This window comes from Gossypium hirsutum, chromosome D12 (genome assembly GCF_007990345.1).
Source record: "Gossypium hirsutum isolate 1008001.06 chromosome D12, Gossypium_hirsutum_v2.1, whole genome shotgun sequence".
Lineage (NCBI taxonomy): Eukaryota > Viridiplantae > Streptophyta > Magnoliopsida > Malvales > Malvaceae > Gossypium > Gossypium hirsutum.
Genome location: NC_053448.1, coordinates 51632324 through 51776502, shown reverse-complemented (window position 1 = coordinate 51776502; position 144179 = coordinate 51632324). Strand labels below are relative to the sequence as shown.

General features: G+C 32.8%; 12 protein-coding genes and 1 long non-coding RNA gene across 35 annotated transcripts in view; 9 read left to right on the top strand and 4 right to left on the bottom strand.

Annotated features, from left to right (window-relative positions):
* The window catches only part of LOC107946463 (piriformospora indica-insensitive protein 2), a 2715-nt gene extending 2194 nt beyond the window's left edge, over nt 1–521 (bottom strand). Inside the window, exon 1 of the mRNA XM_016880804.2 lies at nt 1–521. This exon is cut by the window's left edge and continues 365 nt beyond it. The gene's annotated coding sequence lies outside the window, so the exon portion shown is untranslated.
* A 1135-nt stretch (nt 522–1656) lies between these two features.
* On the bottom strand, nt 1657–9390 carry LOC107946462 (protein CROWDED NUCLEI 2). The gene is made up of 8 exons (XM_016880803.2): nt 8841–9390; nt 7607–7816; nt 7204–7457; nt 6812–7082; nt 6642–6725; nt 3686–5757; nt 2219–2498; nt 1657–2124 (listed from the first exon to the last, which is right to left on the bottom strand). The coding sequence occupies exons 1-8, from the start codon at nt 9159–9161 to the stop codon at nt 1897–1899; spliced, it is 3720 nt and encodes a 1239-aa protein (XP_016736292.2). The 5' UTR covers nt 9162–9390; the 3' UTR covers nt 1657–1896.
* A 6356-nt stretch (nt 9391–15746) lies between these two features.
* Nucleotides 15747–22082, top strand: LOC107945254 (protein PSK SIMULATOR 1). 13 transcript variants are annotated; one of them, XR_005921798.1, is made up of 10 exons: nt 15772–16171; nt 16371–16558; nt 16636–16798; nt 17000–17199; nt 18412–18509; nt 18733–18802; nt 19356–19413; nt 19694–19808; nt 21157–21239; nt 21918–22082. XR_005921798.1 is itself a non-coding variant. In XM_041107050.1 (7 exons), exons 3-7 carry the CDS (start codon nt 17142–17144, stop codon nt 19707–19709), a joined length of 300 nt encoding a protein of 99 aa, XP_040962984.1. In that variant the 5' UTR covers nt 15774–16277; nt 16371–16798; nt 17000–17141; the 3' UTR covers nt 19710–20344. The 13 variants fall into 13 exon arrangements, 2 of the variants coding, with proteins under 2 accessions (XP_040962983.1, XP_040962984.1); XR_005921794.1 differs by having other exon boundaries at nt 15773–16277; nt 17000–17272; XR_005921796.1 differs by having other exon boundaries at nt 15771–16277; nt 19356–19808.
* Nucleotides 22083–23340: 1258 nt separating this feature from the next.
* Nucleotides 23341–27339, top strand: LOC107946459 (protein decapping 5). Of its 2 annotated transcripts, XM_016880794.2 has the most exons (8): nt 23341–23610; nt 23799–23899; nt 24060–24131; nt 24205–25155; nt 26148–26219; nt 26511–26705; nt 26797–26907; nt 26996–27339. In XM_016880794.2, the coding sequence occupies exons 1-8, from the start codon at nt 23460–23462 to the stop codon at nt 27119–27121; spliced, it is 1779 nt and encodes a 592-aa protein (XP_016736283.2). In that variant the 5' UTR covers nt 23341–23459; the 3' UTR covers nt 27122–27339. The 2 variants fall into 2 exon arrangements, with proteins under 2 accessions (XP_016736283.2, XP_016736284.2); XM_016880795.2 differs by lacking the exon at nt 26148–26219 and having other exon boundaries at nt 23351–23610.
* A 1043-nt stretch (nt 27340–28382) lies between these two features.
* Nucleotides 28383–30204, bottom strand: LOC107947607 (clavaminate synthase-like protein At3g21360). Its single transcript, XM_016882202.2, has 3 exons — nt 29684–30204; nt 29008–29261; nt 28383–28865 (listed from the first exon to the last, which is right to left on the bottom strand). The coding sequence occupies exons 1-3, from the start codon at nt 30047–30049 to the stop codon at nt 28520–28522; spliced, it is 966 nt and encodes a 321-aa protein (XP_016737691.2). The 5' UTR covers nt 30050–30204; the 3' UTR covers nt 28383–28519.
* A 2398-nt stretch (nt 30205–32602) lies between these two features.
* Nucleotides 32603–34547, top strand: LOC107946458 (probable transmembrane ascorbate ferrireductase 4). Its single transcript, XM_016880793.2, has 4 exons — nt 32603–33067; nt 33155–33206; nt 33279–33475; nt 34083–34547. Exons 1-4 carry the CDS (start codon nt 32894–32896, stop codon nt 34407–34409), a joined length of 750 nt encoding a protein of 249 aa, XP_016736282.1. The 5' UTR covers nt 32603–32893; the 3' UTR covers nt 34410–34547.
* Nucleotides 34548–49946: 15399 nt separating this feature from the next.
* LOC107943808 (DEAD-box ATP-dependent RNA helicase 35-like) lies at nt 49947–50408 on the top strand. The gene has a single exon (XM_016877629.2). The coding sequence runs from the start codon at nt 49947–49949 to the stop codon at nt 50406–50408; it is 462 nt and encodes a 153-aa protein (XP_016733118.2).
* An 8323-nt stretch (nt 50409–58731) lies between these two features.
* On the top strand, nt 58732–62942 carry LOC107946457 (uncharacterized). 2 transcript variants are annotated; one of them, XM_016880792.2, is made up of 11 exons: nt 58732–59408; nt 59497–59583; nt 59738–59908; nt 60117–60232; nt 60327–60415; nt 60530–60633; nt 60741–60834; nt 60917–60992; nt 61108–61222; nt 62028–62559; nt 62640–62942. In XM_016880792.2, the coding sequence occupies exons 1-11, from the start codon at nt 59129–59131 to the stop codon at nt 62731–62733; spliced, it is 1758 nt and encodes a 585-aa protein (XP_016736281.1). In that variant the 5' UTR covers nt 58732–59128; the 3' UTR covers nt 62734–62942. The 2 variants fall into 2 exon arrangements, with proteins under 2 accessions (XP_016736281.1, XP_016736280.1); XM_016880791.2 differs by having other exon boundaries at nt 61078–61222.
* A 269-nt stretch (nt 62943–63211) lies between these two features.
* On the top strand, nt 63212–69728 carry LOC107946456 (protein CHUP1, chloroplastic). 9 transcript variants are annotated; one of them, XM_016880789.2, is made up of 10 exons: nt 63212–63391; nt 64865–65138; nt 65331–65419; nt 65575–66327; nt 66456–67787; nt 67893–68024; nt 68377–68558; nt 68736–68847; nt 69171–69314; nt 69445–69728. In XM_016880789.2, exons 2-10 carry the CDS (start codon nt 65051–65053, stop codon nt 69541–69543), a joined length of 2931 nt encoding a protein of 976 aa, XP_016736278.2. In that variant the 5' UTR covers nt 63212–63391; nt 64865–65050; the 3' UTR covers nt 69544–69728. The 9 variants fall into 9 exon arrangements, with proteins under 9 accessions (XP_016736278.2, XP_040962980.1, XP_040962982.1 ...); XM_041107046.1 differs by having other exon boundaries at nt 63256–63391; nt 65346–65419; XM_041107048.1 differs by lacking the exon at nt 63212–63391 and adding an exon at nt 63852–64272 and having other exon boundaries at nt 65346–65419.
* A 1134-nt stretch (nt 69729–70862) lies between these two features.
* Nucleotides 70863–73672, top strand: LOC107943805 (coiled-coil domain-containing protein 130). Its single transcript, XM_041107042.1, has 7 exons — nt 70863–70977; nt 71500–71562; nt 71688–71767; nt 72104–72212; nt 72380–72539; nt 72838–73001; nt 73087–73672. The coding sequence occupies exons 1-7, from the start codon at nt 70975–70977 to the stop codon at nt 73435–73437; spliced, it is 930 nt and encodes a 309-aa protein (XP_040962976.1). The 5' UTR covers nt 70863–70974; the 3' UTR covers nt 73438–73672.
* Nucleotides 73673–86026: 12354 nt separating this feature from the next.
* Nucleotides 86027–88227, bottom strand: LOC107946455 (transcription factor TCP12). Its single transcript, XM_016880786.2, has one exon. The coding sequence runs from the start codon at nt 87706–87708 to the stop codon at nt 86203–86205; it is 1506 nt and encodes a 501-aa protein (XP_016736275.2). The 5' UTR covers nt 87709–88227; the 3' UTR covers nt 86027–86202.
* An 18649-nt stretch (nt 88228–106876) lies between these two features.
* LOC121224206 (uncharacterized) lies at nt 106877–107322 on the top strand. The gene is made up of 3 exons (XR_005921792.1): nt 106877–106936; nt 107011–107112; nt 107267–107322. It is a non-coding gene; the product is annotated as an uncharacterized lncRNA (long non-coding RNA).
* An 18011-nt stretch (nt 107323–125333) lies between these two features.
* On the top strand, nt 125334–128714 carry LOC107946454 (transcription factor bHLH30). Its single transcript, XM_016880784.2, has 3 exons — nt 125334–125782; nt 125990–126584; nt 127341–128714. Exons 2-3 carry the CDS (start codon nt 126015–126017, stop codon nt 127806–127808), a joined length of 1038 nt encoding a protein of 345 aa, XP_016736273.2. The 5' UTR covers nt 125334–125782; nt 125990–126014; the 3' UTR covers nt 127809–128714.
* The last annotated feature ends 15465 nt before the right edge of the window (nt 128715–144179 follow it).

Below are 144179 nucleotides of genomic sequence, written 5' to 3'. Positions count from 1 at the left end.
GAAGAGAGACAGAAGAAGAGGAAGAGATAAAAAGGGGGTGGAACTGGAAGCAATCAACATAGAAGCAAAGGAAGCATGGGACAGCTTCGAAAGGCATACCGTGTTCTGGAGAAAGCTTAGGATAGTATGGAGAGTTGAGAGTGAAAGGAACAAAAAAGATAGTTAAGTGAGCAAGGAAAGGGAAAGGGAAAAAGAAAAGGAGAGAGATGAGAAGCACAGCAAGGGAGTAGAGAAATTTGCTTCCATGTTGGTAATAGGAAAGCTAAGGTAAGTAATATAGCAGAAAGAACACAAAGATCCATACAAGCACAGTAGTCCAAGCCAAGAAAGTAATGGCAGTAATAGCAGTAGTAATAAGATTAAAGGCAGTAAAAAATAGAAACTGAAGGGGGGCTTTTGCTTTGCTTTGAGTACTGAAATCTGAAACTGAAAGCGAAAGGAAGAGCGACCCCTTTTAATTTTATGCTATTATTATGCGGCTATCTACTTTGGCATGCACTTTGCAGCTCCTTGTGATTCTTTTCGCAGACTACTTTTGGGTATTGTATTGCATTATATATAGTATTTAAAGTTAAAGAGGGTGGTAGTTGAGGGATTTATTTCTGGAGACGGCTGACGAGAGAGGGTTAAGGTCTGTAGCATTAGTTAGTCCTTTGGGTTTGGGAAGGCAGGGGACCATTTGTCCCCTCTCAAATGAAAGATGGAAGGGAGCACGTCAAATTGTAAATGCAATGCAAGAAGACAGAGTTGAGTTTTTTATCTCTGCTTTGCTTTTTTGCTATTGATTTTGTGCTTAGCCGGTGGGGTTTCTCAACTCAAACAGTACTGTTGCTGCTGCTGAGACTCAGACGCTCAGAATCAGAGAAAGACGTAGTGCAAAAGCGCAAAAACAAAATTAGCATTCAACTTTATGGTAAAAAAGGATTTGGCTCCACTTCATTATTTTTTCATTCATTAATATCTAACACATATTTGACCATTATTGCAAGTTAATTTTTATATTTAATAAATAAATCTTATATGGATTCTATGTATTTGAATGGTGATAATCATTATATTGAATATTAAGAGATAAAAAAGTAATAAAATAGATCTTAACCCGTAAGAGAAAATCTCTCTCTTGGAAATTAAGAGGCAATACCAGCCAAATATGCGTGCTACATTTCAATGTTACTATCATACCAACTTTCTAGATCATTTTCAATTTCATTGTAGCGATTCATCCTAAGACCGGTTCAATGGAATTGGTTTAGACGATTGATCTTTGCATGAAAATGACACTAGAGAAAGAAAGACATGTTCGTAATTAAAATATACAATGACATGTCGTAGTCAAACTCTGAACAACTTCGAAAATTTGTGGCCTCTCTTGACCTGCTGGCAATGCAATGTAAAGCAAAGCAAAAAAAAAAAAACAAGAGTTGATTCTGGTCTTACAAGTCCTATGCATCCATCTAAACCTAATCAAATAAACATGCACAGGTGAGAGAGGCGGCTATGCTTCATTGTCAATGCATCGCATTCAATTTCCAAAATGATTTCCAGCAACTGGGAAGAAGGCAAAAGCAGGATGTGCAGTAATTTTTGCAACTAGGAATATGATAAAAATGAAGCAAAACATACTTGCAACTAAAGAATATAGTGTACAAAACGAACTAGAAATCAATTGTTGTTACCACTTCCACATCACTTTCCCGGGGAATCCACAGACAGGAAACATTCCTATATAAGCCATACACAAGATACAATGCAAAGCTCAGAAGCTGAAGCTAAAACTAAAGCTAAAGTTAAAGCATCCTAGTTACACAACTTATTGTGCCAAAGTGTAGCATAGCAACGTCCCTCAGTCTCAAAGAAAATAAAAAAAAAAAAAAAACAAAATAGGAGCCTTATGACTTATGAGGTAAAAAATGTCCAGATTTTCTTTCCAATTGACACATCACCCGGATTTTCCATCTCATCATCATCATCATCCTCGTCCTCTTCATCCTCCTCTTGGAATCTGCCCCAACTCTCATCTTCATCACCATTTTCAGCTGTAACATCTACTTCTTCAATCAAATCCACACTTTTGACTGTCTTTGCTGCTATTTCATTGCCCCCAACATCCACGCTTGTTTTGAGCTGGCATAACAAGGTTTGGGGTAGAGTAAGAAGAAAACGCATGATGGAAATCATAACATGGCATCCCAACACAAATGGTTTAGTCAGGACTTACCTTAACCACCTCGCTTTCTAAGATCTCCACATTTTTTATTGTTGTAACCTGCACCAAGTTAGATCTTCTGTTCTCACCATCCTCAGGTTCCTTCCTAGTATGCACTCCTCCCTCCAACCCACCATCCTCAGGCTCCTTCCTTGTATGCACTCCTCCCTCCAACCCACCATCCTCAGGCTCCTTCCTAGTATGCACTCCTCCCTCCAACCCACCATCCTCAGGCTCCTTCCTAGTCTTCAGGACATCAGATGAGGCCTGTGCTGCTGTGGCTGTGACTGTACTGTAAAAATATTTTTTTTTTAAAGTATATTTAGAATAATCAAGTGTTTTCACCTCTTGGGAACCTTAATCATATCCTAGACAATAACCTAAGACCACGAAAAACTATCCAGTTATAGAAAACCCTGGTTAAATAGAAGAAATGGTTTCCTCCACTGGAGATATTTTCCATTTTACACACACACAAAACAAAAATAAAAGAATAACGGACCACTATATCCTCCAAAAATATTTCCTTTCTATGCTACATAATTAAAGATACATAAATGGTTCCCTTATATGCAATTAGGCCTTCCAGTATCTGTCAACATTCTCCAACATCTGAAAACACAGATCTTAACATATTTTTAGTACCCTTCTATGTGGTGGAGCATATTTTTTCATATTTAGTTTTGCATGTACCATTCTATTCAAATTTGAACAATATATTTGTGCTTGCATCACAATCCAACACACAAATATGAACTGACTTCCAAACATTAACATAAATTGTCATTAAAGCAGTAATTAAAATGTTTGGAAACACCCTCTTCTAAAAATTTGAAAACAACGTTTTCAACAATAATGCAACCAAAAAGGTTTTTTTCTTTTCACCATTTTTTAATCCATTAATTCCACTTCTAACACTATTATATGCAGCTAAATAGTATGAAACCAAATCCGTATGCTTTGATTGTTTTATTTGAAATCCTAAATCTTGTTTTAAATCATTACAATGTAATCCTGCTGATACATAGTTCTTTAGAAAGGATTGGAAAGTATTGATGAGAGAATTAACTTAATTTATTTGTAGTTATTTACTTATTGTGTTGAGTACTTCTCATTCCGAACATATATTTTCTGGTCCAAGAAAGAAGGGGTAGTCGTCGCAGCATCTGATATGCAGAAGACCATCAAAAAGGCTCATAAACCCATTTCCGTTTCAATATTAATGGCAAATTCAGTTACAGGCTAAGCACAAGCAAAAACTCCACAAAGGCAAATTTATAACTTAAAAGGGTTCTGAATAAATTTCTTCTAAAAGAGAATCCTACAATACAACAAATCAGCATTTCTTACCTTTCAATCAAAATTAGAAGGGCAACTTATGTGAATCTAGTCAAAGCACCACACCACATAAAAAGCAACATTGTACAATTTATTACCAGAAGTCATTGAGAATATTACATATAATAAGATGGAACTTACGTCTTGGGTCGCCTGAGATTGTATCGGTTTTGTCCTGGGGTTTGGAGGCCTGGAGTAACTGTTTGTTGCCTCTTCCTTCTCCCACCAGCCGTGACACTATCAGAGTGTCCTTCACTATCTGCAGCATCCAACTCACGGTCTCTAACTTGGGAATTTTGTTGGCGTTGCCTTTTTCTTGCATTACTCCGTGGTCCTGCCCCCTCAACAGTATGACTAGAAACACCAGCACTTTCTTCATTGACATGACTGGTTTCATGTGACTGCACCCTATTACTAGGCTCAGGTCCTTCAGGGCTTTCACCAAGGAATAGTTTTGCATCTTCAACTACAGCCTTCACGGAGCGTGTTCGATTCAGTCCAGATTTAGGTTTTCTTCTAGGTATGCGGTGATCACTCTTCTGCTCTGATTGCTGAGAATCTTCAGGAACATCTTGCACCTTACTCTCACCAAAGCTATGATCAGCAGATGGGACAGATCCATCACCCACCTCCCTAATTGTATTAGATTGGAGCAATTGGCTACGGACAGTGTCACCTGTAATCCCTAAATATGGCTCTCCTGCCTCTCCTTGAATACTCACTCCTGCTTCTGTAGTGGTAAGCATGCTAGGCCTTTCAGCTTTACTTTCATTTCTCTTAGTTGGCGAAATGCTAAAAATCTTAGTACATTTGTGAAGCCAGGACATGCGTCCAGCAGACTCTGGATATTGCGCATCAGCTTCAGGAGATCTTTTGATATTTGTAGCACCAGAACCACCTACATAACCTTGATGATGGCTTAAGGTTTCACCAGCTAGCTGTGGAAGAGGAAGGATTTTCCTATCCTGCAAATCAGGAATTTCGAAGTTAGAGAGTACAAAGTCCCTTGTTACTTCTCCGCAGTTCTTACAAGACTTGTGCTTCTCTACAAATTCAAGGAAGCTATGTCTTTCACGGATAAACTGTTGCCGCTGGTCTTTGAGCTTACTGCTAAGGATACCAAGTTCTTCAATGTCTTTTCGCATTTCTAGCTGCTGCTCTTTCAGCTTATCCCTGTTCATTGCAACTTCTTGTTTTTCCCTTTCTACAGCACACCTTGCAGATTTTAGTTCTTCCAGTTGACTCTCAGCATCTTCTTTTGAGCATCTCAAATTAGCAAGTTCTCTCTCCTTCACCTCCTCAAATGCAACAATCCTTTCTTGCAGATCTTTCTGCATTTGATCAAATCTATTCTTCATATCAGTTTCAAGATTCATTTTCCTCTCTTCAAAATCTTGAAGCATTCTAGTTCGCTCATTCTGAGCTTCTTCCAGCAAATTTGATTTCTCATGCTTCATTGTGGCTTCAAATGATTCTTTCTGCAGCCTGAGAGATTCCATCTCCCTACAAGCATAATTTTGCATGGCAGCTTCTTCTTTCTTCAATCTTTCTTCTTCTGAATGTTGCAATTTTTCGAACTTTTCCTTTTCTTCATCAATTTCCTTTTGTTTCATAATGATTTCAGCTCTTTTATCATCCAAAGCATCCCACTCTTTCTCAAAATTTTCCCTTTGCTGTTTGAGGTCCTCATGTTCCTTCAAAAGTAACTCCTCCTGATGTCTGCAGTTGACTATCTGCTGCTTCAATTCAGACTGCAAGCGGATATGTTCAGCTCTGTCCTTTTCAGTAATTTTAAGCTTTTCAGACTCTTCTTGAATTCGTAACTCTTGTTGACTGGTTTCAGAACCTATCTTATCAATCTCATCTTTGAGAGCCTGTAAGTTCTCTTTAGCAGCATACAGCTGCTGCCTTTCCAGCTCCAACTTCTTCTCCTCAGTTTTCACAAATTTCTCTTTGTCCTTGACTGTTTTCAACCTCACCTCAAGGTCCTTTTCTTTCTCCTTCATTCTCTCTGACTTCTTATCCAGTGCCTGTTCTTGTTTCCTCAACTTTTCTTCTTTGTGATTAATTTCGGCTTCCTGCTGGTTTATTTCATGTATCTTGCCTTCCTCCTCATCAACAGACTTCCTCTTTTCTTCAAGTTCCAATTCAAACTCCTGCCTTTTAGCATCCAGAATAACCCTTTGCTCATCGACAAGTTTCTGAATCTCCACCTATAAAAACCCAAGGAATTAAGAACTTGAGGCTGCGAAATAAAAGCTATTAAATAATAACAAGCTGATTCTCAGCAAAAGGAAAAGAAAGGGATTATTCTCACCCTATTTAACATATTCGCATAGTCTATTACCATATGCATAGATTTCTACCAACCAAACAAGCCAAAGAAAAGGAGCATAGACATGGAGAGCGGGATCATAAAATCATGCACATACATACAATAAAATACTGACAAATTCAACAATGAATCAGTATATAGAGGAAAAGAAAAAAGAAAGACATAAGAATCTCTGCTTTAGAGAACTTAGCAATTTCTCAAACTCCATTGCTTACTTCCAAAAAGAGAAGGAACATTGCAACTTGCACTGTAAAAAAGTGCATGTGACGCAAATATACAATCATTTTATCAAATTTGTAGCGCCTACTTCCAATTCTTCACATTTATCAGGAAAAAAAGTTTACCTACAATCATTATGGAAACCATTCAACCTTGAGTGAACTTAAGTGTGAATAAAGTGTCGGCATCATTATCGTAACTTTCACATCTTGTTCTTATGAATGCAAACAGGACACTGCAATCTAGTCATGACGCCAAGCTCTTCATGATCAAATCAATAGCATGCCAATTTTCTCAAAAGATGCTTACCTTAAAAAGATACTGTCTTACAACCAGCAAAGAAATATATATGCTGGTGTGTTTCTTATGCATGGAAAGTGCAAAACACAATACAAGGTGCCGAGAGAAATTGTAAACACCACAGTTATTGAAGCAAAAGAATAAAAACAAGAAAAGAAACAACCAGAAAAAGAGTATCAAGGAAATATAGCCTTTTTTGCATTATTTACAATCCAAACTAAAACAGAACGTAGTTTATCTCACCCTTTCTCTAGCAGTAAGCATTTCTTCCAGTGCAACTAGATCCTTCTCTTTTGCCTCTAGAGTACTTCTAATGGACTCAGCTTCCTACAATATTTAACATAATGAAATAATCAGAATTCAAGAACAAAATCAAAATAAACTAATCACTAAATTAGGCATAAAATATCCACCTTCTCTTTTGAAACCAAGTCTGTCAAACGTTTGCCTATATCATCTTCCATCTCCTTTAACTTCAATGTGGATAAATCAATCTTATTTTGCAGCTCTTCAAGGCTCCTCTCTTTCTGCTTGAAATGCCTATCGTTCTCATTCACCTTTTCCTCCCTCTGGTTGAGCATTCTCCTCAGTTCAGTCAGCTTCTCTTCTCCTTTGTTTAGTCTCTTCTCCCACTCATTCAAGTCTTCCCTCTGTTTGTAAAAAGTTGCCTGATATGCTTCTCGTCTAGAAGTAGTAGAACAAATGCATAACAAGAACAATATGTCGTGAGATGTGAGCAAATCCAAGAAAGTTCAAGTCAAAACAACCATCTTAACATATATTAAAAAGTTTATTAAGAGAATACTCTGCAACAAAGGAAAGACGCTCTCTTTGAAGCACACTTTCACGAGCCTCCATCTCTTGCAGTTTCCTTTCCAATTCTGAACTTTTTCTATTCACCTCTGCAAGCCTACCATCAGCAGCACGCTGCTTTTCTTCCACCTCTAAGGATTTTCCTTCAATTCCAGCAACCAATGCATTTGCATTAGCCAACTTTGTATCAGAACTAAGCTTAACCTGGATATGTTCTTCTTGAATATCACGCAATGCTTTTTCAAGCTGCAACAAGAGATATAGCCATAATATCAATTTCAGTAAGTTAGACAAACAGCAGGTTAAACAGGTAATCAATGATGAACATTAAGGATGCTTCTGAACAGAAACATTACATGCAGTTATATAAGAAAAAAATGGAAGAAAAAGCATACATCAGCCACACACTGTTTTTCAGCAGCTAAGGCTTTTGCCAAGTTCTCCTCTCGCTTTTCAACTTCAGATAATGCAATCAAGTGGGCTGCCTGCTCACGTCTGAGAATCTCCTCAACTTCAGCAAGTTCTTGCTTTAATTCTTCACACTTTGATGTCCATTCTTTTTTCTCAATGAGGAGGAGCCCCATATTGTACTGGTAGTTAAAAAGCTAAACAGAAATAGACACATCAAGCAACGAAAAAGTATTTAGCAAACTTTATAGGTGCAGCTTCAATCAGGAACTTAACATAATCCCACAACAGAAAGAACAAAGGCCAACCATACAAGGTGATCAGCATTCTTAATCTTGGGATGACGGCATTTAATAATAATATGCAACTAAATAACTAATAAAGTGAAGAACAAAAATGATTAATGTTTCACCAATTTAAATGAAGCACAATGATCTATTTCATTCATTTGAATTACTAAAGAGGGAAGCCAAATGAAATTCAACAGAAAGATTCATGTTTCACCAGTACAGCAATGAAGCATTGTTGCATGATTAAACTGTTTGAGTTGCTAAAGAGGGAAGCCTAGTGCTGGGCATTAGACTCCTACATCACAAGTATGGAAATGTTCAATATGCATAACCCTTAACGTGTGTTTGAAAATGTACTGATTCCACAACATTAACACATAAACTCCAGGATCCCAATGGAGCAACCTAAATGTCGCATTCAGAAAACTAAACAACTTTTCATATATACAGCGAAAGAAGAAACAAAGAAATTCAACATTCACACGAAAATTAAAACGGTTAGCACCTAATAGAAGACCACTTGAGGAGTGATCGAATGATGGCAAAGCACAAACGACCAAATAAGAGCAGACAATGAAGGCCAAAACAAATGAACCCAGTACAAAGCCAGTGTAGTACTGAACTACATGCATTTGATTGATTTAAAAGCAAAATAGTCAAACAAAATATGACAAAGAATTTTCCTGTAAGCAGCAGTAAGTTCCAAATCAAACTTTAATTTCAACAAAAATATATAAACATGTAAACTTTAATATCTTCATATTGATTGTTTTGTCACAAATCTTCAACTTATTTGGGATCAAACTTAAACATCTAAGTTCAAATTTCTTTGAGAAAAAAGTGCCCTTCAAAACTTTGGTTATGTAGCGGATGATTCCAACTAAGAAATTTAAACTAACAGCAAAAGTTATAAAAATTAATGACGACTCACCTCCACTTCGAGGTTGGAGAGCCTTTCGGCAAGGGCCTCGTGGTCCCGCCTTTCCAAGGCCGCTTCATCTAACAACCCAGCTTCCTTGAACCGCCTCCAATCCTCCGTGTCCTCCTCTTCCACCTCAACATTCAGAGGCCCCTTGCAACTAAGAGAGGCAACAGGAGGCGGTGGCAGTTTCCTAGTATCATGGGCAAAAGCAACAGCTTTTCCCTTACCCCGAATGCCACCGCTGCTAGTGTTCGGAACCCCCGCCGTCTGCGGCTCAGTAGGCGGAGTTAAAGTTAGTGGAGACCACGCCTTCCTTCGCGGCGTGATCATATCGCCAAGAACCAGAGAAAAGAAAACAAAGAAATTTAATGGGAATGATTTGTTGGAAACCCTAGAGGGGCAGATTTCACTTTGATTGTTAGCTTTTGTGGTTTTTCTCCTTTAAGGAAAATATTATCGGATTCTTTCTTGGGTTCACGTTCGAGCCGTAGTACCGTACATATCTAATGACAATTTTTATTTAAATTTGTAAAGAAAATAACCACATACTAAACAGGGTGATTGAGACAGTCCATCAATCAACTAAATACTGATGTCAATTTAGTGAAAATTTTATTAAAATAATAGTTTTTTTTCTTTTTGTTGATCATAAGCTTAGAATATTAAGCGAACATAGTCTTAATCAATCACCAGTGACTGTCTAATATCTTCTTCAAGTCAGCATCTCACATATTGCGGAGGATCTTTCAGGATAACCAATTGCTCAATTACGCCTCCATCTGCCTTAGCTATCAACAACTTTATTGGCATTTCGCTAGATATGTCGAAATTTAACTTTCCAATTTTTGGAACACTAATCGTGAATCTATCTGACTTCAACAACACTACGTATTGTAGCCAACCTGTTACGAATAGTTTCAATCAACATTGCATTGTCACTTTCCAACTCAACACACCTGAATCCTGTAGCCTAAGCCAATTTTAGTCCTTTAAGAATCGCTTTGGCCTCTAAAAGATATCATTCATACCTAATACCATTTTGAATCCTACCAACCATCCTCCACTAGGCCCTCTCATTGCCCCTCTTACAAATGCTTTTGGGTTATTTCTTAACATTGAACCATCAACGTTTACTTTAACCCAATTAGCCATCGAGGGTTGCCATATTCCAACGTTAACTTTAACTCATTTCTCTAACTTCATCACTTCCATTCATTTTTTTATCATTTGGTTCTACATGCAATTCGTTTATGGTTTAAACGAGTTAGCAGATGGACTGATTGGACATATATAATCAGGGCTCAAATAATTTATAATTAAGTTTTAACTTTTCTCTTATTAATTATACACTTATTTAGTTATGAAGTCATTCTACTATAGTATCGCGACTGAATTTTTCCTAACTACATACCATTATGAAAATTGCTTAATCAATACTCATCTAATGACCTTGTCATAAGTGGGTTGCCATCATAAGATATTATTAATCTATTTGAAATAAATATGTTCTCCCAATATGATCTTATTTTATCTCATGGTAATCATTCATATTCTTTCATGAGAAATCAATTACTATCAAATAATAATTAAGTCATTTGTCACAAAGAAAAATGTCTCATGGCTACGTTTAATTTTCATCTATCACGTAATGACAATGAGAGGATATCATTTACACATTAATTGAGTTATGAATTCAATTATTGAGAACGATGCTACATACTACAAAAGTCATATACCCAACGCACCAACTTTCGGTTCTTTATCTATTTGAACTCAAATTTTTACTTACATCAAAGTGTACAAATCACGAATTAAAGATTCAATTACTGAGATGTCACAATATGAACGTTCCAAGTAAATAAATCCATAAATGGATATAGGATCTATACTACTTGGGTTATGTCTGATATATTGTTAGTTCAGTTAGTCACATATATGTCTCTATCTTTTGAGAGTCATCCGCTTCGATGATCATGACAAAACACCTCATCGATTGAACTTGATAGACGACTTATTAGTTTTTCAACCAATTTGCTCATTTCCAATTAGCCCAATGATATGTTTAGGTCCATCTATTAATACAAGCTGTCTTTTGGTATTACAATCCATCCACATAATACCACTTAATATTAGTTAAATGTTAGATAACCAGTGAGCTAATATTTGCTTCTATTTTGCTTATCGTGCAAAAAAACTAAGAACAATATACAAAGAATATTAATGTAATTAATAGTTATTATTATTGAACCAGCTTGTTCAACAATTATAAGCATGCATAAACAAAAATACTATACTTGCACCATATCCAACATAAAAAATATTAAAATGAAGTTTTGGTTGAATGGTAAATTTAAAGTTTTATTAATGCAATTGACATGGATTTAAATTCCATTGTATGCATATTTTTATTGATTTTTTTATAAAATAAAAGATTAAAGTACCATCAAATAATGTAACTTAATTTAATTAAGAAATATAAAAGGATATTTCTGTAATTTTTCTAATCGAATTTGTTCTTAGTTGACTCGTGACACCAACTCAATAAAGGGTTTGAATAATAGTATGGAAGTTTATATATAAAATTGATAGAGATAATAAAATGTGCACAATAAATTTTGGTTAAGTGATAAAAGGATATTACAATGAGGTTTTGGTTAAGTGATAAGTTGAAGACATTATTTGTAATGGCCTGAATTTTTAGTGGTGTCGAAACGGTGATTCGAGATCACTAAATCTTACAAGTGAGTAGAAAATATTATTAATTTAGTGAGTATAAGTTAAATGTGAAGTTAGGAAAATTTTTTGAAATAGTGAATAGCGTACTAGGAATAAATATTAAAATAATTAGAACCGAAAATGAGGTATTGAAATCCCAAATTCATAAACTGAGCCATAAATATTTTTAGAAATGTTTATAGAGTGCCATTGAGTTGGTATTAAAGTTTCATTAGAAAATTCTAACGTTTGGGTGGTCAATTAATTAAAAAGGACTGAACTGAAAATAATGTAAATTTTGTTAGAAGTGATTAAATAGCTTAAGTGATAAATAAGAAGGGACTTAAGGCATAAATATGCCAATATGGGATAGTTGAGATGGCATAACAGAAGAAAAATCTGAAAAAGTGATGTAATAAGGGAAAAATTGGAAATTTTATAAAAATTAACAAATAAAAATCTTGATTAAAAGAGTTTCTAGGTAATTCTTCATATTTCTCAGCCAAAAACGCCATATAAGAGTCCCTCCAAGCTGGTTTTTCATATAGTTGAATAATGTAAGTTTAATTCTTGATTATTTCTTATAATTTTTGTGATTTTGATACTTTTACAATTAGGTCCAGCTAATTATTTCATTAGTTTTTGATTTCATGGCTGATTTTGAGAGTTACCGTTGATGAGTGCTGAATTTTTATGATGAATGAAAATGGAATTAAAGCTTTAATTTTATTATAAGATGATTTTATTAAGTGATTTTGATAGAAATTGATTTTAGGGACCTAATTGTGAAAAAGTTTAGAATTAGGGTTTGGTGTTGCCGTTTTGAAAATCAAAGGCCATATGGTAGTTTAAAATAGTTGGAAAAGATGTTAATTGAGAAAAATTAGATCAATTGAGGGGTTAATTGAGAAAGGACTGAATTGTATAAACTGTGAAATTTGGGGCAAAATGGAAATCAACATTTTTCACTAAAGCAGTTTTGGACAGCAGCAGTAGTCTAACTTTGAAAAATCACCAAAAATTGTGGGAATTGAATTAGAGGATGAATAAAATATGAAATTAAAGCTTATTGAGTTTAGTTTCTCAAAGAAGAAACGGTGTAAGCAATAAAATTGTAGTTTCTCAAAGAAGAAACGGTGTAAGCAATAAAGTTGTAAATCATGAGATATAATAAATTTTGTGAGACAATATCAGAATGATTTCGGGTTCCCCTGTTCTGACTTTGGAAAATCATCAAAAATTTAATAAAAATAATTAGGGAATTAAATTAATATATTTAAAATCTTGAATGAGTCTATTTTCAAGAAAAACAAACGGGAACATCATTCGAATCCCGTACGAGGAGATAATTTATTTTTAGTGAAGAAGGGTCGGAACTGTCAGACAGCATAACAGGGGTGACTTTAAAGATTAAACTGTACTTATTGGCTAAACCAAAAATTCTGAAAATTTTATGGTAAGAAGATATGCGAGTCTAGTTTCAGGGAAAATTTGCGGATTCTGATTGCAGTTCTGTAGTTCAAGATAAAAATAATTTAGTGACTATGACACGGATGGACAACATTGAATATACATAAGTCACTACACCAAAACAGGCTTTTAGCGGCATTTTTAGCAGCGTTTGGACAAAAAACGCCGCTAAAAATCAAGCATTAGCGGCGCTTTACGTAAAATGCCGCTAAAGATCGAGCATTAGCGGCGGTTTTTCAAAAACGCCACTAAAAATGAGTATTAGCGGCGATTTTTGGAAAAACGCCGCAAAAAACCCTAAGCCCAACGGCATCGTTTTATGCCTTTCGAGCTTTAGCGGCGTTTTTAAAAAAAGCGCCGCTAATGCTCAGATTTTTAGCGGCGTTTTTGGAAAAGCGCCGCTAATGCTCAGATCTTTAGCGGCGTTTATGGAGAAGCGCCGCTAATGCTCAGATCTTTAGTGGCGTTTTTGGATAAGCGCCGCTAATGCTCAGTTCTTTAGCGGCGTTTTTGTAACAGCGCCGCTAATACTCAGTTCTTTAGCGGCGTTTTTGGAAAAGCGCCGCAAGAACATTTTATCTGTCTATTTACTATTTAATTTATTTATTTATATTAATTAAAATTCAATTTATTTTTAATTTAATATTTGTTAAAAATAGATAAATTTGAAATAATGACACTATTTAATTTGTTTATTTATATTAATTAAAATTCAATTTATTTTTAATTGAATATTTGTTAAAAATGGATAAATTTGAAATAATGACACGTAGAAATAATTTGAAATAAAAAACTTAGAAAAATATTTGTTAAAAATGGAGAATTTAAAATACTATTATTTAAAGTAATTTTAAAATTTTTTGGCTACATAATTGATTGATTTTTAATTTATATATTAAATAATTTCAAATATAATTGCAAAAGATACAATAGTATTAATTTTAAAATATTTAATTTAATTATTATTATAGTTTAGGGTTTAATATATATGGTTTAGGGTATATATATATATGGCTAATTTAGGATTTAGGGCCGGTTTAAGTGTTACAATTTTAAGGTTTATAGATTATGGAATTAGGGCTTATGGATTATGGATTAGGGGTTCTGATTTAAGGGTTGTGATTTAAGGTTTATGGGTTAGGGGTTAGGGATTAAAGGTTAAGAGTTAGGGATTTAAGGTTTATGGATTCAGTGACAGGTTAGGATTTAGGGTTTAGATTAATTAGTGTATTTTAATTTATATATTAAATAATGTTTAGGGGTTAGAGATTCGGGGTCAGGTTAGGGTTTAGGATTTAGATTAATTAGTGTTTTTAATTTATATATTAAATAAGGTTTAGGGATTAGTTGTCAGTGTTTGGGGTTAAGAGTTATTGGGTTAGGGTTTAGAGATTTGGGGTCTGGTTAGGGTTTAAGCTTTAGATTAATTATTATTATTTAATTTATATATTAAATAAGTTCTTATATAATAAATTGCAAAGATTATTAATTTAAAATTGATATGCAATATACAATAATTGAATATAAAAAATTATAAAATATGCGAGCTTTGGCGGCGTTTATAGCAAAAACGCCGCTAATATGTATTAGAATTTTTTAAAACGGTGTCGTTTCATTACAAGAATTTAATTTATTAGTGGCGTTTCCTCTGTAAACACCGGAAAAGGTAACATTAGCGGTGTTTATCACTAAAAAATATTTAATCTAAACCATTTGATATATTTAAATATTAGATTTAAAAAAAATTAATAAAAAAGTAACAAATTGATACGGATAGATAACTATCTATTTTGGATATATAGGACCAAATTATAACAAATAAAAATAAAATACAAAAACTAAAATCATTCCACATCGAACATCTAGCAAAATAATTATATTTTAGTTAGGAAGAAATATCTTTAATAAAATGGAGATTATGGTTTAGGGGTTAGAAGTTAGGGGTTAGGAGTTAGGGGTTAGGGGCTAGAAGTTAGATTAATTAGGGATTTAAGGTTTCAAGGGTCGGGTTAATGATTAGAGTTTAGATTAATTAGTTTTTTTAATTTATATATTAAATATGTTCTTATATAATTGTAAAAGATATAATAATAAATTTAATATATTGGAATTATGAGTATAGTTTATATTATTTAAGAGATAAATAATAGATAGACTTTATGTATATTGAATGGTTAATTTAGGGTTTAAGGTTCATTTGAGATTTATTAAATGATACAAATTTATACAATTAATTAATGCTTTTATATTTAAAAATATTTAACCTAAACCATTTGATATATTTGATATGGATATATAGGTAATTATTTAATTTGGATAGGACCAAATTATAAGAAAAAAATAAAATACAAAAATAAAAATGAAATAAAAAAACTAAAATTTATAATTTTTCTGATTCTTTTAAACATTACTTAAAATTTTAATAATTCTTTATGTAAAATTTATATGAAAGATACAATAATTGAATATAAAAAAATATGCGAGGTTTAGCGGCATTTTTAGCAAAAAATGCCACTACTATGTATTAAAATTTCCCAAAACGGTGCCGTTTCAATAGAGAAATTTAAATTTCTTAGTGGCGTTTTTAAGAAAAACACCGCAAAGGGTAGACATTACCGGCCTTTTGATAAAAAACGCTGCAAATATGTATTGCAATTTCTCAAAACGGTGTCATTTCAACTTAAGTAGTGGCGTTTTTCTTTAAAATGCCGCAAATATGGAAGCAAATAAAAGGTAATCAAAATCCCGCTCACTTCCAAAAAGAAATTTTGGTTACCCGCTCATTACTCCCTCTTCTTCTCATCTCAGTCGTGCGCCCTAAATCCCCCAAATAAAGTTTGTTTTTCTTCAGCTGAAATCCCCCAAATTTCCCATTTCCAACAACAGACTTCAAGGAAGAAAACCAGAAGATGGGATGGAATCACCCAGACATATCGCTGGAAGAAATGATGAAACTGGTAGAAGGGTTTGTTGATATCCTGGTTTTGTCTTCTGGGTATCAATCCTCTGGTCTTCCCGCTCACTAGGACTTTGATAACATCAAGCGAGCCTTTCAATGGGCCCTCTTCTTTGAAAATATCAGTAGTCTGTACCCTCTTTGAAAATGTCTGATAAGAGATGCTAAGTCGGATTTTGTTCCAGATCTTCAACAGCAGGTAGTATATAATTTTTCCTTTTGATGAATACAATATTTCCTCTGCGTTTCGAGAAAGACTAGAACACATGGAACATTCTAGAAACCAACGTCTAATGCTCCTCTTGGTAAAATCTAAACTTCACTTTTTTTTTGTCTGGTTCCCGGTAAAATCAAAGCCAGAAAGTCGTAATTTTGTGTCTCTTCTTGTTAATACACAGGCGGAGAAAGAGCTGCAAGCGCACAAATCTCAGGTTTTAGAATCGAAGCTGGCTCGTATTGGTTCCATGGAACGAAGTTGCTTGTTTCTTGATCAAAAGATCGCATCACAAAACTTTAGAATCTCTGCTCTCAAATCTGATATCGAAAATCTCGACACCAAATATGATTCTAGTTCTCAAAAATTGAAGTAAATTTTTTTATGTGTTTAGCGGTGTAGATTTATAGTTTAAATTTTGAACTGAAATGCATTGCGTTGAAACTTAGGGCTGTGAAAAGTGAGATTGAGGAGCTTGAAGAGGTGGAGAAGGAGAGAGATACGTTTTACGAATTGAAAATTTCAGAAATGAACGAGTTTGGAGAGAATGTAAAGAGGTTTTTGACGGAAACTCGAACTCGAATGCAAGAATTGAGGAACAGTGTAAACGAGGTAAATTGAATTTGAGACTTTCAAATTAAGAATCTTAAATTTGAACTACTAAGAAGTTTGTTGAAGTTACAAATATAATCTCATTTTTAATTGATCAAATTGAGCAATGTATACATTCGATCTCCTATCTTGGTTTCATGGAATTTGTCAATTTTAACCGATGTTTCTTGCAGCTGAAGTTAACTTTTATGGAACTTTCAGGCAACAATGGTTATAGAGTAGTTCTGAGATAGCTGAGGCAGAGATGAAAAGGGCTGAACTGTTGGCTATGAAATAGAGTTTAACAAAAACCTTAGCTTCAAATCACCAAAGAAGAGCAGAGTTGCAAAAGCAGATTGAGAATATGCTGGTTGCACGAAGTCCAGAGAGATGGAAACCAATCCAGTCTGGCAATAGCAAAGGTGTCTGATAACAATATGGCAGATTCATGAGGATGAGTCATGTTGTCGAATCAAATTTCTACCATAATTCCGGGTCAATTTTTGAGTTCTCATGCAATAGGATTGAATTCATTGTTGTTTTGGTAGTAATGAACTGTAACTTGGAATTAAATCTATGTTGTGGATTTATAATCCGTATCAAAGGAGTCATCAAGAGTAAAAGCTGAAAACAAGTCAATTGAACCATGCATATATTTTCATTTGTCTGCGAGTTTTACACCTTGAATATGGTATTTCCTTTTACAATATCTGCTCACTTTGTTTCTTTCTTATACCCCTTAAATAAGCCCGAGTTACTGAGATCAGCATAATGTTTACAAGTTTATTGGAGGAATCATATATACAACACCGAAAGGGCTGAAAACTTTTTGATTTGATTAGAGAAAAAATACTAAGTAAGCATCAATTAACGGTACTGATAATTCCTAGATCCTGTGAGAACCTATATCGCTTATGAAGGCAAGAGCACATACCTTCGATATTCGCCTAGAGCCCATAATGGGAATATATTTCTATATGCAGCATAATGTATCATACAAGTCCTCAAACAGATCCCTGTAAGTTCCTGTGAAAACCAATATTGTAGTTTAGGGAAAAGTACTATTAATTAATGTTCGATTTAGATATTGATCATTTAGATAAGAAAGGACGCCAAATCTTTTGGCAATGGATGCATTAATTTGCTAGAAGGATCTGATTTATGTCTGAGATACCTGTTGAGGAAATTCACCACTTTCCATTTGTGAGTTAATCAGTAGTCTTGCTGCTTTATGTAAAGGTTCCGGATCGACATCAGCCTAGTTAGAAAGAAACATACAGAGCAGGAATTGAGGTTTGCTTTGAATTTCTTATGTTTAAGGGTTGGTATCATGTTTCTTTAACCACTAATATCAGCATAATTTATTTCCCATAACCCTACCTGTCCTCCATGAATCAGACCCGTCATTGCCCATGAAGTTTGCACAAGATGTGAGCAGCTCCCTTCAGCTAAATATCTATATTCCTGTTCATATTGAGGGGAAAACACTTAGAAATATTAAATATTGGTTTTGTTTGCAAAGTTGCTGTGAAGTTTTCTGTGTATCCGATTGTTGTTTCCTTTGAATTTATATGTAATATAGTTGATGTCATCTAAGCCCTTCCTATTGAGATTGTTTTGATTTTGTCATGTAGGAGACAACCTTGCAATATTGAGAGCAGAGTTAAAGAGTCAAAATAAGCATGTGAAAAATTTGAAGAAAAAATCTCTTTGGTCTAGAATTTTGGAAGAGGTACTAACTAGTAAAGCTCTATGAATTTTTTTTTGTTATATCATTTTTCATATACTTATGATGAACTTCAAAAAAAAATGTGGTGTTCTTTTTATCTTTTGCGGTGAACTCCAAGTCTAAAGGTATGCGAGCTTTTGCACATAATGTTACAAGTGTCTTTTGCTGCTTGATTTTGAAGTTAGTTGATATATATCAGTAGAAGTTTTATGCCTTGTATTCATAGGTCATGGAGAAGCTTGTAGATATCGTTCATTTCTTGCACTTGGAGATTCACGAGGTATTTGGTGCTGCTGGTAAGAATTTAAATCATCAAACTCAAATCATTTGGAAATGGAATTATTTTATCAAGGAAGTTATGAAGATAAAATTAAAATATTTATGCTACATTTGGTGGGAGTATTATTTTTTATGCATGTTTTAGTATATAAGTTAGCAATAAACTAATTCAATTGGTAATATTTAACCATTCCCATGACTTATTTTAGCAAAGAGAAGGAAAAATATTTGCTTATTTTGAAGAGGTCTTATTTTTTACAGGAGTTTTTATTCATCTTTCTAATTTCAAGTTTAAAATTGTACTAACTATTCTTTATGTTAGGTCTAAGCATTCTTGTATTTCCCCCAGTTTAAAATTGTACTAATTTCAAGTTTAAAATTGTACTAACTATTTCCCCCGAAAAAATTACCTTTCAAATCCATCGGTTAAATAAAATTATTTGTGAGATTAAATAAATAAATGTGCTATAGTCTCTGTAATTTGCCATCTAAGCATTCTTGTATTTCATCTAATTTGTTTGCTGTTTATGCTAAAGAACTGTGGCCTTTTTTATCATTTATTTTGTGCAGGAATTAGTGGTGCACCTCAAGATAACAACATTATGCTTTGGAATGGTGTTATATTTGGGTATATTATGAAATAAGACTAGAGAATATTTATGTACTTACTTTTTAGATTAAAGTTCTATTAAATTGTGCTAATGTCTTTACCTGATAGATTTGCAGCCTAATGCTAATGTCTATTAAATTCTGGTGTTTTGGTTTGAAGCATCAATTTTTCTATGTTCGTTTAGTTGATTTGTTTGATTTTCTCTTTAGAAGGTTGCTATGCTCAATATATGTTGATGTAATCTATTTAAAATTTCTGAGCTGTTTTAAAATTTATTTTGATTATTATGTGAGGTCAGGCAACAAGGTGAATAATATCGATGATTATTACTTTGATTATTTATGGTGCGAAGATTATAAGTATATCAAGGTGATCTTTTCTGATTGTCGTGAAACTTCTGCATCTCAGCCGAGGTTAGTCTCAATTGATCTCAATTGTCTCTTTGTTCCACTATTAGCTAAAACAATAAGGTCGTTGATTTTCTGACTTGCTTAATAGATTAGTTGTTTCATGTTTGGAAACTTTTGATGCTTTTGGTCTTTATGTCCTGTAGTCATTGAAAAAAATTTGGTTCTCATTCTTCACTTAACAAGTCCAGTGGCACATACATATGTAAACTAGGAATTCATTGGTTTCATTGCTGTAATCTCTCTTATTCAATATCTAATTCATTTCCATGGTTGAGATAGCTAAGTTGTCAATTTCCTCGAGTATTAATTTTTGCATTCATGTTATTTCCCATTCATATTTAACTTGTCAATATCAATTTTTGTTTTAATGCACTATAATTATTTTCCCAATTCTGAAGGGTATATGAAGATTGGATAACCAGGAATGTAGCAGATGTAGTTTGCATTGTATTTTTTATTACCAAGATTTACTTGATTAAGAAAATGTATTGTATTTTTTATTACCTTTCAATGTGTATAGTTATTGGCAAGTTCAACTAGTCAGTCTATTTCTCATATGTATTATTTATTTTAGTTTTGATTCTAAATTTTTTTTTACTTTAATATTTACGACAACTTTTTTAACTTTTGGATTTTAATTGTGTTATTAATTTATTATTTTAAATTCTAAAACTAAATTCATTAATTTTTATATTTAGTTTTAAAGTTAAAATTTTCATAGAAAATTTAATTTAAATAATATTTTTTATCCTTAAAGTATATTTAAAGTTTAAATTTTAAAAATAAAACATAATATAATATTTATCATAAAAATAAATATTATTTGATTAAAATAATTTTTTTAAATGTTATATTTTTAGTGGCGTTTTTGTGAGAAGCGCCGCTATTGAGTTATAGCGGCATTTGTGAGAAAAGCGTCGCTAAAGGTATAGAGCTATAGCGACGTTTGTGGAAAAAGCGTTGCTAAAGCTCATGAGCTATGGCGGCGTTTGTGGGAAAAGTGCCGCTAAAGCTCAATGTCTTTAGCGGCGTTTGTTAGAGAAGTGTTGCTATAGGTCATGGTCTTTAGCGGCGCTTTTCCAAAAATGCCGCTAAAGACCCTGACCTTTAGCGGCGTTTATTTCAAAAAACGCCGCTAAAGTTAGTGACGCTGTCATTAGAGACGTTTTTGCAGCGCTTCTCAAAACGCCGCTAAAGGCCTAAAAAGCGTCGCTAAAAGCCTGTTTTGGTGTAGTGAGTAAATAGTGAAATTATAGATAATGTTACTTATAAGCGGATTATAAACATTAAGGATGTAAAATAGAGTGAATGTGAAATCAATACTGATAAGTGAATGATTTTACAATGATAGATCGAGAACCCGAAGCAAGCTGAGGAAAAGAAAAAGTAGCTGATTAGTCCCTGAACTTTTACAAATTCTACAAATCGACCCAGGTAAGTTCATATGGCTGAAATTTAATGATTAAATGTTAATTTCATGAATTATATAATGTATGATGAAATATATTTATTGTTGAAATGAGAATAAAATAAAATTGCGAAAACTAAATAAATGATCAAATTGAGCGGAACGTCGGATTTGAGTATTTCTGATCAGTGACAAGTGATAAGTAGTAGCTTCAGCTACACTTATCTGATCAGTGACAAGTGGCAAGTGATAAGTGATAGCTTCAGCTACACTTATCTGATCAGTGACAAGTGACAAGTGATAAGTGGTAGCTTCAGCTACACTTATCTGATCAGTGACAAGTGGCAAGTGATAAGTGGTAGCTTTGCTACACTTATCTGATCAGGGACAAGTGATAAGTGATCATACATAAGACCATAGTTATACTATGGCAAAGTGGAAGTGAAGTAGTCAATTTTCCGTAACCATTCCCTAATTTTAATTGAGGATGGTAAGTGACAAATAGGCCCAAAAGAATTATAGTAAAAAGATAAGTAGTAGTGAGTTTATACCAAAGGACTCACCAGTGATTGTGGTTGATAGGTAAACTTAGTAATGGTGTATAATGTATAAGTGTATGAATGTTTGGTAAGATTTATGTTTTATGCCTATGAACTTACTAAGTTTCTATAAGCTTACTTGAGTGTATTTAATGTCTCTTATAGATTGACATGAAAATATACGGAGGATCGGATCAACACTGAGGATCACAGTATCCAGATTATCCCTCGTAGCTTTTGTAAACTTCCTTTTTGATTTATATGGCATGTATATAGTTTGATGATAATATAAATATTAAAACTTGTTTAATGAATATGTATTAAAGTAAAGTGAGATGAATATGCTAAATAGTATAATTATAATTGAAGTATGATTTGGTATCAAATTAATTGAAATAGATTGGTTGGTTTGGGATTGATCTTCGTTTTTAAAAATTGCAGGGAAGGTTGAATATTTATAAAGGGATTATATTGAGTTTTTTTAAATAAAAATAAAAATAAAAATTAGGGACTTTGCGAAAAATTCCCTATGGTTTTGATTAAATCTCGGTTTGGACCCAAAATATGTTTTGGGATTTGGACACCTATCTAAAGGACGTCATGACATGTTTCAATAAATGAATAGTAATTAACTTGTAATAACGGGAAAAAATTAATTAGGTAAACTTCGGCAATGCCTCGTACTCTATTCTGGCGACGAATACGGGTAGGGGGTGTTACATTATTAATGCATTTAATATCGGTTCAAATCCCATTATATGTAGTGACAAATCCAGAAATACGACTTAGGAGTAAGGGTGAAGTCAAGTTTTTTTTTTGAGGGGGTGAAATTAAATTATATATTTTTACGATAGTAAAAATGTAATTTCGCCATATTAATAATAGCCTATGTATTTATATTTTTTAGATGATTAAATAATTTTTTTTTATTATTTTTGGGAGTCAAAGTGCAATTTTACCATTATTAATTTAAAATTTTATAAATTATAAAGGGCTTACATGAAAAATTTTTTATTTTAGTGGGGCCGGGGCCCCTGCCAACCCCTTAGATTCGCTTATGATAATATGCATATTTTAATATTTTTTCAATAAAAGCAACTAAAGTACAATTAAATAATATAACTTAATTTAATTACGAAAGAATATTTTTATAATTTTACTAATCGAATTGGTACTCGATTGACTCATGACATCAACACACCTTATTCAGTTGATGTCATGAATCAATTTGACACTAACTCAATTATAAAATTACTAAAATACTTTTATTTTAAAATATAATTAGTATTATTGTAAAAATATTTTTCTTAACACTTTTATATAACATTCCAGTTAAAATAACTAAAAAATATTATTTAGTAATCAAACACAAAGTAAACAAATTCAAATAAAAAGACAAAATAAACAAATTCAAATAAAAATCTGTTATGCTCCATCCATAAAAAAATTGTTAAATATATTTTTAATATAAAATATTTTTAGAGAGTATTGTAAAATATAGTAATAATAAAATAATAAAATAATAAGATGATGATATTTATTATGATATTTATAATTTGTTAAATAATAATAAAATTATAATAATAATAAGATGATGATATTTATTATGATGAGAAAGAAAGAAAAGGAAGGGGTCGTCCGTTTCACAATCTAAAAACCTAAGAAATCCCTGATCCCTCTCTTTCCGAAGAAAGAAGAGATCGGGTAATGGCGGCGGAGAATTCAAGTTCGAAATCGGCTTCAACGGCTGATTCCTACATAGGGAGCTTAATAAGCTTGACTTCCAAGAGTGAGATCAGATACGAGGGCGTTCTTTACAACATCAACCCGGACGAGTCCAGTATTGGATTAAGAAACGGTAATTCCTGTTCTCTTTTCTTTACTTTCTCTCCTATTTTTGTTTTCATCATACAACATAGACTTCGCTTTTTCTAGGACCTGATTTGCATGTTTTACCCTTAAAATTAAATTCAGCAATTTAGCATCGTTCATCCCTTCCAAGTGCTACTATTTACCGTTCTTTTTTTTTTTTCTCGGTACGGGCAGTACGATCATTTGGAACTGAAGGAAGGAAAAAGGATGGTCCGCAAGTACCCCCGAGTGACAAAGTTTATGAATACATATTGTTCCGTGGGAGTGACATTAAGGTATTCATTTTTATGCTTACTAGATTTTATTCCCCCCGAACTTAATGTGCTCAGTGCTGAGATTTGTTACTGGGTTTCTTCACTTGCACGGTAATCGAGTATATCGTGATGTTAATATATTTACTAACTAGTGAAATTTCTTTTTCCTTGGTTTTTGCAGGATTTACAGGTTAAATCTTCACCACCTACACAGCCTACCCCGCCCATAAACAATGATCCTGCAATTATCCAGGTTAAGAATAAAAAATGAAATATTGATTCAAAGTTTGACATATCAAATCCTGAAGCTTTTCATATCCTTGCAGTCTCACTTTCCACACTCAGTTTCAACAACTACAAGCATGCCATCTGCTGCTAGTGGACCTTTGACTGATCTTACTTCACACAACACTCAAATGGGATTAGCGGGGTTTAATTTTCAAGCAGCACTACCTCTATATCAACCTGGTGGGAACATAGGGTCATGGGGTGCATCACCTCAACCTCCAACTGCTAATGGTAGTGGGCTTGCTATGCCCATGTATTGGCAAGGATACTATGCCCCCCCAAATGCGCTTCCACATTTGCACCAGCAAACTTTGCTTCGGCCATCACCAGGACTGTCAGTGCCTCCTTCAATGCCGCAACCAATGCAATATCCTAATTTTAATGCTTCTTTGCCTGCTGGCTCTGCTAACTTACATAGTTCAAGCTTGCCTGAAATTCCTCCTTCTTTACTTCCTGCCAGTACGAGTTCCCACATGTTAACATCTTCTTCTTTATCATTCGCCACTTCATCTTCTCTGCCTCCTGCACCCTCTGCTACGCTGGCATCAGAAACCTTGTCTGCTTCCTTGCCTAACAAAGCTCCAAGTCCCGCACCTCCTCCAGCTACACTCAGTGCCAGCTCGCCCGCACTTGCTCCTTTGACGAGTTCTAGTCCAGAATTACATTCCATTGCACCACCAATTGCCAACAAACGAAGTGAAATTCCTACTTTGCCATATCAAAGTGCTTCTGAGGTTGCATCCTCTGTCATCGGGGTTTCAAATTCTATTCATGTGGAAACATCTACACCATCATTGGTAACCCCTGGTCAGCTCTTGCAGTCAGGATCTACTGTTGTTCCTTCATCTCAGCCTGCAGCAACTGCACATAAAGATGTGGAAGTGGTTCAAGTGTCCTCATCATTATCGCCTGAACCATCAGTACCTGTTGTCTCAGAAGCTCAGCCTCCATTATTGCCATTACCTGTTTCTTCACATGTTGCCCCAAAGGTACTTTGATGCTTCTATTTTAAATAAAGCTCAAAATTAAATAAACATTGATTGTCGGGGACACATTGCCTAATGCTACGAAACAAATTCTTAAGCTAGTTATCTTTTAGAAATTAGCACATTTGCTTTGACCAAACTTTACACCCTTTGTGCCTTGTGTGATGCAAGGTTCTAGTGCCCAGAGTGCATTGCACACTGATGTCTAATAAACTGTTTTGACATTAATATTCTGCATCTGGCTTTGACAACTTTGGTTGCAGTGAAGTGATAAGAATAGTGCGGATGTTAACATTTGCAAATGCTGTTCCTTTTTTACCATATTAAGAAATTTTCTCCTGAAGCTACTTCTTTATGATGCTGTACTTACCGTACAGAAAGTGCTCCTGGTGTTTTGATTTTTGTTTCACAGGATTTTGAGTTTGAAATTTCCAAATTTTTGTTGCCATGTACTAGTGGTACATATTTTCAATAGTTTTCTTTTCCTTGGGTTGTTGACTGTAGGCTGCTTGAGAAGGTATTAATGTGATTATGAATTGCAAAATGGGAAATTAGAACTGATATGGAAAGTTAAACCAAGTATGGATTCTTAGAATCTGTGATTATCTGGGTCCATTTGAAGGGTTAGCCTCGTGGTTGCATTTGTGAAAGTATGTGTCTCCTTTTGTAAGGATCTTTTTGTAGATTATGAGTAGTTAGTACACGCAAGGTGGGCACTTTTAATGCATAACGGCAATTATTTTACTTGTTTTCTTCTCTTCTTTTACCCAAGTAGTGCCTGCCCCAAACGAGAAAAAATCATGATGAGCATGAGATATACATTTTTAGGTTTGTTGTGTTGTTTATTGTAGTGTAGAATTTGCTTTGTTGCTTTATACGATATTTGATAAAAAAACCTTTCATGAGTATTAAGTTCATATGACTTTCATTTGCAATAATTTGCTTAACTGAATGTTGGAAGGAGCCTGACAAGTGTTTCAATTTTTTCCCACTAGCCAAATGGAGCTTCCTTTCAACCTCGCTATGGTTATAGAGGATATGAAAGAGGAAGAGGAAGAGGAACTGGGGTAAACTTCGTTTACATTTGTAGTCTAAAGTTGAATTTTCTCAAATTTGAAAAGATGCAGCAAGCTGAATATTGTTGTTGTCTTGTTGAAGCTATGTGATTATAGGCTAAACCATTTCATTTTAGCCTGTAATTATTGGGTGGAATTGACTATTTGGGTTAGTTTGTAGATGTTTTAGAGATTAATTCTTGGCTTATTAAGTTTCATAAATAAAATTTTGAATGCATTTTATTGTTGGTTATAGTTATTCATCAAGACTGACTGTATATTATGGAAAACTCTTATTGGTAGAGTTCACGTCCAGTGACAAAATTTACTGAAGACTTTGATTTTGTGGCAATGAATGAGAAATTCAAGAAAGATGAAGTATGGGGTCATCTTGGTAACAGTAGCAAATCTCATACTAAGGATAAAGAAGCAGATGCCGTTGAAGAATATGGTTCTCAAGATGAAGATGATGCTGAAATATCTAAGATTCAAACGAAGGTTATCTTGCCACCTTATATTTAACTCATGTAATAATTTGATTACCTTAAAGGTTCTGTACTCACTCTATCAGTCTGGTGGTGTTGTACAGCCTGTTTACAATAAGGATGACTTTTTTGATACTCTCTCCTGCAATGCACTTGATAGTGACTTGCAAAACGGAAGGCCGAGATTCTCTGAGCAAATGAAGTTAGACACAGAGGTGATGATGCATTGCTTGTTTATTCTTCCTATTAACTCTCTGAAATATGTGGACCCTTTTTGATATTGTTGTGGTTTTGGTGGTGCAGACTTTTGGTGATTTTTCAAGACATCGAGGTGGACGTGGGCGTGGACGTGGACGTGGACGTGGTGGTCGTTTTCGTGGTGGGTATTATGGAAGAGGGTATGGATATGTGGGGAGGGGTCGTGGGTAAGACATGCATTTGCATGCTCCATAGTTGTGCTTGATGTTTGAAAATCTTTACGGCTGTTAGCGGGCCATGTGAAATTGTTCTCTTTTATTTGAAATGTTACAATGCACAGTCAAAACCATCCGGCCTGGCAAACATCGGATTTAAATAGGGCTATGCTCGGAATTTGTTCTCTTTCTTATTTCTCCAGAAATAAAAAAAAGTAGGCAATATTTTTACTATGTTCTATTTAATTTCTTGCTGTCCGTAACGTCGTTGGATCTAATCTTATTAATACGCTATTGTTTTCCACTTAGCATGACTTAGATATTGTGATTGATTTGTTATATGCATGTCGGGGTCGGTGCATCTTAACGCCCCATCATTCAGGTACTTCCACTATAAGCAATGCGTGCATTGCATGCTGGAGTTGGCCATTATCTAATCGAGTCATCATATTCGTATAAATTGTTAAAATTCAAGTTGGAATGTGAAGTCTGGTGGAATAACTATGACCATATTGGTTACAGGGCTACTCAGGAGCTTCGGAAATCATCAATACCCGACCCTTCTTGCTTTTCTTTTAAGTTCCAATTTTTTTTATCAAAGAGAAAATAAAACAAACATTAATCTGACACTATTCTTGGAGTTACATCATGACTGTTAGTATATAGTAAATCAAAAACCCATCAGGTGGAGACATTGCAATGGTTGACCCCAGGCCACCACCGAAGCTAAACCATCAGTAAGCTTATTGCCTTCTCTGTAGACGTATTGTATAATCACCTCTCATTCTTTCTTTATGTACGAGCTTTCCAACCGAAGTTATACTCTCCAATCTTAGCACTCTTGGTCAACATATTAACACCATCAATATTATCAATTCAAGAGCAACTCTTCTTTGTCCATTCCACCAGGCAAGTCGAAAGTCTTCAACACCACCTCGAAGTTTCGCTTCCAATGCCGAACAGGAACCAATGAATTTGGAAAATCCAAAAATTCATTTCCCATTCCAATATCGTATAACTCCTCCACAAGTGATTATACCTGTAGTTGATTTACGCATGCCATTAGTTTTCAACTTGTACCATCCGGGAGAAGGGCTCCTCCAGCTTACATATTTCTTGAACAAATAATGATAGATTTTTGAACTTTCCATGCATATATAAGTAGATATAAAAGGTATTAATTTAACTATATAGATCTTTATGCTATAATGAAAATATCCAAAAAGGGAAAAAAGGTTTACAAAGTTTGTTTTTATTATTTCATTATATTTTAAAGAAACATTTCAAGATACAAATGCTTTCTTATTCCAAATAGGACTGATGACTGATGTCGAAACGAAGCAAAGCTTTTAAATTAAAAAGTGTTGGTATAAGATGATGTGTTTGGATGGATAAAGTTGAGGCAAGGGGAAGCCTACTTGCAAGTGGCAACAAGGACTCTTCTGGGGGGCTTAGAAGGCCTCCGTCCATGCAGCAAAGCCATGTTGTCAAAGATGGCAACATCACCCTTCTCCCACTTGAATTGAATGCTTTCTTCTTCTATGATCTCTCCACATCTCTTAACTACATTCTCTGGAATCTCTGTTCCATCCGCCATGCTAGCTGAGCTTATCTCTTTTCCATGCATACCGACTACAGTGTTAAACCACATTCTCCTCCCCTTCCTTCCATCGAACACCCTAGTTAGAGATCGAGGTCCCAATACAGCCTTCACTCCCCCATTAGGTAGCCACTCCAAGTCCATTCCCAGCGCTTTGGCCCTGTAACATTTTTGCATCTTTGGCTGTGTTTAGAGGCTCAGAGTCTATCTCAGAATTAATGCTCATAAGCATATATGTATATGTGCTTCAATTTTAAATTTTTAATAAATATTGAATACTAAATGTTCAATCAAATTCGAACCTTCTCTCGGCCTCTTCACGGTCCGATGTTCCAAAAGTATCTTCCCAGCCTCTGCCCCTCATTGATGATGTATCGTTCTTGCTGAGGGCTGTAAATGAGTATTGTAACCCCTTGGCATCCATTTCCTCCACAGCTTCTGGGAATTCCTCTAGCATCCGCTCTGTTACTCGAAAGCTAGGAACAAAGGGCGTCTCTCCACCTTCCGGTGGTGGCACCTCGCAGAATAGTAGTAATGTCTTCGGAGATTCCTTTATCTGGTGAACAATGGCATTGTAAGATCTAGTTAAACACCAATTTCATAGCTGATTCGTGACCTAAGGAGAAGCCATATGTGTCAACTTTTAAAGTGAAGGATATTATCTTATATGTTTTAGCTTCACTGCATCATCAAAATTGTCAGCTATAGACAAAGATTATCAAATTCGAGACCGCAGTAGGATCAAATTTTATGTTTGATTTGTTCTGCCGTTCCTTTTTGTGTAAATCAATCATAATCATGGCCAATTTTACAGCTCCATATGCAGCCTTCCAAACATTAATATATTTATTGAAGTTGATTAAAAACTAAGAAAAAGCTAAATAAGTAATTGATTCCGTAATTTGGGTTGCATTTTGTAAAAGCATGGAGTTATGTCTTTGTTTCCAGAAGAAATTATAGTAGCGAGTAGGGACATACCAGAACCATTTCATGATGGTAATATATGAACTCAGAGAGAGGTCCTTCGTTAGCTGTCCAGACACGTTTATGCACATGCGTCCGAGGTGCTGGTCCGACATAACGAATATCATCCCAACCAAAGGCTTCAACGATGTCATTGAAATCTTGTGCATTCTTGACATCAAAACCCCGGAGGAGGACAGCACTGTTTTTCATGATCAATTGCTCAAACCAATCCTTGTTTGTCTTCAAAGCCAACAGAAGCGACTCCATATCAGCCTTGTCTGCCTCGGGGGGTTGCAGAACCAGTGGCATGGATTCACCATCCACCAGCTTTTGGCCTTGGCATTTCCCTACCTTGAAATCCTTGCAAGAAAATTCCATATCTTCCCTTTGCTGCTTTAAGTTTCTAATTTAGTTGTTCTGAGTCACGCTGATGCTCTCAGTGGAACCGAGGGTAGGTTTAAATAGTAGTGATACTGTGATAGGATATAAGTATTCATCGCAATTGGAATTTACTAGGCAAGGTTTAAATGAATGCGACAGATCATTAGGTGCGCTTTAGATCCATCTTGTGTCTTTCGGGTTGTGGGAAGCTCAGATATAATATATAAATACAAGGTAAGGTAAGATCGATGACAACAAGATCATACCGGATTATCATCGTAAGATCCAGTGCCTTCCATGGTTTTCGTTAGTTTGTGTAAATAATGAGAGATGTATATGTTTATTTTAATAGATAGCTATCGTAGATTCTTTGGAGTTTTGAGGTCGCATGGCACTAGGTTTCGTTAATGAATAATATTCTCGATGCCTCCCAGATTGGATGGATAAACGAAAATGCCACAAAATGTTGTCCAGATTTTAGAAATCATCGACGTTTTTGCCATTTCATAGGCATCTTAGCTTGGAGGAAAGTTCAAGGGACAAGTTTATATACAGCACAAATTAAATCTAAGTGATATATATATATCCTTTCTCATGCTTATGCATTATCTTAAGCTTGCATGCATAAGCCAGTAGCCAACCATTGCAACTGATATAAGCCACAGCTTCTTCTTTTTTTGGATAGAATATAAACCACAATTTGGAAACTGGTTGCAAATAAAATCAAAATAAAGTAAGTTGGCAAGGCAGCTTAAACTAGGCATAATTAATTATACTAATTATATATATTATATTCTTGAAGTTTCGACGTTTGGGTGTCAACCAGGGTGCTCCATTTGTAAATCCCATTTAGATAAACAACAAAATAGAATATCTAAATGCTAAATATTGAGTGTTTCGAAGATGCCGTCCCTGCCCCCACCAATTCACATCAATGCAGATTAGGTTTCAACAAAATAGTCAATCCAGTCCAGGCCGTGTCTATGAATTAGACCATATATATCTATTTTTCCTGTCACTTTTCTGAGCCCTGACCCTGAGGTTGCAGCTGTGAATTGCTTGTAAAAAAGGGGATAAAAATCAAAGCATATATCAGCAGATCACTATGAATAAAAAGATTATGAAGTGACTGCTTCTGAGCCTATTGCTAGACTAGCTTTCGGTTCGCCATCGACATACTTTTTGTCAACCGCTGATGAAATCATCTTTGACCATTAAATTGGCTTTTTTAGTTTATCATTAATTGCCGTGTCATTTCTTTTATGGGCTATTTTGAAATTTATAATAATTGGTAAGTGATTATGTCACAAGGAAACTCTACTTCCGGACCTTGCATGGTTGAATGAGAAGTACCATCTGGTCTACGCTCATACAATATTTTTCTTATTGAGATAGTTAACGAAATATTATAAATAGATGAAAATAAAATTAAAAAAATGCACTTAGAAGTATTAGTTTATTATTATTGACGTATTAAAAAGTCGATTGAGTTTTAGTTTAGTTAATGTCGGCATTGTTACTAGTGCAAGAGGACGTGAGTTAAGAGTGTATTGAAACATATTATCCTCTTATTTCAAAGTTATAAAGAGATTATAGATAATTCTTGGCACATTATTCTCTTATTTTTGATTTTTTTTTCTTTTAATTTTATTTTAGAACCATAACATCAAACAACAGTTGATATTACAATGCATGTAGGGTGCGAGAAGCGCTTTTACACCTGAGAAGCAATCCCAAACAACATGCTTTTAGAACTAAAAGTACTTTTTTGAGCCAAACTGAAAAGTTGGGTAGGTGGTGTTGTGAGTTTTAGCTTTTGTAGTTTGGGGTGTGAAAATACAAATTGTCCCTTCTCTGTGCTATTTTTGTGTTTTTAATTATCTTTAAGCAAGCCATGATTTAGCATAATACTTTAAGATGTTTAAGAATGAATATGTGATGAGTTATGCATAGTTTAAATTGGTTTGATGCATGGGGATAATTTAATAGTATTTGTTATTATTAGCAGTTGTTATTGAATTACTTAAATATCATTTTAGTTAATTAATTTAATAGTAACTGGTATTATCGAGTTAATAGAAATTGTCATATGGATTTTTTAATTACCAAAATTATATCTAAAATAAATATTTTAACTTTCGACCACAGTTTTAGACAGTAATATTAAATATCTAAAATTAACAAATCACACTTTGTCAACATCAGTATCAAACCAGACGAAATTTTATGAGTAACAAAAAAAAAAATTATATATACAAGATTACAAAAACTAACAGTTTACGTAACAACATCAAACAGTATTAACAAAGACAAACTATTGTTGGGGAAGGCAGTTGCTGAGCCATCTACTTGAGCTCAACTGGCTTTTAAGCCATCCTTCTCTGACAGTTGAACTTGAATGAAGTGGAGTGATCCTAAATTTGTAAGGAAGGTCAAATGTATATGGATTGGATTTTGAATGCAAGATCAAGAAGCCCAGCAACTGTCCAAAAAAGGAGCCCAACAATAATGAAGATGTTATTATAGATATAGTAGTTCAGGGCTCCAGTCATAATGCAGTAGCAATGCCATTGCCCCACTATCAGCTCATAGTCCATTTTCCCTTTTTGATCGTTTGATCCATTTATAAATTTCATTGTACTGGTTTATCATAGGAGGATTACAGGGGATCTTATCAAAGGCGGTAAATAAAATATAAAAACTTTCCATATAAAGTATTGTTAAAGGTGTCATGTCTTTGGTCCTTTACTCTTTGCAGCCTGCTAGATCTGAGAGTGTGTGTCGGTAGCTATCCTCTCGCCACTTCACTCATCAGCTCAGCTCTACTCAAACTGAAGTTGCATGTTTCTAAACAAGCCCATGGCTGCAGTTTCTCCACCTTTGGTTCCACCTCTCTTATTTGCTAGAATATCAGGGATCCTAGTGGCAGCTTTGGTCCTCTCGTGGGCTCTTCTTTTCAAGTCTAGCTTCCTTCCTCACTCTTCTTTACCCTCCCAAGAAGACCTCATCTTTGCAGTGAGTATTTATTTATCACTCCATTCTCTACTTAATTACTTCACATTTCCTTTTGCAGCCTTTGAAAGTTATCTGTGTTGCTTACAGGTCCTCCATCCTTTGCTCATGGTGATTGGCTTCATTCTCATAAGCGGGGAAGGTAAATCAGAAAATGAAGTGAAAATAGATTATTATTTTTTTCAAACAATTAGAGGTTCTTCTTTCTTTTCAGCTATATTGATACACAGATGGTTGCCTGGTTCAAGGAATTTGAAGAAATCTGTGCATTTGTGCCTTCAAGGGGTGGCTTTAGGTTGTGGGGTTTTTGGGGTTTGGACAAAGTTCCATGGACAAGATGGAATTGTGGCTAATTTTTTCAGCCTGCATTCTTGGATGGGTTTGATCTGTGTCAGCTTGTTTGGAGCTCAGGTTCTATTCTTCAAGCACCTCAATAATTTTTTGTTCCTATTTCTTTCTTCAAAAATGGTCCCTTAACTTTTCTTTACTGATAAATACATTCCAGGGGCAAGTTAATTAAACTTACCGGAAACTGAGTTGTAATCACAATTCACAATTCACATTTCTTTTTTCTTTTTTATCCACTGGGTAATATTAAAAAATAACGGAATGCTGAAAGCTGCAATTATTGCAATTCACCCATTAATATTGTGTTGCTTTCTTTTGAGGTTGTGGCCCCATTTATACGACTCCCTTAGCAAGTTTCAAAAACGTATTTTAGCCTTTTTCAATTATTTATGCTGAGATGATGTATTCCAGCCTTACACGGCATAACTCATAAGCACGGCCTGGAGCCATCCTTAATGGACTTATTTAACTATTGCCTAAGCACGAAAATTTTCAAAGAAAAGACTGATCAATTGTCATACTCTCATATGCTCAAAATATTCATTACATTCAGAGCAAGACAACATATTCGGTTTGCTGGTTAATTCAGTCTAATGACAAGGAGATTAGGAGTTTTCGTTTACATGAAAATATAATTTTTTATATGGTGTGGTTGTGTATTTGAATGCAGTGGTTGGTGGGCTTTCTAAGCTTTTGGCACCGAGGTGAAGTGCGGACGACAAGAGCAAAGGTGTTGCCGTGGCATATCTTCCTTGGTCTCTACACTTATGGCTTAGCAGTGGCAACAGCGGAAACGGGGCTGTTAGAGAAATTGACATTCTTGCAAAGCAGGCGGACTGCATCCAAACACTGTCCGGAGTCCATGATTGTTAATAGTCTAGGTCTGGGGTTGGTTCTCCTCTGTGGCATTGTCATATTGACGGCAGTTTCGCCTAAATATCATGCTCTGCAAACCAAACTTATGTATTCCTCAGATACCAAGTGTTTGTCCTCTTGATCACATGATTAGAGATCCAAAAGAAATAAAAAGTCATTCCTATACTGTTTCTTATACTTATTGTATATAATGTAAAGTGTGGGGATTTGGAGAGGAATGATTTGTGTTTTCTTAAATGGAAAAGCCTTTTGCTGTCAATTTAAAGAGTAAGAGCCAAGTGGTATAAAAACACCATGCTTTCTTTGGTTTGTTGATTTATGACAACATTCTCCACTCAACAGGCCTTGTTGATGCAAGTAGACCCAATTGAACCTATTTTGGAATGAAATTAACTACACCCAATTGACTTTTTTCAATCGGTAAGTTGTAAAAGAATTGAAAATTTATATAAATTTAAACCAGATTATAAATGTTTTAAATTTGGTTAAAATAAGTTATTAGTCATTGTACTTCTATAGAATTTGAGATTTAATCCATATGCTTTAAAATTTATCATTTTAACATCTTTATTTTTTATTTCTAGAAATCCAACTATTTTAAATTTACAACAGCATTCATAACATTGCATTAAGATATTATTCCCAACTAGTTTGGGAAGTTCATTTGTCGACTCTTTCCATGTTTGGATAATGCAAGTCACTGATTTAATTCAATGGGTAAAACTAATGAATTTTATATGATGTGAGTGGATGCTTCTCCAAATTCTATTGATATCTATTTATTAACAAAGTTTTAAATATAAAAATAATTATACCCCTATTTATTTATTTTCTATTTACTTTATTCATTTATCTATTTTTAATACAACATAATGAAACTTTAATTACATATTGAAGTGATATAAAATTAAAAACATCTTTGATTTCTTTCATAAAAATTTATATTCTACTTCAATTAAAATTAAATATTTTAAATTTATATTTAATTCATATATATTAACCTTAAGATGAGTTCATTAAATTATTTAATTACCATTATTAAAAAGATTTTAATTAAAAATGATTAAAATATAAATATTAAAAGTTAATATTATAATTAAATGATTAAATATTGAACTTGTATTTACATAAAATAATTATTGACTTATAAGGTATGGGTTCAAATCTCACCAAAAGAAATCAAGACACATCTAATAAGGGACGTGCAAGTGTCACAAGACTAAAACTTTAGTCTGACAAAGCACGCGGTCTTAGATGATTTCTTTACTTCAAATCCGCCTAAGTCAGTCTAACTCTCGAAAAATGAGAATTCACACAAAATCTCTTTAAGGCATTGAAATAAAGTGGAAGCAACTCAAAATGACAAAGAGACTTTGAATCGAACAGAAAAGTCGCAATAAAATAATATCACACCAAGTGTTTGAGTAAATGCTCTCAAATATATTCAATAACTATGAATGAAGTGATTACAAATAAATGGGGGAGGGCTCTATTTATAGTTGAGCTCCTCCAAATCCTATGGTATAGATCGAATTACATCAACGACTAAGATTAGTGCCTATCTACAAGATGAAAGTCCTAAGGGATTTAAACTCTATACATTTTTATCCTTTAGGATTTACAATAATTACCCTGGTAACTCTAATTTTGTTGGAGTGTTTCACTGGGCCACCAAGGCTTCAAGTAGATAGGTTTTTTCGTGTGCTCCACGAATTGGGCCAGTTCAAGTAGGTCAAATGAGCTCCATTTAATTAGTTGACATTCATGGGACGTTCTGTGTGCATTCGTCATGGATTTTAATCCACTGTAGCACCCCTAACCCTTATCCTTCGTCAGAATATGGTTACGAAGCATTACCAGACTTTACGGATTAATTATGGATATTTCACAACCTTTAATATTCATATCAAGAATTATTTATAAAACACTCATATTTTCCCTTAGATAGACCATTGAGGCCCAATATACATCTTAGAAGTGAATTGGGACTAAATCGGATACTGAGGGAATTTTTCCCAAAATCTCAAAAGTTTTTTTAGGAGTAGGGGTTACATGCCTATGTGGCCAACTGTGTGGCTCATGCGGCCAAGTGACACACTCGTGACTTAAGCCGTGTGGTATTTGAAGTAGGGCACACGGTCGTGTCCCAAGTCTGTGTAACTCTCTGACTTGTAATACATTTAAGTGCAGGGGTTACACGGCCAAGCCACATGCCCGTATGCCAGGCCGTGTGATCAATTCTGACCATTCTATTTTGAAATTTTAAGATGCATGGGACACAAGGCCATACCACATGCCCATGTGCTAGGCCGTGTGTCACACACGGCTGAGACACATGCCCGTGTCTCTACCCGTGTGGATGAAAATAGGCCATTTTAAGGCCACTTTTCTCACCCTTTTTTATATCAACCTATACATAACGTTTCAATACATCAAATAGCCTAATCAAGCAATCAACACAAGCCAAAAATCATTTTTTAAACATCATATATCATCACAAAACTCAATTGCCTAAGCTTACCAAAATAACTTCATTCATTGATTTACCAAAACCTACTACTAAATATATGCATACAAACATATATATAAGTCATTCATAAACATACTTCAAATTTAGCTCTTTTCCAATCTAACCCTATACATGCCATATAAACCATAAAATGTATAACAAAATCTACAGGAGCAAACTGGATAGTGTGGCTCAATGTGTTAATCCGATCCTCCGAACTTCTTGAAAATCTACAAAGAACATTAAACGACACGGTAAGCTTAATGAAGCTTAGTAAGTTCGTTGGCTTTAAATATAAATCTTATCGAACATACTATAATAATTCATTTAGGTAAATCATTTCACAAACATTTCCTGCTAATCACAACTTCAATTGATGAATTCACTTATTTGAGCTCAATATCAATAATAACTTAAATTCTTCCACATTAATTCCATATGGAACTTACCAATCCTTGTCAAATCAGAGAACGTCTTACGGATTTGAGTACATCGAAAACAGAAGCCCAAAGGCTGCACAGAAGCATATAAGTGCTAAAAAGAAACCCATAAGGGTTGAACGGAAGCTCATAAGAGCTGAACGGAAACCCATAAAGGTGAATCTGAAGCTCAGAAGAGCTAAACTAAAACCCATTAGGGTTAAACTGAAGCTCAAAAGAGCTAAACTAAAAACCTAGAAGGGTTAAACTGAAACTCATATGAGTTGACTCAAGTTCATAAGAACTAAATAGAAAGTAAATATGAGAATTTGCAACAAATGATGAACCTTGGTTTACTTGGGTAATTTACCATCAATTTCTCTTTTGCACTGAACGACTGTACTCAAACCTGCGTTCCGTTCCCCTTCAATACTTGATTCAATATCATAATTTTTAACACATAATTTTATTTTTTAAAAAAGTTACGAATAAAAACAAAATACCATTGATCAATTAGCATATAACATTAAAATTTAACCATATGAACTTGCCTGGATTTGATTGTAAGTTTGTTGTAGTTCAATGATTATTTAGCTAATTTTCCTTTTTCACATTGATCACATGCTCTTGATCTAAACTGTAAAATTATTCATTCATTAGCACATATTTCAATTCTAATTCATTTCACAATTTATACCCCTCAATTTTTGAAATTACACAATTACCCCAACTTTTAGAGTTTTTGTAATTTAGTCCCTCACCAATTAGCCCATCAAATAAGCTAATTTTTCTCAATTAACACTTTATCTAAATATTCTAAGCTATTACACAGCCTTTGATAAACAAAATTTAATACCAAACCCTAATATTTAATCTTTTTCACAATTTGGTCCTAAAATCAATTTCTATTAAAATTACTTGATAAAATCATCATATAACAAAATTAAAGCTTCAATTCCATGTTAATTCATCATAAACATCCAGCACTCATCAATGGTAACTTTCAAATTTACCCATAAAATAAAAAACTAATGAATTAGATAGTTGGACCTAATTGCAAAAGTCTTAAAAACATAAAAATTTCAAGAGAAAAGAAAGAATTAAACTTACATGAAGTGAAAATATAAAAACGCAGCTTGAGAAGCTCTCTAATGTCTGTTTTTGGCTGAGAATTGAAGAAGAATTGCCTAGGAATCTTTAGATTTCTTTTTATTTAAGCTTAATTTCACAAAATTTACAATTATGCCCTTAAATCACCTAATTTCAATATTTTTTCTGCTTATGCCGCCTCAACCACTCCCTCTGGCCTAATTTCTTCTCAAGTGCTCCCTTATTTACCCTTTATACTATTTAATCACTTTAGCAAGTTTTGCACCTTTTTTAATTTAGTCCTTTTTAATTAATTAACTATCAAAATGTTAAAATTTTCCAATGAAATTTTAATACTACCTTAATGACACACCGTAAATATTTATAAAAATATTTTTAGATTGGTTTATAAAATCGAGGTCTCGATACCTCATTTTCAAAACTATTTAAATAAATCCTTATAAAACACAAATTACTAAGTCAAAAATCATTCTAAAAACACATTTGACTCGTAAATATTAAATAATAAAATTTACGAGCTTACTCATTGAAATTGGTGACTTCGAATCACCGTTTTTGTTACCACTAAAAACCAGGTTGTTACATCCACGATCTGTAACATTCTCCTCGACCCATTCTTGTGATGTCCTCGTCACATCCTTGAAATAACATTGGTTTGAATCGTCTCAGAATTGTCTTGATGCCTCAATCGATTTTCAACTAGTCTCTTTGTCGGGTCGTTCCGTCCCTCGGAACATTTTCCTCGACTTATGTCTCCATTGTCACCTAACTCAAACCATTTCTTTCTTTTGTACAACTCATTCACAAGAGCCCACCGCTCTTACTTGTTTCTATTGTGACTTGCCTCGATTGAGATCTCCTTAATCCTCACACATCTGTTTATGTATGCTCACATTGAACATTAGGTTAACCTTGAATTTAGTCGCCAACTCTAGTTTGTAAGCCCCTAGGCTTACCTGCTTTGGAACTCTGAAAAGGCCCCTGTGTTTTTGCCAATGTAACAGTAAGTCATAATGTAAAACACTAGATAAGTATTTGATATGTACCTCTCGCTTGTAGCATTTACTTGATTCAACTGCCTAGTTTGCATCACCATTTTCCCCCAAAGTCTGATGCACAATGTAACACCCTTAATCTGTATCCGTCGCCGAAACAGGGTTACGGAGCATTACCAAAATATACAAATCAAATACAGACATTTCATATTATTTAACATTTATATAAAAAATTATTTGTAAAGTCCCTTATATGAGCATGCTCGGTTTCATCTCGAGAATATACCAGAATATCGTTGATAAATACCACCACAAATCTATCTAGATACGGTTTAAAAATTCTGTTCATCACATCTATAAATACCACAAGTGCATTTGTTAAGAAAAATGACATCACAAGAAATTCATAATGTCCGTACCTGGTTCTGAAGGCTTTTTTGGTACATCTGAGTCTTTTACTTGTAACTAATAATAACTAGAACAAATATCAATATTTAAAAACACGGTGGCACATTTCAACTGATCAAACAAGTCATCAATGCGGGGCAGTGGATACTTATTCTTGATTGTATCTTTATTGAGCTGACGGTAGTCAATGCATAATCTCAATGATCCATCCTTTTCCTTGACAAACAGAACCGGTGCACTCCAAGGTGAAAAACTGGGTCAAGCAAAACCTCTATTAGTCAATTCTTGCAACTGTGCTTTTAACTCTTTTAATTCAGTGGGAGCCATTTTGTAGAGTGCTATAGATATCAGTGTTGTTCCCAGTACAAGGTCTATAGAAAATTCCACTTCTTTGACTGGTGGTAATCCAGGTAACTCCTCTGGAAACACATCAGGATATTCACAGACTACTGACACTGACTTAATCTTCGTTTCAAATACTTTAGTATCCAACACATAGGCAAGATAAGCATCATAACCTTTTCTGACATATTTCTGTGCTGACATGGCTGATATCACATTAGACAACCCATTCAAAGTATCAGATTTAATACATATCATTTCACAATTCTGGCATTTCAACATAATATAATTTTATTTACAATTTACTACGGCATCATGCTGAGTTAACCACTCCATACCCAGAATTACATAAAATTCATCAAACGGTAATAACATCAAATCAGCCAGAAAGTAGAAACATCGTATTATTAACAGACAGTTCTTACAAATTTTATCCACCATAACATACTAGCCCAATGAGTTCGATACTTTAACCACGAATTCAGTGGACTCAACAGGTAAAATTTTATTATTCACTAAATTCGTGCAAATGTAAGAATGTGTCGAACCAGGATTAATTAAAACAATTATATCAGTATCAAGAAGAGAAAAAAGTACCAGTAATAACATCGGGTGCAGAGGCATTCTCACATGCACGAATATCATATGTTCTTGCTGGTGCTCATACTTCAAATTTGACAGTTGAATCTTTTATCGTACCTCGACTACCATTGACATTGCCAAGATTACGAGGTGGTCTACCTCTTGTAGTGAAGTTGTTCGGTTTTGAAGTCTGTACAGTATCTTTCTCAGGCTTTTCTGGGCAGTCTCTAAGATAGTGGTCAAAAGAACCACATCTAAAACATGTTCCGCTTCTCATGCGGTACTCACCAAAGTGGAATTTATTACAGTGTTTACACCTGGGTTTGGTGTTTCTGACACTACCTACACTCGTACAGATGTAGCCTGAGATATTAGATTAGAACGTTGAATACTTCTATCTTTCCCAGAATACCCCGTAAAAGTGGTAAAACGGTCATGATATTTCTTCGATTTCTTTGAAGCCAACTGTTGTGATTTTCTCGTAAATCTTTTACTTGAAGTTTTGACTTCCACCTCAGCTTGTCTCTTTTCTTTACTTAGTTCTTCAGCTTTATGGGCTCGGGCCAGTACCACAAATTTTTTTAATTCCAGAATCCCAACTAATAACTTTATGTCTTCATTTAAACCCTCTTCAAACTGCTTACACATTTCAATCTCAATTGGGAGACATTCTTTGACATGTTTGCTTAGTTGAAAAAATTCTCTTTCATATTCAGATACTGTCAGATGCCCCTGGTTAAGCTCTAAAAGTTCCTTCCGCTTCTGATCAAGGAATCTCTGACTGATATACTTCTTTTTGAATTCAGTTTGGAAAAATTCCTATGTGACCCTCTCATTTGGTATAACAAAAATCAGTGTATTCCACCACTAGTATGCCAAGTCTTTTAGCAAAGATATAACACATTTCAAGCATTCAACTGGTGTACAAGATAGTTCGTCAAGAACTCTGATAGTGTTTTTTAACCAGAACTCAGCTCTTTCAGGATCATCTTCAACTGTAGCTCGAAATTCTTCTGCCACATATTTATGGATTTTATCTATAGGAGGCTTACCAGATCTAACAAGTTTTATACCTTGTAGCATATCGAGAACCAATTGAGAGACAAGAGGGGGTGGAGGTTTTGTACAACGGGGTTTGTTCTTACAAACTCTGTAAACCACTCGTTCATCATTTAGAAGAAGGCTTCTTTAGCCTCTTCTCCTAGGCCCTCAGATACAAGTTTCTACTGCTAGATGTTGCTCTTTGTACTGAAGCTTGAGCATTGCTCTCAGCTTCTTCAGATTCAGCTCGGTTGGACGACATTACTATATGAAAAACATGTTTAAAATGGTTAGAAGATATTACACTATCACATATTATATGATGGAATGTATAACTAGACTCGTATACGCTATGTTAGTTTGGGAATCGACTAAACTGCAACTCTGATACGAAAAAATGTAACACCTCTAACCCGTATCCGTCGTCGGAACAGGGTTACACAGCATTACCGGAATAAATAGATCAAATACATGAATTTTATATTATTTAACATTTATATCAGAAATTATTCATAAAGTCCCTTATATGAGCTTTTGAAGCCTAAAATATTCATTATAAACAAGTCAAGACTAAACCGAGTACTTAGTGAATTTTTCTCAAAATTTAAAAAATTTTCTAGGTGCAGGGGACATACGCCCGTTTGGCCAGGCCGTGTGGCTCACATGGCCAAGAGACACGCCCATGTCTGAAGCCGTGCGGACATTCGAAATAGGGCACACGGCTGTGTCCTAGCTCGTGTCCAAATTAGGGAGGTTACTCGTGTGGCATGGCCGTGTGAACATACTAACTTATAAAAATAAGGTACAGGGGTCACACGGCCAAGCCACACGCCCGTGTGAAAATTTTTGAGCATTCTGTTTTGAATTTTAAAGATGTAGGGGACACACGGTGAAAACACACGCCCATGTGCTAGGTCGTGTGTCACACATAGCTGAGACACACGCCCGTACCTCTACCTGTATGGACAAAATAAGATAATTTCTAAGCCTTATTTCTCACCTAAACATGTCTTCCACCTACATTAACACTTAAACATATTCTCAATCCAATATAAAACATTTGAATCAAACCAAAACCAAGTCATATACATAACATTTCATCTTATATAATCAAGTATCCATGCTTAACAATTTGATTACTTACATATATATTCATATTTGTACCAACTCAAGCCATATTACAATTTGCCTATTAGTTAACCATTAATCAATTATACCAAAACACACATCAACCATGATAAGGCCATATACTTATATATATCAAAATGTATCAAACATAAGCCATACCAATGGCAATTAACAACTAAACACATACATGCCATCATTTGATCAACTTTAGCCTATACATGCCATTATACCCAAAAGAAATTTTGTTGTTTATACCGAAACGAGCTGAAGGATAGTGTGATGTAGCTCTAACTAGCTTCCAACTTTTACGAGCTTCCGAATACCATAAACAAGAGAAATAAAACAGAGTAAGCATTTAAGCTTAGTAAGTTCGTACAACATTGAATTTAACTTACCAATTAATTCACATTTAAGGTAAGCAAATAAACATGCTCAAACCAATTTGGCCAATTGCCTAGCACATATCCTCATCAACCAATTTAGTCATGTAATTCACATAAATACTAAGAAACATGAATGAGCTCATCAATATTCAATTTCCACATACATGTATTTATCACTTCAAGTATCCATAAACATGTACATATCATATCTTTCTATTTCAAGTATTTCTCATAGTAATTCATCTTGATTTCATATCATCTCATATCAGAACTTTACCCGTTGAATCATTTAAAATATCGATGGATACTGTAACACCCCGATTTTTGGGTTAGAAGATTTGAGATTTGTAAGTAGGGTCAGTGGCTAGATCAATCAATTGGGTTAGCTTCCTTGTTTTGATGTCAGAATGGGTTTGCTGGTCTGGTGGTTGGTTGTGTGTTAGTTTAGCTTGGAGTCCTGGGTTCGAATCCTCATATGTGTTTAGGAGAATTTGTTTTGTTTTTATTGTTTTTAAGTTTTAAGTATTTATTTAGTTATTTAGTTATTTATTTTGATTTTTAATTTATTTTATTTTTGGAAGTAAAAAGGAAAAAATTCCCCAAAAAAAATCTATTTCACGTTTTTTTCTTTCCTCTATATTTTCTTCACATCAGTCTTTTTTCTTTTCTTCTTAGCTCTTCTTTTGAGATTGCACAAAAAGATATTTTGTGTTCCTCTGCCATTGATTTCTCCTAGCTGTCACTTCTATTTGTTTTTCCTTTTAATTTTGTTTGAAATTGTTAGGTTCCGTTGGACTTCATTTTTTTTAATGTTTGGGTAACTCAAGGAATTGAGTGGGGAGAAATTTTGTTGAAGAGGTGTTTTGATCTTCATTGGTGTTTGGAATCGCGAATTCAGGTGTGTGGTCGAAAACCTTTATGTTCTTTTAACGAATTACTGCTTGGGTTCTGTGATATTCAACAATTTTGGTGTGTTTCCGCAATTGTTTGTTATAGGTGTTGTTTTGTTTTGAGTTTATGGTGAATCATAGGAAAATCTTCAATTTCTGGTATACCTTTGAGTTTAGGTAATTGAAGGGTCGATTTGGTGATGAATTAGGTGTTATTTAGGCTATTTCGGTGTGGTTTCATGACCACACGGGTGGCCACATTGTAATACCCCAAAAATTACTACAGTAAGAAAGTAAGATAATATTTCTGATATAGTAAAATAAGGAAATAAAGTGATAAAAAAGGTAATTTTGAGTTATGTCAACATTGGGAAGTATATTATGACATTTTAATTCAAGAAATGATTAAATTGCAAAAGTGAGATAAGTTTTGTTGCCCAATAATAAATACTCAAATTTTGAGGGGTTAAAGTGTAAATACAAAAAATTTAAAGGACCAATAGTGTAAATATTTTAAGGGTGGAATAATCTAAAAACTAAGGAAAATGGATGAATTAGGACCAAATTAAAAATGTGAAGAATTTTGAGAGACTAAATTACAATTTTACCAAATTACGTGATGACTCAAGGATGAAATTTTAAAAGATTATAAAAGGAAAAATGGTCAATTAGAGAGAGAGAGAGAATTCTAGAAGGTAATGATGATGTTGGTGATATTTTTAATTAATTAATTAGATAAATGTTATTTAGTTAATATTTTATTAAGATTTTTAGTATTATTTTATTATTAAATGATTAATATAAAAGGGAGGAAAGATGAAGAGAAATCATCATCTTTTCTATGCATTTCACGTTAGGAGAGAAGAGGAGAAAGAAAGTTTTGCTTTCTTTACAATTTTGTCATTCCACCAAAAATTTACCATTTTCACCTAGAAATCAAAAAAATTTCCATAGCCATCAAGAGAGAAAGATAACAAGAAGACTATGGAGAGCTAGAATATCAAGTTAATTCAAGTAATAGAAGCTGCAGGAGAGAGAAAATCAAGTTAAAGATTGAAACCAATAGGACAAGGTAAGAACATCAAGATTTCAACATATTTTAAAGTGTGATATTATTGAAAAAGTATGGAAATGATGCTATAGTAGAGTTTTCTTATATAAGGCCTTATATTTTTTATATATTAGTGAAGGAAAATAAGAGAAAGTGATGGGAAATATTATAGAGAAATGAAATAAGGGTGTTATAAATTTAGTAATCAACATTTTGCACTAAAATAGTTTTGGACAGCAGCAGTAGGTTAAATTTGAAAAATCACCATAAATCGTGGAAATCGAATTAGAGTATGAATAAAATATGGAATTAAATATTATTGAGTCTAGTTTCTCATAGAAGAAACGATGTAAGTAATGGAATTGTAAATCATGAGATATAATAAATTTTGTGAGATAAGGTCAGAATGAATTTGGGTTCCCCTATTCTGAATTGGAAAAATCATTAAAAATTGTATAAAAATAATTATGGGTTATAATTTATATTTTTAAAATCCTTGATGAGTCTATTTTTAATAGAAACAAACAGAGACATCATCTAAATTCTGTACAAAGAGATAATTAATTTTTAGTGAAGAGGGGTCAGAACTGTCAAACAATGAAATAGGGCAAATTTAAATAATAAATTGTACTTATTAGATAAACAAAAAATTCTGAAAATTTTATAGTAATAATATATGTGAGTCTAGTTTCGGATAAAATTGACGGATCTCAATTAGGAGTTACGTAGCTCAAGATATAAATAAATTTGTGACTATGACTTAAGTGGACATCTTTGAATGAACAAATAAATAAATAGTGAAATTATAGATAATATTACATATAAGCATGTTATATACATTAAGGATGTGGAATGGAAAGGAGGAGGAGGAAAATATATGATTATTCAACTAGCATGAGTTTTCATTAAAAATGGCTAATTTGCATGTTTTAGGTTCAGGGACTAAATTGAATAAAAGTAATATTTTAAGGGTAAATTTGTAAAAATATCAAAAAGTGACCAAATTGCATGAAATGAATTGTTTTATTATTTAAATTATTAAAATGAATGAAATATTAATTTAGAACAAGATTGGGTGGAAATTCGAGGAAAATAGAAAATTACCAAAATGTCCCTGAATTATGGTATTTTTGCAATTTAGCCTGATAAGTTCATGTAACTTGAATTTTATTCTTAAATGCTTGAAATGTTTGTTATTGATGTGAATATGATTTGAATGTTCATTGTATGAAAATTGATGAAACATTGATATATTTGATAAAAGGGGGAAGAAATCCCTGTCGAATGGAAGGAAAATTCGATGGATCTTTGAAAAGGAATTGACAGTAAAAAAGATCTAGCCCGGATGGGTGATCCTATCCTGATATTGCCCTCTCGAAGAATTTGTGGAAAATGGATTTAGCCCGGACGGGTAATCCGAATTATGGTCTGAATTTAGCCTGGACTAGTAATTCAGATCCATGCTCATTAGAGTAATTGTCATTGCAGGGGTTTAGCCTGGACTGGTAATCCCGACAATACTCTATGAGTTTATATTACAGGGGATTTAGCCTGGACTGGTAGTCTCGCTGTAAGGATGAGGTTCGCAGGAGTGTGCTCTCTGAAATGGAAATGTGCACACATGAATATGAATTGAAGGACTCGGATTTGTACACTTAGGTGTACCCCTGAAAACCCATCGAAATTCCAAGTAGTTCAACAAGATAAATATGGAAAAATAACAAGGGAATGGAAATCATAGAATTGATGAGCTTATTAATCATGGTATATATATTATTGATACATGGAAATTATTGAACTAACTTGAATGTTGAGTTTGTGCATGTTAGGGGAATAATGCATTGAATGGCATGTATAAGTTAAATTGGCCAACGTTAGCTCATTAATATTTTGATTTTGATTGATTTTAAATATGAATGTTTGATGAAATGAAATGTCTGTAAATTAATTTGTAAACTCTCGTAATGCTCTATAACCCTATTCTGGCAATAGATATAGGTTAGGGGTGTTACACACATGGCCGTGAGTCCCACACGGGTGGGTCACATGGCCGTGTGAATATGGGAATTTAGGGTTTTGATGGTTTTTAGTACCACATGGCTTGGCCACACCGGCATGTGTCCCCACACGGGTGTGTGCCCCTCCACACGGGCGTGTATGGCCTTCATACGGGCGCGTGTGGCCTTCACACAAGCGTGAGTGGCCTTCGCACGGGCATGTAAACCCTCACACGGCTTGGGCACTTCCACACGACCGTGTGACCTTATGTCACCAATTTTTGTACTGTGTCTGTTTTTGACTTGTTTGTGATCCTATGTATTTTGACTCACGATTAGGCCTTAGAAAGGGTGGTTGGGACTCTGTTTTGGCTCAGATATATCTGTTATATGCAATTGTTGCATTAGTTAAGTGACTCATTAATGTGATATTGTGTAATAAATGAGTATCTACTTCAGTGGTTAAGTGATGTGGGTGTGGGTGTGACTGTCTGGAAATTGTGTACATTGATTCTATAATTGATTGACTGATTACGAGCTTCTACGTCTATGTAATTTTTAGTGTTTGGTGTGCATTCTTACATTTGCATTATGATTTCGAGTTTGGGATATGAAGAGAAGGAAGTGTGATTTGATTTGGCAGTTTCAACTGCAATACGTTTGTATAGCGGTTTACCACACATTATGATACTTCTGACAGCTCAGCTGCATACTGTTATTTATGTGGCTTTGTCCACATGCATGGTGTGTAGGGTTGGATGGGCATTTCGAGGTCCTATGTGGTGGGTAGGACTGGTTGAGTTTCTTATAGCTCAATTGTGGTGTAAATGGACTAACTGGATTGCCGATAATACTTTGGTTCCACCTTTCTTATCACGACTCACCGACACAACACATTATCGTTGGCAAGTATCTAAGATACATATACAATTGAAAAAAGAAACCAATAGAGCATTACACTATTTTTGGTATGCCATTACACCCCTATTCTGTGGGCCCCACTTATGCATGCGTTTGGTTGAGTGTAATGCCCTATTACGGGTCTATTACATTACGTCTGTATTCCTGCTTTGGGGTGTTTTCTATTCCCTTCCAAAAGTCACGATTAGCTCTATTTAACCTCATTTGCCTTGTTTCACCCTCCCAATACAAGAGCCATCTCTAGCCTTTCCCTCCCAACATCAAACAGAAGCTCCCGATTTCTATTTCTGTTTCACTTTCATTTCTATTCCTGTTTAATTTCTTGCTTTCGATTGTTTTGTCGACCAAGAACAGATTATTTTCTTTAAATGCAGTGAGTAGGAAAGTCTCTTGACATTGTCTGCCAGTTATCTTCAAATGCAGTGACTTCAAATGCAGTGAATCCCAATTCAATCAAGGTAAACATTGTCTGCCCTAACATTCTTTCAACATGTTTTCCCTTTTATGTTTTTTTATGACGAAAGATTCAACATTTGTAGAAATTGAATCTCTTCTCCCTAACCTTGTCTGCCCTAACCTTCGAATCTGTATTTGCTGATATGAGGTTTAATATTTGTATTTGTAAATCTCTTCTCCCTTCTAATTACATTTTCTTATGAAAAAAACCACCTTTAAAAAGGAATAGAATAAAGGGATAAAAGAAGAGAGAACATCCTCTGAGTAAATGCTGGGCAACGAGTGCGGTAGAGGTCTACACAGTTCCACCTAAAATGGGAGTGGTTTATTAAGAGCTAATGCTATGCTATATTTCAATCTATACACTTGCACAACACACATGCATATATACAGCTGTTGTATTGTATTCAAATGAAAGACTGGACTACTTGGATCATCAATTTATAAAATGAATGCCTCAACTTGTATGTATTGAGCAAAGAAAGATGAGAACTAGGAACTGAGGGTATCCCTTTATAAATTCGTCAAATTACATCCACATTGGGGGAATTTATCAACTATTTTCTGCAAGTCCAAGGATAATCCAAAAATATGCTAATGCCAATTTGTAGGTTTCAAATTGATGATATGAGGTTTAATATTTGTATTTGTAAATCTCTTCTCCCTTCTAATTACATTTTCTTATGAAAAAAAACCACCTTGATGCTCATTCGTTGATGTTGCTTAAAAAAAAGAGTTGTTGCAGGGGAGACCAAAGTCTATTTTCTAATTACATTCGTATATATGCTAATGCTCATTGTCTACATCCTTGTCTCGTTGAAGCAGTCCCTTAATATTGGGGTTTGATTGAAAATTAGTATATGTGATCTCATATACTTTACCAGGAAATATAGGTTTAATTGAAAATTACAAAGCTTTATCATGGAGCTTATATTCCACGTACTGAGTTTTCACTCCTAGCTTGTTGCTTGAGGAATTTTAGTTCAGGTATTAGTCACAGATATTATGAAATGTTACACATCACATATATGATATTGTTTGTGGTTGAAACTTTAATAGCAATAGAAATTACTGATAAGATAGGATATTGTAATTGCACCAGCCGAGCTGCTGCTTTTATGTTATTATGGAGGCACTAGGCCATGTTGCTTGACCATGTCCTAATCATTTTGGCAACCTGAACAATCTAATGGATCTTCGATAGCTACTTCAACTGGTATTATACTTTGGGTGGAATTGCAATAAAAATTTTATTGTTGTTGTAGTAGTTTGTATTGATGATCTTTTTCCAGTTTCATGTTGTCCCTGAACTCTTCTCAAGTCATAGTAGCGGTAGGAAGGATCAATCACCTAACCTTGTCACCAAAAAGGTGGCAAACATGAGATTCTGATGGATAGAACGACCCAAAATGTTAAAATGAACTGAATGCAGCAACAGAGAATCCAAGGCAAGAAGGATGTGTTAGTTGCAACTGATGTTGCATCTAAAGGTTTGGATTTTCCTGATATTCAACACGTGATCAATTATGATATGCCTGCAGAAATTGAAAACTATGTCCACAGAATAGGACGAATAGGAAGATATGGTAAAACGGGAATTGCAACCATATTTATAAACAAGAATCAAAGTGAGACAACCCTGCTTGATTTGAAACACCTATTGCAAGAAGCCAAACAGAGGATCCCGCCCGTCTTAGCTGAGCTCAGTGATCTAATGGAAGATGTGGATGCAATCACCAATGCAAGTGGCGTAAAGGGATGTGCTTATTGTGGTGGATTGGGCCATCGTATCCAAGATTGCCCCAAGTTAGAGCATCAGAAAAGCATGGCTATTGCAAATTCCAGAATGGATTATTTTGGGTCTGGTGGTTACAGAGGAGAAACTTGATTTATGTTTGTAAGTGCTTTGAATTCGTTTTGGTTTATATCAAACATAAAGAATGTAGGAATGAAGCCCATTTGCATTTTGAGTTGTGGGGCCGTAATGCAAATTGTGTTTCTTTCTTTGACGTGAATTAATCTACGTTCAATTATGGCGAAAATAGAATCATGTCATGTGCCTTCTTGTTTGTTTAGTAATTTTTTTACATCTCATCATTGAGATTTTTGTTTTGGGATACTTTGCCTCCAGTTTGTTTTTATTTTTTAAGGATTATCTTTATGTTCTAGCATAGTGATCTATGAATTGAAATTTAAATGAAGCCTATAGTCAGGCAAAAAGGATATAATTTCCATTGGCCGGTAGTGTAAGGGATAAAGAGAAGGTGAAATAGGGGAAAAATCTTAAATTCAACTCATTGTCACTCTTGACATAGGGTTCTCAAGATTGTAAATTACTTGAGCATTGAAACTTGGAAAGTCCTTTAAAATGAACTGAATGGGTCAGAAGATTTCTTTCTGACCATTAAAAATCAATGTTCAAACTTTTTGATGTTGTAAAACCATATAACATATGGATTATGATGTAGAATTTCATTTTGATCTAACCTTTTGTTAATATAAGTTAATTATGTTTATGCAGATTATCAAGTTATATTATGATTTTAGAAAATTCATATAAGAAAATTTGTTAGTAAGAATTTTATGAAATTATATATTATTATTAAATTATATTTAATAATAATTATTTTAAATTATACAAATTCGTATAAGAAAATTTATTAGTAAGAATTTTATGAAATTATATATTATTATTAAATTATATTTAATAATAATTATTTTAAATTATACAAATTCATATATGAATATTTATTACTAAAAAATTTTATTAAATTATATATTTTTATTAAATTATATTTAATAAAACTAATTAAATTATATTTTATAGTATTATATATTATGATTTTAGTAAATTCATATAAGAATATTTATTATTAAGAATTTTATTAAATTATATATTTTTATTAAATTATATTTAATAAAAACTAATTAAATTTTATTTTATAGTATTATATATTATGATTTTAGTAAATTCATAAAAGAATATTTATTATTAAGAATTTTATTAAATTATATATTTTTATTAAATTATATTTAATAATACTTATTTTGAATTATATTTTATAGTATTATATATTATGATTTTAGTAAATTCATATAAGAATATTTATTATTAAGAATTTTATTAAATTATATATTTTTATTAAATTATATTTAATAATAATTATGTTAAAATATGATTAAATTATTTATTATTTATATTAATAATCTTATTAAAATTTACTAACAATAACAATAATCATCTACCTAACAAAAATTCTGCAAAGGGTATTTTAGTCATTTCAGTTTTTTTCCTTATGCTATTACACCTCTATTACATTCAACCAAACACAAGAATACCATTACGCCTATATTCCATTCCATTCAACGAAATAAAAGAATTACCTATTACGCCTCTATTCCATTACGCATCTATTCTATTACACCTCTATTCCATTACACCTCTATTCCATTACAGCGAACCAAACGTGTCCTTAATCTTGTCAAGGAAATTTAAACCAATAACAAATTTGTAATCATCTAAGTGAATTACCTCAAAGTTATCATTGTTTTTCCAATCCCTAATTTGTACCTTAACTTCTTGTGCTACTCCCACGGTTGAGACGTATTTGGAATTTGCAGTATTGATCTTTGTAGACGATTTGCTAACCGAGAGACCAGGTTTACCTATGACCTTCTCTCATATGAAAAATTTTGATGCCCCGTATCAACAAGAGCACTCTTTTTATGGCATGCGATGTCGATGTCCACAAACATCAACTCATTTTGCTTGTGATCCCTCTTCACTTTGACAAAATCGAGTATCATTGACTCAAGCTTTAAATCCTCACTCTCTAGCTCTACTTCATCTTCTCTATGGACCGCAGACAGCTTAGGTCGCTCTGGACAGTCCCGCATCCTATGCGTACCATAACATAATAAGCACTTCACTGGTTTCTTTTCATTCTCTTTGACCCTCTTTTTTGGAAAAAAATTTGGTTCAAAAACAGTTTTCTTGCACAGCAAAAAAATAAAATTTTGAATATCGAGTCAGTTTGTGATATTTATAATAATAAACTTTTCTTGAAATTGCATCTATGTTTTGGGCTAGATGGATCCTTGTCGTTTCCAGCTTTCAATTGAACGACCTTCTTTTCTATTCTCGTACTACGAACTATTTCGAGTGTGGGCTCGAACAAATTCGAATCAAACACAAAACCATAAATTATTTACTTTACTTTCATTGGGAAAGTAAAACTTTCTCTCAAATATAAACCGATAGAATTACAATTCTCAAAAAATAAAATTTATTCTAGAAAATAAATTTTGACTGCTTTTTGGCAAAATAACAATATTGAAGACTTGAGAGACTTGTGTTTCTCTCTTTTCCGAGGTGTGATTTGAAGCCTACTAGTACTATCTATTTATAGTGAGAGTTGGGAGAATCTTGATTTGTAAAACCCCTATACCCAGTTCGACCCAAAGAACCTGGTATAGGAATATTACATTTAGTGCCAAAGTGATTTTGGCTAATCACTAATATATTTGAACATTAAATTTTTTTTTCACTAAATTAACTTATATTTTAGTCCCTACTACTTGGAACACACTTGATCTTCCTAGGTACATGTCATTCTATTCAAAATTTTGAAACATACCCTCTTGGCACTTGGAGATGTGATGAGATGGATGCTCACAACCTCAACTACAACTCTTCAAAATCACTGTACCTACGCGTTGAAAATAAACGCGTTAAGCTGGTGAAGACTTTGTAAGTACAGATGATATTCAAATTCTATTAAATTTCTTAATTCCCAATATCTCATTTCTTTGTTTATTTATCATATTCATTTGTAACTTTTTACTTATTTCACAATTTAGTCATTAAGTCCTCAAATCAACCTATAAAAATTACTACTCTTTTTATACATGTATCATATTTCACCATTTAGTGTAAATTTTCATAATTTCCTCACTATTTCTTTCACAATTTATTTTTACATATTTAACTTACTTGACATTGTCTTTCTTGTACTTCCTCAAATACATTCAAATTACTTACATCTTCACTTTACTAATTCAATATTTGAAACATGAATCGAAGATAAACCTTTACCTTGTAATGAAAATTGTTTACCTTTTTAGCAGAGGCCCAGTACACTAAATAGAATACTTATGATATACGGAACTGATACAGAGGTGCATTATTATGCACTATTAAATAGAGAGCACTAAAGTGCTATACAAAGAGCACAAATGTGCTAAACGGATAACACTAATGTGCTAATAATCTGAGAGCGCGCTAGGGCCCCTTAATGACATGCCACTAATATCCTAGTAGTTCTAATCTCATCTACTTGGGCAAATTATGTCATGCACACATATCACTTTTACACTTTTCACATAATGCTTTTACATACTTTACAATTTAATCCTTGTACCAATAATCCGTATACTTATATCTTCACTATCTTTAATACATCTAATATATTTCTAAATTCGATATTCATCTATAATTCATTAATAATCCTTATCATGCATTTCACATATCACTTTTATATATTTTGTAATTTATTCATTAGCACAATATTTCATGTAGCAATATATTTTACTTTTAATAACACATATAACATAATTCAATACTTATTAATATTCCAAAATTCATTATCAAATTTTCTCATTCTAAGTGTTATGCACTTCACTTTTCTATTTCTAATATAAATTTTTCCAAATTTATGATTTAACCCTTAATTTCCACAACTTAAGAATTAATTGCAGTTTGGATTACAAAATTCATATATTAAATAAATTTTCTTTCATATCTCACTTAATTCATATAATTAATTCCACTATCTCATTTTCCATATCAAATTTCTATGTATATCACTTGTATTATTTCCACCATATATATTTCTCAAGTCTTTCAATTTAGTCCTTATTTCCATAAAATTTCACATTTTCCCATAATTTCACTTATCTAATACTTTGTATATTTTTCGCTAGCACATAACCCAACTATTACGCGTTTACTATAAATTCCTACTTCACATAATAAATTATTTCATACTATTTTTTATTTTTTATTACTTAATTACCACTTACTTTACAAATATCACATTTTAATCCTTAAATAACAAGGAAGTTCATGGGTACTTACCTCTTTTCTATCAAAATCTCTTGTTTTGCTTTTCTCCTACCACTTGATTCACTTACTCAACTTCTCTCCTCATCAACATGTCAAAAACACAATATTTTTCTCATGAGAAATCTTTACTTTAACACCATTTTTATGCTTTTCTATCACTACTAAACTTAAAAATAACATAAAACCTTAACATCCATACATTATTCTCTTAAAACCAAACTTTAACTTGACTTTCTTTCTCCTCCAACTTCTATTCTCTTGAATCTAACTTGATATTCTAGCTCCCCAAAGTCTCCTTATTATTTTTCTCTCTTGATGGCTATGGAAATTCTTTTGATTTCTAAGTGAAAATGGTGATTTTTTTTGTAAAAGGACCAAATTGTAAAGAAAAGAAATTTTTTATTTCTTTTCTTCTTCTCACGTTAGTAGCATGGAAAAATGAAGAGAATTCTTCATCTTTCTTTCCTTATATACTAAGTAAAATTTAATAAAATATAAATAAATATCAAATCAAAATATTAATAAACTAATATTTATTTATTTATTTAATTTAAAATATCACCAATATCATCATTACTCTTCAAAATATATTTCTTGCTAGATGATCATTTTGTCCTTTATGATCTTTCAAAATTCTTCCATTGAATCATCACTAATTTTAGTAAAATTGGTATTTAACCCCTCATACTTTTTCACTTATTCAATTTGGTCCCAATTCATCCATTTTCCTTAGTTTCTAGATCCTTCCACCCTTAAAATATTTTCACTATTGGTTCTTTAACTTTTCATATTTACACTTCAACCCCTCAAAATTTGAGTATTTACTCTTGGGCCACAAAACTTTTCTCACTTTTGTGATTAATGGGTGTCGAGTCCACCAATATAAACCTACGCCTAGTTTGCAATTTGAGCAGTATAAGGAGTAGGGTCGATCCCTCAGAGACTGGGTTTACTTCAAATTGTTTCTCTCTTGACCAGATTTATGTCGGGGCAGTTGTCGTGCCCAAGATATTAGGGGGGAGAATAAAATCGAAAACCTGGAACCTGAAATAAATAAATAAAACGCGTAAAAAGTAAAAGTTGAAAATGAAATAATAAAATGCAGTTAAATAAGTTTGAAGAAAAATTAATTAGAATAAGCTCAGCCTTAGGCACAGATTTTTCCTCGTCTTTGAACCGATCCTCGAAATTTGATGAACTCCTCCTATCCAATAAGCTAGTTATAGCTACCAAGGACGCCTCAGACACCAACTCTTCCTTGTGTAAATTAGTTATGGAACGTCCAATAACTAACCCTTACCGATTGAACAACCACGAAACGTTCGTGATTTAGAACTCAGGCAGCTTTGCGTTCTAGAAGAGCCTAGCTCGAACCAATGTCCTCAACCGCGTGGGACATTTAAATCCGGTTACTACTTCCCTTGACGGAACCAAACAACTATCTCTACTTGGCACGCCAATGTGTTCACAGAAAACCAATTAGAAACGTTCCTTTCGGAATTCCAACTGTACGTCTAACCACACTAAATCAAATGACGTCTTTTTGACTTAATGTTGGTCTGACTTTGTGAGTTGACAAAATCATACTCTTAATCTGGAGAAATAATAAGTACTGGAATTTAGGAGTTAAATCGCTCGGGTTCGTAACTCACGGGTTTTGACGAGGCTAATTCCGGCCTAAAGCTGAAAATGGGTTTAGTTGGCTAAGATTTGAGGCATGTTGGTATTGGAATAATTAAATAAGGTAAAATAGATGAAAGGAATGGGAAGCGTGATTTAATTTGGGGGGGCTGAAATTTTGGTGGTGAAATAAAGTAATAAAGTGAATTAGCTACTGAAGATGGAAAGAAAGTTTGAAAAGGAAATTGAAAATGGTTTAAGTGGTAACAAGCTGGAAAATTAGGAATTGAAAGTAAAGGAAACTAAAGACAACAAATAAATTTGTGAGAAAAGAGAGAATGTATTGAAAGATGAATGCTTGATATTTCAATTGATGATTAAAATGAACAAATGTAGCCTCTATTTATACTAGTGGCCTTGCTAAATTAAGAGCCAACTAGTATAGAAAATCAAGGAAAATATTCCATAATATAAAAAAATATCCCAAAATAATCTCCCACTAAGTCAACAATTTCAGCTAATTATTCTTGGAAAAATTCTGCTTTGGCCCTCCTTCTTTGATTCTTTCTTCAATCTAGCCCAATTATTTCCTTTTTCTTCTATTTAGCCCCAAATTGCATTCCTGCACAAAATTCAATAAATATGGCAAAATTAGTGGTGCATTCTCATAAATTAACCAAATTAATTACATAAAATATGTAACTTTAGCATTTAATCAGTGATTTAGTCCTTTCTTGAATTAATATATCATAATATACTTCCTAAATATATTTTGTTGACATAACTCAAAATTTCCCTTTTTGTCACTTTATTTCCTTATTTTACTATATCAAGGACAATATCTCACTTTCTTACTGTAGCAACTTTCGGGGTGTTACATGATTGAATCGATAGAAGCCAAATAATATTAATTTAATAGAAAAAACCTAGCTCCCTATTATTTAGGGAGAGGGGGTGGCAATCTTAGGTAAAAATAATAGGGTTTTTTAGTACACTGAAGTGATTACAAATGAAGGGAGAGGGCTCTAATTATAGTTGAGCTCTCTCGAGTCCAACAATACATATTGAATTACATCAATGGTTGAGATTAGTGATAATCTACAAGATGAGAGTACTAAAGGATTTTAGCTTTATACATCTTTATTCTTTAGGATTTACAATAATTACTCTGGTAACTCTAGTTTTGCTAAAGTGTTTCACTGAGCCACCAAGGTTTCAAGTAGATGGGGTTCTCCATGTGTTCCAAGAATCGATTTAGTTCAAATGGATCAAATGAGCCCTATTTAATCAGTTGACCTCCATGGGATGTTCTGTGTGCATTCATCATGGGCTTTGATCCGCTGCCTGTGACACAAGCACCTTCTTATGTACCTAATGATTTTCCCTTTTTCTTTTCAATTTGAGATTAGTAGGCTCCTCTGTCATGATTGGTCCATTTGACCTACCTAAATGTGGGATTAACGGGCTCCTTTGTCATAATTGGTCTACTCAACCCACCCACTTGTTGGGGCGCTTATATAACAAGGATTTTTCCTTTTACTTCTGACTCATTGGCACACTTATATACTCAAGGATATTCCCTTTTCTTTCCAAAGTGGGATTAAGAGGCTCCTCCATCATCGTCATGATTGGTCCACTCGACCTACCCTACTTATTAGGATGTTTTTTCATGACTATCACAATTGATCCACCCTGACTTACCCTACCTCTTAGGGTGCTCGACATACAATTAGGTAATCAAAAGTCGCGAGGATATTACCCTTTTCCCAAAATACATGTTTGACAGGATGCGTAGCACACTTGCTTATATACCCTAAATATGTTCTTTTTTCTTTTATCACGTGGGCGTAACATATCTACCTACTTTTATAAAGCATTTTGCAGGACGCATCTACAAGATTCATCTTATCAAGCACTCAAAGAGGCATTGTAACTTATAAAAGTTAACTAAAAATTTTAATTATTATAGGATAATATTGTTTTGGACGAATAATAATTATAATATAGGATAGTATTATTCTTTCATTTAAAACTCTTTAATAAATAAGCTTTAGGGATTAGTGTATTTTTCATCCTTAACGTTTAACCTTTTGATCACTTTGGCCATTATTTTTGTTATCACTTTTGTCCTTAATGGAAAAATTGATTAAATTATTAAAATTTTTCATGGTATTTCCTTGCTAATATGAATAAATAATTTAAATAATTAATTTTTTTTTTGAATTTTTGTGAATTATCAGGCGATGGGCTACATTAATGTTGTTAAATTTTTTACAATTTAGTCAAGTTGAGGATGAAAGTGGTTAAAAAATAAAGGCAAAAAAGTAAAAAACTGATAAACAATAAAAGCTGAATTTTTAATTATGGCTTGGTAAAAAAAATGTCGAAAATTAATTCTCCAACAATCCTATTAGGAGAATAAAGAAAGGGTAATAAATAAGAAAATTCTAAATATCTGCTTCACAATTGGTATAATGGAGCTAGTAGCAATGGATCAATGATCCACACAAAGGAAAAAAACCATAAGGAAGAAAATAAAGAATTATTAATTGTTAACAAGACTGGTAGTTTCCAGTAAGTAGTAAGTTTTGAAGGGTTAATCCATGGATCGAGTAATTACTTTTTTGGAGGAAAAAAAATGAAGGAAAACCCTCGCGGTGGCACTGACAGACAAAATGAAAGAGGAACAAGGTACTCAAGGGTTGAGACAAGTGGTGCGCGGCAGCAGCTGAGCCCGAGAGCAAAACGTAGACCCCAAAGCTCACGTCCTATCTTCCAATTCCAATTCAGTCCAATGCTTGCTGTTCTTTGCTTCATCGTCTCTGGTTTCGTTTTAGTACCCCAATTTTGTTAATCGATCAAGGATGGGCTCATCCACCGCATTTCCATCGTCTCGGTTCATCGCATCTGAACGCCCCTCCTTTCTTCCACGCCGTAGCAGCTGCTTCTCCTCCTTCACATCTCCAACTTCATTTGTCTCTTATCGCAGATCCTCCAACTCCCGAATTCTGCATATCTCTGCTTCTCTTCTGCACTCAAACGTTGACGTTTCCTGGTTCCCTCCCGACCCCAATTCTCTACCTAACAACTATGGGGGTTGGGCCGTTGTTCAAGCTCCTCTGACTCCGAAAACAAATAAAAAAGGTTTCTTTTTCTTTTTCATTTACTGAAGAATTATTATTTTTATATAAAATTTGGGTCCAATCAGAAATGCGTTTTTGCTGTTCTGCAGGATTGTCTTCTATTTTTGTTGGGAGTCTTATTGGGTCTTCACTTGCCATTGCAATTTCCATTTCATACTTGTTATTCTACAAAAAAGGTGGGTTCTTTCTTTATTTGAATAATTTATCTGCTTTTATCGAGACTTGCATTCACATGCAATTCTCGACTTAACAACGCCTTTTGGTTTTCTCCAATGAACACAATGCGTATGTTTGAACTCATGTTTCGTGCATTTTTGTTGATATTTACAGGGTTTAAGTTTCAGTTCAGGGGTCCATTGAATACTTTTCACGAGGTCTTTAGCTGGAGAGAAACAAGAGATGATCAAACCGAAGCTAGACACTATCTTGAATCTGATGAACAGGCTGCTGAGGCAACACCCGACCATGCATCTCTTGCAGTTACCGAAACTGTTCCTTCAGGTGCAGCAGTCACTTATAGATCCTTCTTAATTTTCTGTTTAGTTTATGTTTCAGCATTTTAGATTGCCATTTGTTGAGCCTAACAAAAGCTAAACTAAACTTTATTATGTTGGTGAGGCCGATGTTTCAAACTATATTATAATGTTTAATCCATTTGATTTAACCCAATTCTTTAGAAAATTTGATTTCTGTTTCTTGGAATTTTCAGCACCTTCACATAAGCAGAATCTTTCAGCACCTACATATAAGCATGAACGCATTGTGGTACCTGTTGCTGTGGATTCTACTCAACAGGAAGCTTTGTCGATTCTAAAGAAGCTGAAGGTTTTTTATTTTTGAAGCTTCTTTTATGTAAAATCATCTAACTGTTTTTTCAAATGAACTGCTTATGATTGTATTGAGTAACCAAGGCTTGCAGATCATTGAAGATGATTTAAGAGCTGATGAATTATGCACGAGAAGGGAATATGCTAGATGGCTTGTTCGTACAAGTTCGTTATTAGAAAGGTAGTAATTGCCATGTATTCACTCTTTTGGGAATAGGTTGAAATTGAAAATAGGAAGTTCTAAGCATTTTCTTTTGCATGATCTGATCTGACATGGAAGCTTACTTTCTTGTAGGAACCCTAGGCACAGGATTGTTCCATGCGTTGCACTTTCTGGGTCAGAAACTTCAGCATTTGACGATATTGGTGCTAATGACCCAGATTTTGAGTCCATTCAAGGTAAAGTCCGCTTTGACATTTTCATGTAAATTCAGGCTTGAGTATGTTTTTTCTTTTGTTAATTTTCTAAAGATGACAAGAGTTTTTCTCCTTGGAACTTTGATTAGCTTTGGCAGAGGCAGGCATCATTCCCAGCAAGCTTTCTGGTAGGAACACTGCTTCTGATGGTTCAAAAGGAGAAATCAACTTCTTTCCTGACCGGTAAAGCTGCAAAGTCATTAACGAATTTCATCAATTCTTGAAAAGTACTCTTTGACTCAGTGAAACATACGTGGTTTTCTAGATTCATTTCTCGAGAGGATCTTATAAATTGGAAAGCCTTGGTAGAGTATGACTTTGAGCCAGGAGTAATAGAGCAGGTAGAATAATTCTCCCTAAATCTGCTCGAATTTCTTGTATTCACTTTGGAACTATTAGACTGATGCTTCACTAGTCTTTTCGTAGCTCTTAAAACCTAACTTAAGTACAGTCCAGATATCAAGGACAAAGGCAGATTTTATGGATTTGAAGGAGATCAGTCCAGATTCATCACCTGGACTTTTTATAGACATGTTGGCTGGGGAAAAGAGCATACTCAGAAAAGTTTTTGGTACAATTCTTATCTTGGTTTGTTATTTGCATACATATGCAGTATTGCCTTCCTCTTTTCTTCTTCATGCTTCATTTCCCTTCCTTTCAGATAAGCATTTAACATGTAAATGGTAGCAATGTTCGTGACTGGTGCCACTTCTAGATAGAAACACTCAAAACTGACATCTATGTCATATATTAGAAGATAAATTTTAGGAATTCAAGAGTGGTTTTGGCCAAGAAAGTGCAAAGAGCTAGTGCTAAGCTAACATAAAGATAAGAATGAATAGAATGTGCAGAGTTATTCTTGTGATGCTGTCATTAATGTAAATAAGATAATGAATAGAATGTTCTAAGTGGATACTTTTTTTTTATTGATTAAAAGAAAGAAACACTTGTGCTTTCCAAAGGGAGAAGTTGTCGCTGCCACTAAGTTTGATTGGTAGCTGAGTAACTGGATTAAACTGAACTATAGAAGTTGTTGCATCAGAATTGTTAACAGACAGACGTGTCCATGACTTCTGGGTGGGTAACAGGAGTTTAAAGCTCGGTGAAGTGACAAGAGGCTCTTATACCATGAAAAGGTTTAAGAATGCAGGAAATGGAACATACTTTGTTAATGACCAATGATGCTCAATTTATAGAGCTGATACATAACAAACAACTAGATCATGGGAACTACCAGATAACAAATTGAATTCAAAATAATAAATTGACATAAAAGAGATAAGGATGCAGCTGTAACAAATTGAAATAAATCAAACTAACAACTTAATCCTAGAACGGAGGAGATATGATTATGATTCTATTTCTAAATTTTGTAGGACAAATCAAGCGATTTCAATCAGATAAACCTTCAACAAAAGCACAAGTAGCAGTGGCTTTGACAAGTGGCAGGATGGCAGAAGCAATCTCCAATGAGTTGTTGAAGCTAGAAATGGAGAGTTGTTCAAAGAGAGCTCAAATGAAAGAAATCAAGTCCGAATTGCTTGAAAAGGGAGAAATACAGAGGTTTTGGAATGAAAAGCTGGATGAAGAAAGAACTCGAGGCTTTGAGGTGGAGAAGCTTTACTTTTCTGCAGTCCAGGATGTGGAAGAGGAGAAGATTGTTCAGGAGAAATGTAGTGCTGAGTTTTTGAAGGAAAAGGCAGCAATGGACTGCCAGAGGCAACTGGTTTTGAGTCTGAAAGAAGAGGTTGCTGAGATGTCAGAAAGGCTTGCATCTGAGAGGACTATGTATGTTACTGAGCGTAGTAAGTTGCAAGATACGCTTAGTGGTTTACAGTCCAAACAAGAAGAAATAATTGATGCAAAATCTATACTGGAAGCTGAGATCGAAGCTATCAAGATTCTCAGGTAACTGCTTATAGTTACTGCTTGTAGAAATTAGTGTGATACATGGTTGTAATTAAGAAAATCATCAAATGAGATTGCAGATCTTGGGTAGAGGATGAAGCGAGAAAAAGCCAAGCCCGAGCTAAGGTCCTTGAGGAGGTGGGACGAAGATGGAAATGGGATGACAAAGCTTGATTGTCAGTCAGCTGAAAATGTTTAACATAGGAAAACCAAATAAGAAATTCCCATGGACATGAAGCGCAGAATGAGAAAATCTGTATTATTTTTGTTGAGCATTGGTCGGAGTGTTGATATTTGTTTTGTATCATCTTCTCATTCATGTTCTTACCTTTTCATATTGGTTCACTGTTGATGAAACTAAATGGGATGAAAGAATTGGGGAACCAGCTCTTTGATGTGTGCAATCAAATCATATTCACACCTAAAAGCCAATCCAACTATGCTACTAGGCCGCGGAGGTTATATGTCAAGTTTGGTTTAGTTAATGTATTATTGTGTGATGTTTGAGTAAAAAAATTAAAAAATATTTAAATGGAGAATATGGATTAAATTCATGCCTTATATGTTATTAATTATAACATAATTAAAATTTTTGAATAAATATCTTGCATGATTATTACATAATCTAATTGATAATAATGAAATGAGGGTTATTTTATCTTTTCCTTTTGTTGTTAAAGAGGGTTAAGATTTAATTGGATTTAAGCGGGAGAGAGCTCAAAAAGTTAATCCCGCCCAGCCGTCGGGCAACTTATGAACTTTCCTTTCTTCAATGGACGCTCAGCTGTCCTGTTCCGTGCATTGTTTACTAATAGTAACAGCGCAGAGCCAGGTATGTTATGTTTGCTCTCTATTTTAGTTGCTGTTTTCATTATTTCTGTTCTGTTCAATATTCTTCAACTACCAAGTCGCCGTAAAATGTTGGGGTTTATTTATATCCAAATCAAAATTCTCACTTTACTAAACCATGGCCAAGGCCTTGGTATATTTCAATCCACAAAGATTCACAAGAGAGCTGTGAACCACCGGCTGTTTTAGATAATAAATTGTCTGCTATTGCCTACTTGATCCCACTATAATTTCACCATGAAAATGACTTTCTTCTGCGTTTTTTTCCTCTAATTTTTCCCTTTTATTTCTTTCCCCCGGGATGAATTTGGCGTTGATTAGTTAACACCAAAAATTTCCTCGGCCAGGAAAAAAAAAGAATCTTCTGGGTTTATTTATCCATTACCATCTATAAAGTTGTCTGCTCCTGAACTCCTCATTATTATCATATAAATAGGACTCAATTACTAACTTCCCATCTTTTTTCTTTACCAATAAAGCTAAGTGCAGAATGCTTACTTTAATTTTCAACTCTACAAAATTCGCCAAAACCCCACCACTTGGCTGTGAAAATTTTGGATAAATATATGTAGTCTGGTATAATTGAGACATGTTTTGATGTATATTATCTTATAGTTTATCAGAGCTACAGATAATATTGTTTTTGTGGCCCAGAAAGAGAGACAGAGATGTCTTTCATCATATAAAACCTAGCAAAACTAAAAGAAAAGCCAAAAAGTCCAACCATTTCAATCATCAGAAAGAAAAGTTGGGTTTATTGGCTTTTGCTTGGATGCACCTCTGCATTCGCTTCGGTCCATTAAGCAAACAGCTGGGAATTAAGTTCAGCCTTACTATGGTCAATGAATGAGGGGTCCAAGGCTGGTTAGTGAATGATTGATCAGACGGTTGCAATTCTGTCATGCGTCCTTTAATCTTAAAAGCTTCGTATTAGAAATTTAATTGGACAAACACCTACCAATTAGTTGGGACAGAAACATTCAAGTAAATGCATTAGAGACAAGAGGTTTCTCTTGCTCACATGTTATCTTACTTGCTAATAGAATAGATACGTAGTCCTTAAATAAAACAGGCAAGATATTCGGGCAGGCTTGCTTTTTGTTTAAATTTACAGTTTCTGGTAACTTTTTCAGCTTCAGTTTCGGCCCTGTTTTCACAGTACAACATTTTCCTCAGGAAAATCTCAAGGTTTTAGTCCTACCCTTAAGTAAAATTTCATTCCTTTTCGGAGCAAAACTGGCCACTAGTTTATTGGTGGTTTCTGTAGCTCTTAGCATGACAGTTGTTCTGTATTCTACTTACGTGTGTGCACTATAAAGTTTTTCATTGAAAGGTCTACAAAACTGATAACATGATAATGTTAATGGATTAGGAACGTTTTGTATCTGGATATGGCTATTATGGTTCAACCATATATTCAACTCTCTAACTAGGGTTCTGCTTGAATTTGCAACAGGATTGTATTTACAATTGTTGCTGGCGAACTCTTGCGTTCTTGGTAGCTGTATTTAAATTTAAATGGTCATAATGGTTTAAGATGATAATGATGGGGGATGAGGAGACGTGGAGTAGGGATGTCAGTGGAGTATTTCTTTCCTGTTGATGAGAGGAGGAAAAGGGTTTTTATATCAACAAATCCTACATGATAGTTAGGGTCCTTCTTGCCGCTTCAATTGCGGCTTTAGCAGTTAAGCGGCTCAATCTCAAAAACTCAAAGCCATCACCTTCAGGTACCCAATTTTTTAATCTCTTAGTTCATCAATTTTTAGATCCCAAGTCATATTTCAATAAAAGAAAAAAAAATTGAAAGTTTGCTTGTTTTCATTGTCTGATATTTTTCCCATTAGAGATATCTGCTTTTACTCATCTCCTGGGCTTCATTTTGTTATGTTAACTTCTTCTCTGACAACACTGAAATTCAGAAAATGGCAAAGCAGGCTTTGAGCAACATCCAAATAAGGACAATAAGAAGCAGTTTAGATATCCTAATGATAGCCTCAAAGAAAAGGATGTAAGTATATCTCTAATTCTTTAATCAAAATTTAAATGTCCTATTGTGAACTTCTGATACGATTTGCTCTTATTAACTTACCGTCTAAGAAAATATTTGCTGGTTTCGTAGTAATTATTTTCTACCAATGATTGAGATGTGATAACATATTACAGGGTGAGGAAGAAGAAGAGGAAGAAGAGGTTAAATTGATTAGCAGCATATTTGATCGAGCTAATGATAGCCGACCAGATATTGGTGATGAAGATTTTCTACCTGAATTTGAAGACCTTCTTTCTGGGGAAATCGAATATCCGTTACCAACTGACAAATTTGACAGGGCAGAGAAAGAAAAAATATATGAAACTGAGATGGCAAACAATGCAAGTGAACTGGAAAGGTTGCGCAATTTAGTAAAGGAACTGGAGGAGAGGGAAGTGAAGCTCGAGGGCGAATTGCTTGAGTACTATGGTTTAAAAGAGCAGGAATCAGATATTGCTGAACTACAAAAGCAGCTTAAGATCAAGACAGTTGAAATTGACATGCTGAATATTACCATAAACTCTTTGCAAACCGAGAGGAAGAAGCTTCAAGAAGAGATTGCACATGGAGCTTCTGTAAAGAAGGAGCTGGAGGTGGCTAGGAACAAAATCAAGGAGCTACAAAGGCAAATTCAACTTGATGCTAACCAAACAAAAGCTCAGTTATTGTTTCTCAAGCAACAAGTTTCTGGTCTTCAAGCAAAAGAGCAAGAAGCCATCAAAAGTGATGCTGAGATTGAGAAGAAATTGAAAGCTTTAAAGGAGTTAGAAATTGAAGTTGTGGAGCTTAGGAGAAAGAATAAAGAGCTTCAACACGAAAAGAGGGAGTTAACTGTTAAACTGGATGCTGCTGAAGCAAAAATAGTCTCCCTTTCCAACATGACAGAGGTAAGTCCCACAGACATCTCTTATTTATCATATTCTGAACTATTGTAATTAGTCCTTGGCTGTATCACCGGTAATAGCATAAATGTTCTGGTTTGTAGCTTGTTCTTATACGTGATTCTTTCTTTCAGAATGAAATTGCAGCCACGGCAAGAGAAGAGGTCAATAATTTAAAACATGCAAATGAAGATCTGCTAAAGCAAGTGGAAGGACTTCAGATGAACAGATTTAGTGAAGTTGAAGAGCTAGTGTATCTTCGTTGGGTCAATGCATGCTTGAGATATGAACTCCGGAATTACCAGACACCTGGAGGAAAAATATCTGCTCGTGATCTCAATAAAAGTCTGAGCCCTAAGTCCCAAGAGAAGGCTAAAAGGTTACTATTAGAATATGCAGGGTCTGAACGTGGGCAAGGGGACACAGATCTTGAAAGCAACTACTCTCATCCATCCTCTCCTGGAAGTGAGGATTTTGATAATGCTTCTATTGACAGTTCCATGAGTAGATACAGCAGCCTCAGTAAGAAACCTGGCTTAATCCAAAAGCTGAAGAAATGGGGCAAGAGCAAAGATGATTCAAGTGCTCTTTCGTCACCAGCCAGATCCTTCTCTGGTGGCTCTCCAAGCAGGACTAGCATGAGCCTCCGTCAGCGGGGTCCATTAGAATCACTTATGCTGAGGAATGCAGGTGATGGTGTTGCAATCACAACTTTTGGTAAAATGGAGCAGGAACTCACTGGTTCCCCTGAAACTTCCACTCTTCCAAACATTAGAACACAGCCTTCTTCTGGTGACTCTTTGAATAATGTTGCAGCATCATTCCAATTAATGTCTAAATCAGTAGAAGGAACTCTAGAGGAAAAATATCCTGCTTTTAAGGACCGCCATAAGTTGGCCATGGAGAGGGAGAAACAAATTAAGAAAAAAGCAGAACAAGCAAGGGCAGAGAGGTTTGGTGAAAAGACTGAAAGAGAGAAACCTGTAAATCTACCCCCAAAACTTGCTCAAATAAAGGAGAAGACAGTTGTTTCTGGTAACTCAAATGAGCAATCCAATGACGATAAGGCTGTAGACTCTCAAACTATCAGCAAGATGAAACTTGCCCACATTGAAAAGAGACCACCTAGGGTGGCCAGACCACCACCAAAGCCATCCAGTGGCATTTCTGCTGATGCAAATACCACTGCAGCAGGACAACCTCCACCACCTGGTGCGCCACCACCGCCACCGCCACCTCCTGGTGGACGACCACCTCCGCCTCCTCCTCCAGGCAGCCTACCTAGAGGGGCAGGCAGTGGCAATAAAGTTCACCGAGCTCCTGAACTTGTTGAATTCTATCAGACATTGATGAAACGAGAAGCAAAGAAAGACACATCAAGTTTGCTTTCTACAACTTCTAATACATCAGATGCTAGGAGCAACATGATTGGAGAGATTGAGAATAGATCGACATTCCTCTTAGCTGTGTGTTAAACTTTTCCTTTCCTTTCATTTATCTGCTTATCATCAGATCTAGGTAGGTGTTCTTTAATCAAACTTAACAATATGAGATTATATGAATTGATCCAGGTAAAAGCTGATGTGGAAACTCAAGGTGACTTTGTTCAGTCCTTGGCAGCTGAAATTCGGGCAGCTTCCTTCACCAACGTAGAAGACCTGGTGGCTTTTGTAAATTGGCTAGATGAGGAGCTTTCCTTCTTGGTATGCAATAAAATATTCACGATATAATATATGTATTTATTTGTAAAAGGGAGTTATAGTTTGAATTTGAAAGAGATCTTATTGCACGAAAGAAGCATAGATTTTTGAGGTAATATGGCAGAAGATGCATCTTGGAACTAAACCATGGGTCTAAGACATGCACGATGTTGCTCTCCATTGTCAGCTCTACTATATTACCAGTTATTAAGAAAGACCTACTGTCATTGCTTTAACTCATGGTGGCAAGATATACTATATATGAACCCCATTTTTCATTTGCTAACAGATTCACTAGAAATTGTCTGTCTATTGTCTACTATATTTGCTGAATTATCTTTCTGCACCCATCTAGGTTGATGAACGAGCAGTTCTCAAGCACTTTGATTGGCCTGAAGGAAAGGCTGATGCATTAAGAGAGGCAGCTTTTGAATACCAGGACCTAATGAAGTTGGAGAAGCTGGTCTCTTCCTTTGTTGATGATCCAAACCTTCCATGTGAAGCTGCTCTGAAGAAGATGTACAAGTTGCTTGAGAAGTAAGTCAGTTTTGATTCATTTAGTTTAATTTCTGAGCCTGTGGGTAATAAAACCTGAGTAGGATTCTTCTAGTTTTCCTTCCGGAGCTTTTCAGTATTAATTAACAATCTTAAGATGGTAGAGATGCACTTCCTCTTGCCATATTCTGATTTCCCATTTCATTTTTTGTTTCTCAGAGTGGAACAAAGTGTATATGCCCTCTTGCGTACAAGAGATATGGCTATTTCACGATACAGGGAGTTTGGAATTCCAGTGAATTGGTTATTAGATTCTGGGATTGTTGGCAAGGTATGAACCAAAACAATTAATTAAAAGGTTTGGTTTGGTATGGTAATTTTATGCAGTGGTAGTTTTAATACATGGAACTTCCACTTTGGTAAATAGTATGATACATGGAACATAGTTCATTAAGTGGCCATACCAGAAATTTTAGATTCTTGTCAGTTCTGCATACTTTTCTAGATGAAACTACTGTGTTCTAAGTTGCATAATTTGCTATATGTAATTAAGTATCGATGAAACTACCTCCACGAATATAACAGTAGTATGTAAAATTGTTTTCCTACTACACAATGTAATTATAGATTTCTGTTTCCTTTTACATATTGCAGATCAAGCTTTCATCTGTACAATTGGCAAGGAAATATATGAAACGTGTAGCATCAGAACTTGATGCACTGAGTGGACCGGAGAAAGAACCAAATCGAGAGTTTATACTTCTGCAAGGGGTCCGTTTTGCTTTCCGTGTTCATCAGGTATTTAGCATTGCACTTGGATCCCTTGGTCTTAACCACTAGGGTAAAGGTTATAAAAATTCTACTTGTACTGCGGTAATGCTGTTTGAAATGTTGAAATAAATCACAAATTGATTTCCTTTTCTGCCAGTTCGCGGGTGGTTTTGATGCAGAAAGCATGAAGGCTTTCGAAGAGCTCAGGAGCCGCATGCATACACAAACTGGAGAAGACAATAAGCCGGAAGCATGATAAATATATACTATTTTTGGCCTTATCTTTTCCTTGTTTCTCCACTGCTCTGTTGTATATTGCTTTTATACTACTTGACAATATTCCACTAGAACTTACTCCATACAGATTGGATATTGTACAATGAAGCTATCCAGACACAGAAAAGGGAAATATTAATATGACTACATGAGTATTAATTGTGAGGCTGTGGTTCAAGTTTTATGAACATATGATTAGTTATGATGATACAAGATGAAACCTTTCTTTTTTCAACAATGAAATATCATTTGAACACTTCAAACTCTTGGTTGAAGCTAGACTGGCCATATGGGATGAAAATATTGTCAATATATAGAATAATGTATGACATCAAAGATTTAAATCTCTTATGATATAATTTTTTATATGAATTCTGTTTGGAGGATGGCTAGCATAACTAGTAAACTTCTTTGAGATTTACGGTTAAAAGACAATAAAATTTTCTAAAATTTTATTTTCTAGTGATTCTCAGTATTGCTATCAATGGTCCAATATTATTTAAATTTTAATAATTAGAGAAGAACAAGCATGGAGCTCAAAATTTTTACCCCAAAATAAAGAATTTAGTTCACAAAGTATCAGGCTATAATAGCTAAAATCAACCCAACATATCATCGTATCGATTTTCATTTGCCGATGATAGGGCAATGCTAAGCCCAAGCGGCCTTTGCCTTCTAAAACTATTTTTCCCATCCACACTTAACAATAAAAACATTAATTCCACTATATATCTCGAATTATGAGAATAATATTGCAGCATCATTCTAATTAAATCTATGTTTAATAAACTGAAAAAATTAAGTGTTGAATTTAAGTTATAAATAGGTCCATTATTATTTTTATATTTCTTATTCTTTTTTTTTTTCCATTTTATCTATTTATAAATAAATAAATAAACTAGGTAACATTTTATAATAGTTAGTATAAATTTTATTTGCGCTGATTTAGCTATGAAATAAATAAATTTTACATTTCAGAAATAATTTATTTCCATAAAAATATTTTATTCATAGAAAAATAAATAAGAAAATTAATGTAATTGAATATATTTAATAAGTTATTTATTAAAACATTTAAATTAGTCTATAAATTGATTTATTGTATTGATTTATAAAATGAAAAGAGGAAAAAATAATATTTATATACAACTAATTGATTTTTTTGATAGATATACAATTAATTGATAGTTTGAGAGTTAATTAGAATTTCTTGAAGTTTGACAATTAATTTAAAAACTAGCTTATAATTTGAGGACTTGTATGCAATTATTCTAAAACAAAATTAAGAAAATACGAAGCAATATATATCATAATTCATAGAGGGCCATAATAAAGTAGGGCAAAATCTCAATTTCCAGTATCCAAATCAGAAGAAGAGAGGAAGAAGAAGAAGCCAGAAAGAGAAGAAATTATGGTAAGCAAATTATACCCTCTAACTTCCGATTAGATTAAATAGAAAAAGTTCTTTTAGTTTTTCCCGATAATTAGGGTTTTGTGTTATTCAACGCTTCGTTTTAGATCTTACAATCCCTAGTAAGTGAGACGGGTTTAGTTATATCATTATGATTAGTTTTATATTTAATTGTATTGGTTTCAGTCATTACCCCTCCCAATTTTCCATTTTTTATTGCAGAATTCATGCGGTTATGTTGATTTCGCGATATTTATGTGTGGCTTAATTGCATATGGCTGAATAGATTTTATACGATTCGTTAAAAAAATTATATCTTTTAGAGCAATGTTTCAAGAGGAATATATTTTAAGCTGATTGCTAATATAAGTTGTCGCATTAACTAGTTATTTTATGGTGGCTGTCGATTAATGCCCTTAAGTTTTTCTGCTGTTCAACATTTGTCTAAAGCTTGTTTCTCCCCTCCCCCTCCCTACATTGAAAAGTTATTAGAGGACTTAACTCACTTTGTTTGTGCTTTTGCAGTCTTCGCTTGCAGCTGCTAGAGCAGATAACTTTTACTATCCTCCAGAATGGGATCCAAGTCAGGTATGTATAATTTAGACTTATTTGCTTTATGCTTTTTTTTGGGGGTTTCAAGGAAACCTTTGCTGAAGCTGGTTATGATTTATGACATTTCTATCTTTAAATTTTGCCACTGCTCTTCTTTTCAGGGCTCCTTGAACAAGTTTCATGGACAACATGCTTTGAGAGAGAGGGCGAGGAAAATAGATCAAGGCATTTTGATTATAAGGTAAGATCACATTCTTTTCGGATTTTTTATACCATCTCTTTTTTTAGAGTGTCTCAGATATGTTCTTTTGTCAACTTCAAAATATTATGTGATGGGCTTCAATGTGGCTAGTGTTGAAAAGAGCATGACAGCTTTTTTCAGGTTTAGTTCATTAAGGATTTCTTCAACATATTCTGACAAGATTGGTTGGCAACTGGGCTCTGGCTTGCCATTTTCTTGACCCAAAGTTCTTTATTATTTGGTTTAAATTATCCTTGCTAATTTTACTTTTGGTGTGGGAAGTTTCTCTGTAAATGGTAATTGTAGGTCTAATTTTCGTTCTTGTTTTGCTTTAAGGTTCGAAATGCCTTTCAATATATGGTGTGGGGGGTGCAATTCTATGATAGCAAAAGGTGTACGGTTCAATGCTGAGAAAAAGCAAGTGGGAAATTATTATTCTACAAAGGTATCTTCTTTTTACTAATAGCATAATCTACTCAGTAAGGTTCATTTTAATCTGTCTTGTGCAAGTGTTTTCCTATGATTTTGTTTTTGTTAAAGGGGACCTATTCTGTTAATTAATTTTAGCTCATCATTTATTTGGTATTCCTAGCAATTACTTGTTTCTTTTAGATATGGAGCTTTACCATGAAGTCTGCGTGCTGCAAACATGAGATAGTCATTCAGACGGACCCCAAAAATTGTGAGTATGTGATCATTAGTGGGGCTCAGCGGAAAACTGAAGTGTTTGATGTTGAGGACGCAGAGACATTAGAACTCCCTGCTGATGAAGGTATGTAGTAAGTTCCATAGATTTTTTTATTCATGATAATTGCTTTTAACTATAGGGCTGTCTTTGCTTGAATATGAAGTATTCTGGAGAACTTTGCACTAATGTCATGGACTAATTTCTTGACAAAATGTGAATCTCTGTATAACTTCCAGTCAAAAGCATGGGGTGACTCCCAAGTCTCAATAAGGGTTAAACCCATAGGCTCATGCATCTTGCTTAATGAGAATAAACTTTTTGCTAACTTTTTTTTTGTGTGTGTGTGTGTGTGTTGGTTTTGACGGTTATATTTGTTCTGCAGAAAGAGGCAAGCTTGCTGATCCATTTTATCGTCTTGAACACCAGGAGGAGGATTTGCAGAAGAAGAAAGAAGCTGAGCCAGTACTGGTTCGCCTTCAGCGTGTATCTGATGCCAGGCATTCAGATGACTATGCCCTCAACAAAGCTCTGCGTGCCAAACTTAGAGTATGTTACTAAGCTTAGTTTGGCTTGTTAGTTACATATCGTTATGGGCTTGCTTCCTAGTTTTACTCCTTTTTTCTGTTGTCAGAGTCAAAAGAAGAGGGTTTTTGAAGAAGAATCTGCTTCAAGGAAAATGGGCCTAAGCATTCGACTACTTCCGGCAAGTGAAGAAGATGGTGCTACTGCTGCAGGAGTCAAATTTTCTTCCAAGTTTGAGAGAAACAGGAAAGATAAGAGAGCATTGATTAAAGCTGCTTCAATCTTCCCTGGATCATCTGGGTCATCCTCGTCCAATAAGAAGAGGTTGGAGCTCGAGTCCAAGAGAAGAAAAATCTGTGCAGCTGCAGCTTCTAACTTGCTGACACAGGGGTTCAAACCATCATCATGGTCACAAGATGCTGTGAAGAAGAGTGCTTCCTTGAATGCACGGAAATTTTAGCTCGAGTTTTCTGACTGCTGTTTCTATTCACATATAAGATAGCTGGAATGGATGGATTCCAATCTCTGATGTTTCTTGTGAAAGATTGTGGTGGTGGATCATGTATATAGTTACACATTTACTGCTAGATAACTGTTCTCTTTGGTCATAACAAATCTGTTATATGTCTCATAGGTGTTGCATGTGACTTGATTCTGCTGAGAATTTGGAATGAACTAGATATTTTTGCCCCCAATTTAGCATGTTTTGTTCGAGTTTTTATCGGCACCTGGCACCGTACATCGATTCTCCTTGCAAGACTTGATAATGTTGTTGATTCTTAACTTTGTCCGGTTTTTTCGTGCTACGAAATTCTCTTTTGAGGTGGTATATTTGGGGTTAAATTATTTAGTGGTTGAATTTTTTTAATTTATTCTCGTACAATTATTTTTGGGGCTTGAATTTTTTGTCCAAGTTGGTCACTGAATTTAGATGAACTTGATAATTGTTCTCATATTAGAGTCTGAATTTTAGGGCTTTCAAGAAAATATTAAGGACTTGAAAAAATAAAAGTTCACGTCCCAATGTCAAAATAATTGTTAAGTTCAAGTCTTAACCTGGATAAAAAAAGAGAGGTTATGGCCCTAATATAAAAATGGTTGTCAAATTTAGATCCCAAAAAGTAATTTAATTTTTTTATTTTGAATTTTATATATTTAAATTCATTTTATTAAAAATGGTATTTAAATTATTGTTCATTACATAATTTAGTACTTTTGACTAATAACATGTTGGCCAATTGATAGTCAATTATGATGTAGTTCAATAAAGGAACTCACATGTCATACAGGAGTGATGTTGGAGGCTTGGTAGGGGCTTGAGCTCTTAAAATGAAAATTTTTATTTTTTGGCCCTTTATAAATTATAAAAATTTTAAGTTAGTATTTGTAAAATTACCTAAAAAATCAGAATTTTAATTTAATTCTTTAAAAAATATAAACATATAAACTATTTAAATAAAAAAAATTGTATTTTAAAATTTTAACTCTTATAAAAAATATATAATTTAATTTTGATACTCCTCCCTCAAAATTTTTTGGCTCACCTTTGATGTGATAATTGTCATATAAATATATAATCTATAAAGACTAAGAAAATGTATTTTTAGAAAAAAATTAAAGTAAAAACAATTTATTAGGTTTGATAAATGTTAAAGTCTCTAGGAGTTCCTGTATTGTAGGGATTGAACCAAATTAGCCCCTTTATCATTAAATAGATCAATTTAGTCCCTATATTATTAAAAAGATTCAAATAAATTTAAATTGTAATAGAGTTTACATTTACTGTATAAAAATGTATTGAAAAATATTTTTTTTAATTGCAGTTAAATTTCAAACTAGAGATTTTATTTGCAAAACCATAAAAAAATTTAAAAATGTTAATTCTATTAAATTGTAAATGATATTTTTTAAACACTAAATGTTAATTTTATTCTAATTTGACCTTAATTAATTCTTTTTAATAATACAAAGACTAAATAAAAGGCTATTTTGATCAAGTTTTTATAATAAAGATTACTCCCAAATGCATTTACCGTTTGATAAATATTCACTGGCATTAATCAACAATATTGACCGTCATTTATTGGTGAAAATTTTCGGCATTGATCAATGTTGATTAATTGCATTGGTTAAACCTATAGATATTTTTGTAATTTTTAAAAGTTTAACTAAAAACTTTTTAACTTTTTAGAAAATATATTTATTATTATTTTGTAGAATCTTATTTCGTTTGCATTTATTTGTCTCTATATAATTTTATATAATTTATAATAAAAATATTTTTTTGTTGATTGAGTCTTAATTCAGTTAGAATCAGTTTTATTGTCAATATAGGAGGACATGAGTTTGAACGCGCTGAAACTTATTTATCCTCCTATTTAAAGGTTGAGAATAAGTTGTAAGGAGTTATAGACATTGTAATAAAAAAATATTTTTTAAAACTATTATTAATTTAAATAAATTGATATAATTAATGACATGACCGAGTTTGTGGACATTTTGTGTCACATGCCATTATTTAATCATATCATCATTAAGTAACATTGTTAATCAAGAGTATCAATTGAGTACTAAATAATAATTTAGCCGTTATTTAAAAAAAATTAAATGTCTATAAAAAGAAGTCGGAAAAGAAAAAGGAGAAAACGAAATCTCAGAAAATTTCTTTCTGATACAAAACCAAAATTTAATTTTGAGGGATGGAATTACATCAATAAGATTGAAGTTGATAGTATGAAATTGAAACATTTGTGATTTGTGAATGATGGTTTTTTAAGGTGTTCCAGCGAGAATGGACTCCATTTCCCCTTCTCATCATATCTTGCGGTGGACGTTGGGCCTGGCTATGTCCATAATTAGGCCGAGACCCGTCCAGCCTGCATCCTCATTTGAAGAAAATGTTTGACCAAGCCTTCTCAGCATTTAATATATTGTTTTGCATATACATATTTATTGCAGCAAGGATGGTGAGGCAGATGCAACAGGGGAGTCATAAGATGGCAATAATTTGGGTTGCACATGGCTCTGTATCTATAGAATATAGAAATAGATTTTATATGCACACTTCCTTTTTCGTTTTCATATATAAATAATGGGGATGGGTGGTGAAAGTGAATGGATTATATGGTAATCCGAAAGAGGAAAAAGATGAAAATTGCAGTCGCAGAAGTTGCGCTGCTGATGATCATCAATGGTACAGGCAGCAGCAGGGACTGATCATCAAAAGGCTTAAATTCCGGCTCAGACACACCTTAATTATTATATATAAAAATAAATAAATATGCCACTCTTTAACTGTACTTTAAAAAGTAAATGTAACACTATAAGTTGTAAGATCTTCATGTCTCTGCTTTGTTTTTATAGCCTTCCACTTTTTCTTTCTGCGGTGTCAAGGGGATTCATTCATTTGATGATGAGCATTGAGCTTTGAGAAACTAATATCCATATGTATATACATATATATTATTTTTAGGAGTTCCGTACTTGCCTTTAATTGGTAGGGCCATATATGTTCATCTTTCTTGCAGTCTATAACACCTAACACTGCCATAAAAAGATCACGCAAAACTGACCCCAAAACAACCAAATCCAAGGTAACTAATCCCCTTATAAAGTAATACTACTAATACCTGCATGCCGATGCATTAAGCATAAAAGTTTTCACTGCCTTGCCTGCAGCATGTTTCATCTCTTTCATCAATTTTCTTTTATTAGTATTAATAAGATTTCAGTGTCAGAACAAAAGCCATCCATCGGATCCATATATATGGCTCTGGGATTTCTTTAATTTCTTTTGCTTTCTTTCCACCCTCCTCCTCCTCCTCTCTCTCTCTCTCTATATATATATGTATATATATTTTGTGGTGTATAAGTATACTCTTTCTTTCTCAAAAAATGAGAAAAAGAAACAACTAGTGTTTCTCGTTGCAGGAGACTCTCTTTTCCGGGTTTGTCGCTAAAATAGTCGAGCCTCTTCATTATGAGTATTTGTTTCCTCTGTGTAGTCCCTTTCTTTGGCTTTTTTTTTTTTTGATTTGGCCTCATCTTTGTTTTGGCATTTTAAGTGTAGCTTTCGTTGGCTGTTTTCGGGTGTCGGTTAGTGAGCATACTATTAAATCTGAAATGATTGTTTTGGCAATATGCATTGCTCCCATATAATTAATAAGCTTTATTCAGTTGCCGGTAGTATTCTAGTCTACAGCTGTGGCTTTTGGCAGTGCCACAATTTGCACTTTGCTTCGTGTACTTTGAAATTGAAGCATTCAAGAAATTAACCCGGGGGTGTAGATAGAGGTACATCATTGCAACCAACCAAGCATTTCAGGTCAGTTATTTTCTCTCTTTGTTAGTCTTTACTTTTGTAATATTGTAATGGAGCACGCATTTACATGTTAAGAATTGGAGACCCAACATCAACACTGAGAAAATTATGGTGTAAGAAAGTGAGTGTTGTTGATTCAAGTAAACATCTGGCAACTGGCCACTGGCAACCCATGTTTGCTTTGCATTTTCATTATCGGGAATCTTTGTTTCGCGCACAATTGCAATTTGCATGAAAATGTTTGCTTCAGATTTAGACAATTGTTTGATGCTGCTGCTGCTGCATGTTAAGCATGCATGGATAGGGAAACATCGACTGTCGTACCCACTCGCCCACCCACTACATCATCTCCTCCACATTCCTTCGGGGTCCCACAGTAGATGATATCTCTCTCTCTCTTTGATCCATTGGATCCACCTTCAAAACAATGGATGCAATCATGCAATCCAAGACATATGAGTTCATTAAGATGTTCATTTTCTCTTTCTTAGAAAACCCAAAATCATCGTTCTTTTCTTTCTTTGGGTTACTCTAGCTAGGTTAGCTACTTCATCTTGTTTAAAGATAAGAGGTATCAGTAATCCCGTAAGTAGTAGAAAAGGGAAAAAAAGGAAAGAATAAAAATGGTCCGCTTTACGTACATGTATGTGGGAATACAAATACTCAGAGACAAACCATTAAAACAAGCAAAAACTAAAGTTCTTGACTTTTGGTACTATTCTAACTTTTTACGATTAACTGCATGCTGAGACTCTGTGAACTGCAGTTGCTTTCATTACTCCCGGCCACCCGCTACCAATACAGTACTTCTACTCTTAACTCTTAGCTTTTTCTCTTGAGATTCTTTCTTTCCCTTAAATCTTTGTTTTTATCTTAAATATATATTTAATTAGTACCTGCAGCTGATCAATTGCATTAGTGGCCTTGGCTGTGCTGTGAATATAAAGAGAAATAAACACACAAAATTAAATCAGTCTAGAGATCAACAATGATATAGCATTGATATACCTTTTCATAAGCAAAATTATTGGTTGATCAGTAGCTAGACATTTGTAGTGGTTGGGGTTCATTTCAGTTATGTTCGACTCTCTGAATTCTGCACAAAAGTAATGATTAGGGTTTGGACCCCAAGTCTATCTGTCCGGCTGCTATTTGACTCTTGACATTTCCTATAATTTATGATGGTAGTAATTCCATTACTGTTAAGACTAAAAGACAAAGTGGAATGAGGTAGCCCAATATATCCTTCTACAGTCTGAAAGCATGTCGAAAATGGGCCCCGTCAGCCCATTTCTCATTAATATGTATTGTCATCGCAACTCTCCTTTGTCTCATGATTGGAGGAGGTTGATTACTTTTCTGTTTCAATAATTAAATAGATAATTAAAAATTATTAATTAGTTCAATCGGTTTAATTGTCAATCTACTCGAAACCTAATTTAATTTTTTTGTTTGAACTGTTATTTTAAATAGATTTTTAATCCAACTAGTTCTAACAAAATTGTTTGAAAGAGTTGCTTATAAAGATTTAAGTATTAGATAACAGTGTGCAGATACTTATTTTTTTTTTATTACTAATGGTTTTGGAAACAATATTAAATTCTTAGTTGGAGAACTTGTTCTTATGTAACATTATTTGTCGACAACAATGGTCCTTACCAACATCATTCCATATTGGAAAGGCCATGGAACTAATTTTGGGGATGACATTCCATATTAGAATGGTTGTAAAGCTAATATTGAGAACGACACTACAAGTTGGGAAGGTTTTAAAGCTAAACTTGACGAATAATGGCAGGATTTTTAGATTTACTCTCGCAGTAAAATGTCTTAGAGAGCATAATTTTAGGTTTAAAGATGAGCTGGATATTGATAAGAAATTTATTTATTTTTTTACAAGTCTGTTCTTGTTAAACAAACAACGCATTTACACTTAAGTTTGTTAGTACTTTCCACCATCACTTGTAACATGTTCTTATTAACAAGCTTACCTCTCTCTCGCCTTCTTTAAAACATGTCACTTCTTTTGTAACTCTCTTAGAAAGGCTATAAATAGTGGTTCAAAGGCTGGGAGTATTTTGGGCGATTTGGTAAATTTAAGCATTTTATATTCTCTTTTGCAATCATTATAATCACTAAAAACACTACAACTTTTACCATCCTCAGCCACTTATTGCCTTCACCACTACTACTTGCCACAACTCTTGCATTTTTAGAGTCTATTCCGATCTTCATCTCTATCATCTCTTCACGACATCTAGTTTTACAAGTTTGTAACGTCCATTCATCTTAATAAAAGAATTCTTTACAAATACATGTTAGTATTAAGTTTGTCTGGGATATTGTTTATGTTAGTTCAAAACTTCGGTAAGGAAAATCTCGAACACACGATCGAAACTCCAACAGAAAAAGAAGAAATAGGATAGGCTCCAAGGCGTGTATCAAGCCACTATCTTTAAGGTTATATTCGCCCACACCTACCTTCAGTGTGCAAATGAGTTCCAAGCAAATTAACTTTGAGGATACAATGAAGCTAATGACTATTTGCGTTTTGCATTGACAAGAATAGTCCACTATGCACTGAGCAATGTATAACAAAAAAAAAACTCAACTTCTACAAAGGATTTCTGCAATAATACTTTATAGAATAATCTAATAATATTAGAAAATGAAGGAAGGAAAGAAAGAATATTAGAATTTGTTGATATGATTTCCAAATGAAATCCCATTCCTATTTATAGGAATTTTCATGTCTCTTCATAGAGACATCTTTCAATAGGTGTCTTTATGAATAAATAAATAATAATTATTCATTTAATTTTGTAACTATTCAAATAATATTTTTTGAATAGTTATAATTCTTTTTTTAAAAAAATCAAATGATATAACTTTTGACCAATGACCAAAAGATTTATCTTTTGGTTAATTACACCCATTCATTTATAGTTATTGAGATACTATAAATATTTGAAAATATTCCAACAGTTTATTCTAAGACTTGAAAGTTACAATTTAGTTTAGATGTTGTAATGATATAACAATTTTTTTGGGGATATATTGTGTTTTTATTGATCCAAGTAGCCAAAACTTTGCTACAAAATTACAATGAAACACTTTTATATGTTCATATCTTCATCCTATACATGTGTGATATGTTGTGCTGTACAATAAGTTCCTTTCTTGAACAAAAAAATATTTTTTCAATCTCGTACATAATACAATAATGAGCTTCACTTAAAGAGACATTTAATGGCTTGCTAAAGTACAACAAATGTGAATTGTTATCTCCTCAAAAATACCTTTCAACTAAGTCTTCAATATGAATAAAATGATGAAGATCTTCTTAATATGAACTTCCTTGGAGATCAAATCTCTTCAAATATGGAAGCTTCGATCCCATAAAAAATATTCATAGTGTCATTTCTTAACTTGATTTACCCACATTATGTCTTTAGTATAGGGTCACTAAAGATCCTTAAAGATATGCTATTAAAAGGTCCAACAATTTTGATCAAAGGATGCCAACTAAATATGGCAAGTTACATTGGTTTGCTAAATGCACATTAAGTTACATCTGGAGTTGTATCACATAAAGAACACCTTATTTGAAAGGTGATTTTTAATCCATCGTTTAAAGAGCTAAAATCAATTAAAATATAATTTTTAAATAAAATTACATACTTGTTTTTATCGAAAGCAAGGAACATAAATTAAATTTCAAGAGAATGTGATTTGATAAATGTAACCTATAGCATGTGTCAAGAATAATTCTATAGGTTCCAAAAGATTAAACTTTAGAAATGGATTTATTTCCCATGAAAATAGTCTTTTCTCTGTTAATGGAACCCTTTTGTAAAGAACTTCTTTATGGAATTAGAGGAGGAGCATCTATAAAATATGTTTTATTCATGAAAGAATGTAGATTAACTCTCTTTGCAAACTATTCCTCTTGTTATCTTTTTTGGTATGCCATTTCTTTTCATAGAAGTAGAAAATTCTCCACTTACATATGTGCTACTTAATGTGCTTTTTCCATTTTGTGTTTTGTTCATGCTTATAATTTTTTCCCTTTATTACCCTATAATATCAAGAGGACATGTTATAATAATGGTTTCTTTACTTTCTTCCTTTTGTAAGTTTGTTTAGCCTTAAATATGTTATAACTTACTTTTAAATGCACCTAATTAAGGAGACAGAGAGGTGAGAATGAACTACCCTATAAATTGACCCCAAAATGATTAAAGGATTTGAGTTAATTTACCAGATTGTTCATTTTCATTATGTGCTCATGGACACCTCTTGACCCTTGACCACTAACTTAATTTTATACCTTAATAGTTGAAGTTGTTATGAGCATACTTGCTAGTGCTTTATCATAAGTTTTTATAATCATGATTATGATTGAAAAGCTCCTAGATTACACATAGATTTTCTCTTATCATCCTTAGGCTTCTATGGTGTATCTATCCTTAAGCAAAATCCAAGTCTAAGTATTCCAATATAATGAGTATTTGTTCATTCCAATAAAATAAATTGGAATCAATCGAGTCGAGAATGCTAGGCATATAGTTTTATGGAGAAGCTATGCTAATAGCTGTAACATAGCGTGAACTATACAAATAATTAAGTGATCATTAGTGTCATATATTGAGTAATATAACACATTATTAAGACGTTAAGGTAATGTAATGCTCTTGATTCACTCTCAATGTGACCATAATATCTCATAATGAGAAATCTATTACATCATCATAACCAATCTTTGGGTTAAGGTAATGGCATGCTATTAATTCACTTTCAAAGTTTTGATTTGAGATATTAATGCTTTTAGTTATCACAACTCGGATTTCTTTTTTATTCTAATTTCATAGTCATTTACTTATAAAACTTGTTTCATCTACCAATAATAATGTCATTGTGAATGAGTCACTTTGAAGACAACCAATTTGACCAAATTAAAAATTTTAGTGAGTGGTCAAACTTTAATTTTTATAAGCTCTCAATATACAACAAATTAAAAAAATAATGATTTTTTTTATTAAATTGTGAACTATAAAATATAATAGCTTTTATAAAATAAAATTTACACAATATACTTTTACGAATCAAATAATATATATCTTGAGTAATCTTTAAGTTTGGAACTTGAACTATGATTTATATGGTAGAAATTCAATCATAAAATAGTAGAATTTAAGATAAAAACTTATTGGTTTTTTATAATTATGAAAAGAGGGATGCTTGATATTTTTTTCTCTTTTACTGTTTTTGATGTTCGATTTTAAATGATGAGAAAATTATTAACTTTTTTTTTTTAATGGAGAGGAACTAAGGGCTTTTATTTCCTATTTTCATAATTACTCAAATTATCACAGAATATGTATGATTACTCCTTTAGTGTATGAATTGTACAAATACATGACTGGTGTTAATTTGAAACATTAACATTGTAAGATTAAGCTTAATAAGATTAAATATGTAAGAATTTGGTGAATGTATCATTCATTGAATAATTATGGTCACAAATCTCATAAATTCCAGCAACCCAATCACAGTAAGAAACATAACGGAGGGATAGCGTGACACGTTAAGATATTGAAAACTGACAGAAATGTTTCAATTGGGAGCTTAAAAGTGTGGCTTATTACTCTTGCTAGACAATACGATGTGGTACTAATGAAGGTTTAGTAATTTCGATGTTTAGGAAATTTTTTAGCATTTGAGGAAGCTTCACGATTTTTTGTTTTTTAATTGCAAGCTGGTTTAGGTTAAAAGTAGAATAATAAAAGAATGAAGTTGTTTTGGTGGAGCTAATTTGTTTTCGCTTGTGGAATTCATATAAATGGTTTAGCATTTAACCCATGAGGCGGCGGCCAGGCTGGGGTACAACAGTTGGGTAGCGGATGATCATTGATGAGCTAGTACTTGGTGTGTGTATCTAATGTACCTAATTTGTTTTCTTGCAGGTTTTGGTTTGGGAAACATTAAAGTTTGAGTTTGGAGATACGTAGTTATAAGCATTAGTTGGCAGGTGTTCCCCTCTCCACCCATCAAACATAATCTTCTTGGGTGTGTTATCCTTTTTAATTTCTCGGCCCAATTTTCCGCATTTCCCATATTGTAACTTTGATATATTCTTCATCCATCATTTCGCCTAACCACAAGTTTCAACTTGCTATGTCCACCTCTATCTGTCACCCTCATCACAGTTTAGTTACGTCTTACTTACACTTGTTGAGCAATAAAGTATTAAAGGTAAATGAAGCCTTGGCTAGTTTTCCCAATATTCTCACATCGACCGTCACAAAGATTTTCTGATCCTTCCTTCAGTTAGACACCAAACTCCAATACCTAGTAGAGACTAGAATTAATGGTTGTCTTTTTAGTCTTCGATCTCTATCACATAAGGAGCTTGATATTGAAAAACAGAAGCATAATGCTTGGTGATATGAATGCATTAGAGTTTATCTTTTGATCGTTCGTACCTCTAAGAATTCATTATGTACTTCTGATTGTTGCATAAATGGAATGCAGAAATTTTATTAGGAAATTACATAGGATTGAAGATTGAGATAACATTCAAAAATATGATGTGATAGCCAAGAAAAGTTTATGAAAACAGGCAGGAAAGCCATCTAATTTGACATTTAGATCAATCACGAAAGCTGGCTGTTCTTCCTTGTGGCCTGTACGTTCATATACAGAAAAGGTGCATATGTTGCAACTTATGCATTAGTTCTAAATATCTCACCTAGATAAAATATAACTGTTAGATATTGAGGAAGGGATTGGTATATGGATTAATTTGCAGTAAACTGTTATAGAAAGAGTTTAGTTTCTGTTCAGATCGATTGAGTTGGGAGAAATCAATTGAAAAGTATTGTTTGATTAATTTTTCAGCATGATGTGCTTTATTTCTTATTATACATGACCAGGAAAAACTATCATTGATATAATTGTTTACATAGGCGAAGCAGCTAGGAAATACTACGACCAAAATTTCAAGTTCTTTATTCCTGGTTAATCCGTATGTGCTTTCTTGAGTAAAGAATCAAGAAGTAACAGTACAGTTCAAAAGAAAAAATCAGGAAGTAAAGGGTATGAAGAGACAGAGAGAAGACGAAGTAGCTTTAACTCCTTTTGCAAAAGTTTATTGGTAGGAATGAATTCTTGGGTAATTAGCAAAATAAATGCATACCTGCCTTTCAGTCTTCAATGGTATTGATGCATATGCTCCCCAACCAACCAAGCTTCTCCGAATGATTTTACAATGTCATCATTTGCTTTCTTGCTATGCCTATTTATGCATGGTTTCTGTTTTTCTTTTTTTAGAACAACACAATATATGATTGGACATTTAGACCCTGATGATGATTTGGCTTACTAGCTTAATATAGATATTAAGCACCCGGAAAGCATGAGCGACTAATACAAATGGTAAAATCAATTAAGATACTATAGGTTTGTCCTATGTTCCATAGGGCTTATGTGATCTTATAGGTATTAAGTGCAATACGTTTACAGCTAAAAATCAACAAAATAAGGCTACAAACAGTTCGTCAAAGGACCAAAGAAATAAAGTTGGAGCAGATGGACCATTAAGATTGTCAGACATTAAGGTGAGGAAATAAACTCTACTGATTAACTGTATTCATAATATTTGAAAAAAAAAAGGAATCTGCAATGCTACAGCATGCAATGGTAAGTAGAGTGTCTGCCGAAGTATAGGCCAGTAATAGAAATCACCTTGGGGTAATCTAACTTACTGAAATCTGAAGTTCAACAGAAGCATGTCATGACACGATAACAAACAAATTTCCTCTACATAATTTTTTTTCTTGATTTATTTATTTGTTCTTGTTACTGTAAAATTACACTCTTCACTTGCACTAAAAAGGCACGACTTGTTACTTTTCAGTAACTCCTTTGTGATCAATAATCATGCTGGGTTTTCAGTTATCTAAGACATGTTTTTGACAGAAAAGTGTTGAAGGTTAGAACCATACATGTTCTATTAAAGGTTAGCCCTTTAATTACCTCTGTTGCATTCTATATCTAATGAATAGATATGGTCAGAATTTCATCATTGATTTGTAATATTATGATGTATATATTATATACGCTATATATTGTTATTGAGAAAAAAATTCATCAGGATAAAAGAAGATAGTTTTGACAAATATAAATATTTCTATATGAGATTACTAACAGCACGTACGCCCTTGTATAGGAATTCTTGTTGCAACCTGTAACTGAGATGGCGAAAACTACATATAAATAACCATGCCTGCAGTGCATTGAATCTCAAATTATGTTTGGTGATAACAGTGTCTTGTCCATAGCTATTATAAGGTGCTTTTGAACAAATTAACTCTACAAGGAAAGAAAGTGAAGAGTCCCACGGTTCAAATTAAGCCTAGCTAGTTTTGACACAGATTGAGTCCTTGCTAGGCTCCTAGCTAGCTAATGCAATACATGCAAAAGGCACTAAAAAACTTGAGCACTCCTTTTCATCAATGATTATTTATATTCCTTTTTCTTCTTTTCACCCTAAATCATATACCTACATATATATATAATGTGAACATTCATCTTCCTCACCAGTGGAAGATAAACATGATATTAATTTCATTGTCTTGATTAGTTCAATAATATACAATTTGTCTCTGATTTAGGGGGCTACTTTATATCATAGTGACAAGAAAAAACACATTCAGATATACGAGAATGGCAAACCACAAAGTCAAATTCTGATAAATTTGATAGAAGAAATACAACAATATTTAGTCCATTCCACCATTACTTAGCGGAGAGGATTCATCACACGGAAATCAAATTGAAGATAGCCGAACAATTTTTGTTTAACATAATCAGGAAACAGGAAAGGGTTTATGAAAACAATCTTCATAAGTAAAAATGGTGGAATTTACTGGAAACAGCGGGATTTTCGTGGTAATCTGAATGCAAGCCAATGTGCGAGGAGGACATGAGAATTGAAGTAGGGTTTCTTCCTTCATGGGCATTTGAGGGGTTCCTCAAGTCTGAATTATGGTTCATCATTTTTGCATATGAGTTGGCAATGAGATTGGTGGTAGAATTTTCCGCTTGAGTATTTGAGTTGGACATAAAACTTGAACTAAACTTTTGCTCTTGCTCATTAGGGTCCGTCATGAAAATTATACTAGGGTTTTGTTCTTGGGTAATACCTGTTGAATCCTTGATGTTTGTCATCGCACAGTAACTGTAATGGATCCTCTCATTGTTCATGCCCCAATTTCCTGAAAATACTGGACAGTTTTCCGCTGAGTTTTCTTCCCTTGAGTCTGCAATGTTGTTTGAGTAATTAAACATGGATGACGATCTTGTGATGCCCAGGAATTTCTCAACGGTGCTTACAAAATCCATTTGATGTTCTATCGAGTCCGAGTCCGCAGTATTATGGTGGGGTTTTTCTGTCACAACCTTGAGACTATAGTTTGTTTCAGTAGAGGGGCCCGAATTTTCGCCAATTTCAAGAGGACTCGAGGACTGCAATTCTTCCAATTCATTAGGGTTGGACTCATCTGAACATTTATTTGTTTTTTCAAGATCTCTCATCCTCATTTTCTCTCTTGTTCTCTCCCTTGCTCTTGCTCTTGCCTTGTCCCTGGATTCTCTTGCAACAATATGATTGAATGAAACTTTACGTGATTTTCTTTCCTTTGTCACTCTAGCTGTAGTCGTACTTCTCATGGCTTCTCCACTTGCTATAATACCTTGCTGGTCTCCCATATTGTCTTGACACTCTTTGGCTGCCGACACTACTTCGCTTTCAGAGGTAGATGACACACTCTTTCCTCCCTCACTGCATCTGTGCTTCAGTGCTGGGAGGTTTTCCGTGAGTTCCTTGATAGCAGCCTTGGATTTAGAGAAGAGCCATTCAATAGTTTTGCTTGCTTTGTCGAAGCCTAGCATGTCCTGAAGATCAAAAAACTTACGGGCAATTTGAAGTGACAATCTCATTCGCCGATCTCTTGGACCATGAGCTGTATAGATCTTGCTGTGCCTGTCTTTCTTTCCGGTTCTCTTTCGAGGAATCCCCTGCTTTGCACCGTTGCTACTACTTCTCTTCCGGTTGGGCGGCACCTTTTTGGTCTCCTTTATTGGAGGAGCTGCATTAATCTCGGAATCCGGTGGTGCCGTGTTGCTACTGGACCCCAAGATTTGTTGCTGTGCTTGGGATAAAAGGTGACTCATAAGCAACCCATCATCATCGTCATCGTCAAAAAAAGATGCAGGAAAGTTAAAAAAAGGAGGGGGGTGATCCTCCAGTGAAGAGTCTGCTGGGTGTTGATCAGCTGAAATAGAGTTTCCAGGCATGGCATGGATGGTCGAGGGACAAGGGTTGTAACTGTTGCTGGAAGGAAACATGGGTCTGCATACAGATCGTGTTCTTGAATCTAGGGGAAGCTGAAATATCACGCTAGTAGATGGTATTTATTGGAGACAAAAGTAGTTGTCCATCTTTTTTTTTAAAAGGGGGAGGAGGAACTGAACTGGGGCAGCTTGAAAATGAAAAGAAAGAGGGAACTACGGAAGTGAGTGGATACGAAGCACAGCACAGTTGGTGGGAGGCAGAGAAGCTATGAAAGCGAGGGGATATATTGATTAATTGAATGTGAAGCATAGCAATTAGCAAGCCCCAAGTTCCGGTGTTGTGACACTTCACGTGGGTGCTGGTAGTTGCTTGATGGCAACCCTTCCTATTTCTTTCTTATTATCTTTCTTATTTTTCAGATTATATGAGAGAAAGAGTATCAGCAGAACTAACACCAGAGAGAGAGGCCACCTCTATTAAACCTAGCTAACTAGAGCTAAGGGTGAGAAGAAAAAAGCAAGCAAAGAAACACAAGGACAATAATTCATTATAGCGCAGCTGAAGAAAGAGAAGCATATGTAGAGAGGGGGTAGAGTCTGCTTTTACAGCCCATGGATGGGTATTGCAAAGGCCTTTCTTTGACTGGGTGACCAAATGTCGCTTTCCCGGTTTCATTTCCCTCTGACTACTGTCTATGCCTTCATTGTTCATTGGGATCCTTCTTTCATTTTCTTCCTCCTTAATCTTCCTACCTCCTAATTAATTATTTCCATATCAACTAACTCTATTCTATGACCTCATTTGTTCATGCCCTTTCTTTCCTTCCTTCTTCCTTGGAACTCCTCTCACCTAATTCCTCTCGTTTTCTCCCCCATTCCTGTCATATTCTGAAATGTTAGATTAAAATTAGTTACTTCATAATTAAAAAAAAAAGGTTCTCAACTCAAAAAATGGTATTAATGCATGGTAGAAATATTCATACGCAATACTACAAGTTAATCCAATGTGTGTATGTATCTCTCAGGGGCTTTTTCTTTATTGTTCTTAGTAATTAGTCCGTCAGTCATGACAAACATTAATGGAAATTAAGTTTAGCTAATTTCAAATAAATATATCATCTAAAGATGTATGAATCATGAGTAACATATCTAGTCAATAGTCATAGTGGCAATTAAGTTCCTGCGCTCATTTTCTTGCAAACTATTTGCAGTTGCAGCCTTGGCTTTGCACATATGCAGCCTGTAGGTATGAGTGAGAAAAAGGAAAACTTGGTTATTTAATTTCCACCGATAGTTATATAATATAAATGTCTGCATGTCTAGTTAGTAGTAGTAGAAGTAGTACAACCCTATATCCATATCCATATCCATAAAGAGAGTTTCTGAAAACCCTAGTGCACGTGGGCTGATAAATTTAAGCAAATATTTCCATCGGAACAACATCATGATCTGCTAGTTGAAAGCCAGGTTACCAGTGCACTTTCTCATATATGCTAAATAACTTGTACCATTACTACATGAAGTTGTTTGCACAGTTAACCAAAAAAAAAACAAATAGCTAGCTTCAACTCTCCCACTTTGCATCGCATTCTAATTTCTTTATTTTTCCATTTGAAGCAGAAGATTTCAGTAAATAAACAATAATCGAGGTTAGTGCCATTTACTACGTAAAGTTTTGAACGTTGCCACTTGTCTGGATTGCGGGTGCTCTCAAATAATGGGACAGAGGTTGGTTACTCATAACAAGAGATAGGAAGGTAATTATCATTAAGTGTCAGGGAATAAACTACTTTGTCTTGAAAAGTTAAAAAAAGGAGAAAAGAAATCTCCAGTTTTGGAATTTGGATGCTCCGTTTATTCATTTATGGTATAGACACAACATTGTTTTATAACTTTTCTATGTTCATAAAAGAGACGTTTTATTAATTACCAACAAAATTGTGTTGTAAGTACCTCATCACGCTTGCTTTATATTACACCATATTTGGCAACCACACAAACTGAATATTTATTTGCCATCAAAATCATTTACTTTCTTCATTAAAATTATATGCATGAGGTCTCCACTTGAATACCAACAATACATACAAATTTTATATAAGAATAAATAATTGTGTATATATAAAAATACTTTTTTCATTATTTTAGTTTAAATTTACATTTTTAACAAATATATATTTACTTTTCAGAATATATAATCCATCTAAAATGAACAAGTTTATGTGAGATTTTGCAAAAAAATTAAAAAAAGAAGAAGTAAAATTTTAAAAATTATTATAAAATAAATTGTTACATGTACAGTTACAAGTATATGTTAGAGGAACTATAAGTATCAAATTATTATAACATAAACTGTAAGTATCACAAAGTAAAAATAAACCATTATAGCACAATCGGCCAACACAAACTAGATTAACTAAACTTAAGCCTACACATAACCGTACATGATGAAATTGAGACACTCATATTTATAATTAAAATAAGTTATATGTTGGATTCATTAATTATTTAACACATATAAATTAAATTTGCCATAAAATTTTCAAACCTTTTCAACAATTTAATTTAATGATGTTTCTAGTAAAATATTTTTGTTAACAATTATTTATGAAGTCAGTATTAAATTTAAGAAACCATTCAAATTAAATATTTTTACCTCCTCAATCACATCAAAGCAAGTTTGTTAACTATTAAATTACAATTAAAAGTTTATTAATTATTTAATTAAATACAATCATAGCAAAAATTTTAGATTGAAAACGCAAGTTAATTCTAACTACTTAATTTCATCAATTAGAAAAAAAGTTACGCACATTGTTAAAACCGTAAAACTCCGATGTGAGCTTAAAATTGTAAATCAAGATTTGTCATGTCAAATCATTAAGAACAAAATTAGATGTGGAAGCTTAACTGAATTCACTGTTAAAGATTGCCTAAAAGGTTTTGATCTTCTAAGAAAATAGTTTCTCTCTTTGTATAACTCTTTTATGGGAATGAAATGAAATATGACATAACCCTATTTCTTGGGAACCACTACTTCTTTAAATAATTGATTATTAAATCAATTTTGGGTATTTATAATTTAACCCCTCATCAAATTATAAATATAACTTATGGTATCTACATATTATTTCCATGACATTTTAATACCTATGATAGGATACTTTATAATAGCTTTATATATTATACATATGTGCCCATAATTGAGAATTTTAATCCAACGTCCATTTCCTTTTAAAATTGAATTAATTATTTATATATTTAAATTAGTTTACACACAATTCTAACTACTTATTTCCTCAATTAGAAAAAGTTAAACAATTCTATAGGAAAATGTGATTGTTTATTAGATTTTTTTTTTGTAAGTTATTGTAAATGTAAATTGTAATGTAAAGATGTTTATTAATTATTACAACTTTTTATCACGCATGTATAAATCACAAATATAAAATATAAATATGTATTTAAAAAGAATATATAATAAATAATAAAGTGTATGACTTGAAACCAATTAATAATAACACATGAAATATGTACCATATTAAAATTTTTTAAAAATATATTAAATTCTTTATGAGTTAATGTTAAGTTAACCTGTGACACCAACTAAATCAAGAGTTTTATTAATAGTATAGATAAAAGGATTAACTATGAAGAAAACAAATTTCCAGTGCAGATTAACACAAAATTGCATTTAGATAAAAACATTTAAAAGTAATCATCAAAATCATATAAATAAGGATTACAAAAGTAAATGGGTATATAAGCTCGATAAAAAATTCAATTAAATTCCTCTACGAAAAACGTACTTAACTAAATCCTTAAATTCTCAAATTATAATAATTAAATTTTTGACCAATATTTTCCATCTTTGACCATTGCAGTACTAACGTGACTGTTAACGACGCTGATGTGATGCTCCATGTTGCTCAGTTTCTAATATGGAAGTACCACGTCAGTAAAAAATACAAAAATACAAAAAATTAAAAATTAAAAATATATTTGAAAAATATTTATTTTTTACTTGAATTAACCTATGGTTGTAATGTTTATTTCAAATTTATTTTTTTAAAATTATTTTTTAATTGATACACATTTTTAATTAGATATATTCACCTTTTTTTATAAAAAAAACTTTACACATATGACTAATAAAATTAGAATTTATATACATTATTTCTAAAATATTTTTTTATATATCCTAAAATGTACCAATTATAGAATTAAAAATAAATAAATATGCATCATATTTTTAAATAAATATATTTTTTAATATTTAAATAATTAAGAAAATCATCTTGAATGAACCTGGACATATGGTTGCCTAGATTCATTTCTTAACTTTTAAATGGTTTTATTACTTTTTAATTTTTTGAACTTTTTGAATATATTTTTTATAAATTTTAATAATGTTTTACAAATTATAGGTTTTTTTGAAAAATATCTTTTATAAATTTAAAAATTTTAAGTTTGAAATGAACTTGGACAACCATTTGTCCATGTTTATTCCAGTAAAAAAATATAAATATTTTTTAAAAATATTTGTTTTCATTTTTTAAAATGTTATTTTTTTAATTTTTGTTACGTGCGGTAGTGACATGTCTGTAACTATCACTAACGTGGAGCCACCTCAATGTCGTTAATGGCCACACTAGTTCTATAATGATCAAAGGCGAAAAATGTTGATCAAAGAGTTTAATTAATATAATTTTAAAATTTGAATGCTTAATTGATTATATTTAAAAAAAAAACTAAATTATTTTTTCACCAATGCTCAGCGGGCTTATATACCCTTTGGCCCCCAAAAATAGTAAAAGATTGTAAATATTAATAATAATGTGGGGAATTTAAAAACAATTTTGACCTTCAATAACATAACAAAATGTGAATTTTTATTAAATTTAAAAATTATTCTATTTTTAAAATTAACAAATTTAAATGTGCACGGATTACTCTATGTATTAGTTAACATATTTTGAGGGCTGAATTTTAAAAAAAAAACTTTTTTAATTATGTTTTTTAAATAACTATATTCAAGCACTTAACAGTATTCAAGGACTGAGTTGACTTACACGTTAACTTCATAACGATAGTAAATAGTTTGGTAAAAAAAATATTAACAATAATTTAATAATTCTGTTTTTAAACTATTTTAAAATTTTAACATGATTTAAAAAACTAAAAACATAATTTTAAAAAAATTTACAAACAATACTAAAAACAATAAAACAATATCTAAAAATTGCTAAAAATATAACTATTTTAAAAACAATATTTAGAATCAATATTCTAAAAGCAGTTGAAACAGATTTTTTAACCTAAGTATTGTTTTAAAAAATATTTTTATATTGTTAAAAGGTTAGTGCACTTTTTTATTCACAAACATTTAAAAATTTACTATGCGTCTTCTTTTAAATATTTTATTATATTTTTAAAAAAGTTAAAACAATATATTTATAAAGCAATAAAAACAATGTTTTACAATAAAAAAATCTGTAAAAACATAAAAGAGTGAGTAAATTTTCAAAAAATGACATTTTTTTAAAAAGTACTAGATTAGGTTGTTTTTTTGAAAAATTATGGAACTAAGTTAAAATAACAAAAACACTTCCAATTAGAAACGTTTTCAACGGATTTACAAGAAAACGCTTTTTAGAGTATTGACAAAAAAACGCTTCCAACTGGAAGTAGTTTCTGCCCTCAATGTCTTTCTTTTTTTTTTAAATCGTTGGTGTCACCTCAAAATAGGTATTTATATAGACCCCAAGTCTCATTTCCCTTGTTTTCTTAAGCGGTGTGGGATATGAGTCTACATAGACTCATATTGCAGCTTGTTCCTAGACAATGTGAGATTGTTTACTTGTTTAATTAACAACATAACATTAAAGGCTACAACATTAAACTCTAAAATATATTTTGTTATCTTTAAATGTTATCCTTTTGTTTGAGATTTTTCAAATTATAATTTGTGGTTGGTCATTAGACAACTAATTATTATCTTTAAATTATTTTTGGGGTAATTCGGGTAAATAATTAATGTTATTTATTTTATAATTTTTTTTATTTTCTTTCATTTTTTTATCATGAAAATTTTATACATTCGTAACGTATTTGTGTTATTTTTCGTTTTATAATCACGTATTAATTTATATTTAAAAATATTATTTACACTTGCAAATTTTTTATCTTTTTTTTTAAAAATAAGAAAAAATAAAAATATTCTCATAATAATTTTTTAAAATATGTAAAATTATTTAAGTAATTTTCTTGATTGATTTAGTCTCAACTTGACACTAAATTTATATTTTTCTTTTATTTTACTTTTTATAGGAAGAGAGGGAGAGTTGATTCATGTCTGAATCTAAAATTATGTGTTAATAGAAGATTAAATAATAATACAAATTCTTTGTCACTGAATTATTTATTAACTAATGTACTTTTTACTTCTAGAAATATAGAGAAATGAATAAACATAACGGGTTAATACAATAATATCTATATTTAATATATTCAGAAATAAAAACTAAAATAGGTGTCACTATTATTATCTCTATTAAATTTCACACTTTGATATCTATATATAAAATATTATGTGTCACTATATGTGTAAGTTTGTCTTTCTTTTTTTATTGGACTTTTTTTTTACAAAGATAATATTTGTATAAGAGTTTATAATGTTTTCTTTGATTACAGTTTAATGTTGTATAAAATTTTTTCTTTAATTTTTAAAAATTAAATATAGTCTTTAATCTTATGTTGTTAGTTAAAAGAGTAAGCAATCCCACATTATTTAGAAACAAACTGCAAATGGATTATGAGTGTATATAGATCCATATCCCACATCACTTAAGAAAATAAGGGAAATGAGATTTAGGGTATATATAAAGATCTGTTTTGTAAGTTTTATTTTCACAAGATGTGGCATCAAAAAATTAGAAATAAAAAGATATCAAGTGTAGAAAGTGCTTCCAACTGAAAGCGTTTTTTTTGTCAATACGCTTGAAACGCTTCCAACTACAAACATTTTTGTTGTTTCGGCCTAATCCCATGACTTTTAGAAAATACAACCTAATCTAATATTTAAAAAAAAACAGCATTTGGGAAATTTACTCTAAAAGAACATTAAAATTTTTTTTTGTTATAATTAAAACTTATTTGTATGATTTTTCTAAATAAAATTAAATGTGCAATAAAATATTTCTTTTTAAAAAAATGTTTTTATTTTTTACAGTATACTAAAATTATTCAATGTATTTGTAACTGTAATTTTAAATTTCATTTTAAATTTTAATTATGGTTTTTTAATAACATCCATAATTGAATATCAAAATTTTTATTTTTTCTAATTATTCTTTACATGTGTTTGCAATTTTTTTAAATTTTAATAATAAGTTTAGGGGTGAATATTTGGTACGTAGTCAGTGTACTCTTTTTTATTCTACAAGCAACTTTAAAAATTTGTCATGTCTTTTTCTTTAAATATTTATTTTTTTACTATATCCTTATAGGATACTTGTCAGCCTCTAGCCTTAACACTAACATGCTAATGGAGTCTAGCAGTGTACCACATATTTTCCCTAAGTTTAATAATTTTTATTGAGAGTTTTTTTAAGAGTAATTATTTTGTCCACTGGTAGTGGAATAAAAAAAAACTCCACAACCACTACAGCCAAACAGGATTTTAGCAGCGTTTTGCAACAAAACGAGCATTCACGGTGAATTTTAAAAAATACCGCAATAGGTAAGCAATAGTGGCGCTTCTACTAAAACGCCGCAAAAGATCAAGCATTAGCAGCGCATTTGGGAAAGCGCCGCAAAAAAGTTAAGTCAAACTTACGGACATTAGCGACATTTTTTAACAAACACCGCAATATATCGAGCATTAGAGGCGCTTATAGAGAAACACCGCTAAAGATCGAGAAATAGTGACGCTTTATGTCAAACGCCGCTAAAGGTCAGTCATTAGCGGCGCATTTTGAAAAAATGCCGCAAATAAGTTGAGCAAAACGACCTCTTTTTCTTTTTACACTTTACTGGAATTAGAGGCGGTTATTAACAAACGCCGCAATAGATCGAGCGGTAGCGGCTCTTTTAGTTAAATGCCGCAAAATATTAATCAAAACAACGTTGTTTTTTTGAGCTTTAGGGACATTAGCGGCACTTTTTAACAAACGTCGCAATAGATTGAGCAAAACAACCTCTTTTTTTGTTGAGCATTAGAGACATTAGCAGTTTAGGGATTATGGTTTTACAGATTATGGTTTAGGGATTATAATTTATTGTTTATTGTTTAAGGGTTGGGGTTTAAGGGTTAGGGATTTAGGGTTTATAGTTTATGTTTTATAATTCAAGGTTTAGGGGACAGGGGATAGGGGATAGGGATTATGGTTTATGGTTTAAGGTTAGGGGTTAGGGTTTAGGGGTTTAGGGTTTATAATTTATGTTTTATGATTCAAGGTTTAAGGGATATAAGTTAGGGGTTTAGGGATTATGGTTTAGGGTTTAGGGTTTAGGGTTTAAGGTTGGGGTTTAAGGTTTAGGGTTTATGGTTTAAAGGATATGAGTTAGGGTTTAAGGTTTAGATTAATTAGTGTTTTTTAATTGATATGAAAGATACAATAATTCGATATAAAATAGTTGAGCGTTAGCGGTGTTTATGTTAAAAATGCCGCAAAAGGTAAGATATAGCGGTGTTTGGACCAAAAAATGTCGCAATTATGTATTAAAATTTCTTAAAACGGCACCGTTTTACAAGAATTTAATTTTTTAGTGGTGTTTTGTCCAAAAAACGTTGCAACTATGTATTTAAATTTCTAAAAACGGAGCCGTTTCTGTATAGGAATTTAATTTTTTAGTGGCATTTTTCTAGAAAATGCCACAAATGGTATGTAATAGCGGCATTTGGAGAAAAAACGCCGCAACTATGTATTTAAATTTCTAAAAGCAGCGCCGTTTCGGTATAGGAATTTAATTTTTTAGTGGCATTTTTGCTGAAAACGTTGCAAATGGTAATCAGTATCGGCGTTTGGACCAAAAAACGCTGCAACTATGTATTAAAATTTCTCAGAACGGTGCCGTTTCACTACAGAAATTGCGCAAGGGTTGAATCGATCTGGTTTTTCCGATCAAAGCTTTGATCTTTTTGTTTTACAGGTAACCCTTTTCCCTCATTAATTTCAGCAGCATTGTTTTTGTTTTTTCCAAACTTAATTATTTCATTTTTAGGGTTTTGAGATAGTCAAAATTGGGAACTTTTGAATTTCGGTTGTTTGGAGTAATGGGTGTTTTGGATCTAATGGAATTTGTTTAGAATTCTTGTTTGTTTTGTTATTGCTTAGGTTTTTTTATAAGCTTCAATAGGTCCATTGTTATTGCTTAGGTTTTTTGTATGTGGATATGCATGGTAGTCTTTGTTCATTTGTTGGGATTCTGACGGTTCTTCGAGTTATTGGGTTTAGGGTTTTTCGGTATGTTTCCATGATTATGATGTAGTTAGGTCGTTCTATTCTTCTAACAAAATGGTCCCCCTCCATTGCATGTTAGGTCGTTCTATTCCATGTTAGGTGATTTCCTGGTAATTTGTTTCTTTTACTTAATTTAAATACTCTTTTTCTTATTAAAAAATTTGTTTTCTATTTTCTGGGTAATTTGAGATAAATTTGTTTTCTTTTATTGATTGTCTGTTTTCTGGGTGTTGGCTATTTTGTCTCTGTTTTAATCTATTTGTTTCTTGTGTATGATTTTAGTGAATTAACTAGGGTGAATAAAGAAAATGTGTTCCAAGTTCTTTTATTCTGATTTGAGATACTATAGTTGAATGAATAAAAGATACTAAATATATCATTGTGAATTAAAACCTCATATTCCCCGAGTTACCTTTTCTAGTCATTAAAATTAAATCCCTTACTCCCAATTTGTCTCTTTAATTTTTTATCAATGAATATGATTTGTTAGAATGGTCATTCAGCAAAATATAGTAGGCCAATTTCTACTCCCAATTTTATGGTTGGAATATTTAGATTAGATTGTTTTCCACTAAGTTGTTTACTAATATTTTGGGGCAGAATATTGGAAAGTATTTTTTACATGTCCTTTTTAACTTAAAATCATGCTATTTCGGTTAAATTCTTGTCGAAAAATAATTAAATATTATAAGATAATAAAATTATGTTAAAAATATGAACATGATGAATTTTAATTAATTTTATAGTTAATTTTGATTAATTTTGACTATTTTCAACAGATTCGCACAAAAGGCGAAAATTGGCTTGGCAGACAATGCTCAAAGAATAAAATCGAGAAGCAATTTGAAGCATCAATGCAAATTTATTTCCAGCCTAAGATGGTCCAAAAATGTGTGTTAATTCATTATATAATTAATTTTAATTTATTCCCAATTTAATTTGGGCTAAATAAATTATTATTAAATAATTATGAAAAAAAAGGGTCCAATTGAACCGCATTGGTTGAACCGAATCTAGTGAACCGAACCAGCCACCAATTGGGCTGCCCAGAACCATCCATATGCTGACCCAAATTAGCATTCTAGCTGACTAAATAAGCTTGCAAAGAAGCCCTTGAAGAACTTTCAACATTGCATTCAAACCCCTCAAAAAAATGTGGCTTTATGGATTTGCCCGAGGCTATTTTTAGCAAAGTTGAATCTCTCAACTTTGCCATGTGTGTGGTCGGCCAAGGGGGGTCTCTTTGGCTGATGGAATTTGCTATTTTTAGCAGCCACAATCAGCTATAAAAGCCACCCCTTGCTGATCATTCAACCCAGCCCTCACACTCTCATTCTCTCTTTTCCTCTCTCACTTTCTCTCAACTTTTCCTTCTCATTTTCCCTTTTGTTCAAGTGCCGATTTCTTCTCTTGGGAAAGAGGTCCTCATCAGCCATTTTTGAGCAGCAATTAAAGTGTTCATAAGCCACCCTAATAGCCGAGGACAACGGAGAACGAAGAACGGAGAAATCAGTCAAGCCATAGAGAAACACCGGATTTGCTTCTTGTTCCCTATCTCTTTAAATTTCGTTGTTGTTTTGACAAACATGTTTATGAATATTTATGCTATTTAAATGGTTGTTTTAATAAATCTAGCTTGAATTTAATCTGTGTTGGGTTGATTATATTTTTCCTGCTTGAATTATTGAAATTGTGTTTGTGCTGTTATAGGCCTCGGTAGGATGCTTGATTAAGTAAAATCATGCCGAAGTTATTCTTGCAATATTAATTGTTAGATAACTAATGAATTAATTATTAACTCGTGTTGAAATTGTAATTAATCGGCATAATACTTAATCAGTGCATGTTTATTCTTCTAAGGTAGCTGAAGTTAATTTAGCATTGTATTTGGCGATACATATGCCTTGCATAACTTGCAAGATTATTGTGATTAAACTGTTTCAAGGTAGAAATACTCTGTTACTTGATCTTTTATATGCTTGTGAAGATTGATTAATCGCTTGGATTGACATTGAAAAATATTTAAGAAATTGATTAATTTAATAAGTATGTATGAGTAGTAGTTAGCAAATTACCGAGTTGTTGTGACTTTGTTCGTAGCAGTATAAACATAAGTTTAATAATTCTAAGTTTAAGGAATGTAATTAATCCAACACAATTATATCATCTTGATTAAACCTTATTTGAAATCGTGCATTAGAACCTTTTTATTTTTAATTTTTTTTACTTAGTTTTTAACCCTTAGTTTTTAATCATCTTTAAACCAAAATATTTTCCATCACCAAAGTGTTTTAACATTAATTTCATAAATATTCCTTTTTATAGTCACTGTGGGTACGATAACTCGACATTTACTTGTCACTTTATTACTTGTTGCGATTGTATACACTTGCACATTTTCGTCGTTCCAAATATACTTGCCAATTTCTTCAGTTTTGATTTTTCTTTATTCATTGATCTTCAATGCGTGCTTGTTGAGAACCTTTTATGCAATTAATCAAATGCTAATGATACAGGAAAACTCTGTTAACAGTGAAAATATGTTTAAGATGAATTAATTAGGTTCATAATGAGTTTGGTGTATTGCATTTCCATGTTATCTTCACTTTGATGGTTCGAGCCATAATGAAGTAGTTATCTTTATTATTTTTGCAGTAACATTTGATGGTATAGGAATAGCTAGTTTGAAATATGATATACTGCTGGTTGGTGGGTTTCTTTGACAAGTAATGGAATAGGAGCAATATGTTTAAGCTTGTACAGTAATGTACTTTCTCTATTCATTCAAAATTATGATGACGATGATAACGATGTTTGAATTTTTAGAAATTTTTGAATGCTGATTTGATATTTTGATTTCTAAATTTTGTTGAATTACAAATGCTTGGTGTAGTTGATAATATAATTGCATGCTAGAATATTTGTGATATGAAAAAACAACATGATTTTATACTTTTATCTTTTATATATACTCGGTACTAATTTACTGCCTTTTTTATTTTTCAGAAGTTTGCTTTGAATTTGAGCAAATTTAAGGTATTTATTCCTATGTTTCCCTAAGTAGTTTTCTTAAAAAAACATCTCCAATTGTTTAAATTTTGGTATGGTTATATTTTAGCTTTATAATTTAATTATTATTTTTGAGTTTTAGAAAATGAAAATATTAGAAAAATCCCTTCCTAATCTGTGCTCTTTGGGCGTAAATGCAAGGAGAAAGATCTTTGCATGCTCAATTTGTTCTGGCTCTTGATGTATGCCATTAATTTCTTGGAATATACAGTTTGATTAGGGATAAAACATCAAATTCTCTGGTTTATGCTGCCTATCCAATTACTTCAATTGTATTAATTAGCATGAAATTTTCAATCTCAACTTCAGGTTTATTAATTGAATAAATTATGTTTGATTAGTTTATATTATTTACCCAAGCAAAAACAAATACATAAATTATTAAATTTGAGATTCAAATTTATAAATTACTTTATATATTTGATTAATTGAATAAATTATGTTTGATTAGTTTATTCGGTTTAATGTGAATAAATTATCGAATTTTGATTTAATTGATTAAATTATGTTTGATTAGTTTATTTGATTTTATGTGAATAAATTAACAATTTTTTACTTAATTTAATAAATTATCGATTTTATATTTGATTAATTGATTGAATTTAGTTTGATGTTAATGATTAAGAATCTTTTACATACAAATAAATTATCGATTTATCATATATAGGCTATTAAATATATATTATTTTGCCAAATATATTGATTTTCTAATGCCAACTGAAAGTCTTATCTTTTTAATTTTACTTATTTTGATAAATATAGACAAATTAATTATATTTTGTGATGCCAACTCAAAGTCTTTTTTTTTTTTAAATTTTACTTATTTTGATAAATATAGACAAATTAATTATATTTTGTGATGCCAACTCAAAGTCTTTTTTTTTAAATTTTACTTATTTTGATAAATATCGACAAATTAATTATATTTTGTAATGCCAACTCAAAGTCTTATTTTTTTAATTTTACTTATTTTGATAAATATAGACAAATTAATTATATTTTAATTTCTTCCCCGACTAATAGAAGGAAAGAAAAATCAAAATTACTCAATAATATAAAATAAGATAAAATATATCCGTCACAAGATTATTAATAAAAGCTACAAAATGATCTTTGAATTATTCGGAAATTAAAACTTCTATTTTAAATTAATATATAATTTACATAACTTACATAAATATATATCATATCAAATTTTACATAACTTATATAATTTACATAACTCACATAACTTACATAACTTAATAACCATATCATAAGTTACATAATTTACATAACTTTAAAGAATTAAAAAAACTTTGGATCTTAACTTAATAACTTATATATATCAGATCATAACTTACATAACTCACATACTTACGTAACTTAATAACTTATATATATATATATCATATCATAACTCACATAACTTACATAACTTAATAACTTATATATATCATACCATAACTTACATAATACATAAATATATACCATATCATAACTTACATAACTCACATACATACATAACTTAATAACTTATATATATCATACCATAACTTACATAACTCACATAACTTACATAACTTACATAATACATAAATATATATCATATCATAACTTACATAACTCACATACATACATAACTTAATAACTTATATATATCATATCATAACTCACATAACTTACATAACATAATAACTTATATATATCATATCTTAACTTACATAACTCACATACATACATAACTTAACAACTTATATATATCATATCATAACTCACATAACTTACATAACTCACATAACTTAACTTACATAATACATAAATCTATATCATATCATAACTTACATAACTCACATAACTTACATAATACATAAATATATATCATATCATAACTCACATAACTCACATAACTTACATAAATATATATCATATCATAACTTACATAACTTATTTATACTTATAAATAAACAACTTATCCGTGTAATTTATTGTCAACTTTAGACTTCAAGAACTAAGAAATGGACCGATCTTGGATATTTTTTCAATGGTAAGCAACGACTATCGAAATAGAGTACAAACTTTTCTAAATTTTGCATTTTAAAATGCAAGACAAGAGAATATGATTTTTTGCCTGTGTAAGAAGTGTGGCAACATCAATTGGAATTTTTGTGAAGTTGTCTACGAGCATCTAATTGTTGATGGGTTTATTTGGGGTATAAAAAATAGATTTTCCATCGAGAATGTACACCTAGTACTTCCTCTTCAACAATTAATCCGGCTTATCCTCGTACTGCTTACCATCAGTCTGTTAGAGAAGATGACATGGAAGGTATGTTGCGGGATGCATTTAACATGCGCAGTCATGGTTTGCAATCATTTCCACCCAATTTTGTTGTATCAAATGATTGTAATCTTGGTGGAAATACTTTTACTGAAACGGGAAGAAGTGTACCTGATGAAGAGCCGAATGGAGAAGCGGAAAAGTTCTACACGCTACTTAATGAAATGAATAAAGAACTTTATGAGAGATCAAAATTTTCAAAAAATGTCTTTCTGTATTTTTTCTTTTTCAGTTAAAGTGTTTAGGAGGGTGGACCGGAAACTCTTTGACAATGCTGTTAGAGTTTTTGAAAGATATGTTTTTGTTTGCAAAAATCCCTCATTCATGCAAAGATATGAAGAAACTGATAAAAGATTTAGGCCTTGGGTACAATAAAATTCATAGTTGCCCAAATGACTGCATGTTGTATTGGGGCGATCAGAAAAACCAACAGTGCTGTCATGTATGCAGACAGTCCCGTTGGATGAATAGAAATACAGAAGATGGGATGAGGATGAAAATGATGCACAGTCAAGGAAGAAGCCAATTAAGATTTTGCGATATTTTTCGCTAATACCAAGGCTTCAAAGGCTTTTCATGTCGTCGAAGACAGCCGAGTCTATGACGTGGCACCATGATGGATGAACCGATGATGGATTGTTAAGGCATCCTGCAGATTCTTTAGCTTGGAAATCATTTGATAGTAAATTTTCAAGCTTTGCAAGCGATCCTCGGAGTGTGAGGCTTGGGCTAGCATCTGATGGATTTAATCCTTATAAAATCATGAGCACTTCGTACAGTACTTGCCCTGTAGTGCTTGTTCCTTACAATTTGCCTCCATGGATTTGCATGAAGTAATCTTTCTTCATCTTATATATGATTATCCCCGGAGAGAAAGGTCCCGGAAATGATATTGACATTTATTTGCAACCACTTATTAAAGAGTTAAAACAATTATGGGCTGGTGTTGAGACATATGATGTATTGAAAGGAGAACTTTAATTTACGTGCAGCTTTGACGTGGACTATTAATGACTTCCCAGCTTATGCCAGTTTATTTGGTTAGAGTACCAAGGGACGTTATGCTTGTCCTTGTTGTGTTGCGCAAACATGTTCGAAATGATTATATAATAGGAAGAAGTTCTCTTACATGAGGCATCGTCGGTGGTTACCGAAAAATCATAGATTTAGATTTTAGAGTACTCTATTTGACGGTACTGAAGAGTTTAGAGAAGCTCCTTCGCAGACCGGTGGATCTGAAATATTGTTCATGTTGAAAGATATAAATTTCGGTTATGGAAAGATGAATCAACCGCCCAACACGCAAAGAAATAGAAGTTCAAGGGATGAATTTGATGATGAATCTGATGAAGAGGATGATCCTAATGAGGCGAACTTATGGAAAAAAGAAGTATTTTTTTGAGTTACCTTATTGGGAGCATCACATTTTACGACACAATCTTGATGGTATACACATTGAGAAAAATGTTTGTGAGAACATTATTGAGACAATTTTGAATCTCAATGGAAAATTGAAAGACAATCTTCAGAGTCAACTTGATTTAGTCAACATGGGAATTCGGCATGATCTTCATCCTCAAGCACTTTCGAATGGGAAATATCGATTGCTGCCTTCTATTTTTTCAATGTCGAAGAGAGATAAAAAAGTGTTCTGCATGGTGTTGAAGGATATAAAGGTCCCAAATGCATATGCATCAAATATATCTTGATGTTTGAGTCTTAAAGATCGAAGACTATATGCCTTAAAATCACATGACTATCACATCTTGATGCAAGATTTACTGCTAGTTGCTTTACGGTGTTGTATGTAGAAAAAGGTGACGTCTTGTATAATTGAACTATCCAATATAAGAAAGCCATTTGTGGCAAAGTTTTGGATGTTCAAGAACTTGAGACAATACAAGATCAAGCCGCTTTGACTTTATGCAATTTGGAAAAGATCTTCCCACCTTCCTTCTTCACTATTATGGTGCACTTGCTAATCTATCTCCCTCATGAAGCAATACTTGGTTGACCCGTTTTCTATCGATGGATGTATCCTATAGAAATGTGTTAATTTATTTGTAAATTATTCATTCATTCACCACTATGCCTTTAGTTATAACTTTTGATAATGTTGTATATCGTGTTTAGGTTCCTATCAAATTGAAGTCTTATTGTCGTAATAAGCGTTATCTAGAAGGTTCAATTGCTGAAGGCTACTTGGCAGAGGAGTGTATGAATTTCTGTTCTGGATATTTGGAAGATGTTGAAATAAGAATGAACAGACCAAGTAGAAATGCTGGGCTCACTGATTATAACTTGACCGAAACTTATTTATTTCAAAGTTATAGAGAACTAATCGGCAAAGTTGAAATTTCAGAATTAGATGATAGATCGTGGGTACAAGCACGTCGATATGTTCTTTTTCACCATGATTCAATGAAACCATTATGCAAGTAAGTTTTAGAATTTGATAAATATTCATCAATTATAATTTGTTTATCTTCTAACAAAGTAAGCCTCTTTTTAACATAGTGAGTACAAACAAATCTTCAGATCTTGTTCACGCTCCCGAAGATTATAACATCGAGAGATTAATAAGTTATTCACAGAATCTTTTCATGAATGGTTAAGTCAAACGGTATGCAATTGAAGCTTTCATTGACAAATAATAATGTTTTCTCATAACATTTATAATTACTCAATTTACTTTTAATCCAATAGGTTTAGAGTGATAAGGACGTCAATGACGAAGTTAAATGGCTTTCTCAAGGTCCGAATAGAGTAGCAAAAAGATATAGTGCCTTCCTCATCAATGGATTTAGATTTCATACAAAATATCAAGATAGATTGAGGAGAACTCAAAATTATGGAATAGTTGTTAATTCTTCAATTACAAGTTATGCTAGTCCTAGGGACAGTAATCTTATTGAGGGAAATGTGGAGTATTACGGACTTCTTACTGACATTATTGAGTTAGATTACTATGGCAAATGGAAAGTTGTCTTATTTCGATGTGATTAGACTGATGTTAATACTGCTCGTGGAATTAAACAAGATCAATTTAGTTTTACAATGGTGAACTTCTCTCGATTGATTCACACTGGACAACAATTGATAGATGAGCCGTATGTATTTTCTTCTCAAGTGAAACAAGTTTTTTACTCAAAAGATCCAACTGATGAGGGTTGGTACGCTCTACTCTGTAACATCCCTAGAGACTTGTTTGACATGGGCAATGGAAGTAGAGATGACATCGACGACAGATCAGAAACTTTGCCTTTTCCAGAGTAAAACTTAAATGAAAATATCCCTAGTACTAGTACACAATTTCAATGGATTCGCCAGGATGTTGATGAAGATATTTACGAATTATGATATAGTAAGATTTTACAATTTTTTTAATTATATGTAATATCATAATTTAAATCTTGGTCTTATTAGATATTTCAACTATTTTATATGTGTTGTTATTGTTGTAATTAGTTACTAAAATTTCAACTATTTTATGTGTGTTGCAGATAAAATGACTAGAAGAAGATTGCGAGATCTAAGTATTGTTCAAAATACTCCAAACTCGGAAGAAACAAATAGTGAACAACAGACTGCTATTGGATATTCGAATGTTCTGAATACACCTAACGAACCTGCAGAAATTCAAAGTAATGTTAAATTTAATTTACATGCGTGTTGACTTTTATTATTGATTTTTTTTCAAATTCTTATATTATAATATACCATTTTTCAGCTGAAAGTGGTGGGATGCGCAGAGGTCGAGGACGTACGCTACTTAAAAATTTATACGAGTTAGATCCTGTTGAGCGTGTCAAAGTATGTAGAAACAGTTTTGGCTAGCATGTTGGATCAGAAGCTCGACTTTTAGCAGGATATTTGGGCATTATAGCACGAAATGCCAATATGTTGCCTATCAACTACGAGTCATGGCATTAAATGCCTGATAGTAACAAAAATCAAGCTCTCGATAATATTAAGGTAACAAAATGTTAATGTAATTTATAATACTTTGGTTTAAGTTTCATTTATATTTACTTTCTAAACTTGTGTTTTTTGTAGGCGAGGTTTGCTTTAGAGGTCTCGGATAATTATGTCAAGAAGGCATTGGGAAAAGATGGGGAGACCATAAAAGTACTTTAAAGAAAGAATATTTTAAGACAAAAACAACCCTCGAAGAGAAATTGCGAAATGTCCCGCCGGGAATGCTAAGGTACCAATGGGAAGATGTGGTTAGATTTTGGAATTCAAAGAAAGGAGAGGTATTACGTACATCCAAACTCTTATAATTATTTCGGTTTATAGTATTTACTATATACGTAATAATAATTTCATAATGTAGGATCGTGAACGAGTTGGAACAAGCAGCAGGCAAAAATAGAAATTCACTCACACAGCTGGGTCGAAAAGTTTTGCTTGTGTAGCTAAGGCCGAGGTATTTTGAATTTATTAATAGTGTCAAATATTTATTCCTTTTCATTAAATGATATTTTTACTACTATATTGTAGGAACTGTCGTCTGGTCAAAAAGTTGGACGCCTTCAGCTTTTTGACACTACACATAGGAAGAAAGATGGATTTCCTATGACTTCTGAAGCTGCAAAAATTATGGTATGTTTAGTTAATAAAATTTGAATTATTTTAAATATTTATAGTGTTTAATTATAATGGTTTAATTCTTCGTTTGTAATGCAAATAATGTTAAGTTATGTTGCATTTGCTTTTATTATATATTTCGTTTCTAACTCTTTGATTAATTTATTAGGAGAAACTAAAGGATAAAAAGGCAGAGTATGAAGCGATTGCTTCGAGTGATAGTTCTGTTAATGTTGACGACATTAATAATCGGATTATTACTGAAGTTTTAGGTCCTGAAAGGTATGGTTGGGTTCGATTTCAAGGATCTTTTGTTAACCCAACCCAATATTTTGGATCCAGCTCGTAACAATACATGCCTTCGGGGAGTTAGGCTTAAGTTGAAGTTCAGAGGTAAAGAGACCAAATGGCTCAGATGCAAGCAAGCACAGTTGAGCAAATTACTCAACTTAAAACGGAGGTAGCATCGAGAGAAGCTGAGGTTGAAACAAATATGAAGAACTCTAGCCACAATTTAAAGTAGAGGCAGCAGCGAGGGAAGTAGAGCAGAGCAGAAAGTACGATGCACTCCAACTACAACTTCAGAATATGATGAAGATGTTTCAGCAGTCGCAAAATTCGCCATCTTAAACTATTGTATGAATATTTTTAACATTTTAAATTTTAACATTATTTTATTCATTTATTAATTTATATCATATATCTTTCGTTGAATTTGAAGTATCATTTAGATTTCTTGTTTTGGTAGGTTTCCATGCTACAGGAAGGGTTGCATATGGATGAAAATTGGATGTTAGAAATCTGCCAAAGTTAGTGGCCTTTTTTGTAAAACGCCACTAAAGAACGGTACTTTTAGCAGCGTTTGTAAATAAAACGTCGCTAAAGGTCATGTTATTTAGCGGCGTTTGTGATAAAAAGCACCGCTAAATGTCATGTTCTTTAGCGACGATTGTGATAAAAGTGCCGCTAAAGGTCATGATCTTTAGCGACGTTTGTTATAAAAGCGCTGTTAAACGTCATGTTCTTTAGCGGCATTTATGTGGACAAAACGCCACCAAAATAGGCCTAAAAACGCCGTTACAAGCCTGTTTTGCTGTAGTGAACCAAATTTATGATTATGTCAAGTTTCTTTTTAAATTATTTTATCGATAAGTGCTAAAAATAACATGCTTTAACTTCATTCTTAGTGCGTTTTAGGTGATTATCCGATGTTAATTGTGAATTTTATACTCTTAATCCTTTAAATTCACGTTTTAATGCTGAATAGAGCATTTGGAAGTAAAAGAAGCGAAAAATGAGTGAAAATTAGAGCGTCAGAACAAGCTGAAGGAGCCACATAAGTTGCACCTTTTCACACGGCAAGACCACACAGGCGTGTGGTAGGCCATGTCAATTTCACGGGATTGCGCACTGAATAGCCGAAAATCATGATTTTTGGGTTTTTCAGACATTCTAAGACGTATACATGACAAAAATAAGAAGATAGGAGGGAGCCGTCAGAGAATACTCAAGAAAACAACTCGAAAACACCATTGAAGCCAACTTTGAAGTAAATTTCCGTCAAGATTGAATATTCCCAGTTGATTTTTTTAGGAAATTATCATGAGTTTCTTTTTATTCTTTCGGTTATACTATATATTTGATTTTTCTCTTTTCGAGTATGAACTAATTTTCTAAATACCTAGGGGAGATGAGTTCTATGATGAATTCTGTCGTTTGATTTCTATTTTGCACAATAAATATTTAGTTTCTTTGTTCTCAATTGTATGCGCTTAATTCTTGGTTTGATATTTCTAGAGTATTAATCCGCATTCGATATGCTTAAATCGGTGGTTAAATAAATCTTGTTTAAGATTATATCTTTTATAATTGAGTGGAGTTACATGCAATCCTAGAAATATGACGACATAAATCTATTGGATTTGAGTCAAATCTGATAGGGGAATCCATAGCACGAGTTAATGCAATAATATGGATTTTAATTAGAAATAAATTTTAATTAATCAGCTTAGAGTTAGTTGCTCTTATGCTCGAAAGAGATATTATCATAATTTAGGGATTTCTACGAATCAATGTGCTAAGTAAAGAAATTGCGTAGTGATAGATGAAATCTAGGCGGATTCTTGCCTAGGTATTGTTTCATTTCTAGGTTGTTATTCGATTATTTTCGTGTTTTGTTCTTTGTTGCGTTCGTTAGTTAATTAAATTAATTAATATTAGTTTTAATCGATCATTTGAATTATCCGGTTAAATAATAGAAAGATGGTAATTACTAGTACTTGTAGTTCTTATGGGAACAATATATTTGCTCACTGTAACTATACTATTAATCGATAGGTGCACTTGCCTGAGTCAAATTTTTAGTTAATTTTGTAACCATCATTTATTACAACTTAAAACAAGTGACATCATCCTAAATCCACTTATAGAGTTTTTTATTCCACTGAACATGTATCAAACATTCATGTTTTTTAAATTAAAATTTTTTAAATTAATTTCTGAAATTACAATCAAATAAAACCATAATTATATGAATAAATAGGTAAAGATGTTAAATATAATGATAAATTAAAATGCTTAAAAAACAACGAGCACAGTGGTTACACCGACTTCTCTCGTACTATCGAGAAACGTTCAAAATTTATCATCATTTATTATCATCCTTATCGAGTCTTAAAGATTATCTTTAACCAAATAATAATAATGAAAGCATATAATTTCTTCATTGTGGTACGTGAGAAGGTGATTGAAAAGCTCTCTTATATTTTGGTTTTATTGCTCCTTTGGGCATTCTAGTTATATTTCTTTTCTTTTCAATTTAAATTTTCCCTTCTATTGCCTAAGTTATTTTATATTTGCTCTCTAGAGATTAGCAAAAAGCACAAAGTGAGCGATGAAGAGATTTGATTGAAGCTTTGTGCAAGCTCTCGTTAAGATACTAGTCATGTCCTTAAAAGTAATTATTCCATAATTAGTGGCTTGTAATCATACAAGCCATTGGTTTCCACTCAAGTTGTTATGGAGGCTTAATGGCCATTGATATCTATTATTTGTTTTAGTTAATTAAGTTAAATGTATTAGTGGGTGGGAGAACATCATCCAATTTCATTTATTTTTTCTCCAACACCAATTGAAAAGAAAAGAGGAAAGGAGAAAGGAGATGAGTCTCTCGATTGTCATCCATTGATTTGAGGAAGAAAGAAGGTGAGTTTTTCCACTTCATTTTTATGAAATTCTAGTTTATAGAAGTAGTATAATTCAACCGAAAAATTAGATGTTCCAATTGTTAAGCCTTCTCTAAGTTCACAAAGAAATGATTTTTGTAACCATGAAACAATAATTGATGAGCTTAGATTATAAAAAAATCTTGTTAGAATCACAAGGGTGATATTGATTTATCACTCTTCTATTGGAAAGGGATAAGAATGATCATGTGGAATCATAGTTTCATACCATCTATTTTCCTATATAAATAATTATATGTTAATAGAATTTGTTTGTAAATGATGAGAACTTTGATGATTGCCATTAAATACTAATAAAATAGAGTCCTTGTAGTAAATTATAAAATATAGGAATTTCAAATATTAGCGAATATTTAGAAAAGTATGTAAAATGAATTTAATTTTAATATTTATTAAGTTGAGAATTTATTAATTGTTTTATACTTGATAAATTAAACGAGGTTAAAAATTGGAATGTCGTGGGATAGTGGAAAGAAGGAAACGGACAATGAGCAATAAGTTCGATTTGTGTTCTCTAATAACTGTTCTCAATTTATTATAATTGAATGATGTTGATAACAACATATGCATTTGACTATTTAATTTAATTGAGTTATGTCAAATTATATATACACATATAATTGCGATTGTGAATTGTGTTAGATAACGTGATCAATAAGTTTTAGTAAGGAATAGTAAAGAATGATGCCCTATTAACAAATAAGTTTTCGTGGCGGCTGCAATTTACTTCGTATTGAGTACATTTTATTTTGGTAATATACCGATGTGTGTTGGGTACATATGCTTTGAACGTAATGATGAGCACTAGGTGCGTATATATTTAGCGTAAGATGTATATTACTTCGATAGTTCTCAAAAGTACTGGATGTTTATGAGAACATAGGAACATTTTATGTCGGTGTGATAGTGGATTATTCCATGTATTGATTTTGAATCCGTATTTAGATAAAAGCTTGAATTAATTATTTGAACTTTAATACAAGTGAGAAGAATGATAGCATGTGAATTTGTGTATTATGAGCCATGGGGCTGATGACATTATAAAAATGAATTGAAGCATTCGATTTATAGAATAAAGATCAAAATAGAAATAATATTATGAATGGACTAATCTTAGTAATGTAAAGCTTTGAAGGCAAAATTTATTTGTTAATATACGAGACTTAAATAATGAGAAGAAGGATAGCATGCAAAAAGTTATGCGAATTTACAAGCCATGGGAAGCATTTGATTTATAGAAATAAAATGATATTATGAATTGAACATAAATGTTGATATGCAAAGCCTTGAAGGCACAATTTATTTGTTAATAAACATCTTGACGATCTTGAGAAAGCACTAAAGAAAGAAATTTTTGTTTTTTTTTTAATTGATTAAGTAGCATGATATATACTTAATACATGTATAAATTATCTCTACTTCTCTGTCCAACGTGTAAAATTGTCTGTTTTTATGCACAAATAATAATTGGGTAGGGTCAGAAAGACTCTCTTCTCATCTCAACAATTTTGTATTCTACTTATTGTCTTAATATGTACCTAAATTTCTAAATGGCTATTGGAGTCTTCAGGATCATTATGAATAAATAATATTGATGAAATGGTAATCCAAGCTAAATGAGTATGTAATGATTAGGTTGAGACACCTTAAATAAGGTTTTTAGATATATTATATTTGAAAATAAAAATGATTTTGAATTATATCATGTTTATATATTTAATTGTTCCATAATTGAATTAACATAGTTTGAGTTATTTCAGAAATGTAATGTGACATCACACATTTAATTTGATGATCGAATTAGATGTGGGGTGTCACAATAAATTACATAAAATATATAAAATAAAAACTAAAACTAAAACTGTAATTAAAATTAAAAAATCACATTAAATTAAAAAAAATTACATTAAACTAAAAAAAATTGTTTTTAAAATTTTAGTTTTCTTTTTATCTGTTGACAATTAACTCATATAAGCAACGAACAAGTAAAATAGAGAAGATTAAACATACAAATATTTACGTGGAAAACTCCTCTGAATAGGATAAAAAAAACGAGCAAAAGAGGCTTCGGCTTTTCACTAAATGAGTAAACAAACAAGAGTACAATATGGAGAAAATAAACCTAAATGTACTAAGCATACATTACAAAGTCCCGAAACAAAACCCTAACTTGGGAACAAATTTCTCTCTATAGTTAACACCAAAAATTCTTTCAAACTCATATGCGACTACATCTTGTGGCCCACAAAGAAAAGGCATTGCTGATTGGCAAATCAAAACATGGATACAATGACCCCTTTAAATAGGTTGAGATAGAAGGGCTAAAATGACTAAAATATCCCTGAAGTAATCGGAGTTCAACTGGGAAAAGAAGTCCTACTTGGAGTCTAAAACACGGCTACATTAGGTGAGATATCGTTGCAACGTCACGACTCTCCTCGTCATGACGTCACCCTTGCTTCTGCCTCAAGAGATCTTCGTCTTGTCCCGACGACCCTCGTCGTGACGTCATCCCTTGCTCGTTGCGTCGTTGCAACGTCACATACCTCCTTGTCGTGATGTTATGCATTTGTCTCCGATAAGTGCCTATAAAACATCCGATAAATGCGAGGCACACCCTACATATCTCCACTTTGACTCGTATTTATCATGTTTCCTTTTCCATGCCTGTCATGGGCCTAACTCGAATTTAGCTGAATGTCAACCAAGTCTAAATCATACTTAAACTTGGAAACTGAAAAATTCCTAGTCTTCAAATGAAAATTGTATAATGCAATGAGGGCCAATAATACCTAAATAGGAGAGAAAAAATTAACTCTCTCCACCTGAATGTAACCCTCTGTGACTAACCTTACATCAACATTCTACAAACCATTCGAGTCCTAAAGACCAAAAGGGGATGGGACTTTTCTCTAAATCAAGCACATGTTTGACATCTGACACGAGTCCACCTTCAACCGGATTATATGTAGATATCGTCGTGACGTCGGCCTTGCTCTTGCCTTAAGAAATTGTCGCCTCATCCTGATGACCCTCATCGTGACGTCGTCCCTTGCTCATTGTATCGTCACAACGTCACATATCTCCTCGTTGTGATGTTGCACGTCTGTCTCCGATAAATATGTACAAAACATCCGATAAATGCAAGACACAACCCACAAATCAATTCGTATGATGGTATATTCATCACGAATATCATAGCTTAATATTATATAATATTTTGAATATATTCATCATGAATATAATGGCTAAATTAATGTGAAGGATTACTTAATATTGGGAAAGAATATTTTAAGGAAAGACAAAAAAACGGAATTATGTATCATAGAAATTAAGTTACACATTTGACATATAATATTCCCAAATTAATTAAAATATTGGGTTGATCTAATTTTGAAAATTTAATGTTTGTGTTAATTCATATTTATATCAAGTGTGTATTATATGATAAAAATGTCAAGAGTTAAGGAATAACATTGTGGTCTTATACACAATTTTAATTTATGACGTGTAATTTTACAGTATGTTTTCTTAAAATATAATAGATGAAGAATATAACACATAATAGAATATGGAAAAATAACAAGTAAAAGCTTCATGAAGAAAACAAAAGCATTGACTTAAGTTTTAAGTAATTTTTAGAAGTCTTGGAAATTGAAAATTATATTAAATTACATTTTCCAAAACTGTAAATAATAATGTTAAGAAGTTGTGTTTTTGGGAACATTTTATTACCACACTTGGGATCTTTTTTTGAAATATATGTGCTGATTTCGAAATTTTTATTTTATTTTTCTTGACTATTTTTGAATGTTTTGTTAAAATTCTCTGTGAGCAGGGTAATATATTCCTAGAGCTTTTTAATTGCAACGTTTTGGGAAGTTGACATTTCTTCATCCAGTTGGAAAGCAATACTTATCTCACCTTTTGTCTTACTGCATTTCACAGTTTGGAAAGAGTCAATAAGTTCTTTGATTAACAAACTTTCAAGACCTTTAGTTTCCTCAATAATAATGATCTTAATAGAGAATCTCTCACGAAGAGATATCAATACCTTTTTTACTAGTTTGATACTTGAATATTCTTCACCCAAAGAAAAGGCCTGGTTTGATAGATCAGGCAGTGTTGCGTAAAACTCTCCAATGGCTTCAGTTGCCTTCTCAAGTTCTCGAGCTTGGAGGTCAGACATATTCGATTGCTTGATACTAGAAGTACCTTCATGTGCACTTTCCAAGATACCCCAAGTAGATTTGGCAGCGATACATTTAGCAATCCTCTTGAATTCCTAGCAAGCTTTTCCAACTTATCTACTCTCTCTTATTTTCAGTATCCATCATCAGTGGCTCCCATCCAGTAATAACAATATGTCAAGCCTTCTTACCAGTGGATTTAATATAAGCTTTCATGCAACCTTTCCAATAGGCATAATAACCAATTTCCATTAACTATATTAAGTGACAAGCTTTAATATCAATTATTGACCTAAACAGTTGCTGAGACATAAGTTGTGTGCTTAAAAAAAGTGGCTAAGGGAATGAGCACTCCTTCGAGCACTGCTATAACATGAATAGAAATGAGAGACATAAAGTTTGTTTATGTAATTTGATTTTCCTACGTCTGCGGAGCCTAACTCAGTAAGATTTATCCACTATCTTCAAACACTTTTAACAAGTGACCCCAAATCTATCACACCCGAGTGACAATTTTCTTACTTTTGTACTTTTGAAGACTAGAACTCTCACCACTAAATTCACCCGTATGAACTAAGCATGTATCAATTATATAGAGTTATTCGAGACTTGCTAACATAGAGAAGACCTATCACAATCCCTACTAAAAAATAGGCAAACTAGTTAACTACAATATAATAATAACAAAAAAAAGGTAAACATGGACTCTTGACAGCTAATAGTGCAACGTTCCAATCCAATATTCACAATCCAGGGAATTAGATAAGGATAATCCGATCCAATCCAATTTTCAAAATATATTTCCCCAAGTAATATGATCTTCATTGATAGCCTAAATACAATATTTATAATCACTATAGCCCATAATTCCGGTGCAATAAATTGCCAATAATACAAATATAGAAATTGCATACCTTACCGTAGTTATTTTGAGAGTGGACACTTCCTTAGACACTCATTCATACTTTTCACATTTTTCAACAAAATCCTTAAACTTTAAATCCTAAATCTTTAAAATTAAATTCTAAACTTAATTAAAACAAAATTAAATTAAATGGCTCACAATTATTCAAAAAATTACAAAGACTGGGAGCTAATCATTTTCCAATATGAAATGACAAGTGGATTAAATTCTTTTTTTAAAAAAAAAGAAATATATCAACCAAAATTAATGGCTTTAATGAGTAAAATTATTAGAACAATAGCTTATTTAACTAAAAAAATTACAAAAAGTTGTTTAAATAAAATCTTGTAATTAATATTTTTTTGGGTACATTAAGCGTATGATTTATAGATCTCATGTATATGTATTAGCCAGTGTTGGTCATTGTGATAAGGAAATGCTTTTTAATTGTTTTGCTTTTAAGGTAAGCTTATGACTTTTGCCGGAAAAAGTGTTGTTGGATCCTACGGTTTGGCTTAACAAGGGATTGGCAGAATTGCTTTTCCCAAGCTTTGGGGCATATAATGTGTTTCGCTATAATTGAATTTGTATGCTTGGTTTATGTTGGGTCAGTTTGACTATTCTATGTTAGATTTTGTGGGTGATAATTGATGTGGTATTTTGTTTTGATGTTCTGTTAAAGAATTTTTTATTATTATTAATAAAATTTTGTTTGCTGAGAAAACATGTACATATATTGACGTAGAAGGATGAAAATCCAAAAGAAAACATGTGGACATATGTACCTTACCTTATCATATATAGTAGTAGTTTTCATTGCTTAGATTGAATTTAAAAGATTACTTTAGCTTTTTGGGCGGGTCATTACCATATTGCCTACTGTCACACAAAATTGTTTCCCAAAAGCTAAACATAGTGATGCCCCATAAAATGCAAATGATGAATGAATTAACAAGCAAAGAAGAATAGAGAAAACCAACCCAGTTGATGGGTAATTAATTACTCCAATTTAAAATTTCGACTAATTAACTGATAAGTAACATAGCTCTATCTATCTATATATACATGTGTGTGTGAATTGGATGATGCCTTTTATCATGTCTTTTGTTTTAGTTTTATTGAGCCTGGTTTCTCTCTTCTTACCCCACAATGCCAGGGGAGTGGCCCTGGATTAATATTGTGGGATGTGAAGGTGATGCAATTGAATAAGACTGAACAGCAGATGAAAATATCTTCTCAAAATATTACTGCCTGGCCTTTTTCCATGATTGCAATAACTCATCAGTTTGGGCTTGTCGTATTTCCCCATCATAGGATGTCTAGTTGCCTTTACATCTTAACACTTGCTTGTAGGTTTGTACGCGCACCTCTACCAATGATAAGCCAACCCAACCATTTTGTTTGGCTTATTGGATGACCAAAAAATATACATATATAGATATATACATATATATCAGTCAGATTTTGCCTTTTGTTTGCTTCAAAGTTTGCCAATCAAGGCAAATCCTTGGATAGATGACCAGTCATCAAGTCCTTTACGAGGACCTCATCTTCCTGCGTCTAGCGTGTCGCCTGCCGATGTACTTGTTTTTCTTTTTTTCCTGCCACACGGGAAGCACCTAATTTATTGTATATATCTGAAAATCCAGATGGACCAAATAGATCATCAAAACTACGCATTTAGAATTATGAATTCAAAGTGCTAATTGCCCAATATTCCACTACTCTTTGTTGATAAAGTACATATACAGATTCTCTTTCAGAAAGGAAGGAGGAGGTTAGGCTTCAACTTGTAGCTGATTGAGACCAATGTACTCTCAGATTATCTACGTTTAGTAAACAAAAGAAATTGGGACACACTGCTATGCTATTCATGCTAGCTAGGCTTTTTTTGTTAACTTTAATGGGAATATAATTCTTCTCCAATTTCCCAAGACATAAGTAGCAATATTCTAAATGGACTGCTCTGCTCAATATGACATGCATATGTGTGTATGAACGCTTTAACTGTCAGATACCCTGAACTGGGATCGATAAAAAAAGAAAAAGGAAAGATGCCTATGGATGGATAAAATTGCCCTCTGCACTCAACTCAGTTGAGATTCCGGAGAGAGCAAGGGTTAGGAATTTTATTTCACGTTATAGCCTGGTACTGCAATCACTTGGTCAATCAATATTAATGGACAATTTACAACCGTCAGCCTCAGCCATTAGCATATAAGCATTTCCAGCTGCTAGCTACTAGTACTACCTCATAAAAGTCAGTGGGCCTTGCTTGACCATAAAAACCCTGTTGATATGTTGTGATGGGTAAAGTGGAACACTTTCGACAAGCACTACTTCTGATTGATTGGGGCTATTGGCTATACCTTTCACATAAATTGGATTCCAGTTTCAAAGTATCACCTAACTAGACGAGGCTAGCCACAAAGTTTCAAATTTTCAATTAAAGGAAGCTGTTAATTGCACGGTAATCTTGTCAGTTGAACAAACTTTTGAAGCTTACATGTTTCCTAGAGAGGGTTTCAGTCCCTTTATGTTTGGGTCTTCAAACTTGGCTTTTCAACCAAGAGGCAATTAAGCAGCAATGGATTTGACACTTGGACATTTGGAAGGCACATACATATATATTAAATTTTATCTATTATTATATTTATATTGTACCGAATTGGTGGTAAAGAATGAATTTATCACAAGATCCTCACTTTTAATAAACAATAAATATCATTTTGAGAATAATTTTATTTTTTTATATAAATTTTAAAAAGAATAATAGTTTATTATTATTATGTACGTCTTTTATTGAGATAGTATCATCCTCTATCATTTCAGTAAAACAATAGTAGTTTTTGTGATTGCCATGGATTTGATATTTGATGAATAAGCCTACAATAAAAAAGGGCAGGCTATGGTATGGAAGTAACATTGTAACTCAACCGTTGGACTTGGAAAATATTCAAGTCTGGATTTGTAATTGGATTTGAGAAAATAGGCTGAAAACTTACATAGAGCATTATAGATCATAGCCCAGCAAAAAACATTAAATAACCCAAATTCCACATGTTCAGGCCAGGCCTCAATTTCAACTTTCAATTGTATTTCTCTACACATCTACTTCCGATGCTACTGGGCTCGTATTTTATATATTATTGATTTAAGCCTGATCAAATTTACTAAATGCTATATATTTTCTGCGATTATATGTCTGTATTCTCATTACTATTATAAACCAAATGAAAAATGGTCTCTCCTGTGTTCATGATTTTAGTGCTCCAATCATGAATCCTTGATAAGCAAGGTTATCACTTCTTTTTTTTCTTATTTTTTTTATTTCTGTCTGGCAGGTTATATATGTATCATATGAATAACTTTTAAGCGTGCAGCGATTAACCCAAGTTTTTTTTTTTTTGATCGAAATTATTGCAAATGACAATGATGAATATACATGTGAGGGGGTCTAACAAGCCTCTATAGCTAGCGTTTTGTTCAAGCATGGTCATGTCTTTGTGCTCTTTGTTGGACTCTCATGCATGCATCCTTGCATGCATTCACTTTTTCTATATCTATGATTTATTATATGTATATATAATACTAATACAAGCCATCTTTCCTTTCTTTTTTGTGTAAGTATAAATGCAGGCCATGTAATTAAGTATTCCTCGATATGGTTGTTTCTCTACACTGGATCCGCCCTAATTTAGCCTTTACAATCACGATATTTGACCTCTGTGACAAAAGCTTGCATGTGATTAAAAGCAAGGTATCATGTTATTACTTTTCAGATTAATTTGGAATTTTTCAACTGCAGTATATACATATAGAGAGATTGTGGAGCCGACTTGCTTAGTTAGAAGATTTTTTTTTTAATATCAAAAACTAATTTATTTGGTCCTCCAATTTTATAAAAAAAAATTATTTTAACTATTTATTTAATTTTTGACTTTTTTTAGCCTCAAAATGAATGGATATTAACTTTTTTTTAAATATACTTTTAATAACTTTTTAGTTTTTAAATAAATTTTATGTCTTTTTTAATTTTTATATGTAAAAAAATTAATTAATTGTTAATGTGACATCCACATGATAATCCACATGTATGCCACGTTAATAAAGTTAAACATATGCTAATTTTTTCCATCTATTTTAATGTGATTTGACAAACAACTCAAATTTAAAGGCTAAAAAAGACGAAAATTAAATAGAAGGCTAAAATAACTATTTTAGGCCTAAAATTTTTTGGTTTAATTGGTAAAATTAAATTTTATTTCTCGAGGTTTAGAGTGGATTATACTAAAATGGCCTTTTTAAATAATGTAAGGATTGCATCATATGTGTAATTAAGTGTTAAAAATATTTGTTGTTTGATGCATTTTCTAGTTTACCCCTGTCCTCAAACTAGTAACTAATAAGAGTCGTATGAAGTCCATTTTAGCTTGCAATTTCTACAAGTTTAGAATGATATTGATATCAATGGATTTATTATTTTATATAAAATGTTGAGTGATCTAATATGATAGATGATGAATGTTTAAGATTAATAAGAATAATTATAGAGTGTAATTGTAAAGGTGAAATCAGATTGGAAAGGAAAAGGAAACAAGGGGAAGCATTGTAATGATAAAATAGTTTTAGATCATAATTGCGTATTTAAGAAATGTTGGTAGTTTGCGTTGATGTGAATTAGAGACAAAATAATAAGGAAGCTAGTTATAGTGGGACTCACTTTCGGTTTAGGAAATAAATTAATGGAAGGAAGGGATAGATAAGAGCATATTGGTACTTTGTAAAAATGTGAGTGAAAGAGACGTGTTGATGAGGGTGAGGGAATGTGATTGGAAATGCAGAAACCCACTGTCCCACTTTGGGGACACATTCCATGGAAATTTGGGGTTCTGCTTTTGACTCTCCCCTCTCTTCTACGGAACACCCTCCAGCCGCAGCCACACACAGCCATAAATACATCTACATATATGCCTTCATGCATATCATGAAACCATGCCCCATTTTCTCTATAGCCAACCTATTTTTATTAATCTCATCCCCAGTCAAGCACAACGCTGTGGATTTTGGGTTAAAGATGAGATTCGGTTTGGACCGACCCACCAACTGATCTCCTTGCATTGGATTGGATGCTTCTCGCCGTCCATCCATTTCTTATTTTATGCGCCTTTAACATTTACAATGTTATATTAATTAATTGATTAATTACTTTGCTGTTGATTAATTAAAAACTTATTCGTTCATATGAAAAAATGAAAAGTTCAAATAAAAATATAAGATTTAAAAAATGATTGAAGACTTAATTTAAGTCTCGTTTTCAATTTGAATTGAGCTTTGGAATTATTATATATTTTACAACATATGTATGCATATACACTTTAATCTATTAACCCCCCCCCAAAAAAAAAACATATCCCATTAGCTTAATGCCAAAACGAATCCTAAAACCAACCCAAAATACAAAAATAATATATATAAAATTAATTAAGGCTTTAATTGGTATGACAGAAAGAAAATTGAAAAGATTGAAAAATTAAAATGGTAGAAAAATAAAAAGATGGAAGATAATATATATTTTTTCATTTTCTTGTATTGGCCTGGTGGAAATGAAAATAAAAGGAAAGAAAATAAGACACAAGAAAAATGCATAATTTTAAATTAACATATACAATTTTCTAATTTTTTCTCTTCTCATCATTTAAATTTGGAAGAAATGAAGGTAATTATAATAGTAATTCCTTAAATTTTGTTGGCATGCAAGGAAAAAAAAAACAAAAACAAACAAAATCAAGACACTACTTCTAAAACTAGAGTTAACTAATTATTAGACTAGTATTAATTAATCTAATTATTAAGCTAGCTTTGAAAGTAGGATTTTCAAAGCGAAGTTATTTACTTTATTGATTTAGTCTCCCCTCTCCTCACAAAAACACCAAAAATTTTAAAGTACAAAATTTGTTACTACTTCCCTCACTCACCAAGTCTATTTCGAAAATCAAACCCAAAAAAATTTTTAAAAAAAATCAGAATTTATTGAACACTTTTCAAGTCTGCATATTTTGAGAAGTTTATTGTACAAGTTGATCTTAGTGTGAGAAAAGCCCAAAGTCTTTTACTCATGAAATTTTAAATTTTAGGTTTTTATGGCAGCGCTCCAATCAATTAAGTTCCATGGGTCGATCTATTTTTTCCTTAATAAGCATGCTCCATTGCTACTTTATTTCTGTGGACGAAAAATTCTTTTTTTTTTTTTATATATATTTCAATTCATTCATGCTTCTTTCTTGACTTACAACGAAAAAGAAGAGTTCCTAACCCTAAAACTGATAATAAATAATTCGAAAAAAAATATAAAATCTAATAAAGGACTAACTTAAAAGTTAGAATGGAATCCTGTAATACTAAAAGAAGTAAACTAAAATAACACTGATATATGAGAGTTTTTCTTAAACTCATTATTTGAATGTTGATTTCCTTATACTATATTGTCAATCTTACATAACAAAGTAGTCCATTTGCATTTGAAAAATACTGGACAGAATATGGGGTTTCGCCTCTGGGAACAATTATGGTGTTGAAAAGGGGTAAATTGGTTGGATGATTTTTGTTTTGCTTTTCTTGGCAAAGTTTCTGTCTTGAATAACCTGGTAATTACGCATAGTTTGCTGCTCACCAAAGATTTAAGAGCTCTAAGTCATGATTTCTTTTTCCTTCTTCACCTCTTTTTAACTTTTTACCATAAAAACATTACATTTCGATACTTGTATCAATCCTTTTTAGGCCAACCAACCAGCAAGCTTAGCCGGTAAAGGCTATAACACAAAAATAGCGAATAAAACATAGAAGCTACCGTGCCTGCCTGCCATTTGTCCGAAGCTAATGGAAACATCTATAATTCCCTTTTAGAGTCTTGGTCTATAAGTTTTATATACTCAATACCATCGGCATTGAATTTCACCAAGCAATAAAGGTAATCATGTTTTCTTTCCGACGGATAAAAAATATCTAGTACTTGAACTTAATAACTTTTCCCTGTTTAGTCCCTAAATTTTTTTTTGTCCATATTAATCTTGGAAGTTGACAATTTTCTCAATTTTGGTTCTTGTGATGATGCAATACTCTAAAATTGTGCCACATAATGTCTCAGAGTGTTACATCATCACAGGGACCAAAATTGAGAAAAGCTGTCAAATTATAAAATTAATATTGATAAAAAATTGAAGGACCAAGTTGAAAAAAATTATCAAGTTCAAAGTCTAAAAATTTCCTTATCCCTCTTTCAAATAACATGTCCAAACAAAACCTTCCTTTGGCTCATAATTAATATTATATGTGTTTATGTTTGAGTTTAATATAAGAAATGGCACCTCTAACTTTAAACAAATTATGTATCAAAATCTTAATTGATCCCATATAAAATAATAGCTCAAGTAAATTTCAGCGAGAAGCTATGTAAATTGTTAACCGAAAGAAGATTAAGGGAATCTGATTCATTTAGATTATATAATATATGCTATTTTTTGAATGCTAACATGTATATATTATTACTCCACTTATTTTCAGCTGAGGACATGCATGATTGTTGATTGTGGAAACACCTTTCCCACATTTTCAAATCAGGCTTCATTACTTCGAGTACTACATTCAGGGCATAGCTTGAGGGGGTTGGTCAGGGCTCCCATCTCTTTTTTTTCTTAAATAAAAAGTAGGAAAAGAATTACTTTGGTTTAAAATTTATAATTTCATTTTTCTATATATTGTCTTGGTATAATGTAACAAAATAGTAACACATATATATATAACTTTTTCTATTGTCTTAATGTATATAATTGCAAAGCTAAATAAATTTCAAATATTAAATGTTATTGCTCCTTTAAAATGTAATTTATAAATCATATTGTATTGGTTCGAAATTCATAAAAATGTTAAATGGTCTACAATATGGCTATTTCAATGTATTTATCGTATCATGAAAGCAATTTTAGTATGAGTTTTACAATAACAATATATTTGTACAATATCAGACTGTGGAAATTTGGTTATTATATTACACGAAAAACTATATAATTCTTCTTTATTTCTTGATCTCTAATACTATGATTTTTATTTTGTTGTTATACACTAAAGTTAATATATAAGTACATTTCATCATTTCATATCCTAAAGGAGTTAACCGTTTCTTTCTTGCTTCGTCAGGTAGTCCTCTATGATTGTGCTTTGTTAGGAGTTTTGCTGAAGGGAGCAAATGGGAGAAGCTCCCATGTCTTCATATTTTGATGATGCTTTGGTAATAAGTCTCCCAACTGAAAAAGAAATATATACAAATATTGCAAGGTAGCCAAGCCCATTCCAATGCTACCTTTACATGTGCATGCGAAAATGAAGACTGAAAGTGCCAACCAATTCATAAAGTTATTGGACTTGAGAAACAACACTCCTACACTAATAATTAATGGAGAACTGCCCAGAATTCCCTTTGCACTATATAATACATATGTTCGTAGAGGGTCATAAGAGAAGGAAGGCAAGCCATGGATAAATTCACATATGTAATCGAAACCCAGAAGGGTCGCGAAATTGAAGAGCAGCTGAAGAGGTAGAGAGAGAGAGAGAGAGGAGGGGGGGGCCAGGAAGGTGGAGTGTGTTCCAAGACACAATGATTACATGGTCTTGGGGAAGCAGAAAGGGTGGCGTGGAAATAGCCAAGAGTGTTGAAGAACGTGGGGGCTTGACCGAGGTAGGAAAAGGACGAGGCAATGCAATATGCATTAATATGAAATAAAATGGAAAAAGAAGATAAGGGAAAAAAAGCCTTAATTCACAATTTAGTCCCTAAATATATCAATTTTATCATTTTGGTCCTTAAATTTTTTTTTGTCCCAAATGAGGACCTAACATTATCAGTTTTTCCATATTAGGACCTAACGTTATTAGTGTTCCAAGTTCAGCTCTAACATTAAAAAAAGGCTGAGTCATCCAGCCAATTATTTTTTTGGCACGTGTCATATAATGATGTCACGATGACATCATCATCATTTTTTTTTAAATCTTGAAAAAATATTAAAGAAATACTAAAATTTATAAAAATGACAAAAGGTTCTGAAAGTTATTAGAAATTATAAATAAAAATAAAATTGTAAAAAAAATGGTGAAATAAAAACAAACTGCAAAAACTGAATTAATCATGTTGAAAGTCAGGTAAGCAGCCCTAAATCAAGTATAATAAAAAAAAAAGTTTGGTTAAACATTTGGTGCATATAATTTCAATCTTTGAAGTTTTCTGGTTTCTTCACATTTCTTTTACTTGGTTAAACATTAAGAAAAATGATTATTTCATGAAATGGTTTAAATTAGATTTTTTAAAAGAAATTTAATGATGATGTCACAATGACATCATCATATGACATGTGGCGAAATACAATTGGCTGGATGACACAGCAGTTTTTTTAACGCCAAGAGGACTAAACTGGGAAGACTGATAAGATTAAGTCTTGATTTGGGAAAAAAAAGTTTAAGGACTGAAGTAAAAGAAGGAGTATAGTCGAGGGAGTAAAGAGAGGAGAAAGCCAAAAAAGAGAAGAGAAAAGGGTTTAGCTAAGCCTTTTATCATGATGATACTATCAGCCTTTTTGGTCTTTGGTTTGTCGACAGTGTATGTGTTGTGTGTTCACTGTGTTTTGTTTTTGTTTTTGTGTTTCCCATCCCCCACTCGATCTCTCTCTCCAACTGCACTCACAGACACAGAATGTAATTATATACTTTGAACCAATCACAAAAGCAAACTAATATTATTATTTTATAAAGGGAGAGATAGAGAGAGATATACTTTCATGTATAAACTACTACTAATTTTAATTAACTATAAAACATGTATATAATTAAATAAAGAAAAAGGATCCTGATTGCTACAAGAATGGATAGAGAATGCCTTAGGAAGAAAGCAAAGGAGACTAACAGTACTTGCAGACTCTATAAATTTAGAGTGGTGGAGAAGAGGGAAGGGCGCAGATCGATGATCAGTGACCAAAAAATTAATAAACAAAAAGAAGAAAACAAAGCGACCAAAAAAACACCAAGAAAGCATATAGGAAAAAGGAAAGCTTATTTTGAAGCTAAGGATAAAAAGGGGTCAGTGTATCACCCACAAAGGCACAAAGACCTGCCAGAAACTAACCTACCCCCCCAAGTGATAGAGATTGAGTTATCCTCTTCCTTCATACTCGAAATCTCCTCTCCTTTTTTGCTTTTCTTTCTTTTACCACTCACCACCACCTCAACCTCAAACCACATCATTTACAACCATAATTCAGAGACCTCTGCAAACTCCATCTATGTATCAAAGGAAGGTTTGTTTTCTTTCTCTCTTTTTCGTAACCCTTTTTCCAATTTATCCTTCCTATACGAAACTGTAAACCAACTTCCTTATTGTATCGCACCACATCGGAGAAGGAAGTGATCATCAATACCAAAACTTCATATCTATATGTGTATATTTATGTATTGCAGTTGAATCGATGTTTTTATCTTTTTTTCTCCTTTCCATTTTGAGGCAGATTTAAGAAAGGGAAATATCGAGGGATGTGTGGAAAGAAAGACGAAGATCAGGGAGAGTGTTCTCAAGCTATCCATAACATACAAGGTTACCAGGAACAGATATATATGCAACAACAACATCAACAGATGCAGCAGCAACAGCACAATATTGATTTATTTGGAGGAACTAGGGGAGGGCTGATATTCCCTGAAGTATCTCCCATCCTACCATGGTCTCTCCCTCCGATTAACAATTTCAATCCAGCCCTCTTCACTGGAAACCCGGTTCGAGACGATGACCCCTTTTTGGTCCCTCCTCCGCCAACCTCGTATGGGGGTTTATTCAACAGAAGAGCTCCTTCCCTACAGTTTGCATATGATGGCACCTCAGCTGATCATCTAAGGATCTTATCTGACACACTAGGACCGGGGGTTCAACCCGGCTCAGCTCCTTTCGGGCTCCAAGCTGAGCTGGGGAAGATGACCGCTCAAGAAATCATGGATGCTAAGGCTCTCGCTGCTTCTAAAAGTCACAGTGAAGCTGAAAGGAGAAGAAGAGAACGAATCAACAACCATCTGGCCAAGCTACGCAGCTTACTCCCAAGCACCACCAAAGTAAGTTGGTAGTCATTGCACATATACTCGTAATCAATTTTTTTAAAAATCTTCATAAATAAATAAATGGTTATAAATTGTTAAAAAGAAAAGAAAGCATTATAAATCATCACGCGTACAACATGTCCTGGGTTATTATATTATATTATATGGAACTATGGAAGTGTCACTCATTCACCTTTTTTGCACCCTTTTTGTTTTCTATTATATTGAGCTTTTTCCCTTCGAAAATATATCTGTAGATTTTTCTAAGATTCTACTTGGATGTTCTGATAATATGCTCTCAAAACCTACCCATTTAGACCTGAAAGGTCGTCACATTTCTTTCTTGGCCCGTCTTTTTTAAATCTTTTTCCAAAAAAATAAATAAAGCTTGTCTTTGGGCTTATTCTTAACAGTTTTGTGGTAGTTCCAAGAAGGAAAAAGAATACGAAAAGGGAATGAGCGTTAATGTCGCTCGGTTGATATGATAAAGAGAAACCAAGGAGCAGTTCAAAAGCTTCCACGGAATTTTGTTGCCGGATCATCAGTCAAATTAAGTTGGGAATGAAAAGAAATAAAGAGAGACAAACTAGCACACTCTGTCAGTTCACACTATTACGCCACTGCCATTCCCTTGAGATTAAAATGAACCCCCCACCATTAACTACCAAAACTAACCTAATCACATGCACGTTAATTAATAACTACGTTGTTTATAGAGTTTGATGCCAAGTTAATTGTTGTTGTCTTGGTTATCATCACTTTGTGACGTAGACGGACAAGGCTTCACTGCTTGCAGAAGTAATCCAACATGTTAAGGAGCTGAAACGACAGACCTCTTTGATAGCAGAAACCAGTCCTGTGCCCACCGAAATTGATGAGCTAACCGTGGATACGTCGGAAGAAGATGGTAAGTTTGTGATCAAAGCTTCACTTTGCTGTGAAGATAGATCCGACCTTTTGCCTGACCTAATCAAAACATTGAAAGCTTTACACTTGAAGACACTAAAAGCTGAGATTACAACGCTTGGTGGGCGTGTAAAGAATGTTCTGTTTATAACCGGAGAGGAAGACTCCAGTAGTAGCGGTGAGCAGCAGCAACAGCAGCTGCAGTATTGTATTAGTTCAATACAAGAAGCATTGAAAGCGGTGATGGAGAAGACTTCTGTGGACGAGTCTTCTTCAGGGAATGTGAAGAGACAAAGAACCAACATCAGTATTCTTGAACATAGGTCTCTTTAGCTTACAAAAGACCTTGAATACGTACTCTCTCTTTTTTTAATTTACCGGTATTCATGATGAGGGGTGTTCATTTTTCTCTTCGTTTCTTTTGTTTTTCCTTTCTGAGAGTGTGTTTTAATTTGAGTATTTCTGTCATTGGACAAAATATATATAATGATGGTGTGGTTGGTTTGTATACTTAAAAAAATGGGTTCAATTATAGAGAAGAGATGAAATGGAGAAAGAGGAGGTAGGGCTGAGATTTGGTGATGGTGATGGCAACGGATGAGCCGGTTGTTTTGGGGTTTTGGTATTGGGATGACCGTGTGATGGATGATGGTGATAGCAGCACAAGGGAGGAATATGGTTTGGATTTAGTGAAAGGAAGGAATAGGCAAAAAACAGTGGAGGATCTTTTTCGTGGGAAGAGAAACCTTATATCAAAACCCAACATAGAAAACGTGAAGGTGATGGGTGTGATGAGTGGAACCAGGCAGCTTAGGTTGGAGTTGGGACAAAAAAAAAAAAACATAGACTCTCAGGCTCTGGTATGGTCTGGGCTTTTTGTTTTGTTTGTTTTGTAGCTGAAAGAAAGAATTTACTATATGTCACAACTCTTCCCCTCTCGTCAGATATTGGTGGGGAATTTATGATCATAATATCATAAGCCTAGTATATTAAGAATGGTAACCAACGTACTTCTTTTTTATTCTTCTCGTGCTTCTTCTACCATCAGCACCAACCTTGTTATCTCATATGTTTTTCCCTTTCCTCTTTTTAATTTATTATTTAAAAAAAAAACGAGCGAAGAAATGGAGAAAGGAGAGAGATATTAGAAAGAAAACCCTAACGAGCCTGGCTGGTATGTTCTAATGTATGCACCACAGAAAGAGATTGTTTTAATATAATTTAATTGTTGATATTTTATATGACTGTCTTTTTCCTTCCTTCCCTGGTATTTGAATGAATATTATATTAAAAGAAGACCGGTCTGATCCATTATTATCTATGTGAGTTTCATGGTTAAAACGTATAGAATCTTGCTATCAGGACTTATTTTTCTTAATTAATGTAAAATAAATACGAATGACATTGACTTTGATAATTAGATGATGTTATTATCTATACCATTACAAACTTCCCTACTAGTATACTAGTAATGTCATTTTTATTTCTTCTATTACATCTTAATACTATTTACTATGTATTAGATATTTGGTACACTCTCAATAAAATTTTTAAATTTTATAAGCATAATCATAGATTCACAAATGTTGTATACAAATTTGATATATTATTTAAAAGAAAATACAAGACTGTTTGTAGAATAAAAAAATACAATAAACACTAACTCTTATTATAATAATATTTTATATAAAATATTCAAATCATTACTTAAAATAAAACCAAAATATCTAGGATCGAAGTCCAAATTTATAAAGATTTGTACCACATGATTGAATCTTTTATAAGTATATACATTTATATAAAAGAAATTCCAAATGTGTTTTTTTTTTAATATTTCTAATATAATGCAATACCAAATAATATCTTTTTTTAAATTTTGATGGTAGAGTTTTTTTCAACTACAGTTCGTTAACTGATATGCATATATGGACTTATTTAAAGTGTAGTCTTTTGACATCATAGTCGGATTAAAAAATAACACATATTTTCAATTTGTATTTAAAAATAAATAAAACATAAATAAGTTGAAATGTAAAAGTTTTATTAATAACTATTAAATTATTATTTACTACACTTGTTAGTGGAATTTTAAACTGTTGAAATAATATTACTTATCTCATTTAAAGTATAAAAAAATTAAGAATTAATAGTTGGTATCGATATTATTCTCAATGTAAGAGGACGTGGGTTCGAGTGCACTAAAGTGAATTATCCTTTTATTTAATGGTTGAAGAGAGATTATAAATAATTCTAAATATTGTATCAAAAAATAGATATAATAAAATTAATTTTAAATATATATACACACCACAGTATTTATTTATACATGTTAAAATTGCAATCGATAAATGCATTTCCCTTTTTCTTTACAAAAGAAGTAGGAGTAGTAATAATAACAAAAAATAATAATAATTTTTACCAAATTAAGGGTGGGTTTAAATGGACAATACGTTTATCTGTGGTTAGTGTAAAAATAGCGGTGGTAATGAAATTAAATACTGTAACATAAGATAAGAAATAAACTATCGCTCATTCAAATTTACCCTAAATTTAGTATATATATACACGTATGTGTGTATATGACAGCACAGTGGTCAGTTTTTTTGCTGTCCAATGGTACATTATCTGCGGGAAATGTTTTTTTTTTCTTTTTGATAATGGAATGTATATTAAAATTATATATTTAACTTTCATTTAATTTATAATTTTATATATGAATTTTGATTTAGTATAATTATGTATATATATCTTTAATTGTGCTTCAAATCTATATATAAAAATTTGATTTTAATTTAATCGTATATATTTAAAGAAATATAAACACCAATTTAATTTTATATTGGATAAGTATAATTATTTAGATATGAAATATGTAGATGCAAAATGATGATATATCGATATTAATGTTAGTGGTTTATGAAAATTAAATCAAATAAACATTTCATGAATAATATTGCACAAAATTAAAATTCATATATAACATTACACATTAGGTTAAAGTTCAAGTATAGTTTAAATTTATCCCTTTGATAATTTGAAATATATCTTTAAATTTGTTTAATTGGGTTAATGGCTTATTTTGATAAAGTCTTTTAGATTTTTTATTTGTTAATTCAGTCCTTTATGAATGTAAATTATGTAATAATATATATACAATAAAATGAAAAGTATAAATATAAGTACAAGTAGAAATATTTAAAACACTGAATCATTGATGGTTGAATTCAAGCTTGCGAGCTGGTGTAAAGAAGTGTATAAAAAATTACTCAAGTTGCAATTATGCTAGCTGGCCAAATTCTCTACCCGCCCGGAGCATGCAGTGAGTTAAATCTAAATAAACTCAGATGACTTGATTCATATTAACCCTAAGCCATGATGAGTTGAGACACATACGAACAATTATCCCATCTGGCTAGCTTTTCAAAAAGGAAATCTAGTATACCATCCAAGCTCCAACATAAAATTGTTTGATGAAGGTAGAGAGGTATAATAAGAAAGATAATATAGAGGATTATAGAGTCAGTGATGAGTAGAAGCATAAGATATAGAGCATATAGGGTAGTGGGTGTACGAGTAGAGTAGAACAGCCCTATTTGAAGGTTGAAGCAAATGCATGCAGGTGCCAGTTTTGTGGGGGGGAATCAAACAGCTTTTTCTCATGCTAGGCTGATAAAAGAAGACTGTTGTGGTCAACTAAAATTAAGACAAAGTTTTTAAGTATAATGAGACGGAGCTGAAATATTGCTGCGTAAATTGAAGACAGCCGCTGGTGAACATGTACTATAAACAACTGTTGCACCATGTTATTATATATATTCGGAGCAGGAACTTTGCATTTGTCCCCTGCCTTTCCCTTCCTTCACCTTATATCTTGATTCCTGGGTCTAACTAAAAGAGCAGGGCAGCTAGGATGAATGCAACTTCTAACTTACTAATATTATTTCCCAATATACTCATTCTCAATGACTTACCCTCACAGGCCCAGCTAATGTACGTATGGAGTTGTTGAAATTTCCATTTGTTTAGAGATCAGTGGGAAAGAGACATCGCTACCAAGGGCTGGGAATGGATAGAACCAATGAAATAGAAAGTGGGTTTGTGAATTGCTAGTGGGTATACACACACATATCTTTAAATACAAATAAACCTTTATTTTATGTGCAAAATTATAGGTGTACAGTTGGTGTACCAAATATAATTAGTATTCTAGAGAAATTGAAATGAACTAAAGTCAAGAAAAGAAAAATCAAGTATAGTATATACATGTCACCAAGCAAGACAAATAAATCAATGATCACACAACATAAGATTCAGAAAACAAGGAGAAAAGAAAGCCACGCAAGCCATGATTTCAATAAGCATTCCGTCCATTCGGTATATCAGATGAGGTACTTATAATTTTATTTCCTTTAATTTTTTCACATAATTCTCTTCTTTTTTTCAATTTAGTATATCATATTACTTTTAATTTTATTTTTATTTCAAGTTCATTATAAAATTGTTAAAAATTAAATCAAACAATCTTAATGAACTCAAAAAATATTTATTTCCGTACACGACCAAGATACAATTTCTATGTCTTCTATATCAATTTGATTTTTTTATATATTAAATAATAAAAATTAAAATGAATATCATAAAAAAACTAAATTATTAATATGGGTTTTAAATATTGATGGGTATTGGATTTTAAATTTTAATGGGTTCGGGCTTTTAAGAGTATTAAGTTTTAATAAGTATTTTGATTTAAGGTTAAATTTGGATTTGGATATGTAAATGGATTATGAGCTTTCGGCCTTATGAATCATGGCATTAATCAATTTGTTTGGTTTAGAATATCAAACTAAAAATCGACCGAATAAATCAATTAAATTGAATATGAAAATCGATTAAATAAAAAACAGAATAAATTGAGAAAACTTGAGTTTTTTAGTTTGGTTCAGTACTTTTGGTTTTTCAATTTAGAATTTTTTTTTACGCATCTCTAATTTCAATCCTTCATAATTAGTAGAATTCAATATATATATATTAATGACCATAAAAATTTATATATCATACATAAAAGTCATAACTTGAATGGGAAGAGAGCGCTCCAAATAAACAAAAGAAAGATCTTCCCTTCTATTAAAAGCATTAGATAAGCGTAAAGTGGCCTGAGTCCGGAACCCATGTCCATCACCTTCACGATGAACTCTTAAAATCTCCTCTTTTCTTCAAGGTTGCTTGAGCATTTGGGAGCAAAGCAAGACAACCACACAAAAGGACAAGAGCAACAAAAGGATAATATCAGCATACTCCTTTAGAAAAAGACACCAACGTCCAAAAGACACTAATATAGCTAGTAATTTTTTAAGATAAGAATGAAGTAGTTAGTATACATTATTGGTGGTGGGAATACATTTTATTTGTATTAGACTTGTAATAATTTTATTTAAATATTAATTATAATTATTATATTTTTCTTCTCTTAGATCACGATAAAAGTCCTAAAACTAGAACTAGGGAAGGAAAATATAATAATTATAATTAATATTTAAATTTGAAAAAAAATTATTAATATTTCTTTACAAATCTAAAAAAAATTTCACTTAGTGAAAAGGTGTCATGATATTGTTAACCATCAATGTGTGAGACTCATGCACTACCGATACATCAAATATTATTTCATTTTAAAATGTATCTTTTCAATGTATCGTTTTTAATTATTTATTTATTTTTAAGAATAATGTTTGATGCACCCTTGGTGCATGAGACTCCTGCACCATCAGTGAACAATTACAGAGTGTTGTGTCATCATCTCTTAATGGTGTTACAAAAAAAAGTAGACTATTTGACATAATCGAAGTTCAAGGATCAATCTAGACAAAAAAAATGTTCAGGGACAATGTTGAAAAAAGTTACCAAATTCAGGGACTAAATGTTATTTTATCCTAACAAAAAATAGTGAATTTACGAATGAATGATAATTAATTTTAATTATGTATAAAAATTTTCAACATTTATTTATAAGCTCACTATTTCTTTTCTCATTGCAAAATATTTTGATATGATTCATTGATTGTATACGAAACCCATATACTAACATAGCGGTGCATCAAATATCGAATAATGTTGCCATAGCATAAGAGACGTTGCATTCATTCCATAAGAAGAAAGGGAAATCTAGTGCTATGGGGTGGAAAATTGATCTTGAAAAGCCGTATGATAAATTGAGCTGGAGCTTTTTAGAGTAAACCTTGGTGGAAATTGAGCTTAACCGTAATTTTCTTTCTTTGATTATGAGTTGTATGTGTTCTAGTATCTTTAGAGTGGTGTGGAATTGTAACAACCTGTTTTCAGTGAAATCGAAATAGTGGTTTCGAGACCACAAACCCGAGGTCAGAAGAAAATTTCTTTTAATATTATTTTATAGTCTATGGTATGATAGGAATATCATATGAAAATTTCGTTAAGAAATTTTATCGATTACATGACTAATTTGTTAAAAATGACTAAATTGAAAAAGGTGCAAAACTTGTTAATTAAAAGAAATGGTGATTAAATAACTTAACTAACAAATAAGGAGGGATTTAAGGCATAAATATGCCAAAAACATATGGTTGGGGCTGCATAAGCCTTAAAAAGATAATAAAATGGTGTGAACTAAGGGCAAAATTAGAAATTTTTGCCACATTTAATGAAATAAATGAGAAATTAAAGAATTCTACAGAAATCATCATCATTTTGTAAAGCCCTTTACCCTCATCCGTTACCGGAATAGAGTTACAGAGCATTACTAAACTTTACGAATTAAATACGGACATTTCCCAACTTTTGTTACACATATTAAGAATCAATTATATAACACTCATATTGTCTCTTAGATGGACCTTCAAGGCCCAATATTCAGCTTAGAAGTGATTCGAGACTCAACCGGGTATTCAGGGAATTTTTCCCAAAATTTCAAAAAAAAAATTAGAAGTAGGGGACACATGCCCGTGTCTCTGCCCATGTGAACGAAAATAGGCTATTTTACAAGTCATATTTCTCACCCAATTTTGTGTCTATCTACAATCAACATTACTTATATCAACAAGCCATAATTAGACATTCAAAACAAGTCAAAATAAGTGGCTAAACTCAACACACTACATATAAGCCATCATTAAACAAAATACATATACATGCCATTATAACCAAAATCAAAACATTCGAACATACCGATAGAACCAATGGATAGTGTGATATATCTCTGACAAGCTTCCAACCCAATCGAGCTTCCGATAATCCGGAAAGTAAAGGAAAACAACTACGTAAGCAATGAATGCTTAATAAGCTCGTATAAACTTTAATCATATTAGTTCATTCCAAATATGAAATCTATACATATCAAGAATAATCCAATATTAATACCACAATACTCATGAAGCTATATTCATCAACTCACAAGGTGAATAAATTCACAGTATCACTTATACATATTATCCCAAGCTTAGTAGGATTTTATATAACTTTAACTCTTCATAATTTCTTTATTTTCATTTGCATTTCCTTACTTTCCACTCTTATTCCATATGCGTGACACACAAGTCATAAACATATCATTCAACCATGGTCACAAACTAGTGCATTTAACAAAAGCCTTTTCCGAATTGATCACATGATAAGTCATTTCATAAGAAATTGCATAATTTAAACCTTACCACTTTTTCATGAGCACTAACATATTTTCACATAAATACTTACCATTCAACCAATAGCTTGGCACTTGCCTAAGCATCAAGCAACAACACTGGTTAGCTGTACATACTCGTCGAGTCTTCCGCTGCACCGACCCGTCAAGTTTGAGGATTGCCTGTACAGATTAAACAGAAAAAGGGTGAGTTTTTTCAAACTCAGTGTGTAATCCCCATAGAAAACATGCATACAGATATTCAACATGTAACAGCCCGATTTTGGGCCTAGTCAGAACAGTGGTTTCGGGACCACAAATCCGACGAGGATAAAATTTATTTTTATTATACTCTGATGGTCTACAATTTTAAAAAATGATTTCGTGAAAATTTCGTTAGAAAATTTCGACGTTTGGGAACTCAATTTAGTCAAAAGGACTAAATTGTAAAAAGTGAAAAAGTTGAGATCTACATGTTAGAGGTGTCCAATTGTTATGAAATTTTAAATTGGAGGTCCTTATATGGTAATTAGACCATTGGTTAAGTTGGTGGACAAAAATGGACATGGTTAGGCATGTTTCCGAAGTTTTTCATTAAGGGCATTTTGGTCATTTAGTTATTAAAATGAATTAAAAACAAAATTAAAAGCCAATTTTTGTCCATCTTCAACCCCTAGGCCGAAAATTGCATGGAGAAACCATGGCTAGGGTTTTTCAAGCTTCCAAGCTCGATTGTAAGTCCGTTCTAGCCCTGTTTTTAATGATTTTTACGTTTTTGAAATCCTCGTAACAAGATTTACCTATTTTTACCATTATTTTGAACTGGGGTTTGTGTTTAAAAATTTAACCATGAATTATATGCATGTATTTTGATATTTTATGGAAGAATATGAATGTTTGGAGTGTGATGAATGTCTTTTACTAAGTGATTTTCGATGAAAATGCCTAAAAGGATTAATTTGTAAAAGTTATAAAATATGTCACAAGTGTGTGAATAAGTGAGAATTGTGGACTGCTATAGTTATGAAAATGGTTTGGATAGGCCTAAAATGCAAGAAAATTGAATAAAAATTATTTTACGAGCCTAGGGGCAAAATCATAATTTTGTGAAACTTTAGGGGCAAAAATGTAATTTTTCTAAAGTGTGATTTTTGGAATAAATTGAATAATGTGAGTGTTAAACAAGTTAAATGTGTTATTATAAATCAAGAAAGACGAGAAATTGACTTTGATCAGTAAAAAAAGAAAAGTGAGAAAAAGTGAAATTATGAAATAGTACATTTAGCAACAAAACAGTTTAGACAGTAACAGCTGTGTGACTTTGAAAAATCACCAAAAATTATATAAAATAAATTAGAGGCTGAATAATATATGAAATTAAAGCTAAATGAGTCTATTTTCATATAAAAGAGACAGAGCAAGCAAAAGAATTTTATATTATGAGATATTTAAATTTTAGTGAGACAAGGCTAGAGTGATTTCGAAATCCCCTGTTCTAAATTTGGAAAATCATTAAAAATTGTACAAAAATAATTATGAGATAAATTTTATATTTTTAGAATCCTGAATGAGTCTATTTTCAAAATAAATAAACAAGAACATTATCCAAATTTTGTACTATGAAATAACTAATTTTTAGTAAAGAAAGGTCAGAACTATCGAGCAGTGAAACAGGGGAAAATTTAAAGAATAAACTGTACTTATTCGCTAAGAAAAAATTATAAAAATTTTATGGTAAGAATATATGTGAGTCTAGTTTTTGGGAAAATTAACGGATCTTAATTTGGCTCTAGATATAAATAAATTAGTGACTCTAACTCAGACAGACAGTTTGAATTTACATACAGAAAAATAGTGAAAGTATGGATAATGTTGTTTAAGTGTGTTATACACATTAAGGATGTGGAATGGAGAGGAGGAGGAGGAAAATTGGAAAATATATGAATGATTTATGTATAATTGGTCATATGCTCGATTATGATTGATAAAAGATGAAATAGAAATGATGCTTATATTTGCGCATGATTGGTCATGGTTTAAGCTCATGTGGGAAAATAAAGTTTCATAGTATGTGTGTATGGTATATTTGGAATATGATATGGCTAGAGGTAATGTCATGAATGGTTTATGAATTAGCACATGTTGGTAAGTTTGATACATGAACAAATGCTGTGCTCATCTATGCTTATAATGCTTATGCTATATGTTTATTTGGTTAACATATTTGGTGTACATGCTTAGGCTTTGGCCAAGTTGTGGTTGGATTATGCCACGTTAAACTTATAAGTTATGCATTGAGATGGTAAGTGCCTAAATGAAAATATGCTTGTGATCATGACAAGGGTGGTAAGGTTTAAATTATGTAATCTCTGGTGAAATGGTTTATCATGTGGTTAATTCCAAAAAAGAATTATGTTTAAATGCATTAGTTTGCGACTATCGTTAATGATATGCTTATGTCTTGTGTAATATGCATAGGAAACGGTTGTGGAAAGATAATGAAATAATAAGTTCATATTTGAAGTGAAAAATGACGAAAAAGGGGATGATGAGTTTAATTGATGTTGTTATTTAAGCTAAAGTGATATTTTCATTGCAAAATTAAGAATTTCATAAATGTGTTAATGAATGGTATAATCGATAAACGTTGAGTTGAATGGTAAATACGTATTAGTATTGAACTTACTAATATTGAATTGTACGTGAATAAATGGAAATTGCTAGTGATAGGATTTGAATTGTGAGAATGAGAAATTGTGAATTGAAAAAAAAGAGAAATGAAGTATTGAATTGCATAAGTATGTATCGGGTCTCGTAGGCCCTATTTATTATGAATATAATAGTTTGAGGATATATTGTGAAGAATTATAAAAGCACGTTAATAATTTGAAAGTTTTAATTTTGATGAAATTCTATAACTCGGTTCAATACATTTACAAGTGTATGTGTTTTGGTAATGCCTCGTACCCTATTTCGGTGTCTAATACGAGTAAGGGGTGTTACACAACAACATTCAGTTAGATGCAGTCTGGGGCCTAGGCCCATCATAGAATCAGTTTGGGCCTTAGCCCATTTAGATACAGTCTCAGAAATCCATTAGAGCCTTGGTCCAAATAAAATACAAAATACAAATACAGCAAATCAGAATCCTACCCATCAGCCTTTACACACCATCTCCGTCCAACCCTACACACCATGCGGGGATTAAATCAACCCACCCATCCTTCCACACCATGTTATACCAAAATGCGGCACATAATTAGAAGGTTGTAGCTGAGCTGCCAGATAACAGGCTTAATAGCCTTTCAGACACTTCCTCCAAATATCATCAACCCACCCCAATGCAATGCAACATGCAAAATATGTCTAGCCATTATGCAATTCATAGTACATACATTCAGATATCATAAGTCATGTTCGGTATAGAAATCAGACAAACAGATCACACATATAGGGGTCTAAGTAAAGCTTACTGACGCTACAGTAGGTCCACATTCAACTTGGACGACCCATGCAACATTATAGAACTTTTCTGAAAAATAGGCTCACACGCCCATGTGGTCTGTCCGTGTGGGCCCACACGCCCGTGTGGCCCACTCGGCCCAAATTGTCCTTGGCCGCGTGATTCTTTTTTAATGTAACTCGTGCTAGCTAAATATTCATATATTTTTCACTATTTACTTATATGTTCCTTCAAAGCTGTCTACTTGACTCACTGTTACTACATTATTTATATCTTGTGCTACAGAATTCCAAATTAAGATCTGCTTGATGTTTTTGAAACTAGACTCAAATAACTTTCTACCATAAAATTTTTAGAATTTATAGTTTATCAAATAAGTACAGTAAAATCTTCAAATTTATCCCGATTCTGCTATTTGACAGCTTCAACCTTTCCTTACTAAAAATTATTTATCTTTTAGTATGAAATTTGGATGATGTTTCTGTTTATTTCTCTTGCAAATAGACTCATTAAGGATTTAAACATATAAATTTAAGTCCCTAATTATTTTTTACAATTTTCGATTATTTTCCAAAGTCAGAACAGGGGAACTTGAAACCATTCTGACATTGTCTCACAAAATTCATTATATATCCTAATTGATAATTCCATTGCATACATTGTTTCTTCCGTGAAAAACTAGACTCAATAAACTTTAATTTCATATTTTATTCAACCTCTAACTCAATTTCTATTATTTTTTATAATCTTTCAAAGTTAGACTACTGCTGTTATCCAAAACCATTTTAGTGCAAAATATTGATTTCCAAGTTTATAACACCCTTATTTCATTTCTCTACAATATTTCGCATAATTTTATCTTATTTCTCTTATTTCTCGACAGCAAGCAATTTTGGCTTTTCACTGAATCCCATATTTTACGTTTTGGGTACACACCTGGTTTTATTTGATGCTAAAACAGTCCCCGAGCACTCTAAAGCCTATAATTGAACAAATAACACTAATTTAATCTCATATAACGTGATCCCAAATCAAACACGTCTCGAGGTTTGAACCCATAAGCGACTAAACCTTACCTTCAACCGATGAACAGTAATTCCCACACAAACTAAGACTCCGATTGGTGATTACGAGCCCTTGAATCCTCCCCTAATTGGCATAAACAAAACACTTCAGAAGAAAGTTAACAAACAGAGACAAATCACTTATCTATAACTTACCGAACGATCGCAGAGAAACGTGGAGCAATACGAGGCAGAGTGGGAAAAATCAAGCAGATGAAGGGTGAAAGAGAGCAAAAATTTGGCAGTAATGAAGAGAAAAACGGTAAGAGGGTAGAGGGATTTTGGGGAAAGTAAAAAAAAAAAGAAAAAAAGAAAAAAAAAGATGAACAAAATATTTGATAACCACCCCAATCCCTTATTTCTCTCCATCAAACTCCCTACTAAATCCACTATTCAGATTTTTAGTCCATCTCAAACTCTCCTGGATGCACAATAAAAAATAATGCCCACGCCAAAATTCGAACATAGGACCTCCTTCACACCAACACTACACTTATCCACTAGACCAACAGGCTCATTCTATTAATTATTTGTCAACTTTTACTTAAAAACCTACTGACCAAAGATAGGGTTTATTCATAAAAATACCAAAATTTGCCAAGTCTTGACTTGAACTTGGGACCTCCCAAACACACCAAGAACACGTAACCACTAAAGCAAACAGATATTTTGTGTCACACGTTCACAATACCCAAAATTAAAATTTTGGAGCGTTACACACAAGCCTTCATGAAACAATATGGCCACATCACAGATTTGGCTCCTAACAGAATCATATTACAGAATATGGAGAAAAGGCCAAACGAAAGCTTCAGGCAATACGCACAAAGGTGGAGGAAGGTGTCCACTCAAGTCCAACCACCTCTCCTAGAGAAGGAAACAACCATGCTCTTCATTAATACACTGAAGGCTCCATTTATTAATCACATGCTGAGAAGTGCAACTAAGAGTTTATTAGACATAGTAATGTTTGGTGAGATGATAGAAAATGCAATAATGTGTGGAATAATAGAAGCCGGGGAAAATGCCAAGAGGTCAGCCCCGAGGAAGAAAGAAAATGAGGTAAATAATATGAACACGTATAACAAAGGTTATTTAAAACCAATCACAGTAAGCCAGCCGGGAACGGTAACCACTGGTCATCACGGTCCCCCAAACAAGAATTCAATTGAAGAACGAACTCAGAAAAACTCCAGTTCACTACCATCTCAATGACATATAGGGAGTTGTACCAAAATTTGTTTGATGCACATGTAGTATCCCCTTTCTACCTAAAACCTATGCAGCCTTTGCCCCCTAAATGGTACGACATGAACGCCCAATGCGAATACCATGCAAGAATCACGAGACACTCGATAGAAAACTGCACCGCTTTCAAAAAGTTAATCAAAACGCTCATTAAAATGGACATTGTGAAATTTGATTATCCATCAGGTGTAGAAAATCTGTTACCCAACCATGTTGATAAGGGTTAAACGTGATAATTGAGAATACGGGGAAGAGAATCAAGATGAATATAGCAGAAGTGAAAACCCCACTAAGAGTGGTTTGGAAGAAAATGGTAGAAAGTGGATTAATCACACAGGATTTCGGGGGGAAATCCCAGGAAGCAAGGAACTACTATGAGTTCCATGATGAAGAGAGTCACGAGATCCAAAAGTGCAGTGAATTCAGGGACCTGGTGCAAGGTCTGATGGAAAATAAGAAGATAGAATTCTTTGAATATACCGAAGGCCCAGAAAGAGAAGATGTGTGCACCTCAGAAGAAAGATCGACAGAGAAGGTCTGTAGGGTCTATCACCCAGTGGTAATCATCCTACGACCAAGAGTCAATGAAGCCGGAGCACAAATTGCACCACGGGTTATAATCTAGAAACCTGTTACTTTTCCCTATAAGGACAGTAAAAGGGTATCTTGAAACTATGACTCCAATGTAATGATCCCGAGAGAGAAAAACCCGGTTAAAAATTTAGAAGAAGGTCATGATGAGGGCTTCTACACCCGCAGCAGAATGTGCTATGATACCCCGAATACAAAAGTTAAACTTGTTAAAAGAAAATCCTTGGCAATTGAAAAAAAGAATGGGAGACTGGCCAGACCTGAATTGCCTATTAATGAGCCAGTAACTGAGAAAGAAGCAAAAGAATTCTTGGAATTCCTAAAACACAGCAAGTTTAGTGTCATAGAGCAACTACACAAGTAGCCAGCTCGCATATCGGTACTGGCTTTACTCTTAAGCTCAGAGACACATCGTAGCGCGCTGGTGAAGGTATTAAACGAAACCTATGTCGCTGATGATATCTCCATAAACAAGCTAGACCGTCTTGTCAACAACATAAATATCGATAATTTCATCTTTTTTTAATGACGATGAAATATCGCTAGGAGGCGTGGGATCCACAAAGGTTCTACACATCACCACCCGCTGCAAGGGGTATACATTGCCAGGGGTATTGATTGACAATGAATCTGCACTGAATGTCTTGCCCCTGTCTACACTGAATAGGTTACCTATGGGCAGCTCTTATATGAAGACGTGCCAAAACATAGTGAGAGCATTTGACGGTACCGAAAGGAAAGTAATGGGAAGGATTGAGATTTCTCTCTTGATCGAGCCAAACACGTACGAGGTAGACTTCTTGGTGATGGACATCAAGTCTTCTTACAATTTCTTATTAGGGAGGCCTTGGATTCACTTAGTAGGGGCAGTACCGTCATCACTGCACCAAAAGCTAAAGTTGGTAACGAAGGGACAACTGGTAACGATAAATACGAAAGAAGACATTATTGCAATTGTTACTAGTGATGTGCCATACATAGGGGGAGATGATGAAGTGATAGAATGTTCCTTTTGATCACTAGAATTTGTGAATGCAACTTTTATCGTCGAAGGAAAAAAGATCCCAATGCCCAAAATATCCAAAGCTACGAGGATGAGCCTACAACTAACGATAGGAAAAGGAGCGTTACCGGAAAAGAGACTTGGAAAATACCTCCAAGAAAGAGTAGAGGTACCAATCTTGACGGACAAACGGGATCACTTTGGCTTGGGGTATAAGCCAGATGTGAAGCAAATGAAGAAGGAGTTGGAGAAGAAGCAAGAGAGGAGAAGAGCACGATTAAGCAGGATAGAGGTCAAATGGGAACCAATGACCTTTCCTCATATGTCTAGAACATTTATGTCAGGAGGAATTATTCATCCTTAACAAAAGATGACAAGAAAAGAAATTGCTGAAGAAATGATGGGAAATCTGAACATCAACGCCATATCTGAAGAGGGAATTTTAGAAGAAAATTTATCAGACATTCGCCCTTATGTACCTGGAAGTGTTTTGAACAATTGGACTGCGGAAAAGATTCCTGTAGTTTTTAGAGCTAATTCAAAGTAATGTTCAAAACACAATTGTTACTCTAAGCCTAGGAGTAATAAGAATCTTTTTGTGAAATAGGCATATGCCTAACATCTTTATTTCAATAAAATGCATCTTTGCATATCATTTTGAGTAAATATTCTTTTATTCTTTCATTTTATTCATAATCATACCATACAGATAGTTATTCTTACATTCTTTTGTTCTTTGTGTAACACCCCTTACCCGAGACCTTTGCTGGAGTCGGGCACGAGGCGTTACCTGACTTAACTTACCAGTTCAGAGCATAACAATTTGCTTTTAAAATTAATTCGCTCGCATTCAATCAATATGTCCTTAAAAAGAGCACTCGAGACCCTAAAACATACAACGTAAATGATTCAGGTCCAAACCGGGAACATTAAAAATTTTCTGAATACTTAAACAAATCAAAATAATTTATTTTACTATTCACAATAAAACTGTCCACCTGCATAACTGTCACTAATTTAATTATAACTCGAGTTACGAAACTCAAAATTTAGATCCATAAATTTTCCCTAAAACTAGACTCATATATATTCTTACCATAAAATTTATATAATTTTCAGGTTAGCCAATTAGTACAGTTTATTTGTTAAAGTCTCCCCTAATTCACTGTCCGATGGTTCTGACCTCTGTTCACTAAAAATCAATTATCTCATTATACAGACTTCATATGGTGTTTCTGCTTGTTTCTATTGAAAATAGACTCACTAAGAAATCTATAAATATAAATTATAACTCATAATTGTTTATATACAATTTTTAATGATTTTCTAAAGTCATAATAGGGGACTTCAAAAACTATTCTTACCCTGTCTCACTAAAATTCAAAAAATATTTAACTCTTTTTCTTACTCTATTTCTTTCATGTGAAAATAGACTAATTCAGCTTTAATTTCATATCTCACTCAGCTTCTAATTCAATTTCCACCAGTTTTGGTGATTTTTCAAAATCAAGTCAATGCTGCTGTCCAAAAACTATTCCATTGCAAATTTTGTACTCTTTTATAATTTTGTTGTATTAACTATCATTTTGGCATACACAACATCAAAACACGTTCTTATATAGTCATTTCAATAGTTAATCATTATTGAATATTTACTTACTACTCCTTAGCCATATCATAAGGA

Bases quoted from the DNA above. Each gene is read 5' to 3' on its own strand.
- LOC107946462 (XM_016880803.2), bottom strand. From the start codon at position 9,161: ATGATCACGCCGCGAAGGAAGGCGTGGTCTCCACTAACTTTAACTCCG. The intron at 6,726-6,811 runs GTGGATATTTTA...TAAATATTGTAG, and splicing joins ACTTGGTTTCAAAAGAGAAG to GAAGCTGAGTCCATTAGAAG. The intron at 2,499-3,685 runs GTAAGTTCCATC...ATATTTTTACAG, and splicing joins AATCTCAGGCGACCCAAGAC to TACAGTCACAGCCACAGCAG.
- LOC107945254 (XM_041107049.1), top strand. From the start codon at position 16,239: ATGGAACATTCTAGAAACCAACGTCTAATGCTCCTCTTG. The intron at 16,559-16,635 runs GTAAATTTTTTT...GTTGAAACTTAG, and splicing joins TCTAGTTCTCAAAAATTGAA to GGCTGTGAAAAGTGAGATTG. The intron at 16,799-16,999 runs GTAAATTGAATT...TGGAACTTTCAG, and splicing joins TGAGGAACAGTGTAAACGAG to GCAACAATGGTTATAGAGTA.
- LOC107946459 (XM_016880794.2), top strand. From the start codon at position 23,460: ATGGCGGCGGAGAATTCAAGTTCGAAATCGGCTTCAACGGCTGATTCC. The intron at 23,611-23,798 runs GTAATTCCTGTT...CGGTACGGGCAG, and splicing joins CAGTATTGGATTAAGAAACG to TACGATCATTTGGAACTGAA. The intron at 24,132-24,204 runs GTTAAGAATAAA...ATATCCTTGCAG, and splicing joins ATGATCCTGCAATTATCCAG to TCTCACTTTCCACACTCAGT.
- LOC107947607 (XM_016882202.2), bottom strand. From the start codon at position 30,049: ATGGAATTTTCTTGCAAGGATTTCAAGGTAGGGAAATGCCAAGGCCAA. The intron at 29,262-29,683 runs GTATGTCCCTAC...ATTGTTCACCAG, and splicing joins ACCATCATGAAATGGTTCTG to ATAAAGGAATCTCCGAAGAC. The intron at 28,866-29,007 runs GTTCGAATTTGA...AAAATGTTACAG, and splicing joins CGTGAAGAGGCCGAGAGAAG to GGCCAAAGCGCTGGGAATGG.
- LOC107946458 (XM_016880793.2), top strand. From the start codon at position 32,894: ATGTTTCTAAACAAGCCCATGGCTGCAGTTTCTCCACCTTTGGTTCCA. The intron at 33,207-33,278 runs GTAAATCAGAAA...CTTTCTTTTCAG, and splicing joins CATTCTCATAAGCGGGGAAG to CTATATTGATACACAGATGG. The intron at 33,476-34,082 runs GTTCTATTCTTC...ATTTGAATGCAG, and splicing joins TCAGCTTGTTTGGAGCTCAG to TGGTTGGTGGGCTTTCTAAG.
- LOC107943808 (XM_016877629.2), top strand. From the start codon at position 49,947: ATGCAGCAACAGAGAATCCAAGGCAAGAAGGATGTGTTAGTTGCAACT.
- LOC107946457 (XM_016880791.2), top strand. From the start codon at position 59,129: ATGGGCTCATCCACCGCATTTCCATCGTCTCGGTTCATCGCATCTGAA. The intron at 60,993-61,077 runs GTAGAATAATTC...GTCTTTTCGTAG, and splicing joins AGCCAGGAGTAATAGAGCAG to CTCTTAAAACCTAACTTAAG. The intron at 61,223-62,027 runs GTACAATTCTTA...TAAATTTTGTAG, and splicing joins CATACTCAGAAAAGTTTTTG to GACAAATCAAGCGATTTCAA.
- LOC107946456 (XM_016880789.2), top strand. From the start codon at position 65,051: ATGATAGTTAGGGTCCTTCTTGCCGCTTCAATTGCGGCTTTAGCAGTT. The intron at 65,139-65,330 runs GTACCCAATTTT...ACTGAAATTCAG, and splicing joins CTCAAAGCCATCACCTTCAG to AAAATGGCAAAGCAGGCTTT. The intron at 66,328-66,455 runs GTAAGTCCCACA...TCTTTCTTTCAG, and splicing joins CCCTTTCCAACATGACAGAG to AATGAAATTGCAGCCACGGC.
- LOC107943805 (XM_041107042.1), top strand. The intron at 71,768-72,103 runs GTAAGATCACAT...TTTTGCTTTAAG, and splicing joins CAAGGCATTTTGATTATAAG to GTTCGAAATGCCTTTCAATA. The intron at 73,002-73,086 runs GTATGTTACTAA...TTCTGTTGTCAG, and splicing joins CTCTGCGTGCCAAACTTAGA to AGTCAAAAGAAGAGGGTTTT.
- LOC107946455 (XM_016880786.2), bottom strand. From the start codon at position 87,708: ATGTTTCCTTCCAGCAACAGTTACAACCCTTGTCCCTCGACCATCCAT.
- LOC107946454 (XM_016880784.2), top strand. From the start codon at position 126,015: ATGTGTGGAAAGAAAGACGAAGATCAGGGAGAGTGTTCTCAAGCTATC. The intron at 126,585-127,340 runs GTAAGTTGGTAG...TTTGTGACGTAG, and splicing joins TACTCCCAAGCACCACCAAA to ACGGACAAGGCTTCACTGCT.